The sequence below is a fragment of the Oncorhynchus keta genome, unplaced genomic scaffold, assembly GCF_023373465.1.
Source record: "Oncorhynchus keta strain PuntledgeMale-10-30-2019 unplaced genomic scaffold, Oket_V2 Un_contig_5919_pilon_pilon, whole genome shotgun sequence".
In the NCBI taxonomy this organism is placed as follows: domain Eukaryota; kingdom Metazoa; phylum Chordata; class Actinopteri; order Salmoniformes; family Salmonidae; genus Oncorhynchus; species Oncorhynchus keta.
Genome location: NW_026288585.1, coordinates 14,090 through 158,268, shown reverse-complemented (window position 1 = coordinate 158,268; position 144,179 = coordinate 14,090). Strand labels below are relative to the sequence as shown.

Genomic DNA, 144,179 nt, shown 5'->3' with positions numbered 1-144,179 from the left:
TCATAGTGGTCTCTGATTGGTGGTCATCATTTGGTGTCATCATAGTGGTCTCTGATTGGTGGTCATCATTTGGTGTCATCATAGTGGTCTCTGATTGGTGGTCATCATTGGTGTCATCATAGTGGTCTCTGATTGGTGGTCATCATTTGGTGTTATCACAGTGGTGTCTGATCTGTGGTCATCATTTGGTGTCATCATAGTGGTCTCTGATTGGTGGTCATCATTGGTGTCATCATAGTGGTCTCTGATTGGTGGTCATCATTGGTGTCATCATAGTGGTCTCTGATTGGTGGTCATCATTGGTGTCATCATAGTGGTCTCTGATTGGTGGTCATTTTGGTGTCATCATAGTGGTCTCTGATTGGTGGTCATCATTTGGTGTCATCATAGTGGTCTCTGATTGGTGGTCATCATTGGTGTCATCATAGTGGTCTCTGATTGGTGGTCATCATTTGGTGTTATCACAGTGGTGTCTGATCTGTGGTCATCATTTGGTGTCATCATAGTGGTCTCTGATTGGTGGTCATCATTGGTGTCATCATAGTGGTCTCTGATTGGTGGTCATCATTGGTGTCATCATAGTGGTCTCTGATTGGTGGTCATCATTGGTGTCATCATAGTGGTCTCTGATTGGTGGTCATCATTTGGTGTCATCATAGTGGTCTCTGATTGGTGGTCATCATTGGTGTCATCATAGTGGTCTCTGATTGGTGGTCATCATTTGGTGTCATCACAGTGGTGTCTGACCTGTGGTCATCATTTGGTGTCATCATAATGGTCTCTGATTGGTGGTCATCATTTGGTGTCATCACAGTGGTCTCTGATTGGTGGTCATCATTGGTGTCATCATAGTGGTCTCTGATTGGTGGTCATCATTGGTGTCATCATAGTGGTCTCTGATTGGTGATCATTTGGTGTCATCATAGTGGTCTCTGATTGGTGGTCATCATTGGTGTCATCATAGTGGTCTCTGATTGGTGATCATTTGGTGTCATCATAGTGGTCTCTGATTGGTGGTCATCATTGGTGTCATCATAGTGGTGTCTGACATGGGGTCATCATTGGTGTCATCATAGTGGTCTCTGATTGGTGGTCATCATTTGGTGTCATCACAGTGGTGTCTGACCTGTGGTCATCATTTGGTGTCATCATGGTGGTCTCTGATTGGTGGTCATCATTTGGTGTTATCACAGTGGTGTCTGACCTGTGGTCATCATTTGGTGTCATCATAGTGGTCTCTGATTGGTGGTCATCATTGGTGTCATCATAGTGGTGTCTGACATGGGGTCGTCATTTGGTGTCATCATAGTGGTCTCTGATTGGTGGTCATCATTTGGTGTCATCACAGTGGTGTCTGACCTGTGGTCATCATTTGGTGTCATCATAGTGGTCTCTGATTGGGGGTCATCATTTGGTGTCATCATAGTGGTGTCTGACATGGGTCGTCATTTGGTGTCATCATAGTGGTCTCTGATTGGTGGTCATCATTTGGTGTCATCACAGTCATCACAGTGATGACACCTGTGGTCATCATTTGGTGTCATCATGGTGGTCTCTGATTGGTGGTCATCATTTGGTGTCCTCATAGTGGTGTCTGAGCTGTGGTCATCATTTGGTGTCATCATAGTGGTGTCTGACCTGTGGTCATCATTTGGTGTCATCATAGGGGTCTCTGATTGGTGGTCATCATTTGATGTCATCGTAGTGGTGTCTGACCTGTGATCATCATTTGATGTCATCATAGTTGTCTCTGATTGGTGGTCATCATAGTGGTGTCTGACCTGTGGTCATTTGGTGTCATCATAGTGGTCTCTGATTGGTGGTCATCATTTGGTGTTATCACAGTGGTGTCTGACCTGTGGTCATCATTTGGTGTCATCATAGTGGTCTCTGATTGGTGGTCATCATTGGTGTCATCATAGTGGTGTCTGACATGGGGTCGCTATTGGTGTCATCATAGTGGTCTCTGATTGGTGGTCATCATTGGTGTCATCATAGTGGTCTCTGATTGGTGGTCATCATTGGTGTCATCATAGTGGTCTCTGATTGGTGGTCATCATTGGTGTCATCATAGTGGTCTCTGATTGGTGGTCATCATTGGTGTCATCATAGTGGTCTCTGATTGGTGGTCATTTGGTGTCATCATAGTGGTCTCTGATTGGTGGTCATCATTTGGTGTCATCATAGTGGTGTCTGACCTGTGGTCATCATTTGGGTGTCATCATAGTGGTCTCGGATTGGTGGTCATCATTTGGTGTCATCATAGTGGTGTCTGACCTGTGGTCATCATTTGGTTTCATTATAGTGGTCTCTGATTGGTGGTCATCATTTGGTGTCATCATAGTGGCGTCTGACCTGTGGTCATCATTTGGTGTCATCATAGTGGTCTCCTGATTGGCGGTCATCATTGGTGTCATCATAGTGGTCTCTGATTGGTGGTCATCATGGTGTCATCATAGTGGTCTCTGATTGGTGGTCATCATTTGGTGTCATTATAGTGGTGTCTGACCTGTGGTCATCATTTGGTTTCATTATAGTGGTGTCTGACCTGTGGTCATCATTTGATGTCATCATAGTGGTCTCTGATTGGTGGTCATCATTTGGTGTCATCATAGTGGTCTCCTGATTGGTGGTCATCATTTGGTGTCATCATAGTGGTGTCTGACCTGTGGTCATCATTTGGTGTCATCATAGTGGTCTCTGATTGGTGGTCATCATTTGGTGTCATCATAGTGGCGTCTGACCTGTGGTCATCATTTGGTGTCATCATAGTGGTCTCCTGATTGGTGGTCATCATTGGTGTCATCATAGTGGTGTCTGACATGGGGTCGCCATTGGTGTCATCATAGTGGTCTCTGATTGGTGGTCATCATTGGTGTCATCATAGTGGTCTCTGATTGGTGGTCATCATTGGTGTCATCATAGTGGTCTCTGATTGGTGGTCATCATTGGTGTCATCATAGTAGTCTCTGATTGGTGGTCATCATTGGTGTCATCATAGTGGTCTCTGATTGGTGGTCATCATTGGTGTCATCATAGTGGTCTCTGATTGGTGGTCATCATTTGGTGTCATCATAGTGGTGTCTGACCTGTGGTCATCATTTGGTGTCATCATAGTGGTGTCTGACCTGTGGTCATCATTTGGTGTCATCATAGTGGTCTCTGATTGGTGGTCATCATTTGGTGTCATCATAGTGGTGTCTGACCTGTGGTCATCATTTGGTTTCATTATAGTGGTCTCTGATTGGTGGTCATCATTTGGTGTCATCATAGTGGCGTCTGACCTGTGGTCATCATTTGGTGTCATCATAGTGGTCTCTGATTGGCGGTCATCATTGGTGTCATCATAGTGGTCTCTGATTGGTGGTCATCATTGGTGTCATCATAGTGGTCTCTGATTGGTGGTCATCATTTGGTGTCATTATAGTGGTGTCTGACCTGTGGTCATCATTTGGTTTCATTATAGTGGTGTCTGACCTGTGGTCATCATTTGATGTCATCATAGTGGTCTCTGATTGGTGGTCATCATTTGGTGTCATCATAGTGGTCTCTGATTGGTGGTCATCATTTGGTGTCATCATAGTGGTGTCTGACCTGTGGTCATCATTTGGTGTCATCATAGTGGTCTCTGATTGGTGGTCATCATTTGGTGTCATCATAGTGGTGTCTGACCTGTGGTCATCATTTGGTTTCATTATAGTGGTCTCTGATTGGTGGTCATCATTTGGTGTCATCATAGTGGCGTCTGACCTGTGGTCATCATTTGGTGTCATCATAGTGGTCTCTGATTGGTGGTCATCATTTGGTGTCATCATAGTGGTCTCTGATTGGTGGTCATCATTTGGTGTCATCATAGTGGTTTCTGACCTGTGGTCATCATTGGTGTCATCATAGTGGTCTCTGATTGGTGGTCATCATTTGGTGTCATCACAGTGGTGTCTGACCTGTGGTCATCATTTGGTGTCATCATAGTGGTCTCTGATTGGTGGTCATCATTTGGTGTCATCATAGTGGTTTCTGACCTGTGGTCATCATTTGGTGTCATCATAGTGGTCTCTGATTGGTGGTCATCATTTGGTGTCATCATAGTGGTGTCTGACCTGTGGTCATCATTTGGTGTCATCATAGTTGTCTCTGATTGGTGGTCATCATAGTGGTGTCTGACCTGTGGTCATCATTTGGTGTCATCATAGTGGTCTCTGATTGGTGGTCATCATTGGTGTCATCATAGTGGTGTCTGACCTGTGGTCATCATTGCTGTCATCATAGTGGTCTCTGATTGGTGGTCATCATTTGGTGTTATCACAGTGGTGTCTGACCTGTGGTCATCATTTGGTGTCATCATAGTGGTGTCTGACCTGTGGTCATCATTTGGTGTCATCATAATGGTCTCTGATTGGTGGTCATCATTCGGTGTCATCATAGTGGTCTCTGATTGGTGATCATTTGGTGTCATCATAGTGGTCTCTGACCTGTGGTCATCATTTGGTGTCATCATAGTGGTCTCTGATTGGTGGTCATCATTGGTGTCATCATAGTGGTCTCTGATTGGGGGTCATCATTTGGTGTCATCATAGTGGTGTCTGACATGGGGTCATCATTGGTGTCATCATAGTGGTCTCTGATTGGTGGTCATCATTTGGTGTCATCACAGTGGTGTCTGACCTGTGGTCATCATTTGGTGTCATCATAGTGGTCTCTGATTGGTGGTCATCATTTGGTGTCATCACAGTGGTGTCTGACCTGTGGTCATCATTTGGTGTCATCATAGTGGTCTCTGATTGGTGGTCATCATTTGGTGTCATCATAGTGGTGTCTGACCTGTGGTCATCATTTGGTGTCATCATAATGGTCTCTGATTGGTGGTCATCATTTGGTGTCATCACAGTGGTGTCTGACCTGTGGTCATCATTTGGTGTCATCATGGTGGTCTCTGATTGGTGGTCATCATTTGGTGTCATCATAGTGGTGTCTGACCTGTGGTCATCATTTGGTGTCATCATAGGGGTCTCTGATTGGTGGTCATTTTGATGTCATCGTAGTGGTGTCTGACCTGTGATCATCATTTGATGTCATCATAGTTGTCTCTGATTGGTGGTCATCATAGTGGTGTCTGACCTGTGGTCATCATTTGGTGTCATCATAGTGGTCTCTGATTGGTGGTCATCATTTGGTGTTATCACAGTGGTGTCTGACCTGTGGTCATCATTTGGTCATCATAGTGGTCTCTGATTGTGGTCATCATTGGTGTCATCATAGTGGTGTCTGACATGGGGTCGCCATTGGTGTCATCATAGTGGTCTCTGATTGGTGGTCATCATTGGTGTCATCATAGTGGTCTCTGATTGGTGGTCATCATTGGTGTCATCATAGTGGTCTCTGATTGGTGGTCATCATTGGTGTCATCATAGTGGTCTCTGATTGGTGGTCATCATTGGTGTCATCATAGTGGTCTCTGATTGGTGGTCATCATTGGTGTCATCATAGTGGTCTCTGATTGGTGGTCATCATTTGGTGTCATCATAGTGGTGTCTGACCTGTGGTCATCATTTGGTGTCATCATAGTGGTCTCTGATTGGTGGTCATCATTTGGTGTCATCATAGTGGTGTCTGACCTGTGGTCATCATTTGGTTTCATTATAGTGGTCTCTGATTGGTGGTCATCATTTGGTGTCATCATAGTGGCGTCTGACCTGTGGTCATCATTTGGTGTCATCATAGTGGTCTCTGATTGGCGGTCATCATTGGTGTCATCATAGTGGTCTCTGATTGGTGGTCATCATTGGTGTCATCATAGTGGTCTCTGATTGGTGGTCATCATTTGGTGTCATTATAGTGGTGTCTGACCTGTGGTCATCATTTGGTTTCATTATAGTGGTGTCTGACCTGTGGTCATCATTTGATGTCATCATAGTGGTCTCTGATTGGTGGTCATCATTTGGTGTCATCATGGTGGTCTCTGATTGGTGGTCATCATTTGGTGTCATCATAGTGGTGTCTGACCTGTGGTCATCATTTGGTGTCATCATAGGGGTCTCTGATTGGTGGTCATCATTTGGTGTCATCACAGTGGTGTCTGACCTGTGGTCATCATTTGGTGTCATCATGGTGGTCTCTGATTGGTGGTCATCATTTGGTGTTATCACAGTGGTGTCTGACCTGTGGTCATCATTTGGTGTCATCATAGTGGTCTCTGATTGGTGGTCATCATTGGTGTCATCATAGTGGTGTCTGACATGGGGTCGTCATTTGGTGTCATCATAGTGGTCTCTGATTGGTGGTCATCATTGGTGTCATCATAGTGGTCTCTGATTGGTGGTCATCATTGGTGTCATCATAGTGGTCTCTGATTGGTGGTCATCATTGGTGTCATCATAGTGGTCTCTGATTGGTGGTCATCATTGGTGTCATCATAGTGGTCTCTGATTGGTGGTCATCATTGGTGTCATCATAGTGGTCTCTGATTGGTGGTCATCATTTGGTGTCATCATAGTGGTGTCTGACCTGTGGTCATCATTTGGTGTCATCATAGTGGTCTCTGATTGGTGGTCATCATTTGGTGTCATCATAGTGGTGTCTGACCTGTGGTCATCATTTGGTTTCATTATAGTGGTCTCTGATTGGTGGTCATCATTTGGTGTCATCATAGTGGTCTCTGACCTGTGGTCATCATTTGGTGTCATCATAGTGGTCTCTGATTGGCGGTCATCATTGGTGTCATCATAGTGGTCTCTGATTGGTGGTCATCATTGGTGTCATCATAGTGGTCTCTGATTGGTCATCATTTGGTGTCATTATAGTGGTGTCTGACCTGTGGTCATCATTTGGTTTCATTATAGTGGTGTCTGACCTGTGGTCATCATTTGATGTCATCATAGTGGTCTCTGATTGGTGGTCATCATTTGGTGTCATCATAGTGGTCTCTGATTGGTGGTCATCATTTGGTGTCATCATAGTGGTGTCTGACCTGTGGTCATCATTTGGTGTCATCATAGTGGTCTCTGATTGGTGGTCATCATTTGGTGTCATCATAGTGGTGTCTGACCTGTGGTCATCATTTGGTTTCATTATAGTGGTCTCTGATTGGTGGTCATCATTTGGTGTCATCATAGTGGCGTCTGACCTGTGGTCATCATTTGGTGTCATCATAGTGGTCTCTGATTGGTGGTCATCATTTGGTGTCATCATAGTGGTCTCTGATTGGTGGTCATCATTTGGTGTCATCATAGTGGTTTCTGACCTGTGGTCATCATTTGGTGTCATCATAGTGGTCTCTGATTGGTGGTCATCATTTGGTGTCATCATAGTGGTGTCTGACCTGTGGTCATCATTTGGTGTCATCATAGTGGTCTCTGATTGGTGGTCATCATTTGGTGTCATCATAGTGGTTTCTGATGTGGTCATCATTTGGTCATCATAGTGGTCTCTGATTGGTGGTCATCATTTGGTGTCATCATAGTGGTGTCTGACCTGTGGTCATCATTTGGTGTCATCATAGTGGTCTCTGATTGGTGGTCATCATAGTGGTGTCATCATTTTGGTGTCATCATAGTGGTCTCTGATTGGTGGTCATCATTGGTGTCATCATAGTGGTGTCTGACCTGTGGTCATCATTTGGTGTCATCATAGTGGTCTCTGATTGGTGGTCATCATTTGGTGTTATCACAGTGGTGTCTGATTGTGGTCATCATTTGGTGTCATCATAGTGGTGTCTGACCTGTGGTCATCATTTGGTGTCATCATAGTGGTCTCTGATTGGTGGTCATCATTCATCCTAGTGGTCTCTGATTGGGTCATCATTGTCATCATAGTGGTCTCTGATTGGTGGTCATCATTGGTGTCATCATAGTGGTCTCTGATTGGTGATCATTTGGTGTCATCATAGTGGTCTCTGACCTGTGGTCATCATTTGGTGTCATCATAGTGGTCTCTGATTGGTGGTCATCATTTGGTGTCATCATAGTGGTCTCTGATTGGGGGTCATCATTTGGTGTCATCATAGTGGTGTCTGACATGGGTCGTCATTTGGTGTCATCATAGTGGTCTCTGATTGGTGGTCATCATTTGGTGTCATCACAGTGGTGTCTGACCTGTGGTCATCATTTGGTGTCATCATAGTGGTCTCTGATTGGTGGTCATCATTTGGTGTCATCACAGTGGTGTCTGACCTGTGGTCATCATTTGGTGTCATCATTGTGGTCTCTGATTGGTGGTCATCATTTGGTGTCATCATAGTGGTGTCTGACCTGTGGTCATCATTTGGTGTCATCATAGTGGTCTCTGATTGGTGGTCATCATTTGGTGTCATCACAGTGGTGTCTGACCTGTGGTCATCATTTGGTGTCATCATGGTGGTCTCTGATTGGTGGTCATCATTTGGTGTCCTCATAGTGGTGTCTGAGCTGTGGTCATCATTTGGTGTGTGGTCATCATCATTTTGGTGTCATCATAGTGGTCTCTGATTGGTGGTCATCATTTGATGTCATCATAGTGGTGTCTGACCTGATCATCATTTGGTGTCATCATTGTCTCTGATTGGTGGTCATCATAGTGGTGTCTGACCTGTGGTCATCATTTGGTGTCATCATAGTGGTCTCTGATTGGTGGTCATCATTTGGTGTTATCACAGTGGTGTCTGACCTGTGGTCATCATTTGGTGTCATCATAGTGGTCTCTGATTGGTGGTCATCATTGGTGTCATCATAGTGGTGTCTGACATGGGGTCGTCATTTGGTGTCATCATAGTGGTCTCTGATTGGTGGTCATCATTGGTGTCATCATAGTGGTCTCTGATTGGTGGTCATCATTTGGTGTCATCATAGTGGTCTCTGATTGGTGGTCATCATTTGGTGTCATCATAGTGGTCTCTGATTGGTGGTCATCATTGGTGTCATCATAGTGGTCTCTGATTGGTGGTCATCATTGGTGTCATCATAGTGGTCTCTGATTGGTGGTCATCATTTGGTGTTATCACAGTGGTGTCTGACCTGTGGTCATCATTTGGTGTCATCATAGTGGTCTCTGATTGGTGGTCATCATTGGTGTCATCATAGTGGTGTCTGACATGGGGTCGTCATTTGGTGTCATTATAGTGGTCTCTGATTGGTCATCATTTGGTGTCATCATAGTGGTCGTCTGACCTGTGGTCATCATTTGGTGTCATCATAGTGGTCTCTGATTGGCGGTCATCATTGGTGTCATCATAGTGGTCTCTGATTGGTGGTCATTTGGTGTCATCATAGTGGTCTCTGATTGGTGGTCATCATTTGGTGTCATTATAGTGGTGTCTGACCTGTGGTCATCATTTGGTTTCATTATAGTGGTGTCTGACCTGTGGTCATCATTTGATGTCATCATAGTGGTCTCTGATTGGTGGTCATCATTTGGTGTCATCATAGTGGTCTCTGATTGGTGGTCATCATTTGGTGTCATCATAGTGGTGTCTGACCTGTGGTCATCATTTGGTGTCATCATAGTGGTCTCTGATTGGTGGTCATCATTTGGTGTCATCATAGTGGTGTTTGACCTGTGGTCATCATTTGGTTTCATTATAGTGGTCTCTGATTGGTGGTCATCATTTGGTGTCATCATAGTGGCGTCTGACCTGTGGTCATCATTTGGTGTCATCATAGTGTTCTCTTATAGGTGGTCATCATTTGGTGTCATCATAGTGGTCTCTGATTGGTGGTCATCATTTGGTGTCATCATAGTGGTTTCTGACCTGTGGTCATCATTTGGTGTCATCATAGTGGTCTCTGATTGGTGGTCATCATTTGGTGTCATCATAGTGGTGTCTGACCTGTGGTCATCATTTGGTGTCATCATAGTGGTCTCTGATTGGTGGTCATCATTTGGTGTCATCATAGTGGTGTCTGACCTGTGGTCATCATTTGGTGTCATCATAGTGGTCTCTGATTGGTGGTCATCATTTGGTGTCATCATAGTGGTGTCTGACCTGTGGTCATCATTTGGTGTCATCATAGTTGTCTCTGATTGTGGTCATCATAGTGGTGTCTGACCTGTGGTCATCATTTGCGTCATCATAGTGGTCTCTGATTGGTGGTCATCATTGGTGTCATCATAGTGGTGTCTGACCTGGTGGTCATCATTTGGTGTCATCATAGTGGTCTCTGATTGGTGGTCATCATTTGGTGTTATCACAGTGGTGTCTGACCTGTGGTCATCATTTGGTGTCATCATAGTGGTCTCTGATTGGTGGTCATCATTGGTGTCATCATAGTGGTGTCTGACCTGTGGTCATCATTTGGTGTCATCATAGTGGTCTCTGATTGGTGGTCATCATCACAGTGGTGTCTGACCTGTGGTCATCATTTTGTGTCATCATTGTGGTCTCTGATTGGTGGTCATCATTTGGTGTCATCATAGTGGTGTCTGACCTGTGGTCATTTTGGTGTCATCATAGGGTCTCTGATTGGTGGTCATCATTTGGTGTCATCATAGTGGTGACACCTGTGGTCATCATTTGGTGTCATCATAGTGGTAGTCTCTGATTGGTGGTCATCATTTGGTGTCCTCATAGTGGTGTCTGAGCTGTGGTCATCATTTGGTGTCATCATAGTGGTTTCTGACCTGTGGTCATCATTTGGTGTCATCATAGTGGTCTCTGATTGGTGGTCATCATTTGGTGTCATCATAGTGGTGTCTGACCTGTGGTCATCATTTGGTGTCATCATAGTTGTCTCTGATTGGTGGTCATCATAGTGGTGTCTGACCTGTGGTCATCATTTGTTGTCATCATAGTGGTCTCTGATTGGTGGTCATCATTTGGTGTTATCACAGTGGTGTCTGACCTGTGGTCATCATTTGGTGTCATCATAGTGGTGTCTGAGCTGTGGTCATCATTTGGTGTCATCATAGTGGTGTCTGACCTGTGGTCATCATTTGGTGTCATCATAGTGGTCTCTGATTGGTGGTCATTGGTGTCATCATAGTGGTCTCTGATTGGTGGTCATCATTGGTGTCATCATAGTGGTCTCTGATTGGTGGTCATCATTTGGTGTCATCACAGTGGTCTCTGATTGGTGGTCATCATTGGTGTCATCATAGTGGTCTCTGATTGGTGGTCATCATTGGTGTCATCATAGTGGTCTCTGATTGGTGGTCATCATTTGGTGTTATCACAGTGGTGTCTGACCTGTGGTCATCATTTGGTGTCATCATAGTGGTCTCTGATTGGTGGTCATCATTTGGTGTCATCATAGTGGTGTCTGACATGGGGTCGTCATTTGGTGTCATTATAGTGGTCTCTGATTGGTGGTCATCATTGGTGTCATCATAGTGGTCTCTGATTGGTGGTCATCATTGTGGTCTCTGGTGGTCATCATTTGGTGTCATTATAGTGGTGTCTGACCTGTGGTCATCATTTGGTTTCATTATAGTGGTGTCTGACCTGTGGTCATCATTTGATGTCATCATAGTGGTCTCTGATTGGTGGTCATCATTTGGTGTCATCATAGTGGTGTCTGACCTGTGGTCATCATTTGGTGTCATCATAGTGGTCTCTGATTGGTGGTCATCATTTGGTGTCATCATAGTGGTGTCTGACCTGTGGTCATCATTTGGTTTCATTATAGTGGTCTCTGATTGGTGGTCATCATTTGGTGTCATCATAGTGGCGTCTGTGGTCATCATTGGTGTCATCATAGTGGTCTCTGATTGTCATCATTTGGTGTCATCATAGTGGTCTCTGATTGGTGGTCATTTTGGTGTCATCATAGTGGTTTCTGACCTGTGGTCATTTTGGTGTCATCATAGTGGTCTCTGATTGGTGGTCATCATTTGGGTGTCATCATAGTGGTGTCTGACCTGTGGTCATCATTTGGTTTCATTATAGTGGTCTCTGATTGGTGGTCATCATTTGGTGTCATCATAGTGGCGTCTGACCTGTGGTCATCATTTGGTGTCATCATAGTGGTCTCTGATTGGTGGTCATCATTTGGTGTCATCATAGTGGTCTCTGATTGGTGGTCATCATTTGGTGTCATCATAGTGGTTTCTGACCTGTGGTCATCATTTGGTCATCATAGTGGTCTCTGATTGGTGGTCATCATTTGGTGTCATCATAGTGGTGTCTGACCTGTGGTCATCATTTGGTGTCATCATAGTTGTCTCTGATTGGTGGTCATCATTTGGTGTCATCATAGTGGTTTCTGACCTGTGGTCATCATTTGGTGTCATCATAGTGGTCTCTGATTGGTGGTCATTTTGGTGTCATCAGAGTGGTGTCTGACCTGTGGTCATCATTTGGTGTCATCATAGTGGTCTCTGATTGGTGGTCATCATAGTGGTGTCTGACCTGTGGTCATCATTTGTTGTCATCATAGTGGTGTCTGACCTGTGGTCATCATTTGGTGTCATCATAGTGGTCTCTGATTGGTGGTCATCATTTGGTGTCATCATAGTTGGATTGGTGGTCATCATAGTGGTGTCTGACCTGTGGTCATCATTTGGTGTCATCATAGTGGTGTCTGACCTGTGGTCATCATTTGGTGTCATCATAGTGGTGTCTGACCTGTGGTCATCATTTGGTTTCATTATAGTGGTCTCTGATTGGTGGTCATCATTTGGTCATCATAGTGGCGTCTGACCTGTGGTCATCATTTGGTGTCATCATAGTGGTCTCTGATTGGTGGTCATCATTGGTGTCATCATAGTGGTCTCTGATTGGTGGTCATCATTTGGTGTCATCATAGTTGTCTCTGATTGGTGGTCATCGTAGTGGTGTCTGACCTGTGGTCATCATTTGGTGTCATCATAGTGGTCTCTGATTGGTGGTCATCATTGGTGTTATCATAGTGGTGTCTGACCTGTGGTCATCATTTGGTGTCATCATAGTGGTCTCTGATTGGTGGTCATCATTGGTGTCATCATAGTGGTGTCTGACCTGGGGTCGCCATTGGTGTCATCATAGTGGTCTCTGATTGGTGGTCATTTGGTGTCATCATAGTGGTCTCTGATTGGTGGTCATTTGGTGTCATCATAGTGGTCTCTGATTGGTGGTCATTGGTGTCATCATAGTGGTCTCTGATTGGTGGTCATCATTGGTGTCATCATAGTGGTCTGATTGGTGGTCATTTGGTGTCATCATAGTGGTCTCTGATTGGTGGTCATCATTTGGTGTCATCATAGTGGTGTCTGACCTGTGGTCATCATTTGGTGTCATCATAGTGGTCTCCTGATTGGTGGTCATCATTTGGTGTCATCATAGTGGCGTCTGACCTGTGGTCATCATTTGGTGTCATCATAGTGGTCTCTGATTGGCGGTCATTTGGTGTCATCATAGTGGTCTCTGATTGGTGGTCATCATTGGTGTGGTCTCTGATTGGTGGTCATCATTTGGTGTCATTATAGTGGTGTCTGACCTGTGGTCATCATTTGGTTTCATTATAGTGGTGTCTGACCTGTGGTCATCATTTGATGTCATCATAGTGGTCTCTGATTGGTGGTCATCATTTGGTGTCATCATAGTGGTGTCTGACCTGTGGTCATCATTTGGTGTCATCATAGTGGTCTCTGATTGGTGGTCATTTTGGTGTCATCATAGTGGTGTCTGACCTGTGGTCATCATTTGGTTTCATTATAGTGGTCTCTGATTGGTGGTCATCATTTGGTGTCATCATAGTGGCGTCTGACCTGTGGTCATCATTTGGTGTCATCATAGTGGTCTCTGATTGGTGGTCATCATTTGGTGTCATCATAGTGGTCTCTGATTGGTGGTCATCATTTGGTGTCATCATAGTGGTTTCTGACCTGTGGTCATTTGGTGTCATCATAGTGGTCTCTGATTGGTGGTCATCATTTGGTGTCATCATAGTGGTGTCTGACCTGTGGTCATCATTTGGTTTCATTATAGTGGTCTCTGATTGGTGGTCATCATTTGGTGTCATCATAGTGGCGTCTGACCTGTGGTCATCATTTGGTGTCATCATAGTGGTCTCTGATAGGTGGTCATCATTTGGTGTCATCATAGTGGTCTCTGATTGGTGGTCATCATTTGGTGTCATCATAGTGGTTTCTGACCTGTGGTCATCATTTGGTGTCATCATAGTGGTCTCTGATTGGTGGTCATCATTTGGTGTCATCATAGTGGTGTCTGACCTGTGGTCATCATTTGGTGTCATCATAGTTGTCTCTGATTGGTGGTCATCATTTGGTGTCATCATAGTGGTTTCTGACCTGTGGTCATCATTTGGTGTCATCATAGTGGTCTCTGATTGGTGGTCATCATTTGGTGTCATCACAGTGGTGTCTGACCTGTGGTCATCATTTGGTGTCATCATAGTTGTCTCTGATTGGTGGTCATATAGTGGTGTCTGACCTGTGGTCATCATTTGTTGTCAACATAGTGGTGTCTGACCTGTGGTCATCATTTGGTGTCATCATAGTGGTCTCTGATTGGTGGTCATCATTTGGTGTCATCATAGTTGTCTCTGATTGGTGGTCATCATAGTGGTGTCTGACCTGTGGTCATCATTTGGTGTCATCATAGTGGTGTCTGACCTGTGGTCATCATTTGGTGTCATCATAGTGGTGTCTGACCTGTGGTCATCATTTGGTTTCATTATAGTGGTCTCTGATTGGTGGTCATCATTTGGTGTCATAGTGGCGTCTGACCTGTGGTCATCATTTGGTGTCATCATAGTGGTCTCTGATTGGTGGTCATCATTTGGTGTCATCATAGTGGTCTCTGATTGGTGGTCATCATTTGGTGTCATCATAGTGGCGTCTGACCTGTGGTCATCATTTGGTGTCATCATAGTGGTCTCTGATTGGTGGTCATTTTGGTGTCATCATAGTGGTCTCTGATTGGTGGTCATCATTTGGTCATCATAGTGGTCTCTGATTGGTGGTCATCATTTGGTGTCATCATAGTGGTTTCTGACCTGTGGTCATCATTTGGTGTCATCATAGTGGTCTCTGATTGGTGGTCATCATTTGGTGTCATCATAGTGGTCTCTGATTGGTGGTCATTTGGTGTTATCACAGTGGTGTCTGACCTGTGGTCATCATTTGGTGTCATCATAATGGTCTCTGATTGGTGGTCATCATTTGGTGTCATCATAGTTGTCTCTGATTGGTGGTCATCATAGTGGTGTCTGACCTGTGGTCATCATTTGGTGTCATCATAGTTGTCTCTGATTGGTGGTCATCATAGTGGTGTCTGACCTGTGGTCATCATTTGTTGTCATCATAGTGGTCTCTGATTGGTGGTCATCATTTGGTGTTATCACAGTGGTGTCTGACCTGTGGTCATCATTTGGTGTCATCATAGTGGTGTCTGAGCTGTGGTCATCATTTGGTGTCATCATAGTGGTGTCTGACCTGTGGTCATCATTTGGTGTCATCATAGTGGTCTCTGATTGGTGGTCATCATTTGGTGTCATCATAGTGGTGTCTGACCTGTGGTCATCATTTGGTGTCATCATAGTGGTCTCTGATTGGTGGTCATCATTTGGTGTCCTCATAGTGGTGTCTGAGCTGTGGTCATCATTTGGTGTCATCATAGTGGTGTCTGACCTGTGGTCATCATTTGGTGTCATCATAGTGGTCTCTGATTGGTGGTCATCATTTGGTGTCATAGTGGTGTCTGACCTGTGGTCATCATTTGGTTTCATTATAGTGGTCTCTGATTGGTGGTCATCATTTGGTGTCATCATAGTGGCGTCTGACCTGTGGTCATCATTTGGTGTCATCATAGTGGTCTCTGATTGGTGGTCATCATTTGGTGTCATCATAGTTGTCTCTGATTGGTGGTCATCATAGTGGTGTCTGACCTGTGGTCATCATTTGGGTGTCATCATAGTGGTCTCTGATTGGTGGTCATCATTTGGTGTTATCACAGTGGTGTCTGACCTGTGGTCATCATTGGTGTCATCATAGTGGTCTCTGATTGGTGGTCATCATTGGTGTCATCATAGTGGTCTCTGATTGGTGGTCATTGGTGTCATCATAGTGGTCTCTGATTGGTGGTCATTTGGTGTCATCATAGTGGTCTCTGATTGGTGGTCATCATTTGGTGTCATCATAGTGGTGTCTGACCTGTGGTCATCATTTGGTGTCATCATAGTGGTCTCTGATTGGTGGTCATCATTTGGTGTCATCATGGTGTCTGACCTGTGGTCATCATTTGGTTTCATTATAGTGGTCTCTGATTGGTGGTCATCATTTGGTGTCATCATAGTGGCGTCTGACCTGTGGTCATCATTTGGTGTCATCATAGTGGTCTCTGATTGGCGGTCATCATTGGTGTCATCATAGTGGTCTCTGATTGGTGGTCATTTGGTGTCATCATAGTGGTCTCTGATTGGTGGTCATCATTTGGTGTCATTATAGTGGTGTCTGACCTGTGGTCATCATTTGGTTTCATTATAGTGGTGTCTGACCTGTGGTCATCATTTGATGTCATCATAGTGGTCTCTGATTGGTGGTCATCATTTGGTGTCATCATAGTGGTGTCTGACCTGTGGTCATCATTTGGTGTCATCATAGTGGTCTCTGATTGGTGGTCATCATTTGGTGTCATCATAGTGGTGTCTGACCTGTGGTCATCATTTGATTTCATTATAGTGGTCCTGATTGGTGGTCATCATTTGGTGTCATCATAGTGGCGTCTGACCTGTGGTCATCATTTGGTGTCATCATAGTGGTCTCTGATTGGTGGTCATTTTGGTGTCATCATAGTGGTCTCTGATTGGTGGTCATCATTTGGTGTCATCATAGTGGTTTCTGACCTGTGGTCATCATTTGGTGTCATCATAGTGGTCTCTGATTGGTGGTCATCATTTGGTGTCATCATAGTGGTGTCTGACCTGTGGTCATCATTTGGTTTCATTATAGTGGTCTCTGATTGGTGGTCATCATTTGGTGTCATCATAGTGGCGTCTGACCTGTGGTCATCATTTGGTGTCATCATAGTGGTCTCTGATTGGTGGTCATCATTTGGTGTCATCATAGTGGTCTCTGATTGGTGGTCATCATTTGGTGTCATCATAGTGGTTTCTGACCTGTGGTCATTTTGGTGTCATCATAGTGGTCTCTGATTGGTGGTCATCATTTGGTGTTATCACAGTGGTGTCTGACCTGTGGTCATCATTTGGTGTCATCATAGTGGTCTCTGATTGGTGGTCATCATTGGTGTCATCATAGTGGTGTCTGACCTGTGGTCATCATTTGATGTCATCATAGTGGTCTCTGATTGGTGGTCATCATTTGGTGTCATCATAGTGGTGTCTGACCTGTGATCATCATTTGGTGTCATCATAGTTGTCTCTGATTGGTGGTCATCATAGTGGTGTCTGACCTGTGGTCATCATTTGGTTTCATTATAGTGGTGTCTGACCTGTGGTCATCATTTGATGTCATCATAGTGGTGTCTGACCTGTGGTCATCATTTGGTGTCATCATAGTTGTCTCTGATTGGTGGTCATCATAGTGGTGTCTGACCTGTGGTCATCATTTGGTTTCATTATAGTGGTGTCTGACCTGTGGTCATCATTTGATGTCATCATAGTGGTGTCTGACCTGTGGTCATCATTTGATGTCATCATAGTGGTCTCTGATTGGTGGTCATCATTTGGTGTCATCATAGTGGTGTCTGACCTGTGGTCATCATTTGGTGTCATCATAGTGGTCTCTGATTGGTGGTCATCATTTGGTGTCATCATAGTGGTCTCTGATTGGTGGTCATCATTTGGTGTCATATAGTGGCGTCTGACCTGTGGTCATCATTTGGTGTCATCATAGTGGTCTCTGATTGGTGGTCATCATTTGGTGTCATCATAGTGGTCTCTGATTGGTGGTCATTTTGGTGTCATCATAGTGGTTTCTGACCTGTGGTCATCATTTGGTGTCATCATAGTGGTCTCTGATTGGTGGTCATCATTTGGTGTCATCATAGTGGTCTCTGATTGGTGGTCATCATTTGGTGTTATCACAGTGGTGTCTGACCTGTGGTCATCATTTGGTGTCATCATAATGGTCTCTGATTGGTGGTCATCATTTGGTGTCATCATAGTTGTCTCTGATTGGTGGTCATCATAGTGGTGTCTGACCTGTGGTCATCATTTGGTGTCATCATAGTTGTCTCTGATTGGTGGTCATATAGTGGTGTCTGACCTGTGGTCATCATTTGGTGTCATCATAGTGGTCTCTGATTGGTGGTCATCATTTGGTGTTATCACAGTGGTGTCTGACCTGTGGTCATCATTTGGTGTCATCATAATGGTCTCTGATTGGTGGTCATCATTTGGTGTCATCAGTGGTGTCTGACCTGTGGACATCATTTGCGTCATCATAGTGGTCTCTGATTGGTGGTCATCATTTGGTGTCATCACAGTGGTGTCTGAGCTGTGGTCATCATTTGGTGTCATCATAGTGGTGTCTGATTGGTGGTCATCATTTGGTGTCATCATAGTGGTGTCTGAGCTGTGGTCATCATTTGGTGTCATCATAGTGGTCTCTGATTGGTGGTCATCATTTGGTGTCATCATAGTGGTGTCTGACCTGTGGTCATCATTTGGTTTCATTATAGTGGTCTCTGATTGGTCATCATTTGGTGTCATCATAGTGGCGTCTGACCTGTGGTCATCATTTGGTGTCATCATAGTGGTCTCTGATTGGTGGTCATCATTTGGTGTCATCATAGTTGTCTCTGATTGGTGGTCATCATAGTGGTGTCTGACCTGTGGTCATCATTTGGTGTCATCATAGTGGTCTCTGATTGGTGGTCATCATTTGGTGTTATCATAGTGGTGTCTGACCTGTGGTCATCATTTGGTGTCATCATAGTGGTCTCTGATTGGTGGTCATCATTGGTGTCATCATAGTGGTCTCTGATTGGTGGTCATCATTGGTGTCATCATAGTGGTCTCTGATTGGTGGTCATCATTGGTGTCATCATAGTGGTCTCTGATTGGTGGTCATTGGTGTCATCATAGTGGTCTCTGATTGGTGGTCATCATTTGGTGTCATCATAGTGGTGTCTGACCTGTGGTCATCATTTGGTGTCATCATAGTGGTCTCTGATTGGTGGTCATCATTTGGTGTCATCATAGTGGTGTCTGACCTGTGGTCATCATTTGGTTTCATTATAGTGGTCTCTGATTGGTGGTCATCATTTGGTGTCATCATAGTGGCGTCTGACCTGTGGTCATCATTTGGTGTCATCATAGTGGTCTCTGATTGGCGGTCATTGGTGTCATCATAGTGGTCTCTGATTGGTGGTCATCATTGGTGTCATCATAGTGGTCTCTGATTGGTGGTCATCATTTGGTGTCATTATAGTGGTGTCTGACCTGTGGTCATCATTTGATGTCATCATAGTGGTGTCTGACCTGTGGTCATCATTTGATGTCATCATAGTGGTCTCTGATTGGTGGTCATCATTTGGTGTCATCATAGTGGTGTCTGACCTGTGGTCATCATTTGGTGTCATCATAGTGGTCTCTGATTGGTGGTCATCATTTGGTGTCATCATAGTGGTGTCTGACCTGTGGTCATCATTTGGTTTCATTATAGTGGTCTCTGATTGGTGGTCATCATTTGGTGTCATCATAGTGGCGTCTGACCTGTGGTCATCATTTGGTGTCATCATAGTGTTCTCTTATAGGTGGTCATCATTTGGTGTCATCATAGTGGTCTCTGATTGGTGGTCATCATTTGGTGTCATCATAGTGGTTTCTGACCTGTGGTCATCATTTGGTGTCATCATAGTGGTCTCTGATTGGTGGTCATCATTTGGTGTCATCATAGTGGTGTCTGACCTGTGGTCATCATTTGGTTTCATTATAGTGGTCTCTGATTGGTGGTCATCATTTGGTGTCATCATAGTGGTGTCTGAGCTGTGGTCATCATTTGGTGTCATCATAGTGGTGTCTGACCTGTGGTCATCATTTGGTGTCATCATAGTGGTCTCTGATTGGTGGTCATCATTTGGTGTCATCATAGTGGTGTCTGACCTGTGGTCATCATTTGGTTTCATTATAGTGGTCTCTGATTGGTGGTCATCATTTGGTGTCATCATAGTGGCGTCTGACCTGTGGTCATCATTTGGTGTCATCATAGTGGTCTCTGATTGGTGGTCATCATTTGGTGTCATCATAGTTGTCTCTGATTGGTGGTCATCATAGTGGTGTCTGACCTGTGGTCATCATTTGGTGTCATCATAGTGGTCTCTGATTGGTGGTCATCATTTGGTGTTATCACAGTGGTGTCTGACCTGTGGTCATCATTTGGTGTCATCATAGTGGTCTCTGATTGGTGGTCATCATTGGTGTCATCATAGTGGTCTCTGATTGGTGGTCATTGGTGTCATCATAGTGGTCTCTGATTGGTGGTCATTTGGTGTCATCATAGTGGTCTCTGATTGGTGGTCATCATTGGTGTCATCATAGTGGCGTCTGACCTGTGGTCATCATTTGGTGTCATCATAGTGGTCTCTGATTGGTGGTCATCATTTGGTGTCATCATAGTGGTCTCTGATTGGTGGTCATCATTTGGTGTCATCATAGTGGTTTCTGACCTGTGGTCATCATTTGGTGTCATCATAGTGGTCTCTGATTGGTGGTCATCATTTGGTGTCATCATAGTGGTGTCTGACCTGTGGTCATTTTGGTTTCATTATAGTGGTCTCTGATTGGTGGTCATCATTTGGTGTCATCATAGTGGTGTCTGAGCTGTGGTCATCATTTGGTGTCATCATAGTGGTGTCTGACCTGTGGTCATCATTTGGTGTCATCATAGTGGTCTCTGATTGGTGGTCATCATTTGGTGTCATCATAGTGGTCTCTGATTGGTGGTCATCATTTGGTGTCATCATAGTGGTTTCTGACCTGTGGTCATCATTTGGTGTCATCATAGTGGTTTCTGACCTGTGGTCATCATTTGGTGTCATCATAGTGGTCTCTGATTGGTGGTCATCATTTGGTGTCATCATAGTGGTGTCTGACCTGTGGTCATCATTTGGTGTCATTATAGTGGTCTCCTGATTGGTCATCATTTGGTGTCATCATAGTGGTGTCTGAGCTGTGGTCATCATTTGGTGTCATCATAGTGGTGTCTGACCTGTGGTCATCATTTGGTGTCATCATAGTGGTCTCTGATTGGTGGTCATCATTTGGTGTCATCATAGTGGTGTCTGACCTGTGGTCATCATTTGGTTTCATTATAGTGGTCTCTGATTGGTGGTCATCATTTGGTCATCATAGTGGTGTCTGACCTGTGGTCATCATTTGGTGTCATCATAGTGGTCTCTGATTGTGGTCATCATTTGGTGTCATCATAGTGGTGTCTGACCTGTGGTCATCATTTGGTTTCATTATAGTGGTCTCTGATTGGTGGTCATCATTTGGTGTCATCATAGTGGTGTCTGACCTGTGGTCATCATTTGGTGTCATCATAGTGGTCTCTGATTGGCGGTCATCATTGGTGTCATCATAGTGGTCTCTGATTGGTGGTCATCATTGGTGTCATCATAGTGGTCTCTGATTGGTGGTCATCATTGGTGTCATTATAGTGGTGTCTGACCTGTGGTCATCATTTGGTTTCATTATAGTGGTGTCTGATTGTGGTCATCATTTGATGTCATCATAGTGGTCTCTGATTGGTGGTCATCATTTGGTGTCATCATAGTGGTGTCTGACCTGTGGTCATCATTTGGTGTCATCATAGTGGTCTCTGATTGGTGGTCATCATTTGGTGTCATCATAGTGGTGTCTGACCTGTGGTCATCATTTGGTGTCATCATAGTGGTCTCTGATTGGTGGTCATCATTTGGTGTCATCATAGTGGTGTCTGACCTGTGGTCATCATTTGGTGTCATCATAGTGGTCTCTGATTGGTGGTCATCATTTGGTGTCATCATAGTGGTCTCTGATTGGTGGTCATCATTTGGTGTCATCATAGTGGTTTCTGATGTGGTCATCATTTGGTGTCATCATAGTGGTCTCTGATTGGTGGTCATCATTTGGTGTCATCATAGTGGTGTCTGACATGGGGTCGTCATTTGGTGTCATCATAGTGGTCTCTGATTGGTGGTCATCATTTGGTGTCATCACAGTGGTCTCTGATTGGTGGTCATCATTTGGTGTTATCACAGTGGTGTCTGATCTGTGGTCATCATTTGGTGTCATCATAGTGGTCTCTGATTGGTGGTCATCATTTGGTGTCATCATAGTGGTCTCTGACCTGTGGTCATCATTTGGTTTCATTATAGTGGTCTCTGATTGGTGGTCATCATTTGGTGTCATCATAGTGGCGTCTGACCTGTGGTCATCATTTGGTGTCATCATAGTGGTCTCTGATTGGTGGTCATCATTTGGTGTCATCATAGTTGTCTCTGATTGGTGGTCATCATTTGGTGTCAGTGGTGTCTGACCTGTGGTCATCATTTGGTGTCATCATAGTGGTCTCTGATTGGTGGTCATCATTGGTGTTATCATAGTGGTGTCTGACCTGTGGTCATCATTTGGTGTCATCATAATGGTCTCTGATTGGTGGTCATCATTTGGTGTCATCACAGTGGTCTCTGATTGGTGGTCATCATTGGTGTCATCATAGTGGTCTCTGATTGGTGGTCATCATTGGTGTCATCATAGTGGTCTCTGATTGGTGGTCATTTGGTGTCATCATAGTGGTCTCTGACCTGTGGTCATCATTTGGTGTCATCATAGTGGTCTCTGATTGGTGGTCATCATTGGTGTCATCATAGTGGTCTCTGATTGGTGGTCATCATTTGGTGTCATCATAGTGGTTTCTGACCTGTGGTCATCATTTGGTGTCATCATAGTGGTCTCTGATTGGTGGTCATCATTTGGTGTCATCATAGTGGTGTCTGACCTGTGGTCATCATTTGGTTTCATTATAGTGGTCTCTGATTGGTGGTCATTTGGTCATCATCATTTGGTGTCATCATTTGGTGTCATCATAGTGGTGTCTGACCTGTGGTCATCATTTGGTGTCATCATAGTGGTCTCTGATTGGTGGTCATCATTTGGTGTCATCATAGTGGTCTCTGATTGGTGGTCATCATTTGGTGTCATCATAGTGGTTTCTGATTGGTGGTCATCATTTGGTGTCATCATAGTGGTTTCTGACCTGTGGTCATCATTTGGTGTCATCATAGTGGTCTCTGATTGGTGGTCATCATTTGGTGTCATCATAGTGGTGTCTGACCTGTGGTCATCATTTGGTTTCATTATAGTGGTCTCTGATTGGTGGTCATCATTTGGTGTCATCATAGTGGTGTCTGAGCTGTGGTCATCATTTGGTGTCATCATAGTGGTGTCTGACCTGTGGTCATCATTTGGTGTCATCATAGTGGTCTCTGATTGGTGGTCATCATTTGGTGTCATCATAGTGGTGTCTGACCTGTGGTCATCATTTGGTTTCATTATAGTGGTCTCTGATTGGTGGTCATCATTTGGTGTCATCATAGTGGCGTCTGACCTGTGGTCATCATTTGGTGTCATCATAGTGGTCTCTGATTGGTGGTCATCATTTGGTGTCATCATAGTGGTCTCTGATTGGTGGTCATCATTTGGTGTCATCATAGTGGTGTCTGACCTGTGGTCATCATTTGGTGTCATCATAGGGGTCTCTGATTGGTGGTCATCATTTGGTGTCATCACAGTGGTGTCTGACCTGTGGTCATCATTTGGTGTCATCATGGTGGTCTCTGATTGGTGGTCATCATTTGGTGTCCTCATAGTGGTGTCTGAGCTGTGGTCATCATTTGGTGTCATCATAGTGGTGTCTGACTTGTGGTCATCATTTGGTGTCATCATAGTGGTCTCTGATTGGTGGTCATCATTTGGTGTTATCACAGTGGTGTCTGACCTGTGGTCATCATTTGGTGTCATCATAGTGGTCTCTGATTGGTGGTCATCATTGGTGTCATCATAGTGGTGTCTGACCTGTGGTCATCATTTGATGTCATCATAGTGGTCTCTGATTGGTGGTCATCATTTGGTGTCATCATAGTGGTCTCTGATTGGTGGTCATCATTTGTGGTGGTCTCTGATTGTGGTCATCATTTGGTGTCATCATAGTGGTCTCTGATTGGTGGTCATCATTGGTGTTATCATAGTGGTGTCTGATTGTGGTCATCATTTGGTGTCATCATAGTGGTCTCTGATTGGTGGTCATCATTGGTGTCATCATAGTGGTCTCTGATTGGTGGTCATCATTGGTGTCATCATAGTGGTCTCTGATTGGTGGTCATCATTGGTGTCATCATAGTGGTCTCTGATTGGTGGTCATCATTGGTGTCATCATAGTGGTCTCTGATTGGTGGTCATCATTTGGTGTCATCATAGTGGTGTCTGATTGTGGTCATTTGATGTCATCATAGTGGTCTCTGATTGGTGGTCATCATTTGGTGTCATCATAGTGGTGTCTGACCTGTGGTCATCATTTGGTGTCATCATAGTGGTCTCTGATTGGTGGTCATCATTTGGTGTCATCATAGTGGTGTCTGACCTGTGGTCATCATTTGGTGTCATCATAGTGGTCTCTGATTGGTGGTCATCATTTGGTGTCATCACAGTGGTGTCTGACCTGTGGTCATCATTTGGTGTCATCATAGTGGTCTCTGATTGGTGGTCATCATTTGGTGTCATCATAGTGGTCTCTGATTGGTGGTCATCATTTGGTGTCATCATAGTGGTTTCTGACCTGTGGTCATCATTTGGTGTCATCATAGTGGTCTCTGATTGGTGGTCATCATTTGGTGTCATCATAGTGGTGTCTGACCTGGGGTCATCATTTGGTTTCATTATAGTGGTCTCTGATTGGTGGTCATCATTTGGTGTCATCATAGTGGTGTCTGATTGCTGTGGTCATCATTTGGTGTCATCATAGTGGTGTCTGACCTGTGGTCATCATTGGTGTCATCATAGTGGTCTCTGATTGGTGGTCATCATTTGGTGTCATCATAGTGGTGTCTGACCTGTGGTCATCATTTGGTTTCATTATAGTGGTCTCTGATTGGTGGTCATCATTTGGTGTCATCATAGTGGTGTCTGACCTGTGGTCATCATTTGGTGTCATCATAGTGGTCTCTGATTGGTGGTCATCATTTGGTGTCATCATAGTGGTCTCTGATTGGTGGTCATCATTTGGTGTCATCATAGTGGTGTCTGATCTGTGGTCATCATTTGGTGTCATCATAGTGGTCTCTGATTGGTGGTCATCATTTGGTGTCATCACAGTGGTCTCTGATTGGTGGTCATCATTTGGTGTCATCATAGTGGTCTCTGATTGGTGGTCATCATTTGGTGTCATCACAGTGGTCTCTGATTGGTGGTCATCATTGGTGTCATCATAGTGGTCTCTGATTGGTGGTCATCATTGGTGTCATCATAGTGGTCTCTGATTGGTGGTCATCATTGGTGTCATCATAGTGGTCTCTGACCTGTGGTCATCATTTGGTGTCATCATAGTGGTCTCTGATTGGTGGTCATCATTTGGTGTCATCATAGTGGTCTCTGATTGGTGGTCATCATTTGGTGTCATCATAGTGGTTTCTGACCTGTGGTCATCATTTGGTGTCATCATAGTGGTCTCTGATTGGTGGTCATCATTTGGTGTCATCATAGTGGTGTCTGACCTGTGGTCATCATTTGGTTTCATTATAGTGGTCTCTGATTGGTGGTCATCATTTGGTGTCATCATAGTGGTGTCTGAGCTGTGGTCATCATTTGGTGTCATCATAGTGGTGTCTGACCTGTGGTCATCATTTGGTGTCATCATAGTGGTCTCTGATTGGTGGTCATCATTTGGTGTCATCATAGTGGTCTCTGATTGGTGGTCATCATTGGTGTCATCATAGTGGTTTCTGACCTGGTGGTCATCATTTGGTGTCATCATAGTGGTCTCTGATTGTGGTCATCATTTGGTGTCATCATAGTGGTCTCTGATTGGTGGTCATCATTTGGTGTCATCATAGTGGTGTCTGACCTGTGGTCATCATTTGGTTTCATTATAGTGGTCTCTGATTGGTGGTCATCATTTGGTGTCATCATAGTGGTGTCTGAGCTGTGGTCATCATTTGGTGTCATCATAGTGGTGTCTGACCTGTGGTCATCATTTGGTGTCATCATAGTGGTCTCTGATTGGTGGTCATCATTTGGTGTCATCATAGTGGTGTCTGACCTGTGGTCATCATTTGGTTTCATTATAGTGGTCTCTGATTGGTGGTCATCATTTGGTGTCATCATAGTGGCGTCTGACCTGTGGTCATCATTTGGTGTCATCATAGTGTTCTCTTATAGGTGGTCATCATTTGGTGTCATCATAGTGGTCTCTGATTGGTGGTCATCATTTGGTGTCATCATAGTGGTTTCTGACCTGTGGTCATCATTTGGTGTCATCATAGTGGTCTCTGATTGGTGGTCATCATTTGGTGTCATCATAGTGGTGTCTGACCTGTGGTCATCATTTGGTTTCATTATAGTGGTCTCTGATTGGTGGTCATCATTTGGTGTCATCATAGTGGTGTCTGACCTGTGGTCATCATTTGTCATCATTTGATTGGTGGTCATCATAGTGGTGTCTGACCTGTGGTCATCATTTGGTGTCATCATAGTGGTCTCTGATTGGTGGTCATCATTTGGTGTCATCATAGTGGTGTCTGACCTGTGGTCATCATTTGGTTTCATTATAGTGGTCTCTGATTGGTGGTCATCATTTGGTGTCATCATAGTGGTGTCTGACCTGTGGTCATCATTTGGTGTCATCATAGTGGTCTCTGATTGGTGGTCATCATTTGGTGTCATCATAGTTGTCTGACCTGATTGGTGGTCATCATAGTGGTCTCTGATTGGTGGTCATCATTGGTGTCATCATAGTGGTCTCTGATTGGTGGTCATCATTTGGTGTTATCACAGTGGTGTCTGACCTGTGGTCATCATTTGGTGTCATCATAGTGGTCTCTGATTGGTGGTCATCATTGGTGTCATCACAGTGGTCTCTGATTGGTGGTCATCATTGGTGTCATCATAGTGGTCTCTGATTGGTGGTCATCATTGGTGTCATCATAGTGGTCTCTGATTGGTGGTCATCATTGGTGTCATCATAGTGGTCTCTGATTGGTGGTCATCATTTGGTGTTATCACAGTGGTGTCTGACCTGTGGTCATCATTTGGTGTCATCATAGTGGTCTCTGATTGGTGGTCATCATTGGTGTCATCATAGTGGTGTCTGACATGGGGTCGTCATTTGGTGTCATCATAGTGGTCTCTGATTGGTGGTCATCATTTGGTGTCATCACAGTGGTGTCTGACCTGTGGTCATCATTTGGTGTCATCATAGTGGTCTCTGATTGGGGGTCATCATTTGGTGTCATCATAGTGGTCTCTGATTGATTGTGGTCATCATTGGTGTCATCATAGTGGTCTCTGATTGGTGGTCATCATTTGGTGTCATTATAGTGGTGTCTGACCTGTGGTCATCATTTGGTTTCATTATAGTGGTGTCTGACCTGTGGTCATCATTTGATGTCATCATAGTGGTCTCTGATTAAAACTGTAATTTGATTACAATTGGTGGTCATCATTTGGTGTCATCATAGTGGTGTCTGACCTGTGGTCATCATTTGGTGTCATCATAGTGGTCTCTGATTGGTGGTCATCATTTGGTGTCATCATAGTGGTGTCTGACCTGTGGTCATCATTTGGTTTCATTATAGTGGTCTCTGATTGGTGGTCATCATTTGGTGTCATCATAGTGGTGTCTGACCTGTGGTCATCATTTGGTGTCATCATAGTGGTCTCTAGATTGGTGGTCATCATTTGGTGTCATCATAGTGGTCTCTGATTGACACCGTGGTCATCATTTGGTGTCATCATAGTGGTGTCTGACCTGTGGTCATCATTTGGTTTCATTATAGTGGTCTCTGATTGGTGGTCATCATTTGGTGTCATCATAGTGGTGTCTGACCTGTGGTCATCATTTGGTGTCATCATAGTGGTCTCTGATTGGTGGTCATCATTTGGTGTCATCATAGTGGTCTCTGATTGGTGGTCATCATTTGGTCATCATTTGTCATCATAGTGGTTTCTGACCTGTGGTCATCATTTGGTGTCATCATAGTGGTCTCTGATTGGTGGTCATCATTTGGTGTCATCATAGTGGTGTCTGACCTGTGGTCATCATTTGGTGTCATCATAGTGGTCTCTGATTGGTGGTCATCATTTGGTGTCATCATAGTGGTCTTCTGACCTGTGGTCATCATTTGGTGTCATCATAGTGGTGTCTGACCTGTGGTCATCATTTGGTGTCATCATAGTGTCTCTGATTGGTGGTCATCATTAAAACCAGACACTGTGTCAGTGGTGTCTGACCTGTGGTCATCATTTGGTGTCATCATAGTGGTCTCTGATTGGTGGTCATCATTTGGTGTCATCACAGTGGTGTCTGACCTGTGGTCATCATTTGGTGTCATCATAGTGGTCTCTGATTGGTGGTCATCATTTGGTGTCATCACAGTGGTGTCTGACCTGTGGTCATCATTTGGTGTCATCATAGTGGTGTCTGATTGGTGGTCATCATTTGGTGTCATCATAGTGGTGTCTGATGCTGTGGTCACTGTGGTCATCATTTGGTGTCATCATAGTGGTGTCTGACCTGTGGTCATCATTTGGTGTCATCATAGTGGTGTCTGACCTGTGGTCATCATTTGGTTTCATTATAGTGGTCTCTGATTGGTGGTCATCATTTGGTGTCATCATAGTGGCGTCTGACCTGTGGTCATCATTTGGTGTCATCACGCACGTGGTCTCTGATTGACACCGTGGTCATCATTTGGTGTCAGATAGTGGTCTCTGATTGACACCGTGGTCATCATTTGACACTGTGGTCATCATAGTGGCCAGACACTGTGGTCATAGATTAAAACCAGACATAGTGGTCTCTGATTAAAACCAGACACCGTGGTCATCATTTGGTGTCATCATAGTGGTTCCAGACACAGTGATTGACACCGTGGTCAGACACTGTCATTTGGTGTCATCATAGTGGTTTCTGACCTGTGGTCAACCATTTGGTCTATAGATTAAAATCATAGTGGTCTCTGATTGACACCGTGGTCATAGATTTGTGGTCATCATAGTTGTTCTGATTGGTCTATAGATTAAAACCAGGTCATCATAGTGGTGTCTGACCTGTGGTCATCATTTGTTGTCATCATAGTGGTCAGACACCGTGGTCATATTTTGTTATCCAGTGGTGTCACCTGTGGTCATATAGATTAAAACCAGACACTGTGGTCTATAGATTAAAACCAGACACCGTGGTCTATAGATTAAAACCAGACACCGATGGTCATCTATAGATTAAACCAGACACTGTGTCATAGATTAAAACCAGACACCGTGGTCTATAGATTAAAACCAGACACTGTGGTCTATCATTAAAACCAGACACCGTGTCATCATTAAAACCAGACACCGTGGTCTATAGATTAAAACCAGTGGTCTATAGATTAAAACCAGACACCGTGGTCTATAGATTAAAACAGACACTGTGGTCTATAGATTAAAACCAGACACTGTGGTCATAGATTAAAACCAGACACTGTGGTCTATGTCATAGATTAAAACCAGTGTGGTCTATAGATTAAAACCAGACACTGTGGTCTATAGATTAAAACCAGACACTGTGGTCTATAGATAAAACCAGTGGTGTCTGATTAAAACCTGACACCGTGGTCTATAGATTAAAACCAGACACTGTGGTCTATAGATTAAAACCAGACACCGTGGTCTATAGATTAAAACTAGACACCGTGGTCATTAAAACAGACACCGTGGTGTTAAAACCAGACACTGTGGTCATAGTGGTGGTCTATAGATTAAAACTGACACCGTGGTCATAGATTTGGTCTATAGATTAAAACCAGACACCGTGGTCTATAGATTAAAACCAGACACCGTGGTCATAGATTTGGTGTCATCATAGATTAAAACCAGACACCGTGGTCTGACCTGTGGTCATAGATTAAAACCAGACACCGTGTCATCATAAAACCAGACACCGGGTCTATGATTAAAACCAGACACCGTGGTCTATAGATTAAAACCAGACACCGTGTCTATCATTAAAACCAGACACCGGTCTATGATTAAAACCAGACACCGTGGTCTATAGATTAAAACCAGACACCGTGGTCTATAGATTAAAACCAGTGGTTTCTAGACCAGACACCGTGGTCTATAGATTTGACACCGTGTCTATAGATTAAAACCAGACACCGTGGTCTATAGATTAAAATCAGACACTGTGGTCTATAGATTAAAACCAGACACCGTGGTCTATAGATTAAAACCAGACACTGTGGTCTATAGATTAAAACCAGACACTGTGGTCTATCATTTGACACTGTGTCTATAGATTAAAACCAGACACCGTGGTCTGATTAAAACCAGACACCGTGGTCATAGATTAAAACCAGACACCGTGGTCTATAGATTAAAACCAGTGGTGTCTGACCTGTGGTCTATAGATTAAAACCAGACACCGTGGTCTATAGATTAAAACAGAGTGGTCTATAGATTGGACACCGTGGTCTATAGATTAAAACCAGACACTGTGGTCTATAGATTAAAACCAGTGGTCTATAGATTAAAACCAGACACTGTGGTCTATAGATTAAAACCAGACACCGTCATAGGTGGAACTTTATAGATTAAAACCAGACACTGTGGTCTATAGATTAAAACAGACACTGTGGTCTATAGATTAAAACAGACACTGTGGTCTATAGATTTTTTCTATAGATTAAAACCAGCAATTTTGGTTTTAAAACCAGACACCGTGGTCTAAGATTAAAACCAGACACCGTGGTCTATAAAAAACCAGTATGGTCTATAGATTAAAACCAGACACCGTTTTAGATTAAAACCAGTATCTGTAAAACCAGACACCGTTCTATAGATTAAAATAGACACCGTGGTCTATAGATTAAAACCAGACACCGTGGTCTATAGATTAAAACTAGACACTGTGGTCTATAGATTAAAACCAGACACCGTGGTCTATTTAAAACCAGACACCGTGGTCTAAAGATTAAAACCAGACACCGTGGTCTACAGATTAAAACCAGACACTGTGGTCTATAGATTAAAACCAGACACCGTGGTCTTTAGATTAAAACTCACCCTATAGATTAAAACCAGACACCGTGGTCTATAGATTAAAACCAGACACCGTGGTCTATAGATTAAAACCAGACACCCAGACACTGTGGTCTATAGATTAAAACTAGACACTGTGGTCTAGATTAAAACCAGACACTGTGGTCTATAGATTAAAACCAGACACCGTGGTCTATAGATTAAAACTAGACACCGTGGTCTGATTAAAACCAGACACTGTGGTCTATAGATTAAAACCAGACACTGTGGTCTATAGATTAAAACCAGACACCGTGGTCTTTAGAGAAAACCAGACACCGTGGTCTATAGATTAAAACCAGACACCGTGGTCTATAGATTAAAACCAGACACCGTGGTCTATAGATTAAAACCAGACACCGTGGTCTATAGATTAAAACCAGACACCGTGGTCTATAGATTAAAACCAGACACTGTGGTCTATAGATTAAAACCAGACACCGTGGTCTATAGATTAAAACCAGACACTGTGGTCTATAGATTAAAACCAGACACTGTGGTCTACAGATTAAAACCAGACACACTATAGATTAAACCAGACACCGTGGTCTATAGATTAAAACCAGACACCGTGGTCTATAGATTAAAACCAGACACTGTGGTCTATAGATTAAAACCAGACACATGGTCTATAGATTAAAACCAGACACCGTGGTCTATAGATTAAAACAGACACCATGGTCTATAGATTAAAACCAGACACCGTGGTCATTGACACCACCAGAAAAACCAGACACCATGGTCTATAGATTAAAACCAGACACCGTGGTCTATAGATTAAAACCAGACACTGTGGTCTATAGATTAAAACCAGACACCGTGGTCTATAGATTAAAACCAGACACCGTGGTCTATAGATTAAAACCAGACACTGTGGTCTATAGATTAAAACCAGACACCGTGGTCTATAGATTAAAACTAGACACCGTGGTCTATAGATTAAAACTAGACACCGTGGTCTATAGATTAAAACCAGACACCGTGGTCTATAGATTAAAACCAGACACCGTGGTCTATAGATTAAAACCAGACACCGTGGTCTATAGATTAAAACCAGACACTGTGGTCTATAGATTAAAACCAGACACCGTGGTCTATAGATTAAAACCAGACACTGTGGTCTATAGATTAAAACCAGACACCGTGGTCTATAGATTAAAACCAGTCACTGTGGTCTATAGATTAAAACCAGACACTGTGGTCTATAGATTAAAACCAGACACTGTGGTCTATAGATTAAAACCAGACACCGTGGTCTATAGATTAAAACCAGACACCGTGGTCTATAGATTAAAACCAGACACCGTGGTCTATAGATTAAAACCAGACACTGTGGTCTATAGATTAAAACCAGACACCGTGGTCTATAGATTAAAACCAGACACTGTGGTCTATAGATTAAAACCAGACACCGTGGTCTATAGATTAAAACCAGACACTGTGGTCTATAGATTAAAACCAGACACCGTGGTCTATAGATTAAAACCAGACACCGTGGTCTATAGATTAAAACCAGACACCGTGGTCTATAGATTAAAACCAGACACCGTGGTCTATAGATTAAAACCAGACACCGTGGTCTATAGATTAAAACCAGACACTGTGGTCTATAGATTAAAACCAGACACCGTGGTCTATAGATTAAAACCAGACACTGTGGTCTATAGATTAAAACCAGACACCGTGGTCTATAGATTAACACCAGACACTGTGGTCTATAGATTAAAACTAGACACCGTGGTCTATAGATTAAAACTAGACACCGTGGTCTATAGATTAAAACCAGACACCGTGGTCTATAGATTAAAACCAGACACCGTGATTAAAACCAGGTCTATAGATTAAAACCAGACACCGTGGTCTATAGATTAAAACCAGACACTGTGGACACCGTGGTCTATAGATTAAAACCAGACACTGTGGTCTATAGATTAAAACCAGACACTGTGGTCTATAGATTAAAACCAGACACTGTGGTCTATAGATTAAAACCAGACACTGTGGTCTATAGATTAAAACCAGACACCGTGGTCTATAGATTAAAACCAGACACTGTGGTCTATAGATTAAAACCAGACACCGTGGTCTATAGATTAAAACCAGACACTGTGGTCTATAGATTAAAACCAGACACCGTGGTCTATAGATTAAAACCAGACACCGTGGTCTATAGATTAAAACCAGACACCGTGGTCTATAGATTAAAACTAGACACTGTGGTCTATAGATTAAAACCAGACACCGTGGTCTATAGATTAAAACCAGACACTCTATAGTGGTCTATAGATTAAAACCAGACAAAACCACCGTGGTCTATAGATTAAAACCAGACACCGTGGTCTATAGATTAAAACCAGACACCGTGGTCTATAGACACTGTGGTTAAAAAACCAGACACTGTGGTCTATAGATTAAAACCAGACACCGTGGTCTATAGATTAAAACCAGACACTGTGGTCTATAGATTAAAACCAGACACTGTGGTCTATAGATTAAAACCAGACACCGTGGTCTATAGATTAAAACCAGACACTGTGGTCTATAGATTAAAACCAGACACCGTGGTCTATAGATTAAAACCAGACACCGTGGTCTATAGATTAAAACCAGACACCGTGGTCTATAGATTAAAACCAGACACCGTGGTCTATAGATTAAAACCAGACACCGTGGTCTATAGATTAAAACCAGACACCGTGGTCTATAGATTAAAACCAGACACCGTGGTCTATAGATTAAAACCAGACACCGTGGTCTATAGATTAAAACTAGACACCGTGGTCTATAGATTAAAACTAGACACCGTGGTCTATAGATTAAAACCAGACACCGTGGTCTATAGATTAAAACCAGACACCGTGGTCTATAGATTAAAACCAGACACCGTGGTCTATAGATTAAAACCAGACACCGTGGTCTATAGATTAAAACCAGACACTGTGGTCTATAGATTAAAACCAGACACCGTGGTCTATAGATTAAAACCAGACACCGTGGTCTATAGATTAAAACCAGACACCGTGGTCTATAGATTAAAACCAGACACTGTGGTCTATAGATTAAAACCAGACACCGTGGTCTATAGATTAAAACCAGACACTGTGGTCTATAGATTAAAACCAGACACCGTGGTCTATAGATTAAAACCAGACACTGTGGTCTATAGATTAAAACCAGACACTGTGGTCCATAGATTAAAACCAGACACCGTGGTCTATAGATTAAAACCAGACACCGTCTATAGGTCTATAGATTAAAACCAGACACCGTGGTCTATAGATTAAAACCAGACACTGTGGTCTATAGATTAAAACCAGACACCGTGGTCTATAGATTAAAACCAGTCACTGTGGTCTATAGATTAAAACCAGACACCGTGGTCTATAGATTAAAACTAGACACCGTGGTCTATAGATTAAAACCAGACACTGTGGTCTATAGATTAAAACCAGACACCGTGGTCTATAGATTAAAACCAGACACCGTGGTCTATAGATTAAAACCAGACACCGTGGTCTATAGATTAAAACCAGACACCGTGGTCTATAGATTAAAACTAGACACCGTGGTCTATAGATTAAAACCAGACACCGTGGTCTATAGATTAAAACCAGACACCGTGGTCTATAGATTAAAACCAGACACCGTGGTCTATAGATTAAAACCAGACACCGTGGTCTATAGATTAAAACCAGACACTGTGGTCTATAGATTAAAACCAGACACCGTGGTCTTTAGATTAAAACTAGACACCGTGGTCTATAGATTAAAACCAGACACCGTGGTCTATAGATTAAAACCAGACACTGTGGTCTATAGATTAAAACCAGACACCGTGGTCTATAGATTAAAACCAGACACCGTGGTCTATAGATTAAAACCAGACACCGTGGTCTATAGATTAAAACCAGACACCGTGGTCTATAGATTAAAACCAGACACCGTGGTCTATAGATTAAAACCAGACACTGTGGTCTATAGATTAAAACCAGACACCGTGGTCTATAGATTAAAACCAGACACTGTGGTCTATAGATTAAAACCAGACACCGTGGTCTATAGATTAAAACCAGACACCGTGGTCTATAGATTAAAACCAGACACTGTGGTCTATAGATTAAAACCAGACACCGTGGTCTATAGATTAAAACCAGACACCGTGGTCTATAGATTAAAACCAGACACCGTGGTCTATAGATTAAAACCAGACACTGTGGTCTATAGATTAAAACCAGACACCGTGGTCTATAGATTAAAACCAGACACCGTGGTCTATAGATTAAAACCAGACACCGTGGTCTATAGATTAAAACCAGACACCGTGGTCTATAGATTAAAACCAGACACCGTGGTCTATAGATTAAAACCAGACACCGTGGTCTATAGATTAAAACCAGACACCGTGGTCTATAGATTAAAACCAGACACCGTGGTCTATAGATTAAAACCAGACACTGTGGTCTATAGATTAAAACCAGACACTGTGGTCTATAGATTAAAACCAGACACTGTGGTCTATAGATTAAAACCAGACACTGTGGTCTATAGATTAAAACCAGACACTGTGGTCTATAGATTAAAACCAGACACCGTGGTCTATAGATTAAAACCAGACACTGTGGTCTATAGATTAAAACCAGACACTGTGGTCTATAGATTAAAACCAGACACTGTGGTCTATAGATTAAAACCAGACACTGTGGTCTATAGATTAAAACCAGACACTGTCTATAGGTCTATAGATTAAAACCAGACACCGTGGTCTATAGATTAAAACCAGACACCGTGGTCTATAGATTAAAACCAGACACCGTGGTCTATAGATTAAAACCAGACACCGTGGTCTATAGATTAAAACCAGACACCGTGGTCTATAGATTAAAACCAGACACCGTGGTCTATAGATTAAAACCAGACACTGTGGTCTATAGATTAAAACCAGACACCGTGGTCTATAGATTAAAACCAGACACTGTGGTCTATAGATTAAAACTAGACACCGTGGTCTATAGATTAAAACCAGACACCGTGGTCTATAGATTAAAACCAGACACCGTGGTCTATAGATTAAAACCAGACACTGTGGTCTATAGATTAAAACCAGACACCGTGGTCTATAGATTAAAACCAGACACTGTGGTCTATAGATTAAAACCAGACACCGTGGTCTATAGATTAAAACCAGACACCGTGGTCTATAGATTAAAACCAGACACCGTGGTCTATAGATTAAAACCAGACACTGTGGTCTATAGATTAAAACCAGACACCGTGGTCTATAGATTAAAACCAGACACTGTGGTCTATAGATTAAAACCAGACACTGTGGTCTATAGATTAAAACCAGACACTGTGGTCTATAGATTAAAACCAGACACCGTGGTCTATAGATTAAAACCAGACACTGTGGTCTATAGATTAAAACCAGACACTGTGGTCTATAGATTAAAACCAGACACTGTGGTCTATAGATTAAAACCAGACACTGTGGTCTATAGATTAAAACCAGACACTGTGGTCTATAGATTAAAACCAGACACCGTGGTCTATAGATTAAAACCAGACACCGTGGTCTATAGATTAGAACCAGTCACTGTGGTCTATAGATTAAAACCAGACACCGTGGTCTATAGATTAAAACCAGACACTGTGGTCTATAGATTAAAACCAGACACTGTGGTCTATAGATTAAAACCAGACACTGTGGTCTATAGATTAAAACCAGACACTGTGGTCTATAGATTAAAACCAGACACTGTGGTCTATAGATTAAAACCAGACACTGTGGTCTATAGATTAAAACCAGACACCGTGGTCTATAGATTAAAACCAGACACTGTGGTCTATAGATTAAAACCAGACACTGTGGTCTATAGATTAAAACCAGACACCGTGGTCTATAGATTAAAACCAGACACCGTGGTCTATAGATTAAAACCAGACACTGTGGTCTATAGATTAAAACCAGACACCGTGGTCTATAGATTAAAACCAGACACTGTGGTCTATAGATTAAAACCAGACACCGTGGTCTATAGATTAAAACCAGACACCGTGGTCTATAGATTAAAACCAGACACTGTGGTCTATAGATTAAAACCAGACACCGTGGTCTATAGATTAAAACCAGACACCGTGGTCTATAGATTAAAACCAGACACTGTGGTCTATAGATTAAAACCAGACACTGTGGTCTATAGATTAAAACCAGACACCGTGGTCTATAGATTAAAACTAGACACCGTGGTCTATAGATTAAAACCAGACACTGTGGTCTATAGATTAAAACCAGACACCGTGGTCTATAGATTAAAACTAGACACCGTGGTCTATAGATTAAAACCAGACACCGTGGTCTATAGATTAAAACCAGACACCGTGGTCTATAGATTAAAACCAGACACTGTGGTCTATAGATTAAAACCAGACACTGTGGTCTATAGATTAAAACCAGACACCGTGGTCTATAGATTAAAACTAGACACCGTGGTCTATAGATTAAAACCAGACACCGTGGTCTATAGATTAAAACCAGACACCGTGGTCTATAGATTAAAACTAGACACCGTGGTCTATAGATTAAAACCAGACACCGTGGTCTATAGATTAAAACTAGACACCGTGGTCTATAGATTAAAACCAGACACTGTGGTCTATAGATTAAAACTAGACACTGTGGTCTATAGATTAAAACTAGACACCGTGGTCTATAGATTAAAACTAGACACTGTGGTCTATAGATTAAAACCAGACACCGTGGTCTATAGATTAAAACCAGACACCGTGGTCTATAGATTAAAACCAGACACCGTGGTCTATAGATTAAAACCAGACACCGTGGTCTATAGATTAAAACCAGACACTGTGATCTCCAGTTCAGTTCAGTAATCTGAACAAAGTAGTAGGGACCTTGTTGGACTGCAGTATTGCTAACCAGGTGTGTTTGTCTGTTTTTGTGTAGACTGATTCAGACAGTGATCTGGTTGGTGATCACTGTGATGATAATGAGGATATAGATGAGGACGGTCATCAGAACTCCCTCGACAACTGTCGCTACGTTGCCAATAGCAACCAGGTTGACCATGACAGAGATGGCATTGGCGACGCCTGCGACCATGATGATGACAACGATGGTATCCCTGATGACCGTGACAACTGCCGACTTGTGCCGAACGCTGACCAAATAGACGCAGACAGTCAGTACACACACACTGTGGTCTATACCCGCACGCACGCACACACGAACCGTCCACACTGTACTACTTTGTTCAGATTGCTGACAGATTAAAACTGACACTGGAGATCATGCCAGCTAGATTTAAACTGGGACCTATAGACACACACACAGACACACACAAACACACACACACACACACACACACAGACACAGTGGTCTATAGACACACACACCCTACTACTTTGTTCAGACACCGTGCTGAGCTGAACTGGGATCAGTCAGACACACCGTGGTCACACACACACACACACACACACACACACACACACACACAGACAAACACACACACACACACACACACACACACACACACACACACACCAGTCATCAGCATGGGCGCGCAAAGGCAGTCTCACATATTAGTGATCAGAAAGCCCCTGTTTTCTTTTACCAGAACAATTCTGGGGATTTAATTGATCATGATCATATTCCAGACCTAGTTTGGGTTCCTCAGTGGTGGGACTGACTATATGTCTACAGATGGCTGGGTTATAACTCTATTCCTCAGTGGTGGGACTGACTATATGTCTACAGATGGCTGGGTTATAACTCTATTCCTCAGTGGTGGGACTGACTATATGTCTACAGATGGCTGGGTTATAACTCTATTCCTCAGTGGTGGGACTGACTATATGTCTACAGATGGCTGGGTTATAACTCTATTCCTCAGTGGTGGGACTGACTATATGTCTACAGATGGCTGGGTTATAACTCTATTCCTCAGTGGTGGGACTGACTATATGTCTACAGATGGCTGGGTTATAACACATTCCTCAGTGGTGGGACTGACTATATGTCTACAGATGGCTGGGTTATAACTCTACCTCACACACACACACACTGACTATATGTCTACAGATGGCTGGGTTATAACTCTATTCCTCAGTGGTGGGACTGACTATAGTGATCTACAGATGGCTGGGTTATAACTCTATTCCTCAATTGGTGGGACTGACTATATGTCTACAGATGGCTGGGTTATAACTTATTCCTCAGTGGTGGGACTGACTATATGTCTACAGATGGCTGGAATAACATTCCTCAGTGGTGGGACTGACTATATGTCTACAGATGGCTGGGTTATAACTCTATTCCTCAGTGGTGGGACTGACTATATGTCTACAGATGGCTGGGTTATAACTCTATTCCTCAGTGGTGGGACTGACTATATGTCTACAGATGGCTGGGTTATAACTCTATTCTATTGATGGAACATCTCACTACCTTCAGCACTTATGGAATGTAACATATTCGGGTGAAGGAATGCTAACCCTAACCCTCTAACCCCAACCCTAACCCCTACCCTAACCCTAACCCCTACCCTAACCCCAACCCTCTAACCCCAACCCTAACCCCTACCCTAACCCTAACCCCTAACCCTAACCCCAACCCTCTAACCCCAACCCTAACCCCTACCCTAACCCTAACCCCTACCCTAAACCCAACCCTCTAACCCCAACCCTAACCCCTACCCTAACCCTAACCCCTACCCTAACCCCAACCCTCTAACCCCAACCCTAACCCCTACCCTAACCCTAACCCCTACCCTAAACCCAACCCTAACCCCAACCCTAACCCTAACCCCTACCCCCTACCCTAAACCCAACCCTCTAACCCCAACCCTAACCCTAACCCCTACCCCCTACCCTAAACCCAACCCTCTAACCCCAACCCCAACCCTAACCCTAACCCCAACCCTCTAACCCTAAAACCCAACCCTCCCTAACCCCAACCCTAACCCCCTAACCCTAACCCCTACCCTAACCCTAACCCCTACCCTAAACCCAACCCTCTAACCCCAACCCTAACCCCTACCCTAACCCTAACCCCTACCCTAAACCCAACCCTCTAACCCTAACCCCAACCCTAAATCCAACCCTCTAACCCTAACCCCATCCCTCTAACCCTAACCCCATCCCTCTAACCCTAACCCCATCCCTCTAACCCTAACCCCAACCCTAAACCCAACCCTCTAACCCCAACCCTCTAACCCTAACCCCATCCCTCTAACCCTAACCCCAACCCCCCAACCCTAAACCCAACCCCAACCCTAACCCCAACCCTATAACCCTAACCCCATCCCTCTAACCCTAACCCCAACCCTAAACCCAACCCTCTAACCCCAACCCTCTAACCCTAACCCCATCCCTCTAACCCTAACCCCAACCCTAAACCCAACCCTCTAACCCCAACCCTCTAACCCTAACCCCATCCCTCTAACCCTAACCCCAACCCTAAACCCAACCCTCTAACCCCAACCCTCTAACCCTAACCCCATCCCTCTAACCCTAACCCCAACCCTAACCCCAACCCTCTAACCCTAACCCCATCCCTCTAACCCTAACCCCAACCCTAACCCCAACCCTCTAACCCCAACCCTCTAACCCTAACCCTAACCCTCTAACCCTAACCCCAACCCTAAACCCAACCCTCTAACCCTAACCCCAACCCTAACCCCAACCCTAACCCTAACCCTAACCCCAACCCTCTAACCCTAACCCCCTAACCCTAACCCCAACCCTAACCCCAACCCTCTAACCCTAACCCCAACCCTAACCCCAACCCTCTAACCCTAACCCCAACCCTAAACCCAACCCTAACCCTAACCCCTACCCTAAACCCAACCCTCTAACCCTAACCCCAACCCTAAACCCAACCCTCTAACCCTAACCCCAACCCCTAACCCCAACCCCCTAACCCCTAACCCTAACCCCAACCCCTAACCCTCTAACCCTAACCCCAACCCTAAACCCAACCCTCTAACCCTAACCCCAACCCTAAACCCAACCCTCCCTAACCCTAACCCTCAAACCCAACCCTCCTAACCCTAACCCCAACCCTAAACCCAACCCTCTAACCCTAACCCCAACCCTAAACCCAACCCTAACCCTAACCCCAACCCTAACCCCAACCCTCTAACCCCAACCCCAACCCTAAACCCAACCCTCTAACCCCAACCCCAACCCTAAACCCAACCCTCTAACCCTAACCCCAACCCCTCTAACCCCCCCAACCCTAAACCCAACCCTAACCCCAACCCTAACCCCAACCCCCAACCTAACCCTAACCCCAACCCTAAACCCAACCCTCTAACCCTAACCCCAACCCTAAACCCAACCCTCTAACCCTAACCCCAACCCCTAACCCCCAACCCTCTAACCCAACCCTAACCCTAACCCCAACCCTAAACCCAACCCTAACCCCAACCCCTAAACCCCCAACCCTCTAACCCTAACCCCAACCCTAACCCCAACCCTAAACCCAACCCTAACCCTAACCCCAACCCTAAACCCAACCCTCTAACCCCAACCCCTAACCCTAACCCTAACCCCTAACCCTCTAACCCTAACCCTAACCCCCAACCCTAACCCAACCCTAACCCTAACCCCAACCCTAAACCCAACCCTCTAACCCTAACCCCAACCCTAAACCCAACCCTCTAACCCTAACCCCAACCCTAAACCCAACCCCAACTAACCCTAACCCCAACCCCCAACCCTCTAACCTCTAACCCCCAACCCTCTAACCCTAACCCCAACCCTAACCCTAACCCAACCCTCTAACCCAACCCCAACCCTAAACCCAACCCTCTAACCCCAACCCTAACCCAACCCTAACCCCAACCCTAAACCCTAACCCTAACCCCAACCCTAAACCCAACCCTCTAACCCTAACCCCAACCCTAAACCCAACCCTCTAACCCTAACCCCAACCCTAAACCCAACCCTCTAACCCTAACCCCAACCCTCTAACCCTAACCCAACCCTCTAACCCTAACCCCAACCCTAAACCCAACCCTCTAACCCTAACCCCAACCCTAAACCCAACCCTCTAACCCTAACCCCAACCCTCTAACCCTAACCCCAACCCTCTAACCCTCTAACCCCAACCCCAACCCCAACCCTCTAACCCTAACCCTAACCCCAACCCTCTAACCCTAACCCCAACCCTAAACCCAACCCTCTAACCCCAACCCTAAACCCAACCCTCTAACCCTAACCCCAACCCTCTACCCCAACCCCTAACCCTAACCCCAACCCTAACCCTAAACCCAACCCTCTAACCCTAACCCCAACCCTAAACCCAACCCTCTAACCCTAACCCCAACCCTCTAACCCTAACCCCAACCCCAAACCCCCTCTAACCCTCTAACCCCCTCTAACCCTAACCCCAACCCTCTAACCCTAACCCCAACCCTAACCCCAACCCCAACCCTAAACCCAACCCTCTAACCATAACCCCAACCCTCTAACCCCAATCCCAACCCTCTAACCCTAACCCCAACCCTCTAACCCTAACCCTAAACCCAACCCTCTAACCCTAACCCCAACCCTCTAACCCTAACCCCAACCCTAATACCAACCCTCTAACCCTAACCCCAACCCTCTAACACCCTAATCCCAACCCTCTAACCCTAACCCCAACACTCTAACCCTAACCCTAATCCCAACCCTCTAACCCTAACCCTAACCCCAACCCTCTAACCCCAACCCTCTAACCCTAACCCCAACCCTCTAACCCTAACCCCAACCCTCTAACCCTAACCCCAACCCTCTAACCCTAACCCCAACCCTCTAACCATAACCCCAACCCTCTAACCCATGGGTGTCAAACTCTGGCCCGTGGGCCAAATTTGGCCCGCGGGGTAATTATATTTGGCCCGCGAGACAATACCAAATTACTACTAGAGCTGGCCCGCCGGTATTATACAGCGCATTCACCACTAATACTACAAATCCCATAATGCTCTGCTGTTTTCGCGCGCCAATCAGGACAGGACCCAGAAACGCTCTCTCCTCCGTGACAGTAGTCATAGCAACATAGACGCTACAACTGTCAGCGAGCTAACCCTTCCCAAAAATGGCGAAAAGAAAGGCAGAAAACAGGAGCTTTCTGGACAAGTGGGAGGCAGAATATCTGTTTACATATGTAAAAGACAAACCTGTTTGTCTTGTTTGTAGAGTCAACGTGGCTGTAAGTAAGGAGTACAACATTAGACGACACTATGAAACGAAACACCATGACAAATACAAGGACCTGGACATGACTCAAAGGAGCCAGAAAGTAGAGGAGATGAAAAGAAGTTTGGTTTCACAACAGAATATGTTTAAAAAAGCCACATCACAAAGCGAGGCTGCTGTAAAGGCTAGTTATATAGTGGCAGCAGAGATCGCAAAATCAGCCCGGCCCTTTAATGAGGGAGAGTTCATGAAAAAGTGCATGATGAAGGTTTGTGACCTCGTATGCCCAGAGAAAAAACAAGCATTTTCAAACGTGAGCCTGAGCAGGAACACAGTAGCTGATCGCACATGTGATCTTGCCACCAATCTGTATGACCAGCTGATGGAAAAGGGAAAAGATTTTGTTGCGTTCTCCCTCGCTGTGGATGAGAGCTGCGACGCATCTGATACTGCTCATCTGTCAGTCTTCATCCGTGGAGTGGACTCAAATCTGTGTGTTACGGAGGAGCTATTAGGATTCAAATCAATGCATGGCACAACCACAGGAAAGGAAATCTTTGAGGAGGTTTCCAAATGTGTAACTGAAATAAAGCTGCCGTGGGATAAACTCGGATTAACGACAGATGGTGCGCCAGCGTGTGCGGTAAAAAGAGTGGACTGGTGGGCATGGTTCGGGAGAAGATGCGGGAAGAGAACTGTGCAGGTGAGCTAACTGTTTACCACTGCATCATACATCAGGAAGCACTGTGTGCCAAAGCCCTAAAGATGGAACATGTTATGACCACAGTAACACAGGTAGTTAACTTTATAAGAGCCAAAGGTCTAAATCACCGCCAGTTTAAATCTTTTCTGGAGGAGTGTGGTTCGGAATACGCAGACGTGCCATATCACACAGAGGTGAGATGGCTAAGCAGAGGAAAAGTACTGAACAGATGTTTCGAGCTGCGTGAGGAAATATGTCAATTCCTGGAAACCAAAGGGAAGGATACAGCAGAGCTCCGGGAGCAAAAGTTCCTGTGTGAGCTGGCCTTTCTCTGTGACATCTCGAGCCATCTCGATGCGCTGAACCTGCAGCTTCAGGGGCGGGGGCGCATCATCACAGACATGTACGCTGCAGTGAGGGCCTTCAAAACTAAACTGTGCCTGTGGGAGAATCAGATGCTGCAAGGAAACCCTTGCCATTTTCCCTGCTGCCAATCCATAAAAGCGCAGATCTCTACCGTCGTGTTCCCATGCGCACAGTTTGCTGAAAAACTCAGTGTTCTCGCCGCTGAGTTTAGCCGGCGATTTGCCGACTTCGATGCCCAGAAATGCAAGTTTGAACTGCTTAGTAATCCCTTCGCAGTTGATGTGGAATATGCACCAACCAACATCCAAATGGATCTGATTGAACTCCAGTGCAACGACACGCTGAAGTCAAAGTATGATGCTGTGGGCGCCGCACAGTTTCCACGGTTCATCCCTGACACAATGCCTCAGCTCCGCACCCAAGCTGCTCAGATGCTCTCCATGTTCGGCAGCACTTATCTATGCGAGCAACTTTTCTCCTCGATGAAGATGACCAAAACAACTCACAGGAGACATCTGACTGATGAACATCTTCGCTCGATACTGAGGATTTCTTCAGCTCAGAGCTTGAGCCCAGACATTGATGAACTAGCATCCAAGAAGAGATGCCAGGTATCTGGCTTGGGCACATCAGATTAGACCAGTGTGCAATAATTAACGTTTTCTTTATGCACTTTTTCTTGCTACAAGGCATGGGCTTGAATGGTTGATTGATTTATTATCATTTTATTTGTAAAATTATTAGCCAGTGGAAAAAGTTGATTTTGGTATTTAAATCAGAAGGCTGCAAATAGAAAAGAGGCATACCATTTTTATTTAAATTTTATTTATTTAATAAATGAATGCCATTGATGTGTTTTTTCATTTGAAATTCGATTTTGCATGTCTCCACTATTAAATTATATATTGTATGGTAATAAGCGATGCTTGTTCCATATTCAATGTTAAAGCAAAACTTGTTTGGGTCCATATTAAAAGGTTAATTTGTTCAATGTTGGCCCGTGACTTTGTTCAGGTTTTACATTTTGGCCCACTGGGTATTTGAGTTTGACACCCCTGCTCTAACCCTAACCCAACCCTCTAACCATAACCCTCTAACCCTAACCCCAACCCTCTAACCCTAACCCTAACCATCTAACCCTAACCCTAACCCCAACCCTCTAACCCTAACCATCTAACCCCAACCCTCTAACCCCAACTCCAACACTCTAACCCCAACCCTCTAACCCTAACCCCAACCCTCTAACCCTAACCCCAACCCTCTAACCCTAACCCTCTAACCCCAACTCCAACACTCTAACCCCAACCCTCTAACCCTAACCCCAACCCTCTAACCCTAACCCTCTAACCCCAATCCTCTAACCCCAATCCTCTAACCCCAACCCTCTAACTCTAACCCCAACCCTCTAACCCCAACCCTCTAACCCTAACCCCAACCCCAACCCATACAGGTAGGGTTAGGCTTGCTCTGGACTCCAGTGAACTTACAATGTGACATGATATCCCCAGTTGATATTGACTGGGAACATGAATGACTTTCAGCTCAAAATGTTGGTTTTAAAACGCTGTTTATTTCTGTATGTTACGTTTTCGAAAATAAAACAGCATTTATTGCTGTAATGACAGGCTACATTTGCGCAGGGATTGTGCTTATTCTCCCTGTGCGTGAATGTGCCGGGGTCGCAAGCTTTGAACCACTCCTTTTTGGGGGTCACAGGTCAAAAGGTTGGGTAATCACTGAGCTAACCGAACAGATTGCTGATTTGCTGTACAGCTAGGATCAGGCGCTGTGCAAATGTCAAATTGTAGGGAGAGAGGATTCCCATAAATAAATATGCAGATCCAAAAATGGTTTGGTGAACAATAATTTGCATAGTTTGCTTTGCTCACCAGCAGTTTGGCATCAAGCAACAATTACTAGCATCGACCTACTGCTCTTTTACTGTGCTTTGCTCACCAGCAGTTTGGCATCAAGCAACAATTACTAGCATAGACCTACTGCTCTTTTGGTATGTCAACATTTCTTGAAATTGATACTTTACCAATGAAGCTTTCCATTGGAAACTGTTGTTAAATGAAATTATTACATAATCACAATGTGTTTTAGACAAGATCATGAAAAGGGCTGTCTGGTGGCCTCAACAAATAGAAGATGTTGTTACCTTGGGACTGACTATACGGTTCTATCTGCATAGTTCTTACATATTGACCACCAGTGTTCACATCTCAGAACTGTTCTGTAGTGAATTCTTCTTTCTGAAGAAATGTATTATGATCATCAGACAAATTACTGTCATCACCGAACAACAATGTGACATCATTCACTTTAACATTTCTGACAGTGTAGTGTTTTTCTGCTTGCATACCATTATTGCTGGCTAGATTAGCCTACACCATACTTAGAGGGAGATGGCAAAGACGTGTTCTGATTGGTCCATCTGTATTTGTTCAGGCCAGTGATTGGATTGCAGATATAATCATATAGCACCAAGTTCAAATGGGTTTATGTAGATAGAACCTTCTAGTCTCAAGGTCTCCACTTGTAGATAGAACCTTCTAGTCCCAAGGTCTCCACTTGTAGATAGAACCTTCTAGTCCCAAGGTCTCCACTTGGAGATAGAACCTTCTAGTCCCAAGGTCTCCACTTGTAGATAGAACCTTCTAGTCCCAAGGTCTCCACTTGTGGATAGAACCTTCTTGTCCCAAGGTATCCACTTGTAGATAGAACCTTCTAGTCCCAAGGTATCCACTTGTAGATAGAACCTTCTAGTCCCAAGGTCTCCACTTGTAGATAGAACATTCTAGTCCCAAGGTCTCCACTTGAAGATAGAACCTTCTAGTCCCATGGTCTCCACTTGTAGATAGAACCTTCTAGTCCCAAGGTCTCCACTTGTAGATAGAACCTTCTAGTCCCAAGGTATCCACTTGTAGATAGAACCTTCTAGTCCCAAGGTCTCCACTTGTGGATAGAACCTTCTTGTCCCAAGGTCTCCACTTGAAGATAGAACATTCTCGTCTCAAGGTCTCCACTTGAAAATAGAACCTTCTCGTCTCAAGGTCTCCACTTGTAGATAGAACCTTCTAGTCCCAAGGTCTCCACTTGTGGATAGAACCTTCTTGTCCCAAGGTCTCCACTTGAAGATAGAACATTCTCGTCTCAAGGTCTCCACTTGAAAATAGAACCTTCTCGTCTCAAGGTCTCCACTTGAAGATAGAACCTTCTAGTCCCAAGGTCTCCACTTGAAAATAGAACCTTCTCGTCTCAAGGTCTCCACTTGTAGTTGAACAAGTCATTGCATGTATATATTTTTTTACTCGACTTGAAAAAATGTGTGACTCGACTTACTCTTAGAATGCACGACTTGGCCTGGACTCGAGACTCGACCCTTTCTACTTGGGACTCGACTTGAGACTCGTACCTTGTGACTTGAAACTTGCTTGTGATTCAAATAATAGTGAGTCTGGCACACAAACACGCACATATACACACACCACATATACACACACACACACACACACACACACACACACACACACACACACACACACACACACACATATATACACAAACACATATACACACACACATATACACACACCACATATACATACACACACAAACACACACACACATATATACACACGCACATATACACACACCACATATACACAAACACATATACACACACACCACATTATTAGTGTGTTTGTACCGTTATCAGTCTCTGTAAGGATGACTTTGATAATGATATTACCTCTCTCTCTCCTCTCTCTCTCCTCTGTCTCTAGATGATGGTCGTGGTGATGCTTGTAAAGATTACTTTGATAATGATATTACTTTCTCTCCTCTCCCTGTCTCTCTCTCCTCTCCCTCTCTCTCTCTCCTCTCTCTCTCCTCTCCCTGTCTCTCTCTCCTCTCTCTCCTCTCCCTCTCCTCTGTCTCTCTCTCTCCTCTCCCTCCCTCTCTCTCTCTCTCTCCTCTCCCTGTCTCTCTCCTCTCTCTCCTCTCCCTCTATCTCTCCTCTCTGTCTCTGTCTCTCTCTCCTCTCCCTGTCTCTCTCTCCTCTGTCTCTCTCTCCTCTCCCTGTCTCTCTCTCGTTCTCCTCTTTTCTGTCTCTCCTCTCTCTCTCCTCTCTCCCTCTCTCTCTCTCCTCTGCCTCTCTCTCCTCTCCTTGTCTTGCTCTCCTCTCCCTTTCTCTCTCCTCTGTCTCCCTCTCTCTCTATCCTCTCTCTCTCTCTCTCTCTCTCTCTCTCTCTCTCTCTCTCTCTCTCTCTCTCTCTCTCTCTCTCTCTCTCTCTCTCTCTCTCTCTCTCCTGTCTCTCTCCTCTCCCTGTCTGTCTCTCCTCTGTCTCTAGATGATGGTCGTGGTGATGCTTGTAAGGATGACTTTGATAATGACAGTATACCAGATGCACTAGATGTTTGCTCAGAGAACAGTGGTATTGGAGTTACAGACTTCAGGAAGTTTCAGACGGTTCTGTTGGACCCTCGGGGGACCACTCAGTCTGACCCTCTGTGGGTGGTCCGAGGACACGGAACCGAACTGCTACAGACTGCAAACTCTGACCCTGGCATCGCCTTGGGTACGACCCCTAACCTCTTACCTAAGACCGCATTAACGCTGATCTGGGTGGTGATTGTGTGTAGTTTTCATGTGCGTTTGTGAATGTGTGTGTGTGTGTTCTCAGGTTTTGATGAGTTCCGTGCGGTAGACTTCAGTGGGACATTCTACGTGAACACAGACCGTGATGATGACTATGTAGGGTTTGTGTTCTCCTTCCAGTCCAGCAGACGGTTCTACGTTGTCATGTGGAAACAGGTCAGTCAGGAGTACACACACACACTGACCTCTGACCTCTAACCCTGCCAGGTCAGCCAGTCCTGACCTCTTACCTCAAACCTCTTACCTCTAACCCTGCCCGGTCAGCCAGTCCTGACCTCTTACCTCTAACCCTGCCAGGTCAGCCAGTCCTGACCTCTGACCTCTAACCCTGCCAGGTCAGCCAGTCCTGACCTCTGACCTCTAACCCTGCCCGGTCAGCCAGTCCTGACCTCTGACCTCTAACCCTGCCCGGTCAGCCAGTCCTGACCTCTGACCTCTAACCCTGCCCGGTCAGCCAGTCCTGACCTCTGACCTCTAACCCTGCCCGGTCAGCCAGTCCTGACCTCTGACCTCTAACCCTGCCAGGTCAGCCAGGCTTACTGGGAGAAGAGTCCTTCCAGGGCATTTGGGAACGCTGGTGTCTCTCTCAAAGTGGTCAACTCAAACTCAGGCCCTGGGGAGGCCCTCCCGCAACGCCCTGTGGCACACAGGAAACACCATACAGCAGGTAACTCAGGCCCTGGGGAGGCCCTCCGCAACGCCCTGTGGCACACAGGAAACACCATACAGCAGGTAACTCAGGCCCTGGGGAGGCCCTCCGCAACGCCCTGTGGCACACAGGAAACACCATACAGCAGGTAACTCAGGCCCTGGGGAGGCCCTCCGCAACGCCCTGTGGCACACAGGAAACACCATACAGCAGGTACACACAGGAAACACTACACAGCAGGTACACACAGGAAACACCACACAGCAGGTACACACAGGAAACACCATACAGCAGGTAACACAGGAAACACCATACAGCAGGTACACACAGGAAACGCCATACAGCAGGTACACACAGGAAACACCATACAGCAGGTACACACAGGAAACACCATACAGCAGGTACACACAGGAAACACCATACAGCAGGTACACACAGGAAACACTACACAGCAGGTACACACAGGAAACACTACACAGCAGGTACACACAGGAAACACTACACAGCAGGTACACACAGGAAACACTACACAGCAGGTACACACAGGAAACACCATACAGCAGGTACACACAGGAAACACCATACAGCAGGTACACACAGGAAACACTACACAGCAGGTACACACAGGAAACACTACACAGCAGGTACACACAGGAAACACTACACAGCAGGTACACACAGGAAACACCATACAGCAGGTACACACAGGAAACACCATACAGCAGGTACACACAGGAAACACCATACAGCAGGTACACACAGGAAACACTACACAGCAGGTACACACAGGAAACACCATACAGCAGGTACACACAGGAAACGCCATACAGCAGGTACACACAGGAAACACCATACAGCAGGTACACACAGGAAACGCCATACAGCAGGTACACACAGGAAACACCACACAGCAGGTACACACAGGAAACACCATACAGCAGGTACACACAGGAAACACCATACAGCAGGTACACACAGGAAACGCCATACAGCAGGTACACACAGGAAACACCACACAGCAGGTACACACAGGAAACACCATACAGCAGGTACACACAGGAAACACCATACAGCAGGTACACACAGGAAACGCCATACAGCAGGTAACACAGGAAACACCATACAACAGGTACACACAGGAAACACCATACAGCAGGTACACACAGGAAACACCATACAGCAGGTACACACAGGAAACACCATACAGCAGGTACACACAGGAAACACCATACAGCAGGTACACACAGGAAACACTACACAGCAGGTAACACAGGAAACACCACACAGCAGGTACACACAGGAAACACTACACAGCAGGTAACACAGGAAACACCACACAGCAGGTACACACAGGAAACACCACACAGCAGGTACACACAGGAAACACTACACAGCAGGTACACACAGGAAACACCACACAGCAGGTACACACAGGAAACACTACACAGCAGGTACACACAGGAAACACCATACAGCAGGTACACACAGGAAACACCACACAGCAGGTACACACAGGAAACACCATACAGCAGGTACACACACAAAACACCACACAGCAGGTACACACAGGAAACACCATACAGCAGGTACACACAGGAAACACTACACAGCAGGTACACACAGGAAACACCATACAGCAGGTACACACAGGAAACACTACACAGCAGGTACACACAGGAAACACTACACAGCAGGTACACACAGGAAACACCACACAGCAGGTACACACAGGAAACACCATACAGCAGGTACACACAGGAAACGCCACACAGCAGGTACACACAGGAAACACCATACAGCAGGTACACACAGGAAACACCATACAGCAGGTACACACAGGAAACACTACACAGCAGGTACACACAGGAAACACTATACAGCAGGTACACACAGGAAACACTACACAGCAGGTACACACAGGAAACACTACACAGCAGGTACACACAGGAAACACTACACAGCAGGTACACACAGGAAACGCCATACAGCAGGTACACACAGGAAACACCACACAGCAGGTACACACAGGAAACACTATACAGCAGGTACACACAGGAAACACTACACAGCAGGTACACACAGGAAACACTATACAGCAGGTACACACAGGAAACACCACACAGCAGGTACACACAGGAAACACCACACAGCAGGTACACACAGGAAACACTATACAGCAGGTACACACAGGAAACACTATACAGCAGGTACACACAGGAAACACCACACAGCAGGTACACACAGGAAACACTACACAGCAGGTACACACAGGAAACACCACACAGCAGGTACACACAGGAAACATTATACAGCAGGTACACACAGGAAACATTATACAGCAGGTAACACAGGAAACACCATACAGCAGGTAACACAGGAAACATTATACAGCAGGTAACACAGGAAACACTACACAGCAGGTACACACAGGAAACACTATACAGCAGGTACACACAGGAAACACTATACAGCAGGTACACACAGGAAACATTATACAGCAGGTACACACAGGAAACACTATACAGCAGGTACACACAGGAAACATTATACAGCAGGTACACACAGGAAACACTATACAGCAGGTACACACAGGAAACACTACACAGCAGGTACACACAGGAAACACTACACAGCAGGTACACACAGGAAACACTACACAGCAGGTACACACAGGAAACGCCATACAGCAGGTACACACAGGGAACACCACACAGCAGGTACACACAGGAAACACTATACAGCAGGTACACACAGGAAACACTACACAGCAGGTACACACAGGAAACACTATACAGCAGGTACACACAGGAAACACCACACAGCAGGTACACACAGGAAACACCACACAGCAGGTACACACAGGAAACACTATACAGCAGGTACACACAGGAAACACTATACAGCAGGTACACACAGGAAACACCACACAGCAGGTACACACAGGAAACACTACACAGCAGGTACACACAGGAAACACCACACAGCAGGTACACACAGGAAACATTATACAGCAGGTACACACAGGAAACATTATACAGCAGGTAACACAGGAAACACCATACAGCAGGTAACACAGGAAACATTATACAGCAGGTAACACAGGAAACACTACACAGCAGGTACACACAGGAAACACTATACAGCAGGTACACACAGGAAACACTATACAGCAGGTACACACAGGAAACATTATACAGCAGGTACACACAGGAAACACTATACAGCAGGTACACACAGGAAACATTATACAGCAGGTACACACAGGAAACACTATACAGCAGGTAACACAGGAAACATTATACAGCAGGTAACACAGGAAACACTACACAGCAGGTACACACAGGAAACACTATACAGCAGGTACACACAGGAAACATTATACAGCAGGTACACACAGGAAACATTATACAGCAGGTAACACAGGAAACACCACACAGCAGGTACACACAGGAAACATTATACAGCAGGTAACACAGGAAACACCACACAGCAGGTACACAAAGGAAACACCACACAGCAGGTACACACAGGAAACACCACACAGCAGGTACACACAGGAAACACCATACAGCAGGTAACACAGGAAACACTACACAGCAGGTACACAAGGAAGCACCACACAGCAGGTACACACAGGAAACACTATACAGCAGGTACACACAGAAACACCACACAACAGGTACACACAGCAGGTACACACAGGAAACACCACACAGCAGGTACACACAGAAACACCACACAGCAGGTACACACAGCAGGTACACACAGGAAACACTATACAGCAGGTACACACAGAAACACCACACAACAGGTACACACAGCAGGTACACACAGGAAACACCACACAGCAGGTACACACAGAAACACCACACAGCAGGTACACACAGCAAACACCACACAGCAGGAACACACAGGAAACACCACACAGCAGGAACACACAGGAAACACAATACAGAAGGCACACACAGCAGGTACACACAGGAAACAGCAGGTACAAATAGCAGGTACACACGGGAAACATTATACAGCAGGTAACACAGGAAACACCACACAGCAGGTACACAGGAAACACCATACAGTAGGTACACACAGGAAACACCACATAGCAGGTACACACAGGAAACACCACACAGCGTGTACACACAGGAAACACCACACAGCAGGTACACACAGGAAACACAGGAAACACCATACAGCAGGTACACACAGGAAACACCACACAGCGTGTACACACAGGAAACACCACACAGCAGGTACACACAGGAAACACCACACAGTAGGTACATCCAGGAAACACCATACAGCAGGTACACACAGGACACACACCTCTAACCCTGAAGTAAACCTATGTGTGTGGGTCCTTAGGTTCGCACACTGTGGCACGACCCCAACAACATGGGCTGGAAGGACTACACTGCCTACCGCTGGCACCTCATCCACCGACCCAAGACCGGCTTCATAAGGTACTTAACCTCCAACCCATAACACAAACCCTAACTCTAAATCTAAATCTAACTTTAACCCTAACTCTAACATTATCTCTAACTCTAACTTTAACCCTAACCCTAACCTTATCTCTAACTCTTACCCTAACCCTAACTCTAACCCAAAAAAGGCCCCTAGGCCCATAGGCCAAAAAGCCACTGCCCTGGCCTGGCCTGGCCTGGGACAAAAGCCACTGCCCTGGCCTGGTACCTCCATATGCATATAGGGCTTGAGAGGACACATACAGGCCTAAAGGCCCTAACTCCCTATCCGGGTTACAGGCCTTTCTATGGGCATGAGAGGACACATACAGGCCTAAAGGTCATCACTCAATATCCAGGAACAGGCCTCTATCTGGGCATGAGAGGACACATACAGGCCTACAGGCCTTAACTCCCTATCCGGGTTACAGGCCTCATCACTCACTCAATATCCAGGAACAGGCCTCTCTCTCCTGGGATGAGAGGACACATACAGGCCTAAAGGCCTTAACTCCCTATCCGGGAACAGGCCTCTCTCTCCGGGCATGAGAGGACACATAAAGGCCTTTAGGACCTCACTCATCACCCGGGTAACACCCCTATATTTCCGGGAATGATTCCAGCAGGGGACACCCCCCACCTCCACAACCTCGCACACCAGGTGAACCAGGGCACCCACTCTTAAGCTCCCTTCCCCGGACTACAAAGCATATAGCCGCGCTGTTACGAACCCCGTGCACCTGGTGACCCAAACCGGATGTCGTGCACCTGGTCACCCTAAGGCCACACTAATGGGTTACCAAGTGCTGGTGGTACTTTCCAGCTGGGCACCCACCTTTTTTAGTCCGCTTGCCCACTCTCTCTCTGGGTCTCTGGACTCTGGATTCTGGACTTTGGGTTACCAGGTGCCGGTGGTACTTTGCAGCCGGGCACCCACCTTTCTTAGTCCGCTTGCCCACTCTCTCTCTGGGCCTCTGGACTCTGGACTCTGGGTTACCAGGTGCCGGTGGTACTTTCCAGCCGGGCACCCACCTTTCTTAGTCCGCTTGCCCACTCTCTCTCTGGGCCTCTGGACTCTTTCCCTTTTCTGTATACCTGTATACCTGGTAACTCATTTGTATTGAAGGATGAAGGTGGAGGAAGACGCCTTCCGTCCCGAAAGAAGGTTCGGCGCTCGATCCCGATACGAGCTTTAAGATACGCTATTGGAGCTGGAATTACCGCTGCTGCTGGCACCATACTTGATCCTCGTTAATGGATCCTCGTTAAAGGATTTAAAGTGTACTCATTCCAATTACAGGGCCTCGAAAGAGTCCTGTATTGTTATTTTTCATCACTACCTCCCGAGTCGGGAGTGGGTAATTTGCGCGCCTGCTGCCTTCCTTGGATGTGGTAGCCATTTCTCAGGCTCCCTCTCCGGAATCGGACCCTGATTCCCCGTTACCCGTGGTAACCATGGTAGGCACAGAAAGTACCATCGACAGTTGATAGGGCGGACATTCAAATGAGACGTCTCCGCCACAAAGGCCACGCGATCGGCTCAAAGTTATCTAGAGTCACCAAAGCGGCCGGGGCAACCGAGATTGGCCCGCATGGGTTTTGGGTCTGATAAATGCACGCATCCCCGGAGGTCAGTGCTCGTTGGCATGTATTAGCTCTAGAATTGCCACAGTTATCCAAGTAACGTTGGAGCGATCAAAGGAACCATAACTGATTTAATGAGCCTTTCGCAGTTTCACTCTACCGGCCGTGTGTACTTAGACTTGCATGGCTTCATATTTTAGACAAGCATATACTACTGGCAGGATCAACCAGGTAGCCACTCATTTACATTACATTTACATTTAAGTCATTTAGCAGACGCTCTTATCCAGAGCGACTTACAAATGGTGCATACACCTTATGACATCCAGTGGAAGAGCCACTTGCATCTAAATCTTTTTTTTTTTTTGGGGGGGGGGGGGGGAATGAGGATTTCTTACCCTTACTTACCCTATCCTAGGTATTCCTTGAAGAGGTGGGGTTTCAGGTGTCTCCGGAAGGTGGTGATTGACTCCGCTGTCCTGGCGTCGTGAGGGAGTTTGTTCCACCATTGGGGGGCCAGAGCAGCGAACAGTTTTGACTGGGCTGAGCGGGAACTGTACTTCCTCAGTGGTAGGGAGGCGAGCAGGCCAGAGGTGGATGAACGCAGTGCCCTTGTTTGGGTGTAGGGCCTGATCAGAGCCTGGAGGTACTCACAACATAGAGGTTGTACCTGGTCACACTAAGCAAAGAATAACCAGGGGCCGGTCCTATCCCGTCAGGGGAGGAGGCCCTGGTGCAATCCACCGTGCGCCCAGCGGGAGGCCCTGAACTGCCCATGACCGAGGCCACAGGTGCCGGGGTGCCGCTCGAGAGGTCTCTTGTCTAGCTGGAGGGTACATTCGGAACGCCATCAACCGGGCAAAAACAGAAACACAACCTCGGTCAGACCGCTTGGGTCAGCCGGGTAGGTCCACTTTAAAGACAGGGTTTGAGAATATGTGTCTGTGGCGCCGATGCGTTACGGGATGACCATCACCACATGCTTCGCAGCCTGGGTGTGTCACTCCCCGCACCGGAACACCAATGAAGGGCCACTGGGTCAGACAGTTCGGCTGGATCTCGCACGAACGGTGCGTGGCTGGAGTGTATTGAAATAGGGGGTCAATCGTCTCTGAAAGGGGGTCCCCAGATAGAGGCCAATCCACGTGGGGCGGGAGGAACAATCCATCAGAACACCAGCCAAAGGCCGGCCGATAGAGGCCCTCCCAAGTGGAAAACGGATGCAAATCGGTCAGAGGAAATTACACTGGCTGGACAACAGAGGAGAACCATGGAGACGCACCGTGAACCAAGAGTGGGACTGGACTGGAGAGCTAGCCCTCACCGGGGATAAACAATCACCAAGAGGTTGCCAAAGCGACGGGCACCTTCATTGGACCAGAACCATGGTCATTGATGAACCAAACCCACAAGGTAATGGGATAGAGCACCTGCCCAGGACAGAGCTCAATATCCTCCCACCACCAAGCTGGGAAACATGGATCAAAAGTTAGGACAAATCGGGCGCCGAAGGGGCTGGTCAAACCACCAAACGGCCCCCGGCAGAAAAGGTCCAAAGTACCATGGTTCTGAGGGGCTCACATCCCTCAAAAGTGTCCATTACCCATTTTCTATACGGGCTGAGCAGTTTGACACCACCCCCGTCTCTCTAGGACATGGAAGTCTTGTTGTCAAAAACCAGGTTTCTGATTTCGCACCGGTACCTGTCTGGTCCACCCGCCACTGAGTGTGTCATTAACGGGCAGGCCAAATTTTCGACATAAGCCCTGAACCTCACAGGGCTTCTGTGTGCCCCGCCATTGGGGGTCAAATTCAGGTACACCAAAACGTGAATAAATCAAAAAGTACACCTCCAATCTGGATGTTTTTTTTTTACACGAAAGGGCACATATAGACGAGCATTTCCATTTAATTGAAACCGTTTTTGTATAAAACATTTTAATAGGAAATCGTGTTTTAAGTTTTGGTGAAAAAAGTGCACGTTACAGGGCGCATAGGTGCCTGTGGATGCTAACTTGTTTTACATGGTGTAATTGTTGCCCATCACGAGAGCAACAGAGGGTATGAGCCGAAATTTGGGACCTCTAGCCCTTCGGGAAGTATTTTTAATCATTTTTTGAACATTAGTGCCAAATTGTCACCTGGTGATTGAAAATCGGCATGTGGTAACCCAAAATGAAACACGGTTCTATATGCATTTACCGGGCTCCCTAACATTCATGCCCGCTATGGGAGTACTCTACTACGGCCCTCTATGAATGGGGGCCGTCCTGAGTGATTTATGGAAGGTTTAAAATATTTTTGTGGATGCGGATTAGTATTGGCATATATGCACCTGGTAACCCAAAAGTTAAAATACGGTTCTAAATGCATTTACCGGGCATTCTAATATTAATGCCCGCTATGTGAGCACCCTACTACGGCCCTCTATCAATGGGGGCCGTCCTGAGTGCTTTATGGAAGGTTTAAAATATTTTTGTGGATGCGGATTAGGATATACCTCTGTGCAACTGGTGATTGAAAATAGGCACTTGGTAACCCAAAAATTAAAAAATATGGTTCTAAATACATTTACCGGGACTCCTAATATTCATGCCCCCTATGGGAGTAGCGTACTACTGGGGAAAATTCACAGGAGGGCGCCAAAGGTACATTTATGGAGGTTTCAAAAATAGTTGTGAAAAAAGTCCAAACATTTCAAAAATTGCACTGTTTTATGTGCAACTGGTGATTGAAAATAGGCACCTGGTAACCCAAAATGAAACACATTTTTAATAATTTTAATGCATAATGACACAAATATGAGGGTGAATTTAACACAAATATACCTCATTTAATCAGTTAATCATGGATTTATTTAACCCTCAATCAGTGTCCGGGCCCGGCTGGCATTTTGGGCAAATTACGGTACCGGTAGTGCCGTGCCTGCGTTTCCAGAGAGTGACACATATGGTCAGCAACAGTTCCCCGGTCTGTAACTGAGCCTTGGTTAAAGTTCAACATGGCAACACTGCGTCGAATTGTACCGAAGGTCACTTTACTTCCAATGCCAAACTCTGCAAATATTTGGCCCACATACTTTCACAGATTACTGTACGGTTGACCACGGGATGTGATAAAGAAGAGTTCTGTGTCTGAGGTCATTCCACTCAGATGAGGCCTGATTTGATGGAATCGTTGAAGCCAAGTGTATTCCTCCTCACATATAACAATTCTGCACTCCCCGAAGCTATAGTTTGTTTTGTGGCTCGCAACGCACATCTGATAACCCCCACTTTCCGGGGTTACTTCAGTAAAATCACTCTCACTGAACATGGTGACTGGGGATTGTCGAGTGCCATTAAATATGGCCAACCGGCTGGACATGAGAGCTGCAAACCTACGCCTGTCAGAGCAGGTGGCTCGGACCTCCAACCTACTGAGAACTGAAGGAATTGCTTGATTACTTAGCTCAACAAAGCGTTTTAACTCCGCAGCGCTGAGCACCTCGTCCCTGCAGCGTTTGCAAAATTTTGCCCTGTGCGTTGCCTGGCTCTGCCGCAAGTCCCTGTCCATCTTCGCCAAGCAGAGTAACATCTTTCGAATTCCACTGACCTTAGCTTGCATACCATTTGGCCGGAACTGAATAAGATAATTCAGGAAACCTCGAACATCGGCTCGGTACATTTTTAACGTGGTTGGTGCCAAACCACGGCCGTCACATCTGACCATACCACTCAGACACACGTCTGTAGTTATCCAGAAAACACAGTCCTTCATCGGCCTTGCCCTCTGACATAATGCGGAGGAATTCCTGTACTCGGGACATACTGGTGCGACTATTGTCAATTTGTTTAACTGAAGGGTTTCTACCCGTAATATAGTGTTCATATTGAGTCAAAATTGCATTACTCCAAACCTCAATTCTGGACGGCACACCGCCGTCTTCATCACTCTCGCTCTCCGTGGAAGTCGCCACGACGCAGCCTTGCTCCCCGGTTCCGAGCACGGTTCACTACCGGCCTGACTGGTTGGCTGCACCGCCGCCGACGCACCTGCTGTCTGCTCACCCTCATCCACTGCTGATCCACCACGCTGACTGCTCACCCTCGTCCACCAGCTGCTGATCCACCACCGCTGACTGCTCACCCTCGTCCACCAGCTGCTGATCCACCACGGCTGACTGCTCACCCTCGTCCCCCAGCTGCTGATCCACCACGGCTGACTGACTTCCACCCTCGTCCCCAGCTCCACCAGCTGCTGATCCACCACGGCTGACTGCTCACCCTCGTCCCCCAGCTGCTGATCCACCACCGCTGACTGCTCACCCTCGTCCACCAGCTGCTGCTCCACGGACAACTCACTTTCAAAACATTGCAAAATCACAGGGTTCTCCAGCCGCGGTTCAACACCATTGTCAGGCTGCATATACTGCCCCCGAGCTGCTGTCTCTCAGTCGAAACTCGGCTGATTGCATAGCATTCGTCCATTCCATAGTACTGGGCTTAAGTGCATGTACAGACTTCAAATGTCGATCTAGCCGCACTATATTCTGCTTGGAACAAAGTCCACAGTCTGCTGTCACTTGGCTCTGCTCCACTCAACCTCGCTTCCCTCCTGCCTTCCTCCGTGTCTCTTTGTTTGCTCCACCCAACCTAACCCTAACTAACCCTAACCCTAACTAACTCTAACAATAACTAACCCTAACTAACCTTAACTAACCCTAACCCTAACTAACTCTAACCAACCCCTAACTCTAACCTCTAGCCCTAACTAACCCTAACCCTAACTAACCCTAACTAACTCTAACCCCAACTAATCCTAACCTAACTAACTCTAACCCTAACTAACTCTAACCCTGACTAACCCTAACTAACTCTAACCTCTAATCCTAACTAATCCGAACTAACTCTAACCTCTAACCCTAACTAACCCTAACCCTAACTAACTCTAACCCTAACTAACCCTAACCCTAACTAACCCTAACTCTAACTAACTCTAACCTCTAACCCTAACTAATTCTAACCCTAACTAACTCTAGCCTCTAACCCTAACTAGCTGTAACCCTAACTAACCCTAACTACCTCTAACATCTAACCCTAACTAACTGTAACCCTAACTAACTCTAACCCAACAGTAACTCCTATCCTCATCCACCTACCCAATACTGGCTTCATTAGGTATCTAATTAACCTCTGAACTTTGGCATCTAACCTCTTTGTGTATGTGCAGTAGTGGTCTTTGATGGTGTCTCTTCCAGCTGACTCGGGGTGTGTGTGTGTGTGTGTGTGTGAACGTGTGTGTGCGTGTGTGTGTGTGTGTGTGCAGGATAGTGGTGTCTGAGCAGGTCCATCCTAGCTGACTCGGGGTGTGTGCGTGTGTGTGCGTGTGTGTGCGTGTGTGTGTGTGTGTGTGTGTGTGTGTGTGGACTGTGTGTGTGTGTGTGTGTGTCCATGTGTGTGTGTGTGTAGGATAGTGGTGTCTGAGGGCAGGTCCATCCTGCTGACTGTGGGTGTGTGTGTGTGTGTGTGTGTGTGTGTGTGTGTGTGTGTGTGTGTGTGTGTGTGTGTGTGTGTGTAGGATAGTGGTGTCTGAGGGCAGGTCCATCCTAGCTGACTCTGGGCCGGTGTATGACAGAACTCTGGCTGGAGGGAGACTCGGACTGTTTGTCTTCTCACAAGAACACATCCTCTTCTCTGACCTCAGATACACCTGTAGAGGTGACACACACACACACACACACACACACACACACACACACACACACACACACACACACACACACACACACACACACACACACACACACACACACACACACACACACACACACACACACACACACGCACACATCCTCTTCTCTGACCTCAGATACACCTGTAGAGGTGAGACACACACACACACACACACACACACACACACACACACACACACACACACACACACACACACACACACACACACACACATCACACACTTCTCTGACCTCAGATACACCTGTAGAGGTGACACACACACACACACACACACACACACACACACACACACACACACACACACACACACACACACACACAACACACACACACACACACACACACACATCCTCTTCTCTGACCTCAGATAGGTGACACACACACAAACATACACCCATACAAATACACAGACACACACGCACACCTACACAAACATACAGACACACACACACAAGTCATTAAAGTACATTTTTTGTGTTTTTCTTCTCCCAATCTCTTCCAGATAACTGAGATCTGTTCATACTGAGATAATGCTGCACCCCTCCGTCCTCCATCCTCCTCCAGTCCTCCCTCCACCACTCCTCACCCTCCACCACTCCAGTCCTCCCTCCTCCAGTCCTCCCTGGACCAATTCACCCTCCTCCAGTCCTCCCTTCCACCACTTCACCCTCCTCCAGTCCTCCCTCCACCACTTCACCCTCCTCCAGTCCTCCCTCCTCCAGTCCTCCCTCTTCCAGTCCTCCCTGGACCACTTCACCCTCCTCCAGTCCTCCCTTCCACCACTTCACCCTCCTCCAGTCCTCCCTCCTCCAGTCCTCCCTGGACCACTTCACCCTCCTCCAGTCCTCCCTTCCACCACTTCACCCTCCTCCAGTCCTCCCTCCACCACTTCACCCTCCTCCAGTCCTCCCTCCACCACTTCACCCTCCTCCAGTCCTCCCTCCACCACTTCACCCTCCTCCAGTCCTCCGTCCACCACTTCACCCTCCTCCAGTCCTCCCTCAACCACTTCACCCTCCTCCAGTCCTCCGTCCACCAATTCACCCTCCTCCAGTCCTCCCTGCACAACTTCACCCTCCTTCAGTCCTCCCTCCACCACTTCACCCTCCTCCAGTCCTCCCTCCACCACTTCACCCTCCTCCAGTCCTCCCTCTACCACTTCACCCTCCCTCCAGTCCTCTCTCGACCACTTCACCCTCCTCCAGTCCTCCCTCCACCACTTCACCCTCCTCCAGTCCTCCCTCCACCACTTCACCCTCCTCCAGTCCTCCCTCCACCACTTCACCCTCCTCCAGTCCTCCCTCCTCCAATCCTGTACAAACCTGTTATAAACCTGTTCATATAGTCAATACAAACCTGTTATAAACCTGTTCATATAGTCAATACAAACCTGTTATACACCTGTTCATATAGTCAATACAACCTGTTATAAACCTGTTATAAACCTGTTCATATAGTCAATACAAACCTGTTATAAACCTGTTACAAACCTGTTATAAACCTGTTATAAACCTGTTATAAACCTGTTATAAACCTGTTATAAACCTGTTCATATAGTCAATACAACCTGTTATAAACCTGTTCATATAGTCAATACAAACCTGCTATAAACCTGTTCATATAGTCAATACAAACCTGTTATAAACCTGTTCATATAGTCAATACAACCTGTTATAAACCTGTTCATATAGTCAATACAACCTTTTATAAACCTGTTATAAACCTGTTCATATAGTCAATACAACCTGTTATAAACCTGTTCATATAGTCAATACAACCTGTTATAAACCTGTTCATATAGTCAATACAAACCTGTTATAAACCTGTTATAAACCTGTTATAAACCTGTTATAAACCTGTTCATATAGTCAATCTGTAATTTTGACATAACCTTGAATATAAACCTATTTCATTTGAACATTCTTTCAAAGAGACAGTAAATGACAGTAAGGTCAGTTTGTTTTATACATCTGAACCTTTACTGGAGAATAAGAACCATGACAACATGAGATACATTTTATAAACATCAACATCATGTTCACATAGTTCACACACACACACACACACACACACACAACACACACACACACACACACACACACACACACACACACACACACACACACACACACACACACAGTGTCCTTATGGTGTCCAGCGTGTCTATATCATCTGTGTCTGGGAGTTGCGGCGCGGCCACAGGAATCGGAAACAGAGGAAGAGGAGGAAGAAGAGGAGAAGAGAGATGAAGAAGAGGAGGGTGACGTAGCCGGCGTGAGGAAGAGGAGGAGTGTCTGGAGCCTCGGCTGGAATCATATTGGTCAGATTCAGCATGTAGCCCAACGTCCAACCTGCATCACTACCTGAAATCTACACACACGCACACACACACGCACACACACACACACGCACGCACAAGCACACACAGACACACACATCACAGTCAGTGTTGAAGATATATTTCAGAAAGTCAAGAAAACATTGTTTAGGTCATGATATTGAATCTAAATTATTGGTATTTTGGTATTTTATTAGGATCCCCATTAGCTGTTGCAAAAGCAGCAGCTAATCTTCCTGGCGTCCACACAAACCATGAACTACATGGACAGAACTACATAGATTTAAAAAAGGCACACATAGCCTACACATCCATACATCCACATAGCCTACATATCAATACATCCACGTAGCCTACATATCAATACATCTACACATCCACACAGCCTACACATCCATACATCCACGTAGCCTACACATCCATACATCCACGTAGCCTACATATCAATACATCCACGTAGCCTACACATCAATACATCCACGTAGCCTACATATCCTACATCTCTGTAGCCTAAACCACGTAGCCTACATATCAATACATCCACGTACCTGTTAGCACACACACATACATCACGTAGCCTACACATCCATACATCCACGTAGCCTACATATCAATACATCCACGTAGCCTACATATCCATACATCCACGTAGCCTACATATCCATACATCCACGTAGCCTACACATCAATACATCCACGTAGCCTACATATCCATACATCCACGTAGCCTACACATCAATACATCCACGTACCTGTTATCCATACATCCACGTAGCCTACATATCACACATCACGTAGCCTACACATCAATACATCCACGTAGCCTACACATCAATGTTCCACGTAGCCTACACATCCATACATCCACGTAGCCTACATATCCATACATCCACGTAGCCTACATATCATACATCCACAGCCTACACACAATACATCACGTAGCCTGTTCATCCATACATCCACGTAGCCTACATATCCATACATCCACGTAGCCTACACATACATCCACGTAGCCTACATATCGATACATCCACGTAGCCTACATATCAATACATCCACGTAGCCTACACATCAATACATCCACGTAGCCTACATATCAATACATCTACACATCCACGTAGCCTACACATCAATACATCCACGTAGCCTACATATCGATACATCCACGTAGCCTACATATCCATACATCCACGTAGCCTACATATCAATACATCCACGTAGCCTACACATCAATACATCCACGTAGCCTACACATCAATACATCCACGTAGCCTACATATCAATACATACACGTAGCCTACATATCAATACATCCACGTAGCCTACATATCCATACATCCACGTAGCCTACATATCAATACATCCACGTAGCCCACATATCCATACATCCACGTAGCCTACATATCAATACATCCACGTAGCCTACATATCAATACATCTACACATCCATACATCCACGTAGCCCACATATCCATACATCCACGTAGCCCACATATCCATACATCCACGTAGCCTACATATCAATACATCCACGTAGCCTACACATCCATACATCCACGTAGCCTACACATCAATACATCCACGTAGCCTACATATCGATACATCCACGTAGCCTACACATACATCCACGTAGCCTACATATCGATACATCCACGTAGCCTACACATCAATACATCCACGTAGCCTACATATCGATACATCCACGTAGCCTACACATCAATACATCCACGTAGCCTACATATCAATACATCCACGTAGCCTACATATCGATACATCCACGTAGCCTACACATCAATACATCCACGTAGCCTACATATCAATACATCCACGTAGCCTACACATCAATACATCCACGTAGCCTACATATCGATACATCCACGTAGCCTACACATCAATACATCCACGTAGCCTACATATCAATACATCTACGTAGCCTACACATACATCCACGTAGCCTACATATCCATACATCCACGTAGCCTACATATCAATACATCCACGTAGCCTACACATACATCCACGTAGCCTACATATCCTACATCCACGTAGCCTACACATCAATACATCCACGTAGCCTCCACATCAATACATCCACGTAGCCTACATATCATACATCCACGTAGCCTACATATCATACATCCCTCCTACATATCATACATCCACGTAGCCTACACATCCATACATCCACGTAGCCTACATATCCATACATCCACGTAGCCTACATATCCATACATCCACGTAGCCTACATATCGATACATCCACGTAGCCTACATATCCATACATCCACGTAGCCTACATATCGATACATCCACGTAGCCTACATATCGATACATCCACGTAGCCTACACATCCATACATCCACGTAGCCTACATATCCATACATCCACGTAGCCTACATATCAATACATCCACGTAGCCTACATATCAATACATCCACGTAGCCTACATATCAATACATCCACGTAGCCTACACATCAATACATCCACGTAGCCTACATATCAATACATCCACGTAGCCTACATATCCCATCCACGTAGCCTACAGTCCATCCACGTAGCCTCATACCACATCACGTAGCCTCATATCCAGTCCTCCTCCATATCCATTCATCCACGTAGCCTACATATCCATACATCCACGTAGCCTACATATCAATACATCCACACATCCATACCTCCACGTAGCCTACATATCAATACATCCACGTAGCCTACATATCAATACATCCACGTAGCCTACATATCGATACATCCACGTAGCCTACATATCAATACATCCACACATCCATACATCCACGTAGCCTACATATCAATACATCCACACATCCATACATCCACGTAGCCTACATATCAATACATCCACGTAGCCTACACATCAATACATCCACATAGCCTACACATCAATACATCCACGTAGCCTACATATCGAGACATCCACGTAGCCTACATATCGATACATCCATACATCCACACATCGATACATCCACGTAGCCTACACATCCATACATCCACGTAGCCTACACATCCACACATCCACGTAGCCTACACATCCATACATCTACACATCCATACATCTACACATCCATACATCTACACATCCATACATCCACGTAGCCTACACATCCATACATCTACACATCCACACATCCACGTAGCCTACACATCCATACATCCACGTAGCCTACACATCCATACATCTACACATCCATACATCTACACATCCATACATCTACACATCCATACATCTACACATCCATACATCTACACATCCACACATAGCCTACACATCCATACATCTACACACAGCCTACATATCGATACATCCACGTAGCCTACACAGCCTACACATCCACACAGCCTACACATCCATACATCTACACATCCACACACAGCCTACACATCCACACAGCCTAGACATCCACACATCCACACATCCATACATCCACACACCCTACACATCCATACATCTACACATCCATACATCCACACACCCTACACATCCATACATCTACACATCAACACATCCATACATCCATACATAGCCTACATATCAATCGATACATCCACGTAGCCTACATATCGATACATCTACACAACCACACACAGCCTACACATCCATACATCTGCACATCCACACACAGCCTACACATCCATACATCCTACACATCCACACATCCATACATCTACACATCCACACACAGCCTACACATCCATACATCCACACATCAACACATCCATACATCCACACATCCACACACCCTACACATCCATACATCTACACATCCACACACAGCCTACACATCCATACATCTACACATCCACACACAGCCTACACATCCATACATCCACACACAGCCTACACATCCACACATCTACACATCCACACACAGCCTACACATCCATACATCTACACATCCACACACCCTACACATCCATACATCCACCACAGCCTACACATCCAGTCACATCCACAACAGCCTGTCCATACATCTACACATCCACACACAGCCTACACATCCATACATCCACACACAGCCTACACATCCATACATCCACACAGCCTACACATCCACACATCCATACATCCACACAGCCTACACATCCACACAGCCTACACATCCATACATCCACACATCCATACATCCACACATCCATACATCCACACACAGCCTATACATCCATACATCCACACACAGCCTACACATCCATACATCCACACATCCATACATCCACACATACAAACCTGCCTAAACCTGTCCATACATCCTGTTCATACATACACATCCATACATCACACACAGCCTACACATCCATACATCCACACACAGCCTACACATCCATACATCCACACCTAGCCTACATATCAACATCCACACAGCCTACACCTCCATAAACACAGCCTACACATGTTCATACATACACATCCATACATCCAATATACATCCACACACAGCCTACACATCCATACATCCACACATCCATACAACCATCCATACATCCACACACAGCCTACACCACACACAGCCTACACATCCATACATCCACACCTAGCCTACACATCCATACATCCATACAACCTGTCCATAAGCCTACACATCCATAAGCCTACATCCACATAGCCTACAATCCATACAGCCACATCCACACATAGCCTACACATCCACACCTCCATACAGCTTACACATCCACACATAGCCTACAATCCACATCTTACAGCCTACATCCACAGCCTAGACATCCATACATCCACAACCTGTCCACACAGCCTACATAGCCTCACATCCACACAGCCTAGACATCCACACATCCAACACCACAGCCTACACATCCATACATCATATCCAACAGCCTAGACATCCATACATATAGTCACATCAAACAGCCTACACATCCATACATCCACACATCCACACAGCCTAGACATCCATTCATCCACACATCCATACATCCACACATCCATACATCCACACACAGCCTACACATCCATACATCCACACACAGCCTACACATCCATACAGCCAACACATCCACACACAGCCTACACATCCACACACAGCCTACACTTCCATACATCCACGTAGCCTACACATCCATACATCCACACACAGCCTACACATCCATACATCCACACACAGCCTACACATCCATACAGCCTACACATCCACACACAGCCTACACATCCACACACAGCCTACACATCCACACAGCCTACACTTCCATACATCCACGTAGCCTACACATCCATACATCCACACACAGAACTACACATCCATACATCCACACATAGCCTACACATCCATACAGTCTACACTTCCATACATCCACACACAGCCTACACATCCATACATCCACACACAGCCTACACATCCATACAGCCTACACATCCATACATCCACACACAGCCTACACATCCATACATCCACACACAGCCTACACATCCATACAGCCTACACATCCATACATCCACACACAGCCTACACATCCACACAGCCTACACATCCACACACAGCCTACACATCCATACATCCACACATAGCCTACACATCCATACAGCCTACACATCCATACATCCACACACAGCCTACACATCCATACAGCCTACACATCCATACATCCACACAGCCTACACATCCATACAGCCACACATCCAGCCTACACATCCATACATCCACACAGCCTACACATCCACACACAGCCTACACATCACACACGTAGCCATACATCCACACATAGCCTACACATCATACATCACACACAGCCTACACATCCATATATCCACATCACAGTTACAAAGCCATACAGCCTCACATCCATACATCCACACATAGCCTACATATCAATACATCCACACAGCCTACATCCACACAGCCACCACACATAGCCTACACATCCATACATCCACACACAGCCTACACATCACACAGCCTACATCCACACACAGCCTACACATCCATACATCCACACATAGCCTACACATCCATACAGCCTACACATCCATACATCCAGCACTACACATCCATACAGCCTACATCCACACACGGCCTACACATCCATACAGCCTACACATCCATACATCCACACACAGCCTACACATCCACACACAGCCTACACATCCACACACGGCCTACACATCCATACATCCACACATAGCCTACACATCCATACATCCACACACAGCCTACACATCCATACATCCACACACAGCCTACACATCCATACAGCCTACACATCCATACATCCACATAGCCTACACATCCATACATCCACACACAGCCTACACATCCACACAGCCTACACGTCCACACATATCCTACACATCCATACATCCACACACAGCCTACACATCCATACATCCACACACAGCCTACACATCCATACATCCACACATAGCCTACACATCCATACATCCACACACAGCCTACACATCCACACAGCCTACACATCCACACACAGCCTACACATCCATACATCCACACATAGCCTACACATCCACACAGCCTACATCCACACACAGCCTACACATCCATACATCCACACATAGCCTACACATCCACACACAGCCTACACATCCATACATCCACACATAGCCTACACATCCATACATCCACACATAGCCTACACATCCATACATCCACACAGCCTACACATCCACACAGCCTACACATCCACACAGCCTACACATCCATACATCCACACAGCCTACACATCCACACATGGCCTACACATCCATACATCCACACATAGCCTACACATCCATACAGCCTACACATCCATACATCCACACACAGCCTACACATCCATACAGCCTACACATCCATACAGCCTACACATCCATACAGCCTACACATACATACATCCACACACAGCCTACACATCCATACAGCCTACACATCCATACATCCACACACAGCCTACACATCCATACATCCACACACGGCCTACACATCCATACAGCCTACACATCCATACAGCCTACACATCCATACACCCACATATAGCCTACACATCCATACAGCCTACACATCCATACATCCACACACAGCCTACACAACCACACACGGCCCACACATCCATACAGCCTGCACATCCATACTTACACACACAGCCTACACATCCATACATCCACACACGGCCTACACATCCATACAGCCTACACATCCATACAGCCTACACATCCATACACCCACATATAGCCTACACATACATACATCCACACACAGCCTACACATCCATACAGCCTACACATCCATACAGCCTACACATCCATACATCCACACACAGCCTACACAACCACACATGGCCCACACATCCAGCCTACACATCCATACAGCCTACACATCCATACATCCACACACAGCCTACACAACCACACACGGCCCACACATCCATACAGCCTACACATCCACACACGGCCCACACATCCATACAGCCTACACATCCATACATCCACACAGCCTACACAACCACACACGGCCCACACATCCATACAGCCTACACATCCATACAGTAGCCTACACATCCATACATCCACGTAGCCTACACATCCATACATCCACGTAGCCTACACATCCATACATCCACACACAGCCTACACATCCATACATCCACACACAGCCTACACATCCATACAGCCTACACATCCATACAGCCTACACATACATACATCCACACACAGCCTACACATCCATACAGCCTACACATCCATACATCCACACACAGCCTACACATCCATACATCCACACAGCCTACACATCCATACAGCCTACACATCCATACAGCCTACACATCCATACATCCACATATAGCCTACACATCCATACAGCCTACACATCCATACATCCACACAGCCTACACATCCATACATCCACGTACAGCCTGCACATCCATACATCCACACAGCCTACACATCCATACATCCACACGGCCTACACATCCATACAGCCTACACATCCATAGCCTACACATCCATACATCCACATATAGCCTACACATCCATACATCCACACACAGCCTACACATCCATACATCCATCCATACAGCCTACACATCCATACATCCACACACAGCCTACACAACCACACATGGCCCACACATCCATACAGCCTACACATCCATACAGCCTACACATCCATACATCCACACACAGCCTACACAACCACACACGGCCCACACATCCATACAGCCTACACATCCACACACGGCCCACACATCCATACAGCCTACACATCCATACATCCACACTCAGCCTACACAACCACACACGGCCCACACATCCATACAGCCTACACATCCATACAGCCTACACAACCACACACAGCCCACACATCCATACATCCACACACAGCCTACACATCCATACATCCACACACAGCCTACACATCCATACATCCACACACAGCCTACACATCCATACATCCACACACAGCCTACACATCCACACACGGCCCACACATCCATACAGCCTACACATCCATACATCCACACATAGCCTACACATCCATACATCCAAAAATAGCCTACACATCCATACATCCACACATAGCCTACACATCCATACAGCCTACACATCCATACATCCACACACAGCCTACACATCCATACAGCCTACACATCCATACATCCACACACAGCCTACACATCCACACATCCACACACGGCCTACACATCCATACAGCCTACACATCCATACATCCACACACAGCCTACACATCCACACACGGCCTACACATCCACACATCCACACATAGCCTACACATCCATACATCCACACACAGCCTACACATCCATACATCCACACACAGCCTACACATCCATACAGCCTACACATCCATACATCCACACATAGCCTACACATCCATACATCCACACACAGCCTACACATCCATACATCCACACACAGCCTACACATCCATACAGCCTACACATCCATACATCCACACATAGCCTACACATCCATACATCCACACACAGCCTACACATCCATACACATCCACACACAGCCTACACATCCATACATCCACACATAGCCTACACATCCACACAGCCTACATCCACACACAGCCTACACATCCATACATCCACACACAGCCTACACATCCACACACAGCCTACACATCCATACATCCACACATAGCCTACACATCCATACATCCACACACAGCCTACACATCCATACATCCACACAGCCTACACATCCATCCATACCTCCACACAGCCTACACATCCACACACAGCCTACACATCCATACATCCACACATAGCCTACACATCCATACAGCCTACACATCCATACATCCACACACAGCCTACACATCCATACATCCACACACAGCCTACACATCCATACATCTACACACAGCCTACACATCCATACAGCCTACACATCCATAGCACACATCCATACAGCCTACACATCCATACATCCACACACAGCCTACACATCATACAGCCTACACATCCATCCACACAGCCTACACATCCATACAGCCTACACATCCATACAGCCTACACATCCATACAGCCTACACATCCATACAGCCTACACATCCATACATCCACACACAGCCTACACATCCATACAGCCTACACATACATACATCCACACACAGCCTACACATCCATACACAGCCTACACATCCATACACAGCCTACACATCCATATAGCCTACACATCCATACATCCACACACAGCCTACACATCCATACATCCACATACGGCCTACACATCCATACAGCCTACACATCCATATAGCCTACACATACATACATCCACACACAGCCTACACATCCATACAGCCTACACATCCATACAGCCTACACATCCATACATCCACACACAGCCTACACAACCCCACATGGCCCACACATCCATACAGCCTGCACATCCATACTTACACACACAGCCTACACATCCATACATCCACACACAGCCTACACATCCATACAGCCTACACATCCATACATCCACACATAGCCTACACATCCATACATCCACACACAGCCTACACATCCATACATCCACACACAGCCTACACATCCATACAGCCTACACATCCATACATCCACACATAGCCTACACATCCATACATCCACACATAGCCTACACATCCATACATCCACACACAGCCTACACATCCACACATAGCCTACACATCCACACAGCCTACACATCCACACACAGCCTACACATCCATACATCCACACACAGCCTACACATCCACACACGGCCCACACATCCATACAGCCACACATAGCCTACACATCCATACATCCACACACAGCCTACACATCCACACAGCCTACACATCCACACAGCCTACACATCCATACATCCACACACAGCCTACACATCCACACACGGCCTACACATCCATACATCCACACATAGCCTACACATCCATACAGCCTACACATCCATACATCCACACACAGCCTACACATCCATACAGCCTACACATCCATACATCCACACACAGCCTACACATCCATACAGCCTACACATCCATACATCCACACACAGCCTACACATCCATACAGCCTACACATCCATACAGCCTACACATCCATACATCCACACACAGCCTACACATCCATACAGCCTACACATTCATACATCCACACACAGCCTACACATCCATACAGCCTACACATCCATACAGCCTACACATCCATACAGCCTACACATCCATACAGCCTACACATCCATACATCCACACACAGCCTACACATCCATACAGCCTACACATACATACATCCACACACAGCCTACACATCCATACAGCCTACACATCCATACAGCCTACACATCCATACAGCCTACACCATCCATCCACATACGCCTACACATCCATACAGCCTACACATCCATATAGCCTACACATCCATCCACACACAGCCTACACATCCATACAGCCTACACATCCATACAGCCTACACATCCATACAGCCTGCACATCCATACACGCCTACACATCCATACAGCCTGCACATCCATACACACACACAGCCTACACATCCATACATCCACACACGGCCTACACATCCATACAGCCTACACATCCATACAGCCTACACATCCATACATCCACACACAGCCTACACAACCACACACGGCCCACACATCCATACAGCCTACACATCCATACAGCCTACACATCCATACATCCACACACAGCCTACACAACCACACACGGCCCACACATCCATACAGCCTACACATCCATACATCCACACACAGCCTACACATCCACACACGGCCCACACATCCATACAGCCTACACATCCATACATCCACACACAGCCTACACATCCACACACAGCCTACACATCCATACAGCCTACACATCCATACATCCACACACAGCCTACACAACCACACACGGCCCACACATCCATACAGCCTGCACATCCATACACCCACATATAGCCTACACATACATACATCCACACACGGCCCACACATCCATACAGCCTACACATCCATACAGCCTACACAACCACACACGGCCCACACATCCATACATCCACACACAGCCTACACATCCATACATTCACACAGCCTACACATCCACACACGGCCCACACATCCATACAGCCTACACATCCATACAGCCTACACATCCATACATCCACACACAGCCTACACATCCATACATCCACACACGGCCCACACATCCATACAGCCTACACATCCACACACGGCCCACACATCCATACATCCACACATAGCCTACACATCCATACATCCACACATAGCCTACACATCCATACAGCCTGCACATCCATACAGCCTACACATCCATACAGCCTACACATCCATACAGCCTACACATCCATACAGCCTACACATCCATACAGCCTGCACATCCATACAGCCTACACATACATACATCCATACAGCCTACACATACATACATCCATACAGCCTACACATCCATACAGCCTACACATCCATACAGCCTACACATCCATACAGCCTGCACATCCATACATCCATACATCCACACACAGCCTACACATCCACACACAGCCTACACATCCATACAGCCTGCACATCCATACAGCCTACACATCCATACAGCCTACACATCCATACAGCCTGCACATCCATACATCCATACATCCACACACAGCCTACACATCCACACACAGCCTGCACATCCATACAGCCCACACATCCATACAGCCTGCACATCCATACATCCATACAGCCTGCACATCCATACTTACACACAAACTATCCAGGTCAAATAGGGGAGAGGTGTTGTGCTGTGAGGTGTTGCTTTATCTGCTTTTTGAAACCAGGTTTTCTGTTTATTTGAGCAATATGAGATGCAATTATGGCTCTATATATTACTGTACGCTTTATGGAATTTGTTCTGGATTAGAGGACTGTGAGAAGACCTCTGGTGGGGTAAGTGTGTGTATGGTGCACTACTGTATGGTGCACGGTGCACTATAGTGTATGGTGCACTACTGACACAATGATGAAAATAATCATGGCCTCTAAACCATCAAGCTGCATACTGGACCCTATTCCAACTAAACTACTGAAAGAGCTGCTTCCTGTGCTTGGCCCTCCTATGTTGAACATAATAAACGGCTCTCTATCCACCGGATGTGTACCAAACTCACTATAAGTGGCAGTAATAAAGCCTCTCTTGAAAAAGTCAAACCTTGACCCAGAAAATATTTTAAAAAACTATCGGCCGATATCGAATCTTCCATTCCTCTCAAAAATGTTAGAAAAGGCTGTTGCGCAGCAACTCACTGCCTTCCTGAAGACAAACAATGTATACGAAGTGCTTCAGTCTGGTTTTAGACTCCATCGTAGCACTGAGACTGCACTTGTGAAGGTGGTAAATGACCTTTTAATGGCATCAGACGAGGCTCTGCATCTGTCCTCGTGCTCCTAGACCTTAGTGCTGCTTTTGATACCATAATATATGCCATTTAGCTGACGCTTTTATCCAAAGCGACTTACAGTCATGTGTGCATACATTCTACGTATCGGTGGTCCCGGGAATCCATCGATCACCACATTCTTTTGGAGAGATTGGAAACCCAAATTGGTCTACACGGACAAGTTCTGGCCTGGTTTAGATCTTATCTGTCGGAAAGATATCAGTTTGTCTCTGTGAATGGTTTGTCCTCTGACAAATCAACTGTAAATTTCGGTGTTCCTCAAGGTTCCGTTTTAGGACCACTATTGTTTTCATTATATATTTGACCTCTTGGGGATGTCATTCGAAAACATAATGTTAACTTTCACTGCTATGTGGATGACACACAGTTGTACATTTCAATGAAACATGGTGAAGCCCCAAAATTGCCCTCGCTAGAAGCATGTGTTTCAGACATAAGGAAGTGGATGGCTGCAAACTTTCTACTTTTAAACTCGGACAAAACAGAGATGCTTGTTCTTGGTCCCAAGAAACAAAGATATCTTCTGTTGAATCTGACAATTAATCTTAATGGTTGTACAGTCGTCTCAAATAAAACTGTGAAGGACCTCGGCGTTACTCTGTACCCTGATCTCTCTTTTGAAGAACATATCAAGACCATTTCAAGGACAGCTTTTTTCCATCTACGTAACATTGCAAAAATCAGAAACTTTCTGTCCAAAAATTATGCAGAAAAATTAATCCATGCTTTTGTCACTTCTAGGTTAGACTACTGCAATGCTCTACTTTCCGGCTACCCGGAAAAAGCACTAAATAAACTTAAATTAGTGCTAAATACGGCTGCTAGGATCCTGACTAGAACCAAAAAATTTGATCATATTACTTCAGTGCTAGCCTCCCTACACTGGCTTCCTGTCAAGGCAAGGGCTGATTTCAAGGTTTTACAGGGGCTACTGCTAACCTACAAAACATTACATGGGCTTGCTCCTACCTATCTCTCTGATTTGGTCCTGCCGTACATACCTACACTTACGCTACGGTCACAAGACGCAGGCCTCCTAATTGTCCCTAGAATTTCTAAGCAAACAGCTGGAGGCAGGGCTTTCTCCTCTAGAGCTCCATTTTAATGGAACGGTCTGCCTACCCATGTCAGAGACGCAAACTCGGTCTCAACCTTTAAGTCTTTACTGAAGACTCATCTCTTCAGTGGGTCATATGATTGACTGTAGTCTGGCCCAGGAGTGGGAAGGTGAACGGAAAGGCTCTGGAGCAACGAACCGCCCTTGCTGTCTCTGCCTGGCCGGTTCCCCTCTTTCCACTGGGATTCTCTGCCTCTAACTCTATTATAGGGGCTGAGTCACTGGCTTACTGGGGCTCTCTCATACCGTCCCTGGGAGGGGTGCGTCACCTGAGTGGGTTGAGTCACTGATGTGGTCATCCTGTCTGGGTTGGCACCCCCCCCTTGGGTTGTGCCGTTGCGGAGATCTTTGTGGGCTATACTCAGCCTTGTCTCAGGATGGTAAGTTGGTGGTTGAAGATATCCCTCTAGTGGTGTGGGGGCTGTGCTTTGGCAAAGTGGGTGGGGTTATATCCTTCCTGTTCGGCCCTGTCTGGGGGTGTCCTCGGATGGGGCCACAGTGTCTCCTGACCCCTCCTGTCTCAGCCTCCAGTATTTATGCTGCAGTAGTTTATGTGTCGGGGGGCTAGGGTCAGTTTGTTATATCTGGAGTACTTCTCCTGTCCTATTCAGTGTCCTGTGTGAATTTAAGTGTGCTCTCTCTAATTCTCTCTTTCTTTCTCTCTCTCGGTGGACCTGAGCCCTAGCACCATGCCTCAGGACTACCTGACATGATGACTCCTTGCTGTCCCCAATCCACCTGGCCGTGCTGCTGCTCCAGTTTCAACTGTTCTGCCTTATTATTATTGGACCATGCTGGTCATTTATGAACATTTGAACATCTTGGCCATGTTCTGTTATAATCTCCACCCGGCACAGCCAGAAGAGGACTGGCCACCCCACATAGCCTGGTTCCTCTCTAGGTTTCTTCCTAGGTTTTGGCCTTTCTCGGGAGTTTTTCCAGCCACCATGCTTCTACACCTGCATTGCTTGCTGTTTGGGGTTTCAGGCTGGGTTTCTGTACAGCACTTTGAGATATCAGCTGATGTACGAAGGGCTATATAAATACATTTGATTTGATTTTGATTTGATTTTGTTGACCAGAGCCCTAATCCCTATATAGAGGAAGTATATATAAAGGAAGTTCCATGCAATAAGGGCTCTATATAATACTGTACGTTTTACGGAATTTGTCCTGGATTAGAGGTGTCACGATCGTCGTAGTGAGGAGACCAAGGCGCAGCGTGATATGAATACATGTTCTATATTTAATGAAGAAAGAACACTGAAACAAACTTACAAAACAACAAATGACCGTGACGCTATATCATCTAAATGTGCAGACACAGGCAACTGCCTCTAATTGAGAACCAATCTAGGCAACCATAGACATACATAAACACCTCAATGGTAAACAACCCCATAAACCTACAAAACCCCTAGACAGTACAAAACACATACATCACCCATGTCACACCCTGACCTAATCAAAATACACTGCTCAAAAAAATAAAGGGAACACTAAAATAACATCCTAGATCTGAATTAATAAAATATTCTTATTAAATACTTTTTCCTTTACATAGTTGAATGTGCTGACAACAAAATTTACATTACATTTACATTTAGATCAAAATCACACAAAAATTATCAATGGAAATCAAATTTATCAACCCATGGAGTCACACTCAAAAACAAAGTGGAAAACCACACTACAGGCTGAACCAACTTTGATGTAATGTCAAAATGACAAAGAATACTCAGGTCAGGGCGTGACAAGAGGACTGTCAAAAGACCTCTGGTGGGGTAAGTGTGTGTGTCAGAGCTGTGTGTAAGTTGATTATGCAAACAATTTGGGATTTTCAACACATTGTTTCTTATAAAAAGAAGAAGTGATGCAGTCAGTCTCTCCTCAACTCTGAGCCAAGAGAGACTGGCAGCATAGTGTTAATATCAGCCCTCTGATTACAGTCAGTCTCTCCTCAACTCTGAGCCAAGAGAGACTGGCGTGCATAGTGTTAATATCAGCCCTCTGATTACAGTCAGTCTCTCCTCAACTCTTAGCCAAGAGAGACTGGCAGCATAGTGTTAATATCAACCCTCTGATTACAGTCAGTCTCTCCTCAACTCTGAGCCAAGAGAGACTGGCAGCATAGTGTTAATATCAGCCCTCTGATTACAGTCAGTCTCTCCTCAACTCTGAGCCAAGAGAGACTGGCGTGCATAGTGTTAATATCAGCCCTCTGATTACAGTCAGTCTCTCCTCAACTCTGAGCCAAGAGAGACTGGCAGCATAGTGTTAATATCAGCCCTCTGATTACAGTCAGTCTCTCCTCAACTCTTAGCCAAGTGAGACTGGCAGCATAGTGTTAATATCAGCCCTCTGATTACAGTCAGTCTCTCCTCAACTCTGAGCCAAGAGAGACTGGCAGCATAGTGTTAATATCAACCCTCTGATTACAGTCAGTCTCTCTCTGAGCCAAGAGAGACTGGCGTACATAGTGTTAATATCAGCCCTCTGATTACAGTCTCTCTCCTCAACTCTGAGCCAAGAGAGACTGGCGTGCATAGTGTTAATATCAGCCCTCTGATTACAGTCAGTCTCTCAACTCTGAGCCAAGAGAGACTGGCAGCATAGTGTTAATATCAGCCCTCTGATTACAGTCAGTCTCTCCTCAACTCTTAGCCAAGAGAGACTGGCAGCATAGAATATCAACCCTCTGATTACAGTCAGTCTGAGCCAAGAGAGACTGGCAGCATAGTGTTAATATCAGCCCTCTGATTACAGTCAGTCTCTCCTCAACTCTGAGCCAAGAGAGACTGGCGTGCATAGTGTTAATATCAGCCCTCTGATTACAGTCAGTCTCTCCTCAACTCTTAGCCAAGAGAGACTGGCAGCATAGTGTTAATATCAGCCCTCTGATTACAGTCAGTCTCTCCTCAACTCTTAGCCAAGAGAGACTGGCAGCATAGTGTTAATATCAACCCTCTGATTACAGTCAGTCTCTCCTCAACTCTTAGCCAAGAGAGACTGGCAGCATAGTGTTAATATCAGCCCTCTGATTACAGTCAGTCTCTCCTCAACTCTGAGCCAAGAGAGACTGGCAGCATAGTATTTATATCAGCCCTCTGATTACAATGAAGAGCAAGACATGCCTTTGTTCTGGGCCAGCTACAGCTTAACTAGGTGTTTCTTTGCAGCACTTGACCACATGAATGGACAATAATCAAGATAAGATCAAACTAGAGCCCGCAGGACCTGCTTTAGGAGTGTGGTGTCAAGAAATCTGAGCATCTTTTTTAAATTAATTTTTTAATCCCCATTTCTCCCTAATTTCGTGGTATCCAATTGTTAGTAGTTACTATCTTGTCTCATCACTACAACTCCCGTACGGGCTCGGGAGAGACGAAGGTCGAAAGCCATGCATCCTCCGAAACACAACCCAACCAAGCCGCACTGCTTCTTAACACAGCGCGCATCCAACCCGGAAGCCAGCCGCACCAATGTGTCGGAGGAAACACCGTGCACCTGGCGACCTGGTTAGCGTGCACTGCGGCCGGCCCACCACAAGAGTCGCTAGTGGGCGATGAGAGATGGATATCCCTACCGACCAAACCCTCGCTAACCCGGACGACGCTAGGCCAATTGTGCGCCGCCCCATGGATCTCCCGGTCGCAGCCGGCTGCGACAGAGCCTGGGCGAGATCCCAGAATCTCTGGTGGTACAGCTAGCGCTGCGATGCCCTAGACCACTGCGCCACCCGGGAGGCCCGAGCATCTCTTTTTTTACGGACAGACCTCTCCCCATCTTTACAACCATTGTAAACTATCATGGTCAAAAGATTAAATCTAAGGTAACGGCAAGTCATTTAGTCTCCTCAACTTGTTCAACAGCCACACCATTCATTACCAGATTCAGGATATATGCTGAACAGAAATATAAATGCAACATGCAACAATTTCAAAGATTTTACTGAGTTACAGTTCATATAATTAATGAATTCATTAGTCCCTAATCTATGGATTTCACATAACTGGGAGTACAGATATGCATCTGTTGGTCAAAGATACCTTAAGAAAGGGTAGGGAAGAGGATCAGAAAACCAGTCAGTACCTGATGTGACCGCCATCTGCCTCATACAGCGTCACACATCTCCTTCACATAGAGTTGATCAGGGATTGTGGCCTGTGGAATGTGGTCCCACTCATCTTCGATGGCTGTGCAAAGATGTTGTATATTTGTCGGGAACTGGAACATGCTGTCGTACACGTCGATCCAGAGCATCCCAAACATGCTTAATGGGTGACATGTCTGGTGAGTATGTAGGCCAGGGAAGAACTAGGACATTTTCAGCTTCTAGGAACTGTGTACACATCCTTGCGACATGAGGTGGTGCTTTATCATGCTGAAATATGAGGTGATGTTCCAATGGGCCTCAGGAACTCGTCACGGTATCTCTGCATTCAAATTACCATTGATAAAATGCAATTGTGTTCACTGTCTGTAGCTTATACCTGCCTACGCCATAACTCCACCACCACCATGTGGCACTCTGTTCACAACGTTGACATCAGCGAACCGCTCGCCCACATGACGCCATACACGTGGTCTGCAGTTGTGAGGCCGGACGTACTGCCAAATCCTCGAAAACGACGTTGAAGGCAGCTTATGTTAGAGAAATGATGGATTTATGACTTCCGGCGCCGACAGAGACGGCCACCTCGCTTTCGCATTTTGTTTTTATGTGTTATTTCTTACATTGTTACCCCAGGAAATCTTAGGTTTTATTACATACTGTCGGGAGGAACTATTTGATATAAGAGCAACGTCCACTCAACATTACGACCAGGAATACAACTTTCACAAAGCGGATGCTCTGTTTGGTCCGCCACCCAGGACAATGGATAGGATCCCAGCCGGCGACCCAAAACAACAGCGCCGCAGAAGGGGCAGACGGAGTGGTCTTCTGGTCAGGCTCCGTAGACAGGCAAATCGCGCACCGCTCCCGAGCATACTACTCGCCAATGTCCAGTCACTTGACAACAAGGTAAACGATATCCGAGCAAGGGTTGCCTTTCAGAGAGACATCAGAGACTAACGTTCTTTGTTTCACGGAAACATGGCTCACTCTGGATATGTTAGAGTCAGTACAGCCACCTGGTTTCTTCACGCACCGCGCTGACAGAAACAAACATCTCTCTGGTCAGAACGGCGGGGGTGTATGCCTTATGATTAACGAGTCGTGGTGTGATCATAACAACATACAGGAACGCAAGTCTTTTGTTCACCTGACTTAGAATTCCTTACAATCAAATGCAGACCACATTATCTACCAAGAGAATTTTCTTTGATCATAATCACAGTCGTGTATATCTCCCCCCCCCCAAGCAGACACATCGACGGCCCTGAAAGAACTTCATTTGACTCTATGTAAAACTGGAAACCACATATCCTGAGACTGCATTTATTGTAGCTGGGGATTTTAACAAGGCTGATCCCTAAAACAACAAGGGACAAGGATCCCTAAATTTTATCAGCATATCGAATGCGCAACACGGGCTGGATCGTTGTTATTCTAACTTCTGTGGTGCATATAAAGCCCTCCCCCACCCTCCTTTCGGAAAATCACTGACCACGACTCCATTTTGTTGCTCCCAGCCTATAGACTAAAACTAAAACAGGAAGCGCCCGTGCTCAGGTCTGTTCAACGCTGGTCCGACCAATCGGATTCCACGCTTCAAGATTGCCTCGATCACATGGACTGGGATATATTTTGCATAGCGTCGAACAACAACACTGATGAATACGCTAATTTGGTGAGGGAGTTTATTAGCAAGGGCATCGGTGATGTTGTACCCACAGCGTCTATTAAAACATTCCCCAACCAGAAACTGTCGATTGAAGGCAGCATTCGCGCAAAACTGAAAGTGCGAACCACTGCTTTTAATCATGGCAAGGTGACCGGAAACATGACCGAATACAAACAGTGTAGCTATTCCCTCCGCAAGGCAATAAAACAAGCTAAGCGTCAGTATAAAGACAAAGTAGAGACGCAATTCAACGGCTCAGACACGAGAGGTATGTGGCAGGGTCTACAGTCAATCACGGACTACAAGAGGAAATCCGGCCCCGTCGCGTACCAGGATGTCTTGCTCCCAGACAAACTGGACAACTTCTTTGCTCGCTTTGAGGGCAATACAGTGCCACTGTCATGTCCCGCTACAAAAACCTGCAGGCTATCCTTCACTGCAGCCAACGTGAGTAAAACATTTAAACGTGTTTACCCTTGCTAGGCTGCAGGCCCAGACGGCATCCCGAGCCGCGCCCTCAGAGCATGCGCAGACCAGCTGGCTGGTGTGTTTACGGACATATTCAATCAATCCTTATCCCAGTCTGCTGTTCCCACATGCTTCAAGAGGGCCACCATTGTTCCTGTTCCCAAGAAAGCGACGGTAACTGAGCTAAATGACTATCGCCCCGTAGCACTCACTTCCGTCATCATGAAGTGCTTTGAGAGACTAGTCAAGGACCATGTCACCTCCACCCTTACCTGACACCCTAGACCCACTCTAATTTGCTTACCGCACCAATAGGTCGACAGACGACACAATCGCAATCACACTGCACACTGCCCTAACCCATCTGGACAAGAGGAATACCTATGTAAGAATGCTGTTCATCGACCACAGCTCAGCATTTAACACCATAGTACCCTACAAATACATCATTAAGCTCTGGGTCTCGACCCCGCCCTGTGCAACTGGGTCCTGGACTTCCTGACGGGCCACCCCCAGGTGGTGAGGGTAGGCAACAACATCTCCACCCCGCTGATCCTCAAAACTGGGGCCCCACAAGGATACGTTCTCAGCCCTCTCCTGTACTCTCCTGTATGTTCACCCATGACTGCGTGGCCATGCACGCCTCCAACTCAATCATCAAGTTTGCAGACGACACTACAGTGGTAGGCTTGATTACCATCAACGACGATACGGCCTACAGGGAGAAGGTGAGGGCCCTCGGAGTGTGGTGCCAGGAAATAACCTAACACTCAATGTCAACAAAACAAAAGAGATGGTTGTGGACTTCAGGAAACAGCAGAGGGAGCAGCCCCCTATCCACATCGACGGGACAGTAGTGGAGAGGGTGGAAAGTTTTAAGTTCCTTGGCGTACACATCAAGGACAAACTGAAATGGTCCACCCACACAGACAGCGTGGTGAAGAAGGCTCAGCAGCGCCTCTTCAACCTCAGGAGGCAGAAGAAATTTGGCTTGTCACCAAAAACACCCACAAACGTTTACAGATGCACAATCGAGAGCATCCTGTCAGGCTGTAACCCTAACCCTATCACCGCCTGGTACGGCAACTGTTCCGCCCTCAACCGTAAGGCTCTCCAGAGGGTAGTGAGGTCTGCACAATCGAGAGCATCCTGTCAGGCTGTATCACCGCCTGGTACGGCAACTGCTCCGCCCACAACCGTAAGGCTCTCCAGAGGGTAGTGAGGTCTGCACAATCGAGAGCATCCTGTCAGGCTGTATCACCGCCTGGTACGGCAACTGCTCCGCCCACAACCGTAAGGCTCTCCAGAGGGTAGTGAGGTCTGCACAATCGAGAGCATCCTGTCGGGCTGTATCACCGCCTGGTACGGCAACTGCTCCGCCCACAACCGTAAGGCTCTCCAGAGGGTAGTGAGGTCTGCACAATCGAGAGCATCCTGCCGGGCTGTATCACCGCCTGGTACGGCAACTGTTCCGCCCACAACCGTAAGGCTCTCCAGAGGGTAGTGAGGTCTGCACAATCGAGAGAATCCTGCCGGGCTGTATCACCGCCTGGTACGGCAACTGCTCCGCCCTCAACCGTAAGGCTCTCCAGAGGGTAGTGAGGTCTGCACAATCGAGAGCATCCTGTCAGGCTGTATCACCGCCTGGTACGGCAACTGTTCCGCCCACAACCGTAAGGCTCTCCAGAGGGTAGTGAGGTCTGCACAATGCATCACAAACTACCTGCCCTCTAGGACACCTACACCACCCGATGTCACAGGAAGGCCATAAAAGTCATCAAGGACAACAACCGCCCGAACCACTGCCTGTTCACCCCGCTATCATCAAGAAGGCGAGGTCAGTACAAGTGCATCAAAGCTGGGACCGAGAGACTGAAAAACAGCTTCTATCTCAAGGCCATCAGACTGTTAAACAGCCACCACTAACATTGAGTGCCTGCTGACTCAAATCCAGCCACTTTAATGATAAAAAATTGATTTAATAAATGTATCACTAGCCACTTTAAACAATGCTACTTTATATAATGTTACCCTACATTACTCATCTCATATGTGTATACTGTACTCTGTATATACTGTATACCATCTACTACATCTTGCCTATGCCGTTCATTCATATATTTGTATGTACATATTCTTATTCATTCCTTTACACTGTGTATAAGGTAGTTGTTGTGAAATTGTTAGGTTAGATTACTTGTTGGATATTACTACATGGTCGGAACTAGAAGCACAAGCATTTCGCTACGCTCACATTAACATCTGCCTATCATGTGTATGTGACAAATAAAATGAGATTTGATGATTTTCATTTGAAATTAACATTCAATTCTCTGGCAACAGCTCTGGTGGACATTCCTGCAGTCGCATGCCAGTTGCTCCCTCAAAACTGGAGACATCTGTGGCATTGTGTTGTGTGGCAAAACTGCATATTTTAGATTGGTCTTTTATTCTCCCCAGCACAAGGTGTACCTGTGTTTTTTAAATTGAACCTTTATTTAACCAGGTAGGACAGTTGAGAACAAGTTCTCATTTACAACTGCGACCCAGCCAAGATAAAGCAAAGCAGTGCGACACAAAGTTACACAAGATAAACAAACGTGCGTACAGTCTGTGCAAATGTAGAAGAGTAGGGAGGTAAGGCAATAAATAGGCCATAGTGGCGAAATAATTACAATATAGCAATTAAACACGGGAGTGATAGATGTGCAGAAGATGAATGTGCAAGTAGAGATACTGGGGTGCAAATGAGCAAAAAATAAAGAACAATATGGGGATGAGGTAGTTGGGTTGGCTACAGATGGGCTGTGTACAGATGGGCTGTGTACAGATGGGCTGTGTACAGATGGGCTGTGTACAGATGGGCTGTGTACAGATGGGCTGTGTACAGATGGGCTGTGTACAGATGGGCTGTGTACAGATGGGCTGTGTACAGATGGGTTGGCTACAGATGGGCTGGGTACAGATGGGCTGTGTACAGATGGGCTGTGTACAGATGGGCTGTGTACAGGTGCAATGAATGGTTAGCTGCTCTGACAACTGATGCTTAATTAAAGTTGTTGAGGGAGATATAAGACTCCAGCTTCAGTGATTTTTGCAATTCGTTCCAGTCATTGGCAGCAGAGAACTGGAAGGAAAGGAGGCCAAAGGAGGAATTGACTTTGGGGGTGACCAGTGAAATATACCTGCTGGAGCGCGTGCTACAGGTGGGTGCTGCTATGGTGACCAGTGAGCTGAAATAAGGTGGGACTTTACCTAGCAGGGTCTTGTAGATGACCTGGAGCCAGTGGGTTTGGCGATGAGTATGAAGTGAGGGCCAGCCAATGAGAGCGTACAGGTCGCATATATATATACAGTATATACACGGGACACGACAAGCCGAGGACAAAGGACGTCTGACTGCTATGCCATCTTTGTATAAATTTCTACCTCCATCACTCCAGTATCCCTGTACATTGTTAATATGGTACTGAGCCTGTATTTAATAGTCACCTTACCCCTATACATATCTACCTCCATCACTCCAGTATCCCTGTACATTGGTAATATGGTACTGAACTGACCCTGTATATAGTCACCTTAACCCTATACATATCTACCTCCATCACTCCAGTATCTCTGCACATTGTTAATATGGTACTGAGCCTGTATTTAATAACCCTACCCCTATACATATCTACCTCCATCACTCCAGTATCCCTGTCCCCTATACATATCTACCTCCATCACTACAGTATCCCTGTCTCCTTCCCCCTATACATATCTACCTCCATCACTCCAGTATCCCTGTCTCCTTCCCCCTATACATATCTACCTCCATCACTCCAGTATCCCTGTACATTGTTAGTATGGTACTGACCCTGCATATAGTACACTTTCTTTATCATTTTCTTCTGATTTCTACTGTGTTTTTGTTCTATTTTAGTCTATTGTGTGGTACTATAGTGATATTGATTAGTGCATTGTTGGGAAAACAGCCCAAAAGGCATTTCACTGTACTTGTGCACGTGACAATAAAACAGTGAAACTTGAAGACTGATAGTGTGACATTAATGCATATTTAACTACTAACAACATAACTCTTAACAGTCACCAGCTATCAATACAGATAACATGTTCATACAGGCCTGTTTATATTGCCAGGTGTGTGTCTGACCTTCTTGATGAACGTGATGTCTGTCCATGTGTCTGAGGTGAAGTTGTACCCGTCAGTCAGTAGAGACAGGATGTAGCTCCCAGAGAAACAATACTCTGCCAGATACTTCTCCTTCACATCAGGGTGCTGCTGTTTGATCTGCACACACACATTACACATCGAGTGCAGTGAGGAGTGTGACTGGGAGAAAGTGCATGTGTGCTTTTGTGTGTATGTATTTGTATTAATTAAGGATCCCCACTAGTTCCTGCAGCAGCTACTCTTCCTGGGGTTTATTATGGATCCCCATTAGTTCCTGCCAAGGCAGCAGCTACTCTTCCTGGGGTTTATTATGGATCCCCATTAGTTCCTGCCAAGGCAGCAGCTACTCTTCCTGGGGTTTATTATGGATTCCCATTAGTTCCTGCCAAGGCAGCAGCTACTCTTCCTGGGGTTTATTATGGATCCCCATTAGTTCCTGCCAAGGCAGCAGCTACTCTTCCTGGGGTTTATTATGGATCCCCATTAGTTCCTGCCAAGGCAGCAGCTACTCTTCCTGGGGTTTATTATGGATCCCCATTAGTTCCTGCCAAGGCAGCAGCTACTCTTCCTGGGGTTTATTATGGATCCCCATTAGTTCCTGCCAAGGCAGCAGCTACTCTTCCTGGGGTTTATTATGGATTCCCATTAGTTCCTACCAAGGCAGCAGCTACTATTCCTGGGGTTTATTATGGATCCCCATTAGTTCCTGCCGAGGCAGCAGCTACTCTTCCTGGGGTTTATTATGGATCCCCATTAGTTCCTGCCGAGGCAGCAGCTACTCTTCCTGGGGTTTATTATGGATCCCCATTAGTTCCTGCCGAGGCAGCAGCTACTCTTCCTGGGGTTTATTATGGATCCCCATTAGTTCCTGCCGAGGCAGCAGCTACTCTTCCTGTGGTTTATTATGGATCCCCATTAGTTCCTGCCGAGGCCGCAGCTACTCTTCCTGGGGTCCAGCAACATTACGGTAGTTATATACAATTTAAAATATTACAAAACCTTATATTTCATTAAAAAAATTGCCACATTACGTGTGTTCCCTCAGGCCACTAATCTACTACCACATATTTACAATACAAAACCCATGTGTCTGTAGAGTGTGTGTCTTATCATGTGTAAGCATGTGTGTGTGTATATACCTGGGTCCAGGGTGTATAACAGTAAGCATGTGAGTGTGTGTGTATATACCTGGGTCCAGAACAGTAGCGTGTGTGTGTGTGTATATACCTGGGTCCAGGGTCTAGAACAGTAGCGCTCCAGCTTCTCCCTGCTGCTTTCCAGAGAGCCTGATGTCAAGTTCAGAAAGTTCATCACAAAGTAGAATGCTGAGAATGCCTGAGAGAGAGACAGAGAGGAGAGAAACAGAGAAGAGAGAGGAGAAGAGAAGGAAGAGGAGAGAGAAAAGTGAGACGAGAGAAATAAAGGGAGGGAGAGAGGAGACAAGAGAGAAATAAAGGGAGGGAGAAAGAAGAGAGGGAGAGAAGAGACAGACAGAGGGAGAGATGAGGGACAGAGAGAGACAGAAAGAGAAGGAGAGAGAGAGACAGAAAGAAGAGACAGACAGAAGAGACAGACAGACAGAGGGAGAGAGAAGAGACAGAGAGCGAGAGACAGAAAGAAGAGACAGACAGAGGGAGAGAGGAGAGACAGAGAGACAGAAAGAGAAGGAGAGAGAGAGAGAGAGAGAGAGAGAGAGAGAGACAGAAAGAAAGAAGAGACAGACAGAGAGGGAGAGAGAAGAGACACGGCCCGAGAGAGACAGAAAGAGAGGGAGAGAGAGACAGAGAGAGAGAGACAGAAAGAGAGGGAGAGAGAGACAGAGAGAGAGACAGAAAGAGAGAGAGAGAGACAGAGAGAGAGAGACAGAAAGAGAGGGAGAGAGAGAGCGAGAGACAGAAAGAAAGAAGAGACAGACAGAGAGGGAGAGAGAAGAGACAGACCGAGAGAGACAGAAAGAGACAGCTAAATTAAAAAGACAGATGATTCTGAGAATTTTCTCACAACTTGTCATTCTCATCACTAAGAAGTGTTCTGCATTCAATCCCAGAAGGGGTTACCAGGGGTTTACAAGACCCTGTTGAAGGTGCCCTTTGAAGAACCCTTTTGGTTCCAGGTAGAACCCTTTTGGGTTCCATGAAGGTTCTACCTGAAAGCAAAAAGGGTTATCCTATAGGGACAGCCGAAAAAAAACTTTTGGAACCCTTTTTTCTAAGAATGTAGGGTTAGGGTAAAAGTTAAGCTCACCCCAAATGGCCCCTGTAGTGGTGGCTGGTAGATCCTGTTGAAAGAACAGCGACTGAAGCTGCAGCTACTGAAGTTGAAGATTCGTCTGACTACTTCCTGGCACAATGATGCGTTTCCTGTTCCTACGTGAGTGAAACTGTCCCTGGAGATGAGGGGTTTCCCAGCCATGACGCAAGGGCTGGAGTACACGCTAAAGTAGCTTCGATCAACACTATAACCTGGGTGGAAACACGGGTCCAGCACTGAGCTGTCCCCAGACTGACAGACAGACAGACAGACAGACAGACAGACAGACAGACAGACAGACAGACAGACAGACAGACAGACAGACAGACACACAGACACACAGACACACAGACAGACACACAGAGTTATGAGCCAGGGATCAAAGGTAAGACATCAGGATTAGAGGTCTGGGGTCAAGATTACCTGAGTCTGCTGAGCAAGCGCCAGTTTGAGCGCTTGGTCTTTCCCCTACTGGTAGAGAAACACCACCCTCCTCACAGGAAACTGTGTGTGTAGAGGAAGTAGTCATTTCCATACAGACGGAAGGTCACAGCGTTCTCCGCCGATTCCTCCGCCACATCCTGATTGGCTACAAAGCTGATCTGAGTGGAGGCTCCGCCCAGGTCAAGAGCTCCGGTGGTCCCTGAGCCCTGCAGCACACACACACACACACACACACACACACACACACACACACACACACACACACACACACACACACACACACACACACACACACACACACACACACACACACACACACACACACACACACACACCTGTTTCAGTATATCACTCAGCAGTAGCGGTGCCTGGGTAAAATCACAAGGGAAGCCAGAAAAAAATGCTGTATTCCAACCTATGTGTTGTGGTGATGGCATAGTTTGATCTATAACCTGTTAGTTCATATGTCTTGTGACCATATGTCTTGTGACCGTGGCCTAAAGGCCAAGACAATAAGACTCCTCTCTGTCATGTTGACTCACCCTACTGGTAGAGAAACACCACCCTCCTCTCTGTCATGTTGACTCACCCTACTGGTAGAGAAACACCACCCTCCTCTCATGTTGACTCACCCTACTGGTAGAGAAACACCACCCTCCTCTCTGTCATGTTGACTCACCCTACTGGTAGAGAAACACCACCCTCCTCTCTGCCATGTTGACTCACCCTACTGGTAGAGAAACACCACCCTCCTCTCTGTCATGTTGACTCACCCTACTGGTAGAGAAACACCACCCTCCTCTCTGTCATGTTGACTCACCCTACTGGTAGAGAAACACCACCCTCCTCTCTGTCATGTTGACTCACCCTACTGGTAGAGAAACACCACCCTCCTCTCTGTCATGTTGACTCACCCTACTGGTAGAGAAACACCACCCTCCTCTCTGCCATGTTGACTCACCCTACTGGTAGAGAAACACCACCCTCCTCTCTGCCATGTTGACTACCCTACTGGTAGAGAAACACCACCCTCCTCTCTGTCATGTTGACTCACCCTACTGGTAGAGAAACACCACCCTCCTCTCATGTTGACTAAACAGTTATCACTCTGTCATACAGTACACGGTTGTATGTGTTGTTCTAGGCTACCTGGCTAAATTGCTCGCTAGCCTAACTTCCTTTCATGGCCAACGTTATCTAGTTAACATTAGCCTTCTACATCTAGCTACATATTGAACTTCCATCCTCTCAGGCCAGGGGGGCACAGCAATGTGTGAATTAATGGTTGGATCAGAGTCGCGGTTATAATCATTGGCCAGTACAGAGAACTAAGTAAAACCACAAGTCCATATCCCTATCTCCATCCATGGCTAATTTAGGAAAGGGACCATTTTAGCTAGCTAGCCAGCCATCACAGGACAACAACACAACGAGATGCAACAATTCAAGTTGTTTCTGTCAATGACGTATTGCTCTCAATGCGATTTGATGGTTGTGATGTCAAATCCAAGCTGTCTTCCCTTTCATTCATCACTATGGGCGGCAACAATGTCATACTCTTTATGACCAGTCAGCATCAGATAGCTTGCCTACAGAGATAGAGGGGCAATTTCATTCGCTCTTAGGTTTTTCTCGGGTAAGATACAGGGCATTTTGTTAAGTATTCAGACCCTTTCCCCACAAGCAACATTCTGAGACGAACTTTGTTCTTAGCCAGCCCCTAACACAGTTAACACAGATGAAATATGGAAAACCATTCCATTCCTTTTAATAAGTGGCAGTTTAGTTTTGTTTGTATGAACAATTACAGTGTAAAGCAACATGTTTTATATGTAGGTACCAGTATTTTGTCTCCTCCATACCCCAACTTCTGTTCTTGACACATTTTTAAGGAGTTCTGTTTTCACACCTCCTTGACAGTATTTTATTATTTACATGGGCTGTTTTAATATTAGTCTAGAATGAAGATGAAAAAGCACTTTCATTTTAAAACTAGCAGCGTTTAATTTTGTTTTGTCATTTTGGATAATGGGATCATGTGGAGTACTGCTACATCTTCCATCCCTGGAATGAGGTACGTTTTCCAGCCATATCCTGCATTCGTTACCGGGGTGCAAACATTATGGATGAGCAGTGTTTAAACACGAACGAGAATGTTCTCACCTGTTTCAGTCGGTCACTCAGGTAGTTCACAGTGACCCAGCCGAAGGCTCCCTCCTCCTGGCCTGTGATGATGCGAGCGCCCTGATAGGAGAACGGAGAGGACCGCAACACCTCCTCTACCGACCAAAGCACCTGATCAGACAAACTCTGGTTCTCCATCCTACACACACACACACACACCTTTTGGTTAGTCCAGTGTTTTCATTTTTACTTCCTGATTAGTGTACAGTGTTTTCATAATGACTTCCTGATCAGTGTCCATGTTTTTAATTTTAACTTCCTGGTTAGTTGATCAGGCTGTTGTTTGTGGCCTGTGGAATGTTGTCCCACCCCTCTTCAATGGCTGTGCGAAGTTGCTGGATATTGGTGGGAACTGGAACACGCTGTCCTACATGTCGATTCAGAGCATCACAATTGCTTATGGGTGACATGTCTTTTAGTGCATATGGAACATTTCAGGGATCTTTAATTTCAGCTCATGGTGGACCAACACTTTACACATTTTACTAATATTTTTGTTCATGTGAGTTTCATGTGTGTTATTTTTACCTTTCCACAAACTGTCTATTGGGTTAGGGTTGATATAACTGTCTACATTTGATCAGACTGTCTATTGGGTTAGGGAACTGTGTATTGGATCCTGATATAAGCAGAAACTGTCTATTGGCTGGGTTGATATAAGCAGACTGTCTATGCTGAAAAGCAGACTGTCTATTGAGGACTGATGGAGGGTTGATATAAGCAGATGAATATAAGGACATCTGTGGGTTAGGGCCTCAGGATTGGGTTAGGGTTGATATCATGGTATCTCTGCTGCAGACTTCTATTGATTGCCATTGATAAACTGTCTCTTGGGTTAAAGGTTGATTGTTGGAAAGGGTTTGATATAAGCAGACTGTCTAATGGGTTAGGGTTGATATAAGCAGACTGTCTATTGGGTTAGGGTTGATATAAGCAGACTGTCATTGGGGCACTGTCATTCTTAATATAAGCAGACTTCTATTGAGGGTTGATATAAGCAGACATTGGGTTAGGGTTGATATAAGCAGACTGTCTATTGGGTTAGGGTTGATATAAGCAGACTGTCTATTGGGTTAGGCTTGATATAAGCAGACTGTCTATTGGGTTAGGTTGATATAAGCAGACTGTCTATTGGGTTAGGGTTGATATAAGCAGACTGTCTATTGGGTTAGGGTTGATATAAGCAGACTGTCTATTGGGTTAGGGTTGATATAAGCAGACTGTCTATTGGGTTAGGGTTGATATAAGCAGACTGTCTATTGGGTTAGGGTTGATATAAGCAGACTGTCTATTGGGTTAGGGTTGATATAAGCAGACTGTCTATTGGGTTAGGGTTGATATAAGCAGACTGTCTATTGGGTTAGGGTTGATATAAGCAGACTGTCTATTGGGTTAGGGTTGATATAAGCAGACTGTCTATTGGGTTAGGGTTGATATAAGCAGACTGTCTATTGGGTTAGGGTTGATATAAGCAGACTGTCTATTGGGTTAGGGTTGATATAAGCAGACTGTCTATTGGGTTAGGGTTGATATAAGCAGACTGTCTATTTTAGGGTGATATAAGCAGACTGTCTATTGGGTTAGGGTTGATATAAGCAGACTGTCTATTGGGTTAGGGTTGATATAAGCAGACTGTCTATTGGGTTAGGGTTGATATAAGCAGACTGTCTATTGGGTTAGGGTTGATATAAGCAGACTGTCTATTGGGTTAGGGTTGATATAAGCAGACTGTCTATTGGGTTAGGGTTGATATAAGCAGACTGTCTATCTGGGTTAGGGTTGATATAAGCAGACTGTCTATTGGGTTAGGGTTGATATAAGCAGACTGTCTATTGGGTTAGGGTTGATATAAGCAGACTGTCTATTGGGTTAGGGTTGATATAAGCAGACTGTCTATTGGGTTAGGGTTGATATAAGCAGACTGTCTATTGGGTTAGGGTTGATATAAGCAGACTGTCTATTGGGTTAGGGTTGATATAAGCAGACTGTCTATTGGGTTAGGGTTGATATAAGCAGACTGTCTATTGGGTTAGGGTTGATATAAGCAGACTGTCTATTGGGTTAGGGTTGATATAAGCAGACTGTCTATTGGGTTAGGGTTGATATAAGCAGACTGTCTATTGGGTTAGGGTTGATATAAGCAGACTGTCTATTGGGTTAGGGTTGATATAAGCAGACTGTCTATTGGGTTAACATATAAGCAGACTGTCTATTGGGTTAGGGTTGATATAAGCAGACTGTCTATTGGGTTAGGGTTGATATAAGCAGACTGTCTATTGGGTTAGGGTTGATATAAGCAGACTGTCTATTGGGTTAGGGTTGATATAAGCAGACTGTCTATTGGGTTAGGGGTTGATATAAGCAGACTGTCTATTGGGTTAGGGTTGATATAAGCAGACTGTCTATTGGGTTAGGGTTGATATAAGCAGACTGTCTATTGGGTTAATATAAGCAGACTGTCTATTGGGTTAGGGTTGATATAAGCAGACTGTCTATTGGGTTAGGGTTGATATAAGCAGACTGTCTATTGGGTTAGGGTTGATATAAGCAGACTGTCTATTGGGTTAGGGTTGATATAAGCAGACTGTCTATTGCTTGATATAAGCAGGTTTATCCAAATGTGTCCAAGAATAGGTCATCCAGGATTAGTTGGGTCGTAGTGTTAGGGTTAAACACCATTAGTAGTGGTTCTGGCCAGTCAGTAGTTACAGCTCTCCTCCTAAACACCGTTGGGTAGTAGTGGTTCTGGCCAGTCAGTAGTTACAGCTCTCCTCCTAAACACCATTGGGTAGTAGTGGTTCTGGCCAGTCAGTAGTTACAGCTCTCCTCCTAAACACCATTGGGTAGTAGTGGTTCTGGCCAGTCAGTAGTTACAGCTCTCCTCCTAAACACCATTGGGTAGTAGTGGTTCTGGTCAGTCAGTAGTTACAGCTCTCCTCCTAAACACCATTGGGTAGTAGTGGTTCTGGTCAGTCAGTAGTTACAGTTCTCCTCCTAAACACCATTGGGTATTAGTGGTTCTGGCCAGTCAGTAGTTACAGTTCTCCTCCTAAACACCATTGGGTAGTAGTGGTTCTGGCCAGTCAGTAGTTACAGCTCTCCTCCTAAACACCATTGGGTAGTAGTGGTTCTGGCCAGTCAGTAGTTACAGTTCTCCTCCTAAACACCATTGGGTAGTAGTGGTTCTGGCCAGTCAGTAGTTACAGCTCTCCTCCTAAACACCATTGGGTAGTAGTGGTTCTGGCCAGTCAGTAGTTACAGCTCTCCTCCTAAACACCATTGGGTAGTAGTGGTTCTGGTCAGTCAGTAGTTACAGCTCTCCTCCTAAACACCGTTGGGTAGTAGTGGTTCTGGCCAGTCAGTAGTTACAGCTCTCCTCCTAAACACCATTGGGTATTAGTGGTTCTGGCCAGTCAGTAGTTACAGCTCTCCTCCTAAACACCGTTGGGTAGTAGTGGTTCTGGCCAGTCAGTAGTTACAGCTCTCCTCCTAAACACCATTGGGTAGTAGTGGTTCTGGCCAGTCAGTAGTTACAGCTCTCCTCCTAAACACCGTTGGGTATTAGTGGTTCTGGCCAGTCAGTAGTTACAGCTCTCCTCCTAAACACCATTGGGTAGTAGTGGTTCTGGCCAGTCAGTAGTTACAGTTCTCCTCCTAAACACCGTTGGGTAGTAGTGGTTCTGGCCAGTCAGTAGTTACACCTCTCCTCCTAAACACCATTGGGTATTAGTGGTTCTGGCCAGTCAGTAGTTACAGCTCTCCTCCTAAACACCATTGGGTAGTAGTGGTTCTGGCCAGTCAGTAGTTACAGCTCTCCTCCTAAACACCATTGGGTAGTAGTGGTTCTGGCCAGTCAGTAGTTACAGCTCTCCTCCTAAACACCGTTGGGTAGTAGTGGTTCTGGCCAGTCAGTAGTTACAGCTCTCCTCCTAAACACCATTGGGTAGTAGTGGTTCTGGCCAGTCAGTAGTTACAGCTCTCCTCCTAAACACCATTGGGTAGTAGTGGTTCTGGCCAGTCAGTAGTTACAGTTCTCCTCCTAAACACCATTGGGTAGTAGTGGTTCTGGCCAGTCAGTAGTTACAGCTCTCCTCCTAAACACCATTGGGTAGTAGTGGTTCTGGCCAGTCAGTAGTTACAGTTCTCCTCCTAAACACCATTGGGTAGTAGTGGTTCTGGCCAGTCAGTAGTTACAGCTCTCCTCCTAAACACCATTGGGTAGTAGTGGTTCTGGCCAGTCAGTAGTTACAGTTCTCCTCCTAAACACCATTGGGTATTAGTGGTTCTGGCCAGTCAGTAGTTACAGTTCTCCTCCTAAACACCATTGGGTAGTAGTGGTTCTGGCCAGTCAGTAGTTACAGCTCTCCTCCTAAACACCATTGGGTAGTAGTGGTTCTGGCCAGTCAGTAGTTACAGTTCTCCTCCTAAACACCATTGGGTAGTAGTGGTTCTGGCCAGTCAGTAGTTACAGCTCTCCTCCTAAACACCATTGGGTAGTAGTGGTTCTGGCCAGTCAGTAGTTACAGTTCTCCTCCTAAACACCATTGGGTAGTAGTGGTTCTGGCCAGTCAGTAGTTACAGTTCTCCTCCTAAACACCATTGGGTAGTGTTCTGGTTAGTCAGTAGTTACAGCTCTCCTCCTAAACACCATTGGGTAGTAGTGGTTCTGGCCAGTCAGTAGTTACAGCTCTCCTCCTAAACACCATTGGGTAGTAGTGGTTCTGGCCAGTCAGTAGTTACAGTTCTCCTCCTAAACACCATTGGGTATTAGTGGTTCTGGCCAGTCAGTAGTTACAGCTCTCCTCCTAAACACCATTGGGTAGTAGTGGTTCTGGCCAGTCAGTAGTTACAGCTCTCCTCCTAAACACCATTGGGTATTAGTGGTTCTGGCCAGTCAGTAGTTACAGCTCTCCTCCTAAACACCATTGGGTATTAGTGGTTCTGGCCAGTCAGTAGTTACAGCTCTCCTCCTAAACACCATTGGGTAGTAGTGGTTCTGGCCAGTCAGTAGTTACAGCTCTCCTCCTAAACACCATTGGGTATTAGTGGTTCTGGCCAGTCAGTAGTTACAGCTCTCCTCCTAAACACCATTGGGTAGTAGTGGTTCTGGCCAGTCAGTAGTTACAGCTCTCCTCCTAAACACCATTGGGTAGTAGTGGTTCTGGCCAGTCAGTAGTTACAGCTCTCCTCCTAAACACCATTGGGTAGTAGTGGTTCTGGCCAGTCAGTAGTTACAGCTCTCCTCCTAAACACCGTTGGGTAGTAGTGGTTCTGGCCAGTCAGTAGTTACAGCTCTCCTCCTAAACACCATTGGGTAGTAGTGGTTCTGGCCAGTCAGTAGTTACAGCTCTCCTCCTAAACACCATTGGGTAGTAGTGGTTCTGGCCAGTCAGTAGTTACAGTTCTCCTCCTAAACACCATTGGGTAGTAGTGGTTCTGGCCAGTCAGTAGTTACAGCTCTCCTCCTAAACACCATTGGGTAGTAGTGGTTCTGGCCAGTCAGTAGTTACAGCTCTCCTCCTAAACACCATTGGGTAGTAGTGGTTCTGGCCAGTCAGTAGTTACAGCTCTCCTCCTAAACACCATTGGGTCGTAGTGGTTCTGGCCAGTCAGTAGTTACAGTTCTCCTCCTAAACACCGTTGGGTCGTAGTGGTTCTGGCCAGTCAGTAGTTACAGCTCTCCTCCTAAACACCGTTGGGTCGTAGTGGTTCTGGCCAGTCAGTAGTTACAGCTCTCCTCCTAAACACCATTGGGTCGTAGTGGTTCTGGCCAGTCAGTAGTTACAGTTCTCCTCCTAAACACCATTGGGTAGTAGTGGTTCTGGCCAGTCAGTAGTTACACCTCTCCTCCTAAACACCATTGGGTCGTAGTGGTTCTGGCCAGTCAGTAGTTACAGCTCTCCTCCTAAACACCATTGGGTAGTAGTGGTTCTGGCCAGTCAGTAGTTACAGCTCTCCTCCTAAACACCGTTGGGTAGTAGTGGTTCTGGCCAGTCAGTAGTTACAGTTCTCCTCCTAAACACCGTTGGGTCGTAGTGGTTCTGGCCAGTCAGTAGTTACAGCTCTCCTCCTAAACACCGTTGGGTCGTAGTGGTTCTGGCCAGTCAGTAGTTACACCTCTCCTCCTAAACACCATTGGGTCGTAGTGGTTCTGGCCAGTCAGTAGTTACAGTTCTCCTCCTAAACACCATTGGGTAGTAGTGGTTCTGGCCAGTCAGTAGTTACACCTCTCCTCCTAAACACCATTGGGTCGTAGTGGTTCTGGCCAGTCAGTAGTTACAGTTCTCCTCCTAAACACCGTTGGGTCGTAGTGGTTCTGGCCAGTCAGTAGTTACACCTCTCCTCCTAAACACCGTTGGGTATTAGTGGTTCTGGCCAGTCAGTAGTTACAGCTCTCCTCCTAAACACCATTGGGTAGTAGTGGTTCTGGCCAGTCAGTAGTTACAGCTCTCCTCCTAAACACCATTGGGTATTAGTGGTTCTGGCCAGTCAGTAGTTACAGCTCTCCTCCTAAACACCATTGGGTAGTAGTGGTTCTGGCCAGTCAGTAGTTACAGCTCTCCTCCTAAACACCATTGGGTATAGTGGTTCTGGCCAGTCAGTAGTTACAGCTCTCCTCCTAAACACCATTGGGTAGTAGTGGTTCTGGCCAGTCAGTAGTTACAGTTCTCCTCCTAAACACCATTGGGTAGTAGTGGTTCTGGCCAGTCAGTAGTTACAGTCTCCTCCTAAACACCATTGGGTAGTAGTGGTTCTGGCCAGTCAGTAGTTACACCTCTCCTCCTAAACACCATTGGGTAGTAGTGGTTCTGGCCAGTCAGTAGTTACAGTCTCCTCCTAAACACCATTGGGTAGTAGTGGTTCTGGCCAGTCAGTAGTTACAGCTCTCCTCCTAAACACCATTGGGTATTAGTGGTTCTGGCCAGTCAGTAGTTACAGCTCTCCTCCTAAACACCATTGGGTAGTAGTGGTTCTGGCCAGTCAGTAGTTACAGTTCTCCTCCTAAACACCGTTGGGTAGTAGTGGTTCTGGCCAGTCAGTAGTTACAGCTCTCCTCCTAAACACCGTTGGGTAGTAGTGGTTCTGGCCAGTCAGTAGTTACAGCTCTCCTCCTAAACACCATTGGGTAGTAGTGGTTCTGGCCAGTCAGTAGTTACAGCTCTCCTCCTAAACACCATTGGGTAGTAGTGGTTCTGGCCAGTCAGTAGTTACAGCTCTCCTCCTAAACACCATTGGGTAGTAGTGGTTCTGGCCAGTCAGTAGTTACAGCTCTCCTCCTAAACACCATTGGGTAGTAGTGGTTCTGGTCAGTCAGTAGTTACAGCTCTCCTCCTAAACACCATTGGGTAGTAGTGGTTCTGGCCAGTCAGTAGTTACAGCTCTCCTCCTAAACACCATTGGGTATTAGTGGTTCTGGCCAGTCAGTAGTTACAGCTCTCCTCCTAAACACCATTGGGTAGTAGTGGTTCTGGCCAGTCAGTAGTTACAGCTCTCCTCCTAAACACCATTGGGTAGTAGTGGTTCTGGCCAGTCAGTAGTTACAGCTCTCCTCCTAAACACCATTGGGTAGTAGTGGTTCTGGCCAGTCAGTAGTTACAGCTCTCCTCCTAAACACCATTGGGTATTAGTGGTTCTGGCCAGTCAGTAGTTACAGCTCTCCTCCTAAACACCATTGGGTAGTAGTGGTTCTGGCCAGTCAGTAGTTACAGCTCTCCTCCTAAACACCATTGGGTAGTAGTGGTTCTGGCCAGTCAGTAGTTACAGTTCTCCTCCTAAACACCGTTGGGTAGTAGTGGTTCTGGCCAGTCAGTAGTTACAGCTCTCCTCCTAAACACCATTGGGTAGTAGTGGTTCTGGCCAGTCAGTAGTTACAGTCTCCTCCTAAACACCATTGGGTATTAGTGGTTCTGGCCAGTCTCACTCTCCTCCTAAACACCATTGGGTAGTAGTGGTTCTGGCCAGTCAGTAGTTACAGTCTCCTCCTAAACACCATTGGGTATTAGTGGTTCTGGCCAGTCAGTAGTTACACCTCTCCTCCTAAACACCGTTGGGTCGTAGTGGTTCTGGCCAGTCAGTAGTTACACCTCTCCTCCTAAACACCGTTGGGTATTAGTGGTTCTGGCCAGTCAGTAGTTACAGCTCTCCTCCTAAACACCATTGGGTAGTAGTGGTTCTGGCCAGTCAGTAGTTACAGCTCTCCTCCTAAACACCATTGGGTATTAGTGGTTCTGGCCAGTCAGTAGTTACAGCTCTCCTCCTAAACACCATTGGGTCGTAGTGGTTCTGGCCAGTCAGTAGTTACAGCTCTCCTCCTAAACACCATTGGGTAGTAGTGGTTCTGGCCAGTCAGTAGTTACAGTTCTCCTCCTAAACACCATTGGGTAGTAGTGGTTCTGGCCAGTCAGTAGTTACAGCTCTCCTCCTAAACACCATTGGGTAGTAGTGGTTCTGGCCAGTCAGTAGTTACAGCTCTCCTCCTAAACACCATTGGGTAGTAGTGGTTCTGGCCAGTCAGTAGTTACAGCTCTCCTCCTAAACACCATTGGGTAATAGTGGTTCTGGCCAGTCAGTAGTTACAGCTCTCCTCCTAAACACCATTGGGTAGTAGTGGTTCTGGCCAGTCAGTAGTTACAGCTCTCCTCCTAAACACCATTGGGTAGTAGTGGTTCTGGCCAGTCAGTAGTTACAGCTCTCCTCCTAAACACCATTGGGTAGTAGTGGTTCTGGCCAGTCAGTAGTTACAGCTCTCCTCCTAAACACCATTGGGTAGTAGTGGTTCTGGCCAGTCAGTAGTTACAGCTCTCCTCCTAAACACCATTGGGTAGTAGTGGTTCTGGCCAGTCAGTAGTTACAGCTCTCCTCCTAAACACCATTGGGTAGTAGTGGTTCTGGCCAGTCAGTAGTTACAGCTCTCCTCCTAAACACCATTGGGTAGTAGTGGTTCTGGCCAGTCAGTAGTTACAGCTCTCCTCCTAAACACCATTGGGTAGTAGTGGTTCTGGCCAGTCAGTAGTTACAGCTCTCTCCTAAACACCATTGGGTAGTAGTGGTTCTGGCCAGTCAGTAGTTACAGCTCTCCTCCTAAACACCATTGGGTAGTAGTGGTTCTGGCCAGTCAGTAGTTACAGCTCTCCTCCTAAACACCATTGGGTAGTAGTGGTTCTGGCCAGTCAGTAGTTACAGCTCTCCTCCTAAACACCATTGGGTAGTAGTGGTTCTGGCCAGTCAGTAGTTACAGCTCTCCTCCTAAACACCATTGGGTAGTAGTGGTTCTGGCCAGTCAGTAGTTACAGCTCTCCTCCTAAACACCATTGGGTAGTAGTGGTTCTGGCCAGTCAGTAGTTACAGCTCTCCTCCTAAACACCATTGGGTAGTAGTGGTTCTGGCCAGTCAGTAGTTACAGCTCTCCTCCTAAACACCATTGGGTAGTAGTGGTTCTGGCCAGTCAGTAGTTACAGTTCTCCTCCTAAACACCATTGGGTAGTAGTGGTTCTGGCCAGTCAGTAGTTACAGCTCTCCTCCTAAACACCATTGGGTAGTAGTGGTTCTGGCCAGTCAGTAGTTACAGCTCTCCTCCTAAACACCATTGGGTCGTAGTGGTTCTGGCCAGTCAGTAGTTACAGCTCTCCTCCTAAACACCATTGGGTAGTAGTGGTTCTGGCCAGTCAGTAGTTACAGCTCTCCTCCTAAACACCATTGGGTAGTAGTGGTTCTGGCCAGTCAGTAGTTACAGCTCTCCTCCTAAACACCGTTGGGTAGTAGTGGTTCTGGCCAGTCAGTAGTTACACCTCTCCTCCTAAACACCGTTGGGTCGTAGTGGTTCTGGCCAGTCAGTAGTTACAGCTCTCCTCCTAAACACCGTTGGGTCGTAGTGGTTCTGGCCAGTCAGTAGTTACAGCTCTCCTCCTAAACACCATTGGGTAGTAGTGGTTCTGGCCAGTCAGTAGTTACAGTCTCCTCCTAAACACCATTGGGTAGTAGTGGTTCTGGCCAGTCAGTAGTTACAGTTCTCCTCCTAAACACCATTGGGTAGTAGTGGTTCTGGCCAGTCAGTAGTTACAGCTCTCCTCCTAAACACCATTGGGTAGTAGTGGTTCTGGCCAGTCAGTAGTTACAGTTCTCCTCCTAAACACCATTGGGTAGTAGTGGTTCTGGCCAGTCAGTAGTTACAGCTCTCCTCCTAAACACCATTGGGTAGTAGTGGTTCTGGCCAGTCAGTAGTTACACCTCTCCTCCTAAACACCATTGGGTAGTAGTGGTTCTGGCCAGTCAGTAGTTACACCTCTCCTCCTAAACACCATTGGGTAGTAGTGGTTCTGGCCAGTCAGTAGTTACAGCTCTCCTCCTAAACACCATTGGGTAGTAGTGGTTCTGGCCAGTCAGTAGTTACAGCTCTCCTCCTAAACACCATTGGGTAGTAGTGGTTCTGGCCAGTCAGTAGTTACAGCTCTCCTCCTAAACACCATTGGGTAGTAGTGGTTCTGGCCAGTCAGTAGTTACAGCTCTCCTCCTAAACACCATTGGGTAGTAGTGGTTCTGGCCAGTCAGTAGTTACAGCTCTCCTCCTAAACACCATTGGGTAGTAGTGGTTCTGGCCAGTCAGTAGTTACAGCTCTCCTCCTAAACACCATTGGGTAGTAGTGGTTCTGGCCAGTCAGTAGTTACAGCTCTCCTCCTAAACACCATTGGGTAGTAGTGGTTCTGGCCAGTCAGTAGTTACAGCTCTCCTCCTAAACACCATTGGGTAGTAGTGGTTCTGGCCAGTCAGTAGTTACAGCTCTCCTCCTAAACACCATTGGGTAGTAGTGGTTCTGGCCAGTCAGTAGTTACAGTTCTCCTCCTAAACACCATTGGGTAGTAGTGGTTCTGGCCAGTCAGTAGTTACACCTCTCCTCCTAAACACCATTGGGTAGTAGTGGTTCTGGCCAGTCAGTAGATACAGCTCTCCTCCTAAACACCATTGGGTAGTAGTGGTTCTGGCCAGTCAGTAGTTACAGTTCTCCTCCTAAACACCATTGGGTAGTAGTGGTTCTGGCCAGTCAGTAGTTACAGCTCTCCTCCTAAACACCATTGGGTAGTAGTGGTTCTGGCCAGTCAGTAGTTACAGCTCTCCTCCTAAACACCATTGGGTAGTAGTGGTTCTGGCCAGTCAGTAGTTACAGCTCTCCTCCTAAACACCATTGGGTAGTAGTGGTTCTGGCCAGTCAGTAGTTACAGCTCTCCTCCTAAACACCATTGGGTAGTAGTGGTTCTGGCCAGTCAGTAGTTACAGCTCTCCTCCTAAACACCATTGGGTATTAGTGGTTCTGGCCAGTCAGTAGTTACAGCTCTCCTCCTAAACACCATTGGGTAGTAGTGGTTCTGGCCAGTCAGTAGTTACAGCTCTCCTCCTAAACACCATTGGGTAGTAGTGGTTCTGGCCAGTCAGTAGTTACAGTCTCCTCCTAAACACCATTGGGTAGTAGTGGTTCTGGCCAGTCAGTAGTTACAGCTCTCCTCCTAAACACCATTGGGTAGTAGTGGTTCTGGCCAGTCAGTAGTTACAGCTCTCCTCCTAAACACCATTGGGTAGTAGTGGTTCTGGCCAGTCAGTAGTTACAGCTCTCCTCCTAAACACCATTGGGTAGTAGTGGTTCTGGCCAGTCAGTAGTTACAGCTCTCCTCCTAAACACCATTGGGTATTAGTGGTTCTGGCCAGTCAGTAGTTACAGCTCTCCTCCTAAACACCATTGGGTAGTAGTGGTTCTGGCCAGTCAGTAGTTACAGCTCTCCTCCTAAACACCATTGGGTAGTAGTGGTTCTGGCCTGTCTGTAGTTGCAGTTCTCAAGCTAAACACCGTTGGCTAGTAGTGGTTCTGGCCAGTCAGTAGTTACAGCTCTCCTCCTAAACCCCATTGGGTAGTAGTGGTTCTGGCCAGTCAGTAGTTACAGCTCTCCTCCTAAACACCATTGGGTAGTAGTGGTTCTGGCCAGTCAGTAGTTACAGCTCTCCTCCTAAACACCATTGGGTAGTAGTGGTTCTGGCCAGTCAGTAGTTACAGCTCTCCTCCTAAACACCATTGGGTATTAGTGGTTCTGGCCAGTCAGTAGTTACACCTCTCCTCCTAAACACCATTGGGTAGTAGTGGTTCTGGCCAGTCAGTAGTTACAGCTCTCCTAAACACCATTGGGTAGTAGTGGTTCTGGCCAGTCAGTAGTTACAGCTCTCCTCCTAAACACCATTGGGTAGTAGTGGTTCTGGCCAGTCAGTAGTTACAGCTCTCCTCCTAAACACCATTGGGTAGTAGTGGTTCTGGCCAGTCAGTAGTTACAGCTCTCCTCCTAAACACCATTGGGTAGTAGTGGTTCTGGCCAGTCAGTAGTTACAGCTCTCCTCCTAAACACCATTGGGTAGTAGTGGTTCTGGCCAGTCAGTAGTTACAGTTCTCCTCCTAAACACCATTGGGTAGTAGTGGTTCTGGCCAGTCAGTAGTTACAGCTCTCCTCCTAAACACCATTGGGTAGTAGTGGTTCTGGCCAGTCAGTAGTTACAGCTCTCCTCCTAAACACCATTGGGTAGTAGTGGTTCTGGCCAGTCAGTAGTTACAGCTCTCCTCCTAAACACCATTGGGTAGTAGTGGTTCTGGCCAGTCAGTAGTTACAGCTCTCCTCCTAAACACCATTGGGTAGTAGTGGTTCTGGCCAGTCAGTAGTTACAGCTCTCCTCCTAAACACCATTGGGTAGTAGTGGTTCTGGCCAGTCAGTAGTTACAGCTCTCCTCCTAAACACCATTGGGTAGTAGTGGTTCTGGCCAGTCAGTAGTTACAGCTCTCCTCCTAAACACCATTGGGTAGTAGTGGTTCTGGCCAGTCAGTAGTTACAGCTCTCCTCCTAAACACCATTGGGTAGTAGTGGTTCTGGCCAGTCAGTAGTTACAGCTCTCCTCCTAAACACCATTGGGTAGTAGTGGTTCTGGCCAGTCAGTAGTTACAGCTCTCCTCCTAAACACCATTGGGTAGTAGTGGTTCTGGCCAGTCAGTAGTTACAGCTCTCCTCCTAAACACCATTGGGTAGTAGTGGTTCTGGCCAGTCAATAGTTACAGCTCTCCTCCTAAACACCATTGGGTAGTAGTGGTTCTGGCCAGTCAATAGTTACAGCTCTCCTCCTAAACACCATTGGGTAGTAGTGGTTCTGGCCAGTCAGTAGTTACAGCTCTCCTCCTAAACACCATTGGGTAGTAGTGGTTCTGGCCAGTCAGTAGTTACAGCTCTCCTCCTAAACACCATTGGGTAGTAGTGGTTCTGGCCAGTCAGTAGTTACAGTTCTCCTCCTAAACACCATTGGGTAGTAGTGGTTCTGGCCAGTCAGTAGTTACAGCTCTCCTCCTAAACACCATTGGGTAGTAGTGGTTCTGGCCAGTCAGTAGTTACAGCTCTCCTCCTAAACACCATTGGGTAGTAGTGGTTCTGGCCAGTCAGTAGTTACAGCTCTCCTCCTAAACACCATTGGGTAGTAGTGGTTCTGGCCAGTCAGTAGTTACAGCTCTCCTCCTAAACACCATTGGGTAGTAGTGGTTCTGGCCAGTCAGTAGTTACAGCTCTCCTCCTAAACACCATTGGGTAGTAGTGGTTCTGGCCAGTCAGTAGTTACAGCTCTCCTCCTAAACACCATTGGGTAGTAGTGGTTCTGGCCAGTCAGTAGTTACAGCTCTCCTCCTAAACACCGTTGGGTCGTAGTGGTTCTGGCCAGTCAGTAGTTACAGCTCTCCTCCTAAACACCGTTGGGTCGTAGTGGTTCTGGCCAGTCAGTAGTTACACCTCTCCTCCTAAACACCGTTGGGTCGTAGTGGTTCTGGCCAGTCAGTAGTTACAGCTCTCCTCCTAAACACCATTGGGTCGTAGTGGTTCTGGCCAGTCAGTAGTTACACCTCTCCTCCTAAACACCGTTGGGTCGTAGTGGTTCTGGCCAGTCAGTAGTTACAGCTCTCCTCCTAAACACCATTGGGTCGTAGTGGTTCTGGCCAGTCAGTAGTTACAGCTCTCCTCCTAAACACCATTGGGTAGTAGTGGTTCTGGCCAGTCAGTAGTTACAGCTCTCCTCCTAAACACCATTGGGTAGTAGTGGTTCTGGCCAGTCAGTAGTTACAGCTCTCCTCCTAAACACCGTTGGGTAGTAGTGGTTCTGGCCAGTCAGTAGTTACACCTCTCCTCCTAAACACCATTGGGTAGTAGTGGTTCTGGCCAGTCAGTAGTTACAGCTCTCCTCCTAAACACCATTGGGTAGTAGTGGTTCTGGCCAGTCAGTAGTTACACTCTCCTCCTAAACACCATTGGGTAGTAGTGGTTCTGGCCAGTCAGTAGTTACAGCTCTCATCCTAAACACCGTTGGGTCGTAGTGGTTCTGGCCAGTCAGTAGTTACACCTCTCCTCCTAAACACCATTGGGTCGTAGTGGTTCTGGCCAGTCAGTAGTTACAGTTCTCCTCCTAAACACCATTGGGTAGTAGTGGTTCTGGCCAGTCAGTAGTTACACCTCTCCTACTAAACACCATTGGGTCGTAGTGGTTCTGGCCAGTCAGTAGTTACAGCTCTCCTCCTAAACACCATTGGGTAGTAGTGGTTCTGGCCAGTCAGTAGTTACAGTTCTCCTCCTAAACACCATTGGGTAGTAGTGGTTCTGGCCAGTCAGTAGTTACAGTCTCCTCCTAAACACCATTGGGTAGTAGTGGTTCTGGCCAGTCAGTAGTTACAGTTCTCCTCCTAAACACCATTGGGTAGTAGTGGTTCTGGCCAGTCAGTAGTTACACTCTCCTCCTAAACACCATTGGGTAGTAGTGGTTCTGGCCAGTCAGTAGTTACAGCTCTCCTCCTAAACACCATTGGGTATTAGTGGTTCTGGCCAGTCAGTAGTTACACTCTCCTCCTAAACACCATTGGGTAGTAGTGGTTCTGGCCAGTCAGTAGTTACAGCTCTCCTCCTAAACACCATTGGGTAGTAGTGGTTCTGGCCAGTCAGTAGTTACAGCTCTCCTCCTAAACACCATTGGGTAGTAGTGGTTCTGGCCAGTCAGTAGTTACAGCTCTCCTCCTAAACACCATTGGGTAGTAGTGGTTCTGGCCAGTCAGTAGTTACAGCTCTCCTCCTAAACACCATTGGGTAGTAGTGGTTCTGGCCAGTCAGTAGTTACAGTTCTCCTCCTAAACACCATTGGGTAGTAGTGGTTCTGGCCAGTCAGTAGTTACAGCTCTCCTCCTAAACACCATTGGGTATTAGTGGTTCTGGCCAGTCAGTAGTTACACCTCTCCTCCTAAACACCATTGGGTAGTAGTGGTTCTGGCCAGTCAGTAGTTACAGCTCTCCTCCTAAACACCATTGGGTAGTAGTGGTTCTGGCCAGTCAGTAGTTACAGCTCTCCTCCTAAACACCATTGGGTAGTAGTGGTTCTGGCCAGTCAGTAGTTACAGCTCTCCTCCTAAACACCATTGGGTAGTAGTGGTTCTGGCCAGTCAGTAGTTACAGCTCTCCTCCTAAACACCATTGGGTAGTAGTGGTTCTGGCCAGTCAGTAGTTACAGCTCTCCTCCTAAACACCATTGGGTAGTAGTGGTTCTGGCCAGTCAGTAGTTACAGCTCTCCTCCTAAACACCATTGGGTAGTAGTGGTTCTGGCCAGTCAGTAGTTACAGCTCTCCTCCTAAACACCATTGGGTAGTAGTGGTTCTGGCCAGTCAGTAGTTACAGTTCTCCTCCTAAACACCATTGGGTAGTAGTGGTTCTGGCCAGTCAGTAGTTACAGCTCTCCTCCTAAACACCATTGGGTAGTAGTGGTTCTGGCCAGTCAGTAGTTACAGCTCTCCTCCTAAACACCATTGGGTAGTAGTGGTTCTGGCCAGTCAGTAGTTACAGCTCTCCTCCTAAACACCATTGGGTCGTAGTGGTTCTGGCCAGTCAGTAGTTACAGCTCTCCTCCTAAACACCATTGGGTCGTAGTGGTTCTGGCCAGTCAGTAGTTACAGCTCTCCTCCTAAACACCATTGGGTAGTAGTGGTTCTGGCCAGTCAGTAGTTACAGCTCTCCTCCTAAACACCGTTGGGTAGTAGTGGTTCTGGCCAGTCAGTAGTTACAGCTCTCCTCCTAAACACCATTGGGTATTAGTGGTTCTGGCCAGTCAGTAGTTACAGCTCTCCTCCTAAACACGATTGGGTATTAGTGGTTCTGGTCAGTCAGTAGTTACAGCTCTCCTCCTAAACACCATTGGGTAGTAGTGGTTCTGGCCAGTCAGTAGTTACAGCTCTCCTCCTAAACACCATTGGGTAGTAGTGGTTCTGGCCAGTCAGTAGTTACAGCTCTCCTCCTAAACACCATTGGGTAGTAGTGGTTCTGGCCAGTCAGTAGTTACACCTCTCCTCCTAAACACCATTGGGTAGTAGTGGTTCTGGCCAGTCAGTAGTTACAGCTCTCCTCCTAAACACCGTTGGGTAGTAGTGGTTCTGGCCAGTCAGTAGTTACAGTTCTCATCCTAAACACCATTGGGTAGTAGTGGTTCTGGCCAGTCAGTAGTTACAGCTCTCCTCCTAAACACCATTGGGTAGTAGTGGTTCTGGCCAGTCAGTAGTTACAGCTCTCCTCCTAAACACCGTTGGGTAGTAGTGGTTCTGGCCAGTCAGTAGTTACAGTTCTCCTCCTAAACACCATTGGGTAGTAGTGGTTCTGGCCAGTCAGTAGTTACAGCTCTCCTCCTAAACACCATTGGGTAGTAGTGGTTCTGGCCAGTCAGTAGTTACACCTCTCCTCCTAAACACCATTGGGTAGTAGTGGTTCTGGCCAGTCAGTAGTTACAGCTCTCCTCCTAAACACCATTGGGTAGTAGTGGTTCTGGCCAGTCAGTAGTTACAGCTCTCCTCCTAAACACCATTGGGTAGTAGTGGTTCTGGCCAGTCAGTAGTTACACCTCTCCTCCTAAACACCATTGGGTAGTAGTGGTTCTGGTCAGTCAGTAGTTACAGCTCTCCTCCTAAACACCATTGGGTAGTAGTGGTTCTGGCCAGTCAGTAGTTACACCTCTCCTCCTAAACACCATTGGGTAGTAGTGGTTCTGGCCAGTCAGTAGTTACAGCTCTCCTCCTAAACACCATTGGGTAGTAGTGGTTCTGGCCAGTCAGTAGTTACAGCTCTCCTCCTAAACACCATTGGGTAGTAGTGGTTCTGGTCAGTCAGTAGTTACAGCTCTCCTCCTAAACACCATTGGGTAGTAGTGGTTCTGGCCAGTCAGTAGTTACAGCTCTCCTCCTAAACACCATTGGGTCGTAGTGGTTCTGGCCAGTCAGTAGTTACAGCTCTCCTCCTAAACACCATTGGGTAGTAGTGGTTCTGGCCAGTCAGTAGTTACAGCTCTCCTCCTAAACACCATTGGGTAGTAGTGGTTCTGGCCAGTCAGTAGTTACAGTTCTCCTCCTAAACACCGTTGGGTAGTAGTGGTTCTGGCCAGTCAGTAGTTACACCTCTCCTCCTAAACACCGTTGGGTAGTAGTGGTTCTGGCCAGTCAGTAGTTACAGCTCTCCTCCTAAACACCATTGGGTAGTAGTGGTTCTGGCCAGTCAGTAGTTACAGCTCTCCTCCTAAACACCATTGGGTAGTAGTGGTTCTGGCCAGTCAGTAGTTACAGCTCTCCTCCTAAACACCATTGGGTAGTAGTGGTTCTGGCCAGTCAGTAGTTACACCTCTCCTCCTAAACACCATTGGGTAGTAGTGGTTCTGGCCAGTCAGTAGTTACAGCTCTCCTCCTAAACACCATTGGGTAGTAGTGGTTCTGGCCAGTCAGTAGTTACAGTTCTCATCCTAAACACCATTGGGTAGTAGTGGTTCTGGCCAGTCAGTAGTTACAGCTCTCCTCCTAAACACCATTGGGTAGTAGTGGTTCTGGCCAGTCAGTAGTTACAGCTCTCCTCCTAAACACCGTTGGGTAGTAGTGGTTCTGGCCAGTCAGTAGTTACAGTTCTCCTCCTAAACACCATTGGGTAGTAGTGGTTCTGGCCAGTCAGTAGTTACAGCTCTCCTCCTAAACACCATTGGGTAGTAGTGGTTCTGGCCAGTCAGTAGTTACACTCTCCTCCTAAACACCATTGGGTAGTAGTGGTTCTGGCCAGTCAGTAGTTACAGCTCTCCTCCTAAACACCATTGGGTAGTAGTGGTTCTGGCCAGTCAGTAGTTACAGCTCTCCTCCTAAACACCATTGGGTAGTAGTGGTTCTGGCCAGTCAGTAGTTACAGCTCTCCTCCTAAACACCATTGGGTATTAGTGGTTCTGGTCAGTCAGTAGTTACAGCTCTCCTCCTAAACACCATTGGGTAGTAGTGGTTCTGGCCAGTCAGTAGTTACACCTCTCCTCCTAAACACCATTGGGTATTAGTGGTTCTGGCCAGTCAGTAGTTACAGCTCTCCTCCTAAACACCATTGGGTAGTAGTGGTTCTGGCCAGTCAATAGTTACAGCTCTCCTCCTAAACACCATTGGGTAGTAGTGGTTCTGGCCAGTCAATAGTTACAGCTCTCCTCCTAAACACCATTGGGTAGTAGTGGTTCTGGTCAGTCAGTAGTTACAGCTCTCCTCCTAAACACCGTTGGGTAGTAGTGGTTCTGGCCAGTCAGTAGTTACAGCTCTCCTCCTAAACACCATTGGGTAGTAGTGGTTCTGGCCAGTCAGTAGTTACAGCTCTCCTCCTAAACACCGTTGGGTAGTAGTGGTTCTGGCCAGTCAGTAGTTACAGCTCTCCTCCTAAACACCATTGGGTAGTAGTGGTTCTGGCCAGTCAGTAGTTACAGTTCTCCTCCTAAACACCATTGGGTAGTAGTGGTTCTGGCCAGTCAGTAGTTACAGCTCTCCTCCTAAACACCGTTGGGTAGTAGTGGTTCTGGCCAGTCAGTAGTTACACCTCTCCTCCTAAACACCATTGGGTAGTAGTGGTTCTGGCCAGTCAGTAGTTACAGCTCTCCTCCTAAACACCGTTGGGTAGTAGTGGTTCTGGCCAGTCAGTAGTTACAGCTCTCCTCCTAAACACCGTTGGGTCGTAGTGGTTCTGGCCAGTCAGTAGTTACAGCTCTCCTCCTAAACACCGTTGGGTCGTAGTGGTTCTGGCCAGTCAGTAGTTACAGCTCTCCTCCTAAACACCATTGGGTCGTAGTGGTTCTGGCCAGTCAGTAGTTACAGCTCTCCTCCTAAACACCATTGGGTCGTAGTGGTTCTGGCCAGTCAGTAGTTACAGCTCTCCTCCTAAACACCATTGGGTAGTAGTGGTTCTGGCCAGTCAGTAGTTACAGTTCTCCTCCTAAACACCATTGGGTAGTAGTGGTTCTGGCCAGTCAATAGTTACAGCTCTCCTCCTAAACACCATTGGGTATTAGTGGTTCTGGCCAGTCAGTAGTTACAGCTCTCCTCCTAAACACCATTGGGTAGTAGTGGTTCTGGCCAGTCAGTAGTTACACCTCTCCTCCTAAACACCGTTGGGTCGTAGTGGTTCTGGCCAGTCAGTAGTTACAGCTCTCCTCCTAAACACCATTGGGTCGTAGTGGTTCTGGCCAGTCAGTAGTTACAGCTCTCCTCCTAAACACCGTTGGGTCGTAGTGGTTCTGGCCAGTCAGTAGTTACAGCTCTCCTCCTAAACACCGTTGGGTCGTAGTGGTTCTGGCCAGTCAGTAGTTACAGCTCTCCTCCTAAACACCATTGGGTCGTAGTGGTTCTGGCCAGTCAGTAGTTACAGCTCTCCTCCTAAACACCATTGGGTAGTAGTGGTTCTGGCCAGTCAGTAGTTACAGTTCTCCTCCTAAACACCATTGGGTATTAGTGGTTCTGGCCAGTCAGTAGTTACAGTTCTCCTCCTAAACACCGTTGGGTATTAGTGGTTCTGGCCAGTCAGTAGTTACAGCTCTCCTCCTAAACACCGTTGGGTAGTAGTGGTTCTGGCCAGTCAGTAGTTACAGTTCTCCTCCTAAACACCATTGGGTATTAGTGGTTCTGGTCAGTCAGTAGTTACAGCTCTCCTCCTAAACACCATTGGGTATTAGTGGTTCTGGTCAGTCAGTAGTTACAGCTCTCCTCCTAAACACCATTGGGTAGTAGTGGTTCTGGATAATTTGAAGATCTGCGTCATTGAAGTTGGTGGTTCGTTACTTCTCATTTCTGATCTTTTCATCACTAGTTACCAGAGCCACAAAGTCAGAAAACATACCTATCTCTACAATGTATCTTTTTAAACCTAAACCTAATCTTAACCCTAACCATAACCACATTGCTAACCTTATGCCTAACCCTAACCTTAAATTTAGACCAAAAAGCTCATTTGAGCTTTCACAGATTTTTACAATATAACCCATTTTGACTTTGTGACTGTAGTATCTGGTGTAAATCTTCCCGATCTGAGACGAGGGAAATTGTTTTCCTGGTTTGGTGTTTTGTTAAGGGAGTGGTCACGCAGCCAAGAAGGCTCAACCAATCATCCGACGGATAATACTTGCAGCTATCCTACGAAACAACATTTTGCATCCAGGGGTACCTGAGCAGCCTCATCCCGGCGGTGGCCCCCAGGTAGAGGGGGGTCTCGTGGTGCCTGCTTAGGGGGATGAGGCTCTCTGCTTCCTTCATACAGCTCTTCAGAGACGCCCCTGCCTGCCCTGGAAACACAGAGTAGCTGGAGATACCAGCACCTGGACGGACGGACAGACACACACACACACACACACACACACACACACACACACACACACACACACACACACACACACACACACACACACACACTTTAACTAGATAACAAATACAATTTTATTGGTCACATACACATGGTTAGCAGATGTTAATGGGAGTGTAGCGAAATGCTTGTGCTTCTAGTTCTGACAATGCAGTAATAACTAACGAGTAATCTAACCTAACAATTCCACAACACCTACCTTATACACACAAATCTAAAGGGATGGAATAAGAATATGTACATATAAATATATGGATGAGCGATGGCCATGTGCCATAGGCAAGATGCAGTAGATGGTATAGAATACAGTCTATACTGTACATATGAGATGAGTAATGTAGGGTATGTAAACAAGATGCAGTAGATGGTATAGAGTACAGTCTATACTGTACATATGAGATGAGTAATGCATAGACAAGATGCAGTAGATGGTATAGAGTACAGTATATACATATGAGATGAGTAATGTAGGGTATGTAAACAAGATGCAGTAGATGGTATAGAGTACAGTATATACATATGAGATGAGTAATGTAGGGTATGTAAACAAGATGCAGTAGATGGTATAGAGTACAGTATATACATATGAGATGAGTAATGCAGGGTATGTAAACAAGATGCAGTAGATGGTATAGAATACAGTATATACGTATGAGATGAGTAATGCATAGGCAAGATGCAGTAGATGGTATAGAATACAGTATATACTGTACATATGAGATGAGTAATGTAGGGTATGTAAACAAGATGCAGTAGATGGTATAGAGTACAGTATATACGTATGAGATGAGTAATGTATAGACTAAGATGCGGTAGATGGTATAGAGTACAGTATATACATATGAGATGAGTAATGTAGGGTATGTAAACAAGATGCAGTAGATGGTATAGAATACAGTCTATACTGTACATATGAGATGAGTAATGTAGGGTATGTAAACAAGATGCAGTAGATGGTATAGAATACAGTCTATACGTATGAGATGAGTAATGTATAGACTAAGATGCGGTAGATGGTATAGAGTACAGTATATACATATGAGATGAGTAATGTAGGGTATGTAAACAAGATGCAGTAGATGGTATAGAATACAGTCTATACTGTACATATGAGATGAGTAATGTAGGGTATGTAAACAAGATGCAGTAGATGGTATAGAATACAGTCTATACTGTACATATGAGATGAGTAATGTAGGGTATGTAAACAAGATGCAGTAGATGGTATAGAATACAGTCTATACATATGAGATGAGTAATGTAGGGTATGTAAACAAGATGCAGTAGATGGTATAGAGTACAGTATATACATATGAGATGAGTAATGTAGGGTATGTAAACAAGATGCAGTAGATGGTATAGAATACAGTATATACGTATGAGATGAGTAATGTAGGGTATATAAACAAGATGCAGTAGATGGTATAGAATACAGTATATACGTATGAGATGAGTAATGCATAGGCAAGATGCAGTAGATGGTATAGAATACAGTATATACATATGAGATGAGTAATGTAGGGTATGTAAACAAGATGCAGTAGATGGTATAGAATACAGTATATACTGTACATATGAGATGAGTAATGCATAGGCAAGATGCAGTAGATGGTATAGAATACAGTATATACATATGAGATGAGTAATGTAGGGTATGTAAACAAGATGCAGTAGATGGTATAGAATACAGTATATACTGTACATATGAGATGAGTAGCCTAGTGGTTAGAGCGTTGGACTAGTAACCGGAAGGTTGCGAGTTCAAACCCCCGAGCTGACAAGGTACAAATCTGTCGTTCTGCCCCTGAACAGGCAGTTAACCCACTGTTCCCAAGCCGTCATTGAAAATAAGAATATGTTCTTAACTGACTTGCCTAGTTAAATAAAGGTAAAATAATAATAATAATAATAAAAATAAAAAAATTATTAAAAAAAAAAAAATGTAGGACATGTAGACATTATTAAAGTGGCGTTATTTAAAGTGACTAGTGATACCTTCAAATCCATTTATTAAATAGATTAAAGTGGACAGAGATTCGAGTCTGTATGTTGGCAGCAGCCTCTGTGTTAGTGATGGCTGTTTAATGGTCTGACGGCCTTGAGATAGAAGCTGTTTTTCAGTCTCCCGGTCCCAGCTTACTAGGTTTTTATAGTGTGTGTGTGTGTGTGTGTCTACCTTGGACTTTGCAGGAGTGTGTCTGCTGCACTCTTCCAGTGTCGTTATCCTTCTCTGCTGGCCACTCGTAGATATACACTGCTGTATGTGAGGAGCCAGCATCCAGGACGATCCCATACTGAGAGATGGAGAGAGACACATTTTCAACCTCTCTGACCCAGTCTGTAATACCTACATGTTTCAAGCAAACCACCATAGTCCCTGTACCTAAGAATGTAACCTGTCTAAATGAATACCAACCCATAGCACACATCTTTTGCCATGACATTTGTATTTATTCTGGATTACAAATTAGCTGATTGAGAAAGAAAAGGAAAGCCGAGCTCTAGGAGCTCAGATGAAATCATTTAATACCTTAATAACCAATGTTTGTTGATCAGGGTATAATGACAAAAGACTGAGGGTCACTAGTTTATATAGTGTCAAAGGACACACAGGTGTCTGTAATCATGGCCAGGTGTGGCCTGATATCATTGGTTAATTCTCAGACATAACAATAACATACACAAACATGAATGGATAGCATACGATCATAGATAACATTTGGCTACAAACATTTACAATGAATAGCAAAATCACAATCACAAGAATGGCTTCAGATCAAAGTCTTCGTTGAGACCGAAGGGAGCAAGGTCCTTTAAATGAAAGATCCAGGCAGCCTCTCGTTTTAACAATAAATTGTCGAGGTCACCCCTCTGCTAGGGAGGGTGACATGTTCGATGGACAATATAACGTAGGGTTGAAATCTTGTGGTTCGCTTCCAAAAAGTGTACCACAACTGGGTCATGTTTTTGCACCTACTGGTGCTGCGATGCTCCAAGATTCGTACTTTTAATTTGCACTTTGTTTTACCCACATCATTTTTTACCACAAGGACAAGTTAGAAGATAAATAACTGCCTTAGTGGAGCACGTAATAACACTTTTCATTGGGATCTGTTTCCCTGTTTGTGGGTGTTTGAAGGATCTACATTTATAAGTGCCATTGCATTGATCACAGCCATTACCCTACTAGTTTCCATCCAGTAGAGACGTAAATAGAAACTGGGATATTTTGGGGTGGTAAATCAGAGTCAACCAGTTGCTCTCTGAGATTTCTGCCCTGTGAGAATAGGACCAAGGGAGGAGAATAGGACCAAGGGAGGAGAATAGGACCAAGGGAGGAGAATAGGACCAAGGGAGGAGAATAGGACCAAGGGAGGAGAATAGGACCAAGGGAGGAGAATAGGACCAAGGGAGGAGAATAGGACCAAGGGAGGAGAATAGGACCAAGGGAGGAGAATAGGACCAAGGGAGGAGAATAGGACCAAGGGAGGAGAATAGGACCAAGGGAGGAGAATAGGACCAAGGGAGGAGAATAGGACCAAGGAGGGAGAATAGGACCAAGGGAGGAGAATAGGACCAAGGGAGGAGAATAGGACCAAGGGAGGAGAATAGGACCAAGGGAGGAGAATAGGACCAAGGGAGGAGAATAGGACCAAGGGAGGAGAATAGGACCAAGGGAGGAGAATAGGACCAAGGAGGGAGAATAGGACCAAGGGAGGAGAATAGGACCAAGGGAGGAGAATAGGACCAAGGGAGGAGAATAGGACCAAGGGAGGAGAATAGGACCAAGGAGGGAGAATAGGACCAAGGGAGGAGAATAGGACCAAGGGAGGAGAATAGGACCAAGGGAGGAGAATAGGACCAAGGGAGGAGAATAGGACCAAGGGAGGTTACCATAACACATTACCGATACTGTCATCGGATCTTAGAATGTGCCGATGTTTGTGATCGATTCTTTTCCCAAGTCCAGGTCCTAAACAGATTCTACCCCCAAGCCATAAGACTCCTGAACATCTAATCAAATGGCTACCCAGACTATTTGCATTGCCCCTCCTCTTCCATGCTGCTGCTAATCTCTGTTATTATCTATGCATAGTCACTTTAATAACTCTACCTACATGTACATATTACCTCAATTACCTCGACTAACCGGTGCCCCCCTGTATATAGTCTCGCTATTGTTATTTTACTGCCGCCTTTTTTAAACTGCATTGTTGGTTTGGGATTGTAAGTAAGGTTTTATTTGGCACATGTGACAAATAACATTTGATTTGATTTGGATATTTCAGTTTTTTGCTAATTCTTTTGATTCGACAGAATTGGCTGTAGGGCAAACTGTTTTCAAGGGAAGTGGGTGACAACTATCAGCCCTCAACACACTGTTACGATCAGTAGGTTTCCTGTAAAGATCAGTGTATAGAACATTATCTTCACACAAAATCAGAAAATCAAGGAAACTGATTTGACGTGTATCAGACTGCATAGTAAATGTCAGATGCTCAGAACAGGAGTGAAGAAAAGCATGGAACGCCTGTAGCTGTTTGGCATCACCCCTCCACAGAACACAAGTATCATCAACGTACCATTTCCACATAGTAATGTCATTCAAGAAAACATTGTTGAGAGGATTGAGAATAGACTGTTTCATGTAACCCACATACAAATTAGCATAGTTAGGAGCCATGGGGGCCATAGCAGTACCCTTCATCTGAATAAAGAAACCATTTAGAAATATGAAGTAGTTATGTGTGAGTAATATTTCAGCCAATGTTAGTTATACTGCAGCACTGGAAGGTAGTTCATTAGGGTCACGTTGCAGAAGAAAATGTTCCATAGCTTCAATACCGCCCTCGTGTGGAATATTAGTGTATAACTCAACATCAAAAAAATAACTAACAAGGTATTATCAGGGAGAGGATCAAGAGATTCAATAATAGAGACCATACTGCTGGTGTCCTTTAGGAGGGGAGCTGGTCTGAGACCATACTGCTGGTGTCCTTTAGGAGGGGAGCTGTTCTGAGACCATACTGCTGGTGTCCTTTAGGAGGGGAGCTGGTCTGAGACCATACTGCTGGTGTCCTTTAGGAGGGGAGCTGGTCTGAGACCATACTGCTGGTGTCCTTTAGGAGGGGAGCTGGTCTGAGACCATACTGCTGGTGTCCTTTAGGAGGGGAGCTGGTCTGAGACCATACTGCTGGTGTCCTTTATAAAAGGAGAGAAGCTGTTCTGAGACCAGACTGCTGGTGTCCTTTAGGAGGGGAGCTGGTCTGAGACCATACTGCTGGTGTCCTTTAGGAGGGGAGCTGGTCTGAGACCATACTGCTGGTGTCCTTTAGGAGGGGAGCTGTTCTGAGATCATACTGCTGGTGTCCTTTAGAAGGGGAGCTGTTCTGAGACCAGACTGCTGGTGTCCTTTAGGAGGGGAGCTGGTCTGAGACCATACTGCTGGTGTCCTTTAGGAGGGGAGCTGTTCTGAGATCATACTGCTGGTGTCCTTTAGAAGGGGAGCTGTTCTGAGACCAGACTGCTGGTATCCTTTAGGAGGGGAGCTGTTCTGAGATCATACTGCTGGTGTCCTTTATAAAGGAGGGGAGCTGGTCTGAGACCATACTGCTGGTGTCCTTTACAAAGGAGGGGAGCTGTTCTGAGACCATACTGCTGGTGTCTTTTAGAAGGGGAGCTGTTCTGAGACCAGACTGCTGGTGTCCTTTAGGAGGGGAGCTGGTCTGAGACCATACTGCTGGTGTCCTTTAGGAGGGGAGCTGGTCTGAGACCATACTGCTGGTGTCCTTTAGGAGGGGAGCTGTTCTGAGATCATACTGCTGGTGTCCTTTAGAAGGGGAGCTGTTCTGAGACCAGACTGCTGGTGTCCTTTAGGAGGGGAGCTGGTCTGAGACCATACTGCTGGTGTCCTTTAGGAGGGGAGCTGTTCTGAGATCATACTGCTGGTGTCCTTTAGAAGGGGAGCTGTTCTGAGACCAGACTGCTGGTATCCTTTAGGAGGGGAGCTGTTCTGAGATCATACTGCTGGTGTCCTTTAGGAGGGAGCTGTTCTGAGACCATACTGCTGGTTTCCTTTAGGAGGGGAGCTGTTCTGAGATCATACTGCTGGTGTCCTTTAGGAGGGGAGCTGTTCTGAGATCATACTGCTGGTTTCCTTTAGGAGGGGAGCTGTTCTGAGACCATACTGCTGGTGTCCTTTAGGAGGTGAGATGTTCTGAGACCATACTGCTGGTGTCCTTTACAAAGGAGGGAGCTGTTCTGAGACCATACTGCTGGTTTCCTTTAGGAGGGGAGCTGTTCTGAGATCATACTGCTGGTTTCCTTTAGGAGGGGAGCTGGTCTGAGACCTTACTGCTGGTGTCCTTTAGGAGGGGAGCTGTTCTGAGACCATACTGCTGGTGTCCTTTAGGAGGGGAGCTGTTCTGAGACCATACTGCTGGTGTCCTTTAGGAGGGGAGCTGTTCTGAGACCATACTGCTGGTGTCCTTTAGGAGGGAGCTGTTCTGAGACCATACTGCTGGTGTCCTTTAGGAGGGGAGCTGTTCTGAGACCATACTGCTGGTGTCCTTTAGGAGGGGAGCTGTTCTGAGACCATACTGCTGGTTTCCTTTAGGAGGGAGCTGTTCTGAGACCATACTGCTGGTGTCCTTTAGGAGGGGAGCTGTTCTGAGACCATACTGCTGGTGTCCTTTAGGAGGGGAGCTGGTCTGAGACCATACTGCTGGTGTCCTTTAGGAGGGGAGCTGGTCTGAGACCATACTGCTGGTGTCCTTTAGGAGGGGAGCTGGTCTGAGACCATACTGCGGGTGTCCTTTAGGAGGGGAGCTGGTCTGAGACCATACTGCTGGTGTCCTTTAGGAGGGAGCTGGTCTGAGACCATACTGCTGGTGTCCTTTAGGGGGAGCTGTTCTGAGACCATACTGCTGGTGTCCTTTATAAAAGGAGAGGCGCTGTTCTGAGACCATACTGCTGGTGTCCTTTAGGAGGGGAGCTGGTCTGAGACCATACTGCTGGTGTCCTTTAGGAGGGGAGCTGGTCTGAGACCATACTGCTGGTGTCCTTTAGGAGGGGAGCTGTTCTGAGATCATACTGCTGGTGTTCTTTAGAAGGGGAGCTGTTCTGAGACCAGACTGCCGGTGTCCTTTAGGAGGGGAGCTGGTCTGAGACCAGACTGCTGGTGTCCTTTAGGAGGGGAGCTGGTCTGAGACCATACTGCTGGTGTCCTTTAGGAGGGGAGCTGTTCTGAGATCATACTGCTGGTGTCCTTTAGAAGGGGAGCTGTTCTGAGACCAGACTGCTGGTATCCTTTAGGAGGGGAGCTGTTCTGAGACCATACTGCTGGTGTCCTTTAGGAGGGGAGCTGTTCTGAGACCATACTGCTGGTTTCCTTTAGGAGGAGCTGTTCTGAGATCATACTGCTGGTGTCCTTTAGGAGGGGAGCTGTTCTGAGATCATACTGCTGGTTTCCTTTAGGAGGGGAGCTGTTCTGAGACCATACTGCTGGTGTCCTTTAGGAGGTGAGCTGTTCTGAGACCATATTGCTGGTGTCCTTTACAAAGGAGGGGAGCTGTTCTGAGACCATACTGCTGGTTTCCTTTAGGAGGGGAGCTGTTCTGAGATCATACTGCTGGTTTCCTTTAGGAGGGGAGCTGGTCTGAGACCTTACTGCTGGCGTCCTTTAGGAGGGGAGCTGTTCTGAGACCATACTGCTGGTGTCCTTTAGGAGGGGAGCTGTTCTGAGACCATACTGCTGGTGTCCTTTAGGAGGGGAGCTGTTCTGAGACCATACTGCTGGTGTCCTTTAGGAGGGGAGCTGTTCTGAGACCATACTGCTGGTGTCCTTTAGGAGGGGAGCTGTTCTGAGACCATACTGCTGGTGTCCTTTAGGAGGGGAGCTGTTCTGAGACCATACTGCTGGTGTCCTTTAGGAGGGGAGCTGTTCTGAGACCATACTGCTGGTGTCCTTTAGGAGGGGAGCTGTTCTGAGACCATACTGCTGGTGTCCTTTAGGAGGGGAGCTGTTCTGAGACCATACTGCTGGTGTCCTTTAGGAGGGGAGCTGTTCTGAGACCATACTGCTGGTTTCCTTTACAAAGGAGGGGAGCTGGTCTGAGACCATACTGCTGGTGTCCTTTAGGAGGGGAGCTGTTCTGAGACCATACTGCTGGTTTCCTTTACAAAGGAGGGGAGCTGGTCTGAGACCATACTGCTGGTGTCCTTTACAAAGGAGGGGAGCTGTTCTGAGACCATACTGCTGGTGTCCTTTAGGAGGGGAGCTGTTCTGAGACCATACTGCTGGTGTCCTTTAGGAGGGGAGCTGTTCTGAGACCATACTGCTGGTGTCCTTTAGGAGGGGAGCTGGTCTGAGACCATACTGCTGGTGTCCTTTACAAAGGAGGGGAGCTGTTCTGAGACCATACTGCTGGTGTCCTTTAGGAGGGGAGCTGGTCTGAGACCATACTGCTGGTGTCCTTTAGGAGGGGAGCTGGTCTGAGACCATACTGCTGGTGTCCTTTAGGAGGGGAGCTGATCTGAGACCATACTGCTGGTGTCCTTTAGGAGGGGAGCTGGTCTAAGACCATACTGCTGGTGTCCTTTACAAAGGAGGGGAGCTGTTCTGAGACCATACTGCTGGTGTTCTTTAGGAGGGGAGCTGGTCTGAGACCATACTGCTGGTGTCCTTTAGGAGGGGAGCTGGTCTGAGACCATACTGCTGGTGTCCTTTAGGAGGGGAGCTGATCTGAGACCATACTGCTGGTGTCCTTTAGGAGGGGAGCTGGTCTAAGACCATACTGCTGGTGTCCTTTACAAAGGAGGGGAGCTGTTCTGAGACCATACTGCTGGTGTCCTTTAGGAGGGGAGCTGGTCTGAGACCAGACTGCTGGTTTCCTTTAGGAGGGGAGCTGGTCTGAGACCATACTGCTGGTGTCCTTTAGGAGGGGAGCTGTTCTGAGACCATACTGCTGGTGTCCTTTAGGAGGGGAGCTGGTCTGAGACCATACTGCTGGTGTCCTTTAGGAGGGGAGCTGGTCTGAGACCATACTGCTGGTGTCCTTTAGGAGGGGAGCTGTTCTGAGACCATACTGCTGGTGTCCTTTAGGAGGGGAGCTGGTCTGAGACCATACTGCTGGTGTCCTTTAGGAGGGGAGCTGGTCTGAGACCATACTGCTGGTGTCCTTTAGGAGGGGAGCTGTTCTGAGACCATACTGCTGGTGTCCTTTAGGAGGGGAGCTGTTCTGAGACCATACTGCTGGTGTCCTTTAGGAGGGGAGCTGTTCTGAGACCATACTGCTGGTGTCCTTTAGGAGGGGAGCTGGTCTGAGACCATACTGCTGGTGTCCTTTAGGAGGGGAGCTGTTCTGAGACCATACTGCTGGTGTCCTTTAGGAGGGGAGCTGGTCTGAGACCATACTGCTGGTGTCCTTTAGGAGGGGAGCTGTTCTGAGACCATACTGCTGGTGTCCTTTAGGAGGGGAGCTGGTCTGAGACCATACTGCTGGTGTCCTTTAGGAGGGGAGCTGGTCTGAGACCATACTGCTGGTGTCCTTTAGGAGGGGAGCTGTTCTGAGACCATACTGCTGGTGTCCTTTAGGAGGGGAGCTGTTCTGAGACCAGACTGCTGGTGTCCTTTAGGAGGGGAGCTGGTCTGAGACCATACTGCTGGTGTCCTTTAGGAGAGGGAGCTGTTCTGAGACCATACTGCTGGTGTCCTTTAGGAGGGGAGCTGGTCTGAGACCATACTGCTGGTGTCCTTTAGGAGGGGAGCTGTTCTGAGACCATACTGCTGGTTTCCTTTAGGAGGGGAGCTGTTCTGAGATCATACTGCTGGTTTCCTTTAGGAGGGAGCTGGTCTGAGACCATACTGCTGGTGTCCTTTAGGAGGGGAGCTGGTCTGAGACCATACTGCTGGTGTCCTTTAGGAGGGGAGCTGTTCTGAGACCATACTGCTGGTGTCCTTTAGGAGGGGAGCTGGTCTGAGACCTTACTGCTGGTTTCCTTTACAAAGGAGTGGATTCAGCATGTCAATACCTCTCAAAAATACAAGTAGTGATGAAGTCATTCTCTCCTCCACTTTGAACCAGGAGAGATTGACATGTATATTATTAATGTTAGCTCTCCGTGTATATTTAAGTGCCAGCTGCGCTACCCTGTTCTGAAATAATTGCAAATTTCCTAAGTCCCTCTTTGTGGCACTTGACCACACAACTGAACAGTAGTCCAGGTGCGACAAAACTAGGGCCTGTAGGACATACCTTGTTGATAATGCTGTTAAGAAGGCAAAGCAGTGCTTTATTATAGACAGACTCCTCCCCATCCTTGCTACTGTTGTATCAATATGTTTTGACCATGACAGTTTATAATCCAGGGTTACTGCAAGCAGTTGTCACGTTCGTTGAATGGAGGAGACCAAGGCGCAGCGTGATATGAATACATGTTACTTTAATGATGATGAAGAAACACATAAACAACAAAACGAACGTGAAGCTAAATATAGTGCTGACACAGGCAACTAACACATAGACAATAACCTACGAAATACCCAAAGAAGATGGCTGCCTAAATATGGTTCCCAATCAGAGACAACGATAAACAGCTGCCTCTAATTGAGAACCAATCTAGGCAACCATAGACATACATAAACACCTAGATAGTAAACACCCCCATAAACATACAAAACCCCTAGACAGTACAAAAACACACACATCACCCATGTCACACCCTGACCTAACCAAAATAATAAAGAAAACAAAGAATACTAAGGTCAGGGCGTGACAGTACCCCCCCAAAGATGTGGACTCCCGGCCACACACCTAAACCTATATGGGAGGGTCTGGGTGGGCATAACTCCGAGGTGGCGATTCTGGCTCGGGACGTGGACCCTGCTCCACTTCTGACTCGTCACACTTACTTAATGTCTCTGGAGTGGGAACCCTCACCGCCGACCACGGACTAGAGGACGCCACTGGACTGTTGGTCGAGTTTGGAGTTTTATTTTATTTATTTTTTTATTTCACCTTTATTTAACCAGGTAGGCTAGTTGAGAACAAGTTCTCATTTGCAACTGCGACCTGGCCAAGATAAAGCATAGCAGTGTGAACAGACAACACAGAGTTACACATGGAGTAAACAATTAGCAAGTCAATAACACAGTAGAAAAAAATGGGCAGTCTATATACAATGTGTGCAAAAAGGCATGAGGAGGTAGGCGAATAATACAATTTTGCAGATTAACACTGGAGTGATAAATGATCAGATGGGCATGTACAGGTAGAGATATTGGTGTGCAAAAGAGCAGAAAAGTAAATAAATAAAAACAGTATAAAAACAGTATGGGAATGAGGTAGGTGAAAAAGGGTGAGCTATTTACCTATAGACTATGTACAGCTGCAGCGATCGGTTAGCTGCTCGGATAGCTGATGTTTGAAGTTGGAGAGGGAGATAAAAGTCTCCAACTTCAGCGATTTTTGCAATTCGTTCCAGTCACAGGCAGCAGAGTACTGGAACGAAAGGCGGCCAAATGAGGTGTTGGCTTTAGGGATGATCAGTGAGATACACCTGCTGGAGCGCGTGCTACGGATGGGTGTTGCCATCGTGACCAGTGAACTGAGATAAGGCGGAGCTTTACCTAGCATGGACTTGTAGATGACCTGGAGCCAGTGGGTCTGGCGACGAATATGTAGTGAGGGCCAGCCGACTAGAGCATACAAGTCGCAGTGGTGGGTGGTATAAGGTGCTTTAGTGACAAAACGGATGGCACTGTGATAGACTGCATCCAGTTTGCTGAGTAGAGTGTTGGAAGCCATTTTGTAGATGACATCGCCGAAGTCGAGGATCGGTAGGATAGTCAGTTTTACTAGGGTAAGCTTGGCAGCGTGAGTGAAGGAGGCTTTGTTGCGGAATAGAAAGCCGACTCTGGATTTGATTTTTGATTGAGATGTTTGATGTGAGTCTGGAAGGAGAGTTTGCAGTCTAGCCAGACACCTAGGTACTTATAGATGTCCACATATTCAAGGTTGGAACCATCCAGGGTGGTGATGCTAGTCGGGCATGCGGGTGCAGGCAGCGATCGGTTGAAAAGCATGCATTTGGTTTTACTCGCGTTTAAGAGCAGTTGGAGGCCACGGAAGGAGTGCTGTATGGCATTGAAGCTCGTTTGGAGGTTGGATAGCACAGTGTCCAATGACGGGCCGAAAGTATATAGAATGGTGTCGTCTGCGTAGAGGTGGATCAGGGAATCGCCCGCAGCAAGAGCAACATCATTGATATATACAGAGAAAAGAGTCGGCCCGAGAATTGAACCCTGTGGCACCCCCATAGAGACTGCCAGAGGACCGGACAGCATGCCCTCTGATTTGACACACTGAACTCTGTCTGCAAAGTAATTGGTGAACCAGGCAAGGCAGTCATCCGAAAACCGAGGCTGTTGAGTCTGCCGATAAGAATTTGGTGATTGACAGAGTCGAAAAGCCTTGGCGAGGTCGATGAAGACGGCTGCACAGTACTGTCTTTTATCGATGGCGGTTATGATATCATTTAGTACCTTGAGTGTGGCTGAGGTGCACCCGTGACCGGCTCGGAAACCAGATTGCACAGCGGAGAAGGTACGGTGGGATTCGAGATGGTCAGTGACCTGTTTGTTGACTTGGCTTTCGAAGACCTTAGATAGGCAGGGCAGGATGGATATAGGTCTATAGCAGTTTGGGTCCAGGGTGTCTCCCCCTTTGAAGAGGGGGATGACTGCGGCAGCTTTCAATCCTTGGGGATCTCAGACGATATGAAAGAGAGGTTGAACAGGCTGGTAATAGGGGTTGCGACAATGGCGGCAGATAGTTTCAGAAATAGCGGGTCCAGATTGTCAAGCCCAGCTGATTTGTACGGGTCCAGGTTTTGCAGCTCTTTCAGAACATCTGCTATCTGGATTTGGGTAAAGGAGAACCTGGAGAGGCTTGGGTGAGGAACTACGGGGGGCGGAGCTGTTGGCCGAGGTTGGAGTAGCCAGGCGGAAGGCATGGCCAGCCGTTGAGAAGTGCTTATTGAAGTTTTCGATAATCATGGATTTATCGGTGGAGACCGTGTTTCCTAGCCTCAGTGCAGTGGGCAGCTGGGAGGAGGTGCTCTTGTTCTCCATGGACTTCACAGTGTCCCAGAACTTTTTGGAGTTGGAGCTACGGGATGCAAACTTCTGCCTGAAGAAGCTGGCCTTAGCTTTCCTGACTGACTGCGTGTATTGGTTCCTGACTTCCCTGAACAGTTGCATATCACGGGGGCTATTCGATGCTATTGCAGTCCGCCACAGGATGTTTTGTGCTGGTCGAGGCAGTCAGGTCTGGAGTGAACCAAGGGCTGTATCTGTTCTTGGTTCTGCATTTTTTGAACGGAGCATGCTTATCTAAAATGGTGAGGAAGTTACTTTTAAAGAATGACCAGGCATCCTCAACTGACGGGATGAGGTCAATGTCCTTCCAGGATACACGGGCCAGGTCGATTAGAAAGGCCTGCTCACAGAAGTGTTTTAGGGAGCGTTTGACAGTGATGAGGGGTGGTCGTTTGACTGCGGCTCCGTGGCGGATACAGGCGATGAGGCAGTGATCGCTGAGATCCTGGTTGAAGACAGCGGAGGTATATTTGGAGGGCCAGTTGGTCAGGATGACGTCTATGAGGGTGCCCTTGTTTACAGAGTTAGGGTTGTACCTGGTGGGTTCCTTGATGATTTGAGTGAGATTGAGGGCATCTAGCTTAGATTGTAGGACTGCCGGGGTGTTAAGCATATCCCAGTTTAGGTCACCTAACAGAACAAACTCTGAAGCTAGATGGGGGCGATCAATTCACAAATGGTGTCCAGGGCGCAGCTGGGAGCTGACGGGGGTCGGTAGCAGGCGGCAACAGTGATAGACTTGTTTCTGGAGAGAGTAATTTTCAAAATTAGTAGTTCAAACTGTTTGGGTATGGACCTGGAAAGTATGACATTACTTTGCAGGCTATCTCTGCAGTAGACTGCGACTCCGCCCCCTTTGGCAGTTCTATCTTGACGGAAGATGTTATAGTTGGGTATGGAAATCTCTGAATTTTGGTGGCCTTCCTGAGCCAGGATTCAGACACGGCAAGGACATCAGGGTTAGCAGAGTGTGCTAAAGCAGTGAGTAAAACAAACTTAGGGAGGAGGCTTCTGATGTTGACATGCATAAAACCAAGACTTTTCGATCACAGAAGTCAACAAATGAGGGTACCTGAGGGCATGCAGGGCCTGGGTTTACCTCCACATCACCCGCGGAACAGAGAAGGAGTAGTATGAGGGTGCGGCTAAAGGCTATCAAAACTGGTCGCCTAGAGCGTTGGGGGCAGAGGATAAGAGGAGCAGGTTTCTGGGCATGGTAGAATATATTCAGGGCATAATGCGCAGACAGGGGTATGGTGGGGTGCGGGTACAGCGGAGGTAAGCCCAGGCACTGGGTGATGATGAGAGAGGTTGTATCTCTGGACATGCTGGTTGTAATGGGTGAGGTCACCGCATGTGTGGGGGTGGGACAAAGGAGGTAACAGGGGTATGCAGAGTGGATCTAGGGGCTCCATTGTGAACTAAAACAATGATAACTAACCTGAACAACAGTATACAAGGCATATTGACATTTGGGAGAGACATACAGCGAGGCATACAGTAATCACAGGTGTTGAATTGGGAAAGCTAGCTAAAAACAGTAGGCGAGGCTAATCAGCTAGCACAACAAACAGCAGGTAAAATGGCGTTGACTAGGCAACTGGGCCGACAGATAAACAAACAAGCAGAATGGGGTACTGTGATTAATGGACAGTCCAGCGTGCGTCAGCTATGTAGCCAAGAGATCAGTGTCCAGGGGGCAGCGGTGGATGGGCAGGGAAGCTGGGCTGGCGAGTGTTATCCAGGTTTTTAAAAAAAACTAACAATGACTAAATAGCTTGTAGCTAGTTAGCTGGTTAGCGTCTGGAGGTTTTTGAGTGTGTCATAAAAATAAATAAAAATTAAAAGTGATAGCGAATCCGTATCACAGTGGGTGAGGCAGGTTTCCGGAAGGTATAAACAAATAAAAATCAAAGAGAGATAGAAAGTAAATGGGTTCAGAAGTGTTTGGGATGAGGTGAGTCAGATGGTTAGCGGGCCTGTGCTAACAAGCTAACAGTTCGTAGGCCCGGGCTAGACAAGCTAGCCGTTAGCAGGCCGAATAGCAAGTAGGGAGATAGCGAGGGCTAGAGAGCTAACCTTTGGGGACGTCGCGATGGGGTGAGTCTGTTTATTCCTCTTCTTGCGGTGACATCGACAGACCGGTCGTGGGCCCGGGTAATTGTAGCCCAGGATTATGCTACAGGAGCTCTAGTGCGCTGGGTGAGCTGGAGACACAGCGTTTCAGAAAGCTCGCGGGCCTTGGCCAGCAGATGGATCTTTGGCGATGTCGCAACGAAAAGCCTGTTGAAACCACCTCGGACGATTATGTCGGCGGACCAGTCGTGATGGATCGGCGGCGCTCCGTGTCGGCAGTAAAGGGTCCAGGCCAATTGGCAAAAGAGGTATCGTTGGGCCTCTTCGGCTAGTCGGGAGGTGGGCTTAGCTCAAGGCTAACTGTAGCTTGTTTTGGGCCAGAGACATTGGCCAGGAGTAGCCACTCGGAATTGCAGCTAGCTAGTTGCGATGATCCGGTGTAAAGGTTCAGAGCTTGCGGTAGGAATCCGGAGATGTGGTAGAGAAAGAGCAGTCTGATATGCTCTGGGTTGATGTCGCGCTGGTGTTCTAGTTAGCTTAGAAGACCGCTAGCAATGGCTAACTGAGTACGAGCTAGTAGCTAGTTAGTGAGTGGCGCCTCTGGATTGGAGGGAGATTCTGGCGGATCCGGACTGGAGGGAGACTCTGGCGGATCCGGACTGGGACCCGTCGTGGTAGGTTCCGGACTGCGACCCGTCGTGGTAGATTCCGGACTGCAGCCCGTCGTAGGAGGTTCCGGTCTGTAGACTATCGCCGGACGCTCTGGACTGGGTACTGTTGCCGGACGCTCTGGACTGGGTACTGTTGCCGGACGCTCTGGACTGGGTACTGTTGCTGGACGCTCTGGACTGGGTACTGTTGCCGGACGCTCTGGACTGGGTACTGTCACCGGACGCTCTAGACTGGCGAGGCGCACTGTAGGCCTGGTGCGTGGTGCTGGCACTGGTGGTACCGGGCTGGAGACACGCACCTCAGGGAGAGTGTGGGGAGGAGGAACAGGGCGTACAGGGCTCTGGAGACGCACAGGAAGCCTGGTGCGTGGTGTTTTCACTGGTGGTACTGGGCTGGGGACACGCATCTCAGGGCGAGTGCGGGGAGCAGGCACAGGATGTACTGGGCTGTGGAGGCATACTGGAGGTCTGGAGTGTAGAGCTGACACAACCCGTCCTGGCTGGATGGTTATACTTGCCCGCTGGCACAGGACACACAGGGCTGTGCAGACTCACAGTACGCAGAGCCGGCGCAGGATATCCTGGTCCATGGAGGTATACTGGAGACTAGGAGCGCTGAGCCGGGAACCCTCCTTCCTTGCTGGATGCTCATTCTAGCCCGGCCAATGAGCTGGAATATAGCGCACCGGGCTAGAAATACGCACTGGAGACGCCGTGGGCATCTTTGCATAACACGGTGCCTGACCAGTTATACGCTCCCCACGGTAAGCACGAGGAGTTGGCTCAGGTCTCCTACCTGACTTAGCCAATCTCCTCGTGTGTCCCCCCCAAAACATTTATTGGGGCTGCCTCTCGGGCTTCCGTGCTTGCCGTGTACCCATATATCGTTGCCGTTCCTCCATTCTCCTGTATCCCTCGCACTGTTCCATAGAATCCCAAGCGGGCACTGGCACTCTCTCTGGATCGATCGACCACCTCTCTATCTCCTCCCAGGTTTTTACCCACTCATCCTTCTCTCGGGTCCATTCTTCCACAAAGCGCTGTTCCTCCTTATCACACTGCTTGGTCATTTTACGGTGGGTTATTCTGTCACGTTTGTTGAATGGAGGAGACCAAGGCGCAGCGTGATGTGAATACATGTTACTTTAATGACAACGAAGAAACACATAAACAAACATAAACATAAACACATACAAAAACAACAAAACGAAGGTGAAGCTAAATTCTATTTTTAATTTTTAGATAAATTAATTTATTACGTTCAATACCATTCATTCTTTACAACTCATAATTTTCATTCATACTCCAATAATGGTATTTTGATTTAACTAAACAAAAACCCCAAAACAAAACCTCAGGGGAGCATCTTCCCTCCCTGTCATCCTACAAACTACCTTTCACTATCTCCCCGTCTCTAATCTAACCCCAAAATCTAAATGTAACCCAGCCCTAAACCCCCCTTCCACCTCTCCCGGGCAGCATGCTGCCCCCACTTCCTCTCCTCCCTCTTCGTCCCCCTCAAGTCTCCTTCCACCCTCCTCACTATCCCTTCCACCCCCAATCTCTCGCTGTCTTAACCAGGTTCTGCCTGGCTTCCCACAGCCCCCCGTTTAAAGACACTCATGAGAAGCCAGAACAGAAACCTTTCCCTATCCGTCCCTCTCGCTCTCCCTACACCTCTCTCTAACCTGGCCCACGTCAATACAAAATCCCCTCTTACCAAACCTAACAACACCCGTGCCCAAGCCCATACTACTCTGGCAAAGGCACAGTCCCAAAAGGCATGGCACACAGTCTCCTCCCTGCCACAGGAGGATCTTGGACAGGTGGGGGATTGCGCCAAACTATGTCGGTATATGATGGAACGTACCGGCAAGCACTTGTGGAGGCTCAACCAATTCAGGTCCTTGAGCCTGTTGCCTCGCGCCTGCACTCCCTCCCAGACCACTTCCGAGATGCCCACTACAGGCGCCGGACTCTCTGCCTGTCTGACCTCCTCGTACAGGTGCCTGTGATCTAAACCTACTCGGGCAACTTCAACCTCGGGGTGCGCACGCAGCCACTTGGCCGCATGGCCAAAGTGCCACGGCAGCTGTTCCGCCCGAGGACCCGTGTTAGACCACACCATTACGCTTCTCGCCTGATACGAGAAGAAAACCCGCAAGAGATAACCCGATGGGTGTATCACTGGATGAGCTCCGTTAACAAGAAAGAAACAAAAATTACGTCCAGCTTGAGGGGGAGATGTGGTACCCCCCTACCTCCCTCCCCGATGGGGCAGAGCATGCGTGCCCTGGCGAACCACTCGTACCTGCCACCCCACATGAACTGAAACACAAGCCTCACTAGAGGCCTCCTCAGACAAGCCGGCAATGGGTAGATGTACGCCAAATACAAAAGAGACGGCAACACATCCACCTTAAGAGCCAAGACCTTGCCCATAAAAGACAAAGACCTAGCCCTCCACATAACTAGCTTCTTCTGTACCACTGCGATACCCATGTTCCAGTTTAGCGTCGCTGAGCCTGAGGTCTCAAAATGGACCCCAAGAATCCTCAGGGCCCCTCACAGAGAGATAACCCACCGGGCACATCCGTCCTTCCGCGCCATCTTCCAAAAAAATTAACGGAAGACTTTGCATGGTTCAGAACCGCTCCCGACGCTCGGGTGAAATCCCCAATGATGGCAAGGGACCTTGTCAGACACGAGTCCTTGCACAGCAGCAAGGAAGTGTCGTCGGCGTACTGCGTCATCTTAACACGCAGCCCACCACTTCCAGGGATCAACAAGCCTTCCACCCCTGTGTCTGCCCTAATGGCAGCCCCCAGAGGCTCCATGTACAGAACGAAGAGGAGAGCCGAGAGTGGGCACCCCTGCCTGACCCCAGACGAGAGGTCAAAAACATCACCCAAGTGACTATTTACACTAACTTGGCACCCCGCTCCGACATATAATGTACAGATCCATCCTATGAATTTCTCCCCAAATCCTAATCTACCTAACACACTGAATAGAAAAGTTATATTCACGCAATCAAAGGCTTTCGCCTGATCTAGCGCTGCTACCATTAAAGGCAGACCTCTATCTTCAACCCAAGCGATGGAGTCCCTGATTAACTGTAGGGTTCCATCTAATAGAGCGGCCCTCTACCCTGCACGTCTGATCCTCATGGACGACGTAGGGAAGGGTCTGCTAAAACCTTTGCAAATAGCTTGTAATCTATGCACAGCATGGTCAACGGCCGCCAGTTGCCAAGGTCTGTTGCTTCCCCCTTCTTATACAGAAGTGACAGCACACCAACAGCCATTGATCCCCCCGGGACCCCCGTCTCAAGGATGGCCTTCAAGACTTCGAGGACCACTGGCCAAGTATACCCCAAAACTTGAGATAAAACTCAGCGGCAGCCAATCCATCCCAGGCACCTTCCCTTTTCCCATCCTCCTAAGAGCGCTCTCAACCTCTTCTAGTGTGATCTGGGCCTCCATCACTTCTCCATCACTTCTCTAATGTCCTCCGGCAACCGCCTGGACAAGTTTTCTAAAAACACATTTCCCTGCTCTACATCTATTTCCCTTTCCTTAAATAAACATTGGAAATGGTCAGTTGTCACCCTGACCATTTCCTCTGGTTTTCTAGAAAGCCTAGAAAGCTGCCCTGGGGAATTCCTGATTCTAACTGGATTTTGTTGGAGAGGCTTCCATTAAAGAACACCCTCTGTGTTCTGTTAGACAGGTAACTCTTTATCCACATTATAGCAGGGGGTGTAAAGCCATAACACATACGTTTTTCGATAATGTCAAAAGCTGCAATGAAGTTATCATCAATTTCTCTCAGCCAATCATCAGTCATTTGTGTCAGTGCTGTGCTTATTGAATGTCCTTTCCTATAAGCATGCTGAAAGTCTGGTGTCAATTTGTTTACTGTAAAATATCATTTTATCTGGTCAGTTTACTAAGGGTTGGTAACAGGCTGATTGGTGGGCTATTTGAGCCAGTGAAGGGGGCTTTACTATTCTTGGGAAGCGGAATGATTTTAGCTTCCCTCCAGGCCTGACGGCACACACTTTCTAGTAGGCTTAAATTGAAGATATGGCAAATTGGAGTGGAAATATCGTCTGCTATTCTCGTCAGTCATTTTCCATCCAGATTGTTAGACCCCGGTGGCTTGTCATTGTTGACAGACAACAATACTTTTTTCACCTCTTTTACACTGACCTTTCAGAATTCAAAAGTACAATTCTAGTCTTTCATAACCTGGTCTGATATACTTGGATGTGTAGTGTCAGCGTTTGTTGCTGTCATATAATCCCTATCTTGCCAATGCCTGGTGTAGACAGCAACACTGTCTGGTGTAGAGGTCCTGGATGGCAGGAAGCTTTGCACCAGTGATGTACTGGGCCGTACGCACTACCTTCTGTAGTGCCTTGAGGTCTGAGGCCGAGAAGTTGCCATACCAGGCAGTGATGCAACTGGTCAGGATGCTCTCGATGGCTCAGCTGTAAAACATTTTGAGGATCTGAGGACCCATGCCAAATCTTTTCAGTCTCCTGAGGGGGAATAGGTTTTGTCCTCCTCACTGTTTTGGTGTGCCTTGGTGTGCTTGGACCATGTTCGTTTGTTGGTTGATGTGGACGCCATAGAATTTGAAGCTCTCAACCTGCTAAACTACAGCCCCGCCGATGAAAATGGGGGCGTGCTCGGTCCTCCTTGTCCATCACCCTGATTGATCTCTTTTTATTTAGCCCTCAATAGCCTCAGTCATTAGGCAGTATTGGTTTTGTTTAATTTAGTCCCCCTCTCCTGTTTTGTTTATCTGCCTTTATTATTAAAACTACCTTCTGCACCTGCTTCCTGAATCCAAGTGCTTATGTTACAAGAATGGCAAGATGACAGCAATCTGCAGGTCATGGAAAGAGGACATCAGTTCTGAATCTGAATCCATGATAACAATGACAGAGAAATCTGATTAACTCAGAGTACCCAGGCCATTCCATGTAATTGATCTACTCCAGAGCTAGCACACCTGATTCAACTTGTCAACTAATCCTCAAGGTCTTGAATAGCTAGATCAGAGCTACAGCACAATTGTGAAACATCTGGGTGTCCCCGAGGAGAGGTTTGAGAAACACTGCAGCAGTACATTACAGTAAAACAAACTAGAGAAAGTCTTTTCAACATTGATTCAGAACCGAAATGAACCAGAAAATATGCATTTTCAAAGTCCGGAAAATACCTATTTTGACTTCCTGAAAATAACTATTTTCACCTTTCATTCAGAACCTAAAATGAACCTAACTTCAGCGTCTGGAATTGTATCGTATAATGTATTTTAAATGTAATTTTGCTTACTGGGTTCAGATTTTTGGGAACACACTAAAAAGTAACTTGACATTGTTGATTAGTCAGCATAAATTTGGATTAAAATGGCATGAAGAAAATGGCATTGACAGAAAGGTGTACTGAATGAATGCATCATAAGGTAAGGACTGGAATTTGTTCTGGATGCTCGAACAGCGACGTGTCTGTCTCGTATGTTGATCTAGCTAATTATCTAGCAAAGCTAGCATACAGTGGGGAGAACAAGTATTTGATACACTGCCGATTTTGCAGGTTTTCCTACTTACAAAGCATGTAGAGGTCTGTAATTTTTATCATAGGTACACTTCAACTGTGAGAGACGGAATCTAAAACAAAATCCAGAAAATCACATTGTATGATTTTTAAGTAATTAATTTGCATTTTGTTGCATGACATACGTATTTGATCACCTACCAACCACTAAGAATTCCAGCTCTCACAAACCTGTTAGTGTCACGCCTCTTTGTTTTCTTTATTGTTTTGGTTAGGTCAGGGTGTGACATGGGTGATGTATGTGTTTTGACTTGTCTAGTGGTTTTGTATGGGGCTAAAGCTTTAGAGGATGTGAATGATGCTGAATGGGGGTGTAGACAAAGAAGAGCTCTCCAGTAGGTGTACCAAAAATATTCAAGGGCCATTTTCTCAAAAGTGAGGTTACAAGTTTAGCAACTTTCAAAGCAGAATTACTTTCCCATTGTTCCTCAACTGTAGTATGATATAAATTTTTTTGCTCTGACTCTCTATCTTTATGCAATCTAAAAACACAATTTCAAAATTTGCTACAGAAGACCGAATTGTGCCAGTCACATACCCAAGCTGCAGGCTAATGTTAAATCTAGACTTGGGTTCCTCTATCGTAGTCGCTCCTCTTTCACCCCAGCTGCCAAACTAACCCCGATTCAGATGACCATCCTACCAATGTTAGATTACCGAGATGTAATTTATAGATCGGCAGGTAAGGGTGGTCGCGAGCCGCTAGATGTCTTTACTTTTCAGCCATCAGATTTGCCACCAATGCTCCTTATAGGACACATCACTGCTCTCTATACTCCTCTGTAAACTGGTCATCTCTGTTACCCGGAGCAAAACACACTGGTCGATGCTTATTTAGAAAACCCTCTTAGTGAGTGGGTGTATTGAATCACCCATCCAAAGCGTAATTAACAATTTCATCATGCTCAAAGGGATATTCAGTGTCTGCTTATATTTACCCATCTACCAATAGGTGTCCATCTTTGCGAGGCATTGGAAAACTTCCATGGTCTTTTTGGTTGAATCTTTGCAACTCTCTTGTCTTTGTGGTTGATTCTGTGCTTGAAATTCGCTACTCCACTGTGGGACCTTACAGACAATTGTATGTGTGGGCTAGAGAGATGGGGTAATCACTCAAAACCTGGTTAACCACTATTATTGCACACAGTGAGTCCATGCAACGTATTATGTGAAGAAAACTTGTTAAGCACATTTGTACTCCTGAATGTATTTAGGCTTGCCATAAAAGGGTAAAAGACTTATTGACTCAAGACATTTCAGCTCTACATTTTTAATGAATTGGTAAAAATGTCTAAACAAAAAAATTCAATTTTTTACATTGTGGGATATTGTGTATGGATCAGTGGCACAATATCTAAACGTTATCCATTTTAAATTCAGGCTGTAATACAACAAAATGTGGAAAAAGTCAAGCGCTGTGAATAGTTTCTGAAGGCACTGTATGGCACAGTCTCGTTGGCTTGTGGCTACTGTCTACTGGCGAGTTGGCTTGTGGCTACTGTCTACTGGCTAGTTGGCTTGTACTGCTACTGGCTCTACTGGCTAGTCTGGCTAGTTTCTGAGCTACTGTCTGGCACAGGCTCGTTGGCTTGTAGCTAGTTGGCTGTCTACTGGCTAGTTGGCTTGTGGCTACTGTTGGCTTCTCGTTGGCTTGTAGCTACTGTCTACTGGCTAGTTTCTGAAGGCTACTGTCTACTGGCTAGTTGGCTTGTAGCTACTGTCTACTGGCTAGAAGGCACTGGCTAGTTGGCTTGTAGCTACTGTCTACTGGCTAGTTGGCTTGTGGCTACTGTCTACTGGCTACTGTTGGCTAGTTGGCTTGGCTTGTAGCTACTGTCTACTGGCTAGTTTCTGGCCCTGTATGGCACAGTCTCGTTGGCTTGTAGCTACTGTCTACTGGCTAGTTGGCTAGTAGCTACTGGCTACTGGCTAGTTTCTGAGCTACTGTCTACTGGCTAGTTGGCTTGTAGCTACTGTCTACTGGCTAGTTGTAGTTGGCTACTGTCTACTGGCTAGTTGGCTTGTAGCTACTGTCTACTGGCTAGTTTCTTGAAGGCCCTGTATGGCACAGTCTACTTGGCTACTGTTGGCTAGTTGGCTTGTGGCTACTGTCTACTGGCTAGTTGGCTTGTAGTTGGCTACTGTCTACTGGCTAGTTTCTGGCTAGGCACAGTCTCGGGCTTGTAGCTACTGTCTACTGGCTAGTTTCTTGAAGGCTACTGTTTACTTGTGCTACTGTTGGCTAGTTTCTGGGCTTGTATGGCACAGTCTGTTTACTGGCTAGTTTCTGAAGGCCCTGTATGGCACAGTCTCGTTGGCTTGTAGCTACTGTCTACTGGCTAGTTTCTGAAGGCTGTATGGCACAGCTAGTTTTGTGGCTGACTGGCTAGTTGGCTTGTGGCCTGTCTACTGGCTAGTTGGCTTGTGGCTACTGTCTCGTTTGGCTTGGCTGGCTACTGTCTACTGGCTAGTTGGCTACTGTTTCTGTTGGCTTGGCTTGTGGCTACTGTCTACTGGCTAGTTTCTGAAGGCCTGTATGGCACAGTCTCGTTGGCTTGTGGCTACTGTCTACTGGCTAGTTGGCTTGTGGCTTGTCTGGCACTGGCTAGTTGGCTTGTGGCTACTGTCTACTGGCTAGTTGGCTTGTGGCTACTGTATGGCACAGTTGGCTTGTAGCTACGTTGGCTTGTGGCTACTGTCTACTGGCTAGTTGGCTTGTGGCTACTGTCTGGCTAGTTGGCTTGGCTGTTGGCTACTGTCTACTGGCTAGTTTCTGAAGGCACTGTATGGCACAGTCTCGTTGGCTTGTGGCTACTGTCTACTGGCTGGTTGGCTAGTTGGCTAGTTGGCTTGTGGCTACTGTCTACTGTCTACTGGCTACTGTTGGCTAGTTGGCTTGTGGCTACTGTCTACTGGCTTGTGGCTACTGTCTGGCTAGTTTCTGAGGCCCTCTCGTATGGCACAGTCTCTTGTTGTCTACTGGCTTGTAGCTACTGTCTACTGGCTGGTTGGCTACTGTCTACTGGCTAGTTGGCTTGTGGCTACTGTCTACTGGCTAGTTGGCTAGTTGGCTTGTGGCTACTGTCTACTGGCTAGTTTCTGAAGGCACTGTATGGCACAGTCTCGTTGGCTTGTAGCTACTGTCTACTGGCTAGTTGGCTGAAGGGCACTGTATGGTCTACAGTCTCTGTTGGCTTGTAGCTACTGTCTACTGGCTAGTTGGCTGTTGGCTAGTTGGCTTGGCACAGTCTCGTTGGCTTGTAGCTACTGTCTACTGGCTAGTTGGCTAGTTGGCTAGTTGGCTTGTAGCTACTGTCTACTGGCTAGTTGGCTTTGGCTACTGTCTACTGGCTAGTTGGCTAGTTGGCTTGTGGCTACTGTCTACTGGCTAGTTGGCTAGTTGGCTAGTTGGCTTGTGGCTACTGTCTACTGGCTAGTTGGCTAGTTGGCTAGTGGCTTGTAGCTACTGTCTACTGGCTAACTTGTAGCTACTGTCTACTGGCTAGTTGGCACTAGTTGGCTAGTTGGCTTGTTGGCTTGTAGCTACTGTCTACTGGCTAGTTGGCTTTTTGGCTTGTAGCTACTGTCTACTGATGGCTAGTTGGCTAGTTGGCTAGTTGGCTTGTGGCTACTGTCTACTGGCTAGTTGGCTTGTAGCTACTGTCTACTGGCTAGTTGGCTTGTAGCTACTGTCTTGGCTACTAGCTAACTGGCTATAATAGACGTTCACAAGCTTGTTGTTTGTGCTCTGATTTTTTTTTACACAGATGACTTATCTAGCTAGCTTCCTTTGCTTGTACTTGCTTCTCGTCCGACTGTTGTTAGCTAGGTAGCTACAGCTGCTCGCCTGCTACAGCTAGCTGCTGCTGTTACGCAGCAACCGAGTAGCTGGTCCCGGTTTTAGACCTCTGAGATTCAGCTGAAAAGATGTTAGCAATGTCATTTTTTTTTACAAAAAAGTAGCACATCGTTGGTTCTTCATGGACAGAAATGAGCATGTGAGAGCGATAAATTATATATTTAATAAAACATGTTGCACCTAAAAACTTTTTTTCTCCTCAACTGGTAGTAACAGTCTTGTCCCATCCATGCAACTCCCCTACAGACTTGGGAGAGACAAAGTTAGATAGCCAAGCTGCACTGCTCGCTAACCCAGAAGTCAGCTGCACCAATGTGTCAGAGGAAACACTGTCCAACTGGTAACTGTGGTCAGCTTGCAGGCACCCGGCCCACCACAAAGAGTTGCTAGAGCACAATGGCACAGAGAAATCCCGGCCAGTCAAACCCTCCCCTAACCCAGACGACACTGGGCCAATTGTGCGCTGCCTCATGGGTCTCCCGGTCATGGCCAGTTGTGAGCCTGGGATCGAACCCGGGGCTGTAGTGATGCCTCAAGCCTTGCGATGCAGTGCCTTAGACTGCTGCACCACCCGGGAGACCTGCCATCAGACATTTTTTAACTCCTATGGTCACTTTATGGAGGCTAGTCTCGTTTTTAATCCGACGTCTAAAATGTGAGCTAGATAGGCACAGAAAATACTCTGAAAACTCAATTGTCAACGACCCTGTTAAGATATCCGGTATGTGGTTCTTGGTAACGGACGTACAGCTCATGACAAGAGGTGGGGAATGTGCTGTGTACCTTTTCATAAACATTGGTATCATATTGGCTTAGATATGATGGTAGGAGATTTAAATTCAACATTGAGCTTCAACCATTGCATAATATAGTCTACAATATTTGGGATTTTTCCATCGCAGCCACAGAATCTGAAAAAGCTATTGCAAACATTTATTGTACCTCGTTGCCATAACAACCACATATAGTACCTTGTACTTCTGTAGGAGAGGCTTGTTCTGCAATACTGCTGTTGTCACCAGGGCAACTATCGCTGTGATACCAAGCACCGTGATGATGATCACAGCCTTATACCAAGCGTTCTTTCCTTTCGTTTCTGAGGAAGAGGGAGAGTAGGAGAGATGGGGAGAGAGGGTGAGAGGGAGGAGAGAGGGGGAGAAGAGAGGGAGGGAGAGAGAGAGAGGGTGAGGGGGGAGAGATGGGGAGAAGGAGGAGAGAGAGAGAGAGGGAGGAGGAGGAGAGAGGGGGAGAGGAAGGGTGAGAGAGGGTGAGAGGGAGGGAGAGAGAGGGTGAGAGGGAGGAGAGAGAGAGGAGGGAGAGAGAGAGGGAGGGGGAGAGAGGGTGAGAGGGGGAGAGAGGGAGGAGAAGAGAGGGGGAGAGAGAGAGGGAGGGGAGAGAGGGGGAGAGGGAGGAGAGAGGGAGGAGAAGAGAGGAGGGAGAGAGGAGAGATGGGAGAGAGAGGGTGAGAGGGAGGAGAGAGGGAGGAGAGGGAGGAGGGAGAGAGAGAGGGGGGAGAGAGGGGGAGAGAGAGAGGGAGGAGAGAGAGAGGGGGGAGAGAGAGGGGGAGAGAGAGGGAGGGAGAGAGGAGGGAGAGGAGAGAGAGGGGGGAGAGAGGGAGAGGGAGGAGAGAGGGGAGAGAGGGTGAGAGGGAGGAGAGAGGGAGGAGAAGAGAGGAGGGAGGGAGAGAGAGAGGGAGGGGGGAGGGGGGAGAGAGAGAGGGAGGGGAAGAGAGGGGGAGAGAGAGAGGGAGGGGGAGAGAGAGGGAGAGAGGAGTGAGAGGGAGGAGAGAGGGAGGAGAGAGGGAGGAGGAGAGGAGAGAGAGGGAGGGGGAGAGGGGGAGAGAGAGAGGGAGGGAGAAGAGAGGGGGAGAGAGAGAGGGAGGGGGAGAAGGAGAGAGGGAAAGAGTTAGGAAGAGAGAGGGAAAGTTGGAGAGAGTTAGCATTTTCCAACCAGCTGCTGATGATGTCACATCTGTATTATTGATGACAGGAGGGTTATGAGTGTTATTGTTGTTGCTGTTGTTGTTGTTGTTGTTGTGTAACTAGGGACTAGTTCTAAATGTGTTGTAAATGTCCATATTAACTCAAGTTAATGCTCTAACCAGAGGTAGGTTCAACAAGGGAAGTAGTTTGTTCATTTGTTTTGTGTTAGATCTACTAGAACCTTTCCTGGGCACACCCTTTTTCTCCATGTTCGCCTTCCTTTTACCTATTGAGGTTTGTCAGTATGGATCTACTAGGCCTCAGGGGCAAACATGGGAAAAAGGGAAACCTTTTCCCAGATTGTTTTGACCGCTATGCCACGCCACACCACTAAGAAAGCTGCTACGAGTCTATAGCTTTTGTGTACAGTTTAAATCTGATCGCTTTGACGATGCACTATAGCCCATGAAATTACCTTTTGTTCTGAAAATAAATGTTTGCTTTTTACACTTGTAACTTTGGATTCCCAAAACCATGTTCAGTGGTTGCTTTGGAAGCCCGTCTGACTACGGCATCACATACTTGTGGCCTCAAGGCAAGTTTGGAATTGGATTACGATATTGCCTCTACTGTATATTCAAGTGAAGAAGTGACTGACTCTATTGTAGCTCTCTGACTTCTGAATGACTCAGTTTGGAGAGAGGGGAATGAAATGGTTGCTCTTTCTATTGCTCAATCTGCTCAAGGTGTTGGATGAATTCGGGGAACCTTTGAGAGTTGTGGAGCTTGGAATCGCTCGTGGAGCTTGAATTGTATGTGTCTTGGCTGTTGTGTCTTGTGATGACCTCATGTGTTGGGCTCATTCATTAAGCTGTGCTTTGCTAAAATGTGTTCATAATGTGCTAATCGTTCACTGTTACGTACTTTTAAAATGGATACAATTGAAATTCTTAAGAAATTGTAATGATCTAGAAGTGCTAAATTGGGTGCACTTGCTAAAAATATAAATGAGATCACAGTTTATGGGTGATGACGGAAATGTGGAATTGGTTTACACAAATATGTTCACTGATTCCTCAAAGTTGGTTAAGGAGTTGCATGATCTCAATGAGTCCATAAAGGTTTTATTACCAGCCGAGGAGGCAGAAAAGGATCAGGTCGAATGGTTTGGCCCAAACACAGAGGCAGAAAAGGATCAGGTCGAATGGTTTGGCCCAAACACAGAGGCAGAAAAGGATCAGGTCGAATGGTTTGGCCCAAACACAGAGGCAGAAAAGGATCAGGTCGAATGGTTTGGCCCAAACACAGAGGCAGAAAAGGATCAGGTCGAATGGTTTGGCCCAAACACAGAGGCAGAAAAGGATCAGGTTGAATGGTTTGGCCCAAACACAGAGGCAGAAAAGGATCAGGTTGAATGGTTTGGCCCAAACACAGCGGCAGAAAAGGATCAGGTCGAATGGTTTGGCCCAAACACAGAGGCAGAAAAGGATCAGGTCGAATGGTTTGGCCCAAACACAGAGGCAGAAAAGGATCAGGTCGAATGGTTTGGCCCAAACACAGAAACACAGAGGCGGCAGAAAAGGATCATGTCGAATGGTTTGGCCCAAACACAGAGGCAGAAAAGGATCAGGTCGAATGGTTTGGCCCAAACACAGCGGCAGAAAAGGATCATGTCGAATGGTTTGGCCCAAACACAGAGGCAGAAAAGGATCAGGTTGAATGGTTTGGCCCAAACACAGAGGCAGAAAAGGATCATGTCGAATGGTTTGGCCCAAACACAGAGGCAGAAAAGGATCAGGTCGAATGGTTTGGCCCAAACACAGAGGCAGAAAAGGATCATGTCGAATGGTTTGGCCCAAACACAGAGGCAGAAAAGGATCAGGTTGAATGGTTTGGCCCAAACACAGAGGCAGAAAAGGATCAGGTTGAATGGTTTGGCCCAAACACAGAGGCAGAAAAGGATCAGGTTGAATGGTTTGGCCCAAACACAGAGGCAGAAAAGGATCAGGTTGAATGGTTTGGCCCAAACACAGAGGCAGAAAAGGATCAGGTCGAATGGTTTGGCCCAAACACAGAGGCAGAAAAGGATCAGGTTGAATGGTTTGGCCCAAACACAGAGGCAGAAAAGGATCAGGTTGAATGGTTTGGCCCAAACACAGAGGCAGAAAAGGATCAGGTTGAATGGTTTGGCCCAAACACAGAGGCAGAAAAGGATCAGGTTGAATGGTTTGGCCCAAACACAGAGGCAGAAAAGGATCAGGTTGAATGGTTTGGCCCAAACACAGAGGCAGAAAAGGATCAGGTCGAATGGTTTGGCCCAAACACAGAGGCAGAAAAGGATCAGGTCGAATGGTTTGGCCCAAACACAGAGGCAGAAAAGGATCAGGTCGAATGGTTTGGCCCAAACACAGAGGCAGAAAAGGATCAGGTTGAATGGTTTGGCCCAAACACAGCGGCAGAAAAGGATCAGGTTGAATGGTTTGGCCCAAACACAGAGGCAGAAAAGGATCAGGTTGAATGGTTTGGCCCAAACACAGAGGCAGAAAAGGATCAGGTTGAATGGTTTGGCCCAAACACAGAGGCAGAAAAGGATCAGGTTGAATGGTTTGGCCCAAACACAGAAAAGGCCCAAACACAGAAAAAGGATCAGGTTGAATGGTTTGGCCCAAACACAGAGGCAGAAAAGGATCAGGTTGAATGGTTTGGCCCAAACACAGAGGCAGAAAAGGATCAGGTTGAATGGTTTGGCCCAAACACAGAGGCAGAAAAGGATCAGGTTGAATGGTTTGGCCCAAACACAGAGGCAGAAAAGGATCAGGTTGAATGGTTTCCCAAACACAGAGGCAGAAAAGGATCATCAATGCTTTGGCCCAAACACAGAAGAAAAGGATCAGGTTGA

At 46.4% G+C, this 144,179-nt stretch overlaps 2 protein-coding genes and 1 long non-coding RNA gene across 3 annotated transcripts; 1 reads left to right on the top strand and 2 right to left on the bottom strand.

The window, feature by feature from the left end:
* Positions 1-31,864: 31,864 nt before the first annotated feature.
* LOC118382220 (thrombospondin-2-like) lies at positions 31,865-62,133 on the top strand. Its single transcript, XM_052510636.1, has 8 exons — positions 31,865-31,894; positions 38,149-38,383; positions 48,810-49,037; positions 49,143-49,273; positions 49,643-49,914; positions 54,132-54,229; positions 61,376-61,515; positions 62,054-62,133. The coding sequence occupies exons 1-6, from the start codon at positions 31,865-31,867 to the stop codon at positions 54,226-54,228; spliced, it is 993 nt and encodes a 330-aa protein (XP_052366596.1). The 3' UTR covers position 54,229; positions 61,376-61,515; positions 62,054-62,133.
* Positions 62,134-62,907: 774 nt separating this feature from the next.
* Positions 62,908-63,418, bottom strand: LOC127925609 (uncharacterized). Its single transcript, XR_008121522.1, has 3 exons — positions 63,330-63,418; positions 63,042-63,252; positions 62,908-62,941 (listed from the first exon to the last, which is right to left on the bottom strand). It is a non-coding gene; the product is annotated as an uncharacterized LOC127925609 (long non-coding RNA).
* Positions 63,419-63,621: 203 nt separating this feature from the next.
* Positions 63,622-141,549, bottom strand: LOC127925608 (ectonucleoside triphosphate diphosphohydrolase 1-like). The gene is given in 11 exon segments (XM_052510635.1): positions 63,622-63,921; positions 88,345-88,482; positions 89,593-89,700; positions 90,610-90,867; positions 91,039-91,092; positions 91,095-91,265; positions 93,223-93,382; positions 113,769-113,919; positions 116,140-116,257; positions 140,330-140,454; positions 141,522-141,549. Coding segments are annotated over 11 exon segments (1,518 nt in total). The 3' UTR covers positions 63,622-63,714.
* Positions 141,550-144,179: the final 2,630 nt, after the last annotated feature.

Coding starts and splice junctions, on each gene's coding strand:
- LOC118382220 (XM_052510636.1), top strand. CDS start 31,865: ATGGTCTATAGATTAAAACCAGACACCGTG. Junction 49,038..49,142: donor TGACCCTGGCATCGCCTTGG/GTACGACCCCTA, acceptor GTGTGTTCTCAG/GTTTTGATGAGTTCCGTGCG. Junction 49,274..49,642: donor ACGTTGTCATGTGGAAACAG/GTCAGTCAGGAG, acceptor TAACCCTGCCAG/GTCAGCCAGGCTTACTGGGA.